Source organism: Vicia villosa, linkage group LG3 (genome assembly GCF_029867415.1).
Source record: "Vicia villosa cultivar HV-30 ecotype Madison, WI linkage group LG3, Vvil1.0, whole genome shotgun sequence".
NCBI lineage: Eukaryota > Viridiplantae > Streptophyta > Magnoliopsida > Fabales > Fabaceae > Vicia > Vicia villosa.
In genome coordinates this window covers 88,959,353-89,103,531 of record NC_081182.1, presented here as the reverse complement: position 1 = coordinate 89,103,531, position 144,179 = coordinate 88,959,353, and the positions used below count along the sequence as shown (strand labels likewise).

General features: G+C 38.9%; 4 protein-coding genes and 1 pseudogene across 4 annotated transcripts; 3 read left to right on the top strand and 2 right to left on the bottom strand.

Annotated features, from left to right (window-relative positions):
* Positions 1 to 13,686: 13,686 nt before the first annotated feature.
* Positions 13,687 to 14,532, bottom strand: LOC131658500 (putative F-box/FBD/LRR-repeat protein At4g13965; annotated as a pseudogene).
* Positions 14,533 to 95,004: 80,472 nt separating this feature from the next.
* Positions 95,005 to 96,567, top strand: LOC131658499 (uncharacterized). The gene has a single exon (XM_058927787.1). The coding sequence runs from the start codon at positions 95,005 to 95,007 to the stop codon at positions 96,565 to 96,567; it is 1,563 nt and encodes a 520-aa protein (XP_058783770.1).
* A 113-nt stretch (positions 96,568 to 96,680) lies between these two features.
* On the top strand, positions 96,681 to 137,960 carry LOC131658498 (uncharacterized). Its single transcript, XM_058927786.1, has 5 exons — positions 96,681 to 96,797; positions 96,975 to 98,483; positions 98,565 to 98,834; positions 98,952 to 99,229; positions 137,750 to 137,960. The coding sequence occupies exons 1-5, from the start codon at positions 96,681 to 96,683 to the stop codon at positions 137,958 to 137,960; spliced, it is 2,385 nt and encodes a 794-aa protein (XP_058783769.1).
* Positions 137,961 to 138,116: 156 nt separating this feature from the next.
* On the bottom strand, positions 138,117 to 139,308 carry LOC131658497 (F-box/LRR-repeat protein At3g26922-like). The gene is made up of 2 exons (XM_058927785.1): positions 138,388 to 139,308; positions 138,117 to 138,281 (listed from the first exon to the last, which is right to left on the bottom strand). Exons 1-2 carry the CDS (start codon positions 139,306 to 139,308, stop codon positions 138,117 to 138,119), a joined length of 1,086 nt encoding a protein of 361 aa, XP_058783768.1.
* Positions 139,309 to 140,459: 1,151 nt separating this feature from the next.
* On the top strand, positions 140,460 to 141,655 carry LOC131656302 (F-box/LRR-repeat protein At3g26922-like). The gene is made up of 2 exons (XM_058926045.1): positions 140,460 to 141,410; positions 141,494 to 141,655. The coding sequence occupies exons 1-2, from the start codon at positions 140,466 to 140,468 to the stop codon at positions 141,653 to 141,655; spliced, it is 1,107 nt and encodes a 368-aa protein (XP_058782028.1). The 5' UTR covers positions 140,460 to 140,465.
* The last annotated feature ends 2,524 nt before the right edge of the window (positions 141,656 to 144,179 follow it).

Below are 144,179 nucleotides of genomic sequence, written 5' to 3'. Positions count from 1 at the left end.
CCCGTTGTTTTTCAATTGTGTGATTGCATGTTCCAACATTTGGCATCAAGAGCTTGGTTGTGATCCACAAACACCTAGTGTTCAATAAATGCACATCGAGCAACATGTAACGAATAAAAGAAGAAAGATTACAAAGCGCTATTTTTTATACATCAATGTGTGGATTGTGACAACTTTGAGAAATTTTACGATTACAAATCGGAAATGCAAGCGTGGGAAATATTGGAAAAGACATACGTAGGGGCTGATAAGGCAAAGGTGGTGAGGTTACAAACTCACAAGCGTCAATTTGAATTGATTCAAATGGAGGAAAAGGAGACGATCAACGATTACGTAATGCGAATTACGTAATTGGTGAACCAAATCAAGTCATATGGAGAAACTGTTTTCGAGTAGAATGTTGTGTCGAAGATCTTACGTTCTTTGACAACAAGATTTGACAATATTGTAGAGGCGATCGAAGAGTCAAAGGATCTTGAAAAGTTGAGCTTCAAAGCTCTCTTGAAGCTCATAAGCAAAGGATAGAAGAGAGAAATAAAGACAAAGCAAAGGTGGAGATCGCTTTGCAAGTTCGGTTCAATAAGAAGAAAAAGAAGTCAAAAGAAAAATGGCCCATGAAGAGTAAAGGGAATTTTCATAATTTTGATAGAAAAGAGTCTCAAAATTCGAAGAGTTCGACTTGTCAAATGGATGAGAACAACTGCAACAAAATGAAAGGTCAAGGAAACTTTTGAGGTGGAAGAGGAAAGATTGACATTAACAAGGCACAATGTTACAATTGTCAAGAGTTCGGTCATTTTGCAAGAGATTGTAACGCAAACAAGAGGGAATGTCGAGGAGATGAAGCCAAGGTTGCAAGACAAAATTTTGATGAAGGGAATATACTCTTGATCATGATCACAGAAGGTGAATGTAACAATAGCAGTTCCGGGAACGATGCAGAAACATGTAGAAGAAAATATTACAGTTATTGTGAGAGAAGGAGTCAAGTCCAAAGATGAATGTTACTTGGATTCTGATTGTTCTATGCATATAGCGGGGAGGAAGGATGCTTTGTCAAAATTAATCAAGCCACGAAGAATAAAGTGAAATTAGCGGATGACATGGCCGATGAGATCAAGGATGTTTTGATTATGAAGAGGGATGACACCACTTCTACCACTCATAATTAATTATTTGTTGTTTTATAATTATTTAATTTATTTCAATATATTTAATAAAAATAATTTATTAAATCATCTCATAATTCTCATTTTTTTATATAAACATTTATTATTTTAATTTGAATAAAATTAGCAAGACCTTATATAGTTTGAGACTATTCAGGTAAATCCAATAAAAATCACTAAGAGTGTGTTTGATTTGTAAAAGTAGAAGTATTGGACAGAACAGTACAGAAAGACAATTTTTGTATTGTACTGTATTTGATGGCCGATGTACTATTTTACTCTACTTTATTTAATATGTTTATGCATCCGACAAAAATAATCTAATTTTATTATAATATTTTTTATTGATATAAAATATTAATATTATATTCATAAATCAAAATATTTTTGATAATTTGTGTTTGGGACAAAAAGTTGTCCCGTAATTTAGGGAGAGACACAAATTTATGATTTTGTCTTGTCTCTTATCATATATTTTGTCCAATTTCAATATTAATTTTTGCATCAAATACACAAAAAAAAAACTTTTCTGTCAAATAGGGTTGACAATGAAGCAAACTAATTCGAAAATAGTTTGGAACTCGGTTCGATACATAAAACGTTGAATTAGACTCTTGAACCTAATAAGCTGAATATGAGTGAAAAATTAAGTTCGTTAATGAAATGAGATAAACTTGAACTATACATAATTCGACTCGTTAGATTCATTAGTCAACTCAATTATATATGAGAATGATTATATTGTCTTTAAGAGTAGGTTTAAAGATTTACTCGAAATTTTAATCCTATATTTTCTTTTAATCTAATGGTTTTAGATGATAATTTATATTTTCAAGTGCGCAAAATATTTCTAAATATAATTATACAAATAAAATCAATATCATATAAATCATGTAATTTTTGAATTAGTAAATTTTTTAGACAATGTTAAATTTTAATATGATAACTTTTATTTTAATATATTTTTTAAAATTATATTAATTTAAAATATCAAATATATATATATATATATATATATATATATATATATATATATATATATATATATATATATATATATATATATATATATATATATATATATATATATATAATAGACTTTAAAAAATGAATATTAAGTCCGAGAAGCAAACGAGCTGAGTCTAACGAGATGAATTTAACGAATCGAACAGAGTTGTTATTGAACTTACAACCAATCAAATTTGAGTTAAAAAAAAAAACTCGAAATGAAATTTAAATTAAAATAATTCTTAACTAGCCGAGATAAAATTAATTTGATTCGGCTCAACTCATCCATGTAGAGACCTACATAACATTTAGAAAAGAGTTATGTTATGGCAAACACAAGTTTGAGAAATTGATAAGGAAAATATGATTGATATTGAAAACGGAATGTAACCTATAATTAATTGAACGTTATAACCAAGATTCTAAAAATGTTCCGCGGCCGCGAAAACGACGGCCACAAACGGTAACGGCAAGTGTTGATATTGATACCGTTTTTATATTAAAAAATAAATATAATTAATTCATACTGCAACGACTGCAATCAATATTACGACGACCGAAATTGCAAAAGCCTTAATGCCATCACGAACATTTTTTTTGAATACTTGGTTATAACAAGACATGGAGTTACCAAGAAATTAATTAAATGTTAGAGAATTAACTAACATGTATGGAGGGAAGCTCTACAGAGAGGGCAACTAGAATGGGAACTAAGCCACAAATCCAAACATTGAGAATGATAAACATGTTGGCATTCAATTAGCACCTTCACCTTTTCATTATCTTGAAAAATACTCAAACATATGCAACATTCTTTGATATTCTCAAAACCAACATCAACCATTCCAAGGCTCTTAGTGGTTGAATATGGAACCACATGTTGTAGCTCCAAGGGAGATATCCTCACCATGGTGGAGGATTGCGGCGAGAATCGACGCCAACAAAAGTGGATACAAAGGAAGAAAGCAGGAAGAAAGATGATAGTGGCAAAGAAACATAAGAGGAGGAATAGGGCTTGGTTAGTGGAGTGGAAGTTTGAGTCATTTTGGAAGTTGAAGTGCCAATGAATATCAGGGATATGGTAATGTTGTGAGGCCATTTTGGATATGATATGATAGAGCTTAGAAGGTTTGAATTATAAGGGTGAGAGAGAGATAAGATATGGAGATGTAGGGTTTTGGTTATATAAAGATGGATTGGAAAATAAATTGTACTAAATAGATATAAATATGGCCATGCAGTACTGGTGGTGGTAGTTGCCATGGCCAGAGAATTATGCAGCATCATGATGAGTATGTGTAAGGTGGTGGTTGTGAGCATTTGTTAGCATCATTTTCTTACCATGTTCAAGCCAACTCAATGTTGACTTTTATAAAGATTTAAATTTAATCAACGTTGACTCCTTTATAAAAATATAACTTTAATTTACTGATAGAGTCCTTTATAAATATATATATATATATATATATATATATATATATATATATATATATATATATATATATATATATATATATATATATATATATATATCCATTAAATCAACCTCATTTTTTCCTTTATGTCACTGTTCCTTTTTTTCCTCAATAGAATTCCATCACCTTAAATGAACAAACAACTATGTTTCAGAATTTAATTCCATGCATGTTACTACTTTCGTTTGGCAATCATAAGTGGCAGTCTTGCTAACTATTCATAAAGTTATCAATTCCATGCATGTGACTTTTGTTTCTTCCGGAATTTCAAAAAATACTTTTAAAATATGGAACTTACTTTAGATGTTTATATTCTAAAATTCCAATAGTATGTAAACAAGGTAAACAAGCATTTAACATAAATATTTTATTAAATTAAATTTAACAAAAAGATAATACATCAAAGGGTTAAATTAGTTTTTTCTTCAAGTTCAATTATAAACGTCTGGATTTCGTCATGTTTTTTTTGATAAATCATACTTGAATAAAAATGGTCATCGGCCGACCACTCGAAGAAAGTCATGATTCGTTTGGATTGCTCGCAACACAGGGGAGCTATCGGCCTCATGGAAAAGTACATAGTATATCTTGAGTTAAATATAGGATCATACCCTACTTTCCCTGAAATACTTACCCCTTTGTTAAAATAAAAAAAAAGGAAGGTAAAGATTCATTGTGAGAAATAATATGCAGGCAAGGAAAATTTAGACTTTTAGAGAAAGGGAAACATCATACTCGTATTATCACTAAAAATTTCAAATTACAGAAATAAATTTTGCAAAAAAGAAAGTACATGAAGAAAAGATACTAAGTTTAATAGCGCTTTTAAGTGCTATAAAAAAAAGCGCTCTTAAATAGCTTATTTGGTGTAGTGAAACACATAAGTGACCATATTCTGTGCCATAAATTTCGCCAAACCTTGCTATGAGTTTCTTCATGTCCTCATCCATAGTTTGGCAGAGATTGAGGATTTTGTCTATTTTGGTGCTCTCATCCCCAATTGGTTCATCTTCTTCTTCCTTAAATGATGGATCTTCTTATATCTTTCCATGCTTGATGTGGACTATAATCTCTTTTAGGGAATTGTAGGTAATCATATGGTTTGCTGGGTATTCTTTTTCACCAATTGTATTTATGTTGGATGCGGCTAGAAGTTGTGTGATTAATGGTCCATATGATATTCTTGCAGATGGATTTTCCCTACACCGGATCATGTGGTTGTATATAGCCTCTACCCAATTTGTTGGGATCACTTGGGTTAGGAGCTATAAGGGTGCTACATCTTCCCTAATTTCATAGCCATGATTTATGATCCTTGTGAATAGGATTATTGTGGGAATGTAGTGGAGGATCCTAACCTTTGATTTCAGGTGAGTAACTTTGAAGGGAACATTCTTCTTTTCCACTGGGTTAATTACGATGTGGTTGATGGAACTGGAGTGCTTAAAGTTTTTGAAGCTTATAAGTTTATTGAGAGTGTATGTCATTCCATCACATGGCAGCTCAAAGGTTCTCCCAAACGGTCTTTATGAATGATGATCTCCATACCTCTTATAGATGTTCTCATAGAAGATCCTACAAGTTTTAGGTTTAGGTATAACTCTTTTACTTGGGAAGGTCCCATCTGGTATTTTTGTAAAGAGATCTTTGAGGGAAGCCTGACAAATTAGGTGATAAGACTCTTGGATTTTCAAAAGGCTTGGGTCAAGGTACCAAGGTTGAATAACTCTCTTGGATAGGAATACCATATGTTCTTCTTGCTTGCGATTTATTAGCCATGTGGAGAAGGTATTTGTTCAAGGTGTTTCTGGATATTTGGCTTAAGGAGGCCTTAGTGATACTTATGGCAAGAGGAATAACTCACAAAAGAAAAGATACATGAAAGTATGAGATGCAATAAAAAGTGAAGAGAGGTATACCTATTTATAGTGTGTCATATGAGGATTTTGAGCGTGAATTCTCGACAAGCATTAATTGTAGATTGTGCTAATAAAAAATCAAATCAAAATCCTTACTTTTTAAGTCTCCTAACCGATTGGCTAAAGACTCTAATCGGTTAGATTTTCCAATTTCTTAGGATTATGTGAAATCTTCACTAATGTTGGGATTTTATTTGCTTGAGGCACATGTTAAACTTGGATTTGATCTAAAAATATTTGTTTCAAGCTTTTCTAATCGGTTTTCAACACATGCTAGCCGATTGGGCTTCTGTAGCTTAACCTCCTTTATGCATGTTTGGGTGCTATGTTGTATTTCTACTTTTCATCACCCCTAATTCTTAATTTTTTCACCCCTTTGCCAAAAAATACTAAAAAACTTATCTATGGGTTAGAAAAATATTTAATTTAATAAGTAGAATATTAAGAAATATTATTTTAAGGGGTTAATCTGATTTTCCTAATTATTTCAATCTTAAAATAATATTACCTCTTTAATCAAGAAATTTTGATAAATATTTTTCAAAAGAGAAGACATCAAATGGTGTATCCTCCTTTACACATTGTTTGATGTGAGAGTTGGTAAAGCCAAAAAGTAAATATGTCAATTACAGACATATTCATTCAATTGATCACTAAGGATCATACATTTTTAGATAGTCTCAAATATTTCCCAAAAGGGAGGACATCAAATGGTGTATCCTCCTCTACACATCGTTGGATGCGAGCTAAATGACTTTAAGAAAAGCGTTACGTGGGAGGCAGTCCACGGTTTTTGAACAAATAATTTTGTTTGTTTCATTTATTTTGTAGGAAAATTATAACGAGATTCGTCAAAAAAGTATGTTCTAAGAAGATTTTCATGAGCTAATTTTGAAAGACATGAGCAAAAATGAAAGCAATAAGAAAAACACCATTCTAAAACTTTTAAAAACAATCAATTTTCACAAAATTCAGTGAAAATTACGGGTGGGCCATAAGCAAGCATTACGCCCGTTATTGTTACGAAGTAGAAAAAAATCAAAGTTTGGATGATATATATACTATTGAGGATGGTTATAACTGGCTCATTGGAATTTAATTTGTTTCGAATACTACAAACAATAACACTTGAAAGTGGGTGTGACATATTCCTTGCTTTCGAGAAGGTGAAGTTCTTCCTTTTCATAAATCCCTTCCTACGAAATTGATGTGTCATTGTGCTACTCACTTTTGTAAATCTATTGGCTTCTTGGACCCCTTATTCTTATGAGATAGTTTATATGATTGAATTAGACATGACATCGATGATGGCTCTATCGTTTTGGCTGCTTGCTGGTAGTTGTGGCGCGCTAGAAACTAATTGTGTCTTGCAAATGAAGTGATATCTTCTTATAATTTAAAACTCATCATAGTGAATTATGCTAATTTGCTAACTAAATGTTTTCTCAAGCATAATTTGTTTTATCCAATGAGAACGATTACGTGGAATGCACATAAATGTAGTAATATAATTTTGAATGTTGATGGAAATAACCTCGGTTATTCCGGTGTTTTGGGTTTTGGTCGATTGATTCAAAATGTTGATGGTGCTTGGGTTCATGGTTTAGCAGGTAATATTGGTTTTTCCAACATTCTTCATGCTGAGTTGTTGACACTATTTCTTTGATTGCAAATGACCTGAGAACTTTACATCAAAAACTTGATTTGTTATTCTAACTCCAAGCTTTTCTATCGAGTTTATTTCAGAGCTTGTTAGGGTTTGACATGATTATGCCACAATTCTTCATAACATTAAAGAGCTTCTCTCTCTGAAGAATAACAATTTCAATTATTTCATACTCTTTGAGATGGAATTCAATTATTTCATACTCTTAGAGATGGAAATATTTGTACTGACCATCTAGCAAAACATGGAATTAGTAATAATGCACTGTACCGATCACTATTCTGCTAACTAATAGTTTTGAATGAGTTTAATATAAAAACAGAATGGAGGAAAACGTCTACGTCACTTTCTACAACAACAATAATATGTATTTGTGGCACACTTCAACTAATTAAAAGTAACTACTAATTATTATTCCTATAAAGTTTCTCATTTGTAAAATTCTTTCATACATATTCATCGCATTCTTTGTTAAAAACAATTGTGTTGTACGCATGAAACAACAATTTGAACTACACAATCAAGCAGAGTCAAGCTAAACCAAACGCTCAACAATAGTCATGGAAAAATCCTTTATATTGACCATAACATCAATTAATAATAGTTGAATAAAATAGAAAAATGAAGAAAAACACAGTTGTATTCGTAATAGACAATTTATGACAGAAAGGTAAATATGCAAATCCATTAGTGCTCTTGAACATCATTTAGTAACAATATCTGCTTTATTTGTGATCAAGGGTGCACCAGGCTGTAAAACATGAAACACATATAAAAATAAAGTTAGAACTTTTTACATACTACCAAAAAATTAGTTGCCAGAGAAATGTATAAATAATTTGTTAATAAATTAGTTGCCAGAGAAATGTATAAATAATTTGTTCAAACTTTGAAGGCATGCAAGTAACATGACTTAATCTTCTCATCTATTAGCAGTACTATCTATAAAGTCTAGTAAGCTTAAACTCTAAAAAAAAGGTGTGTTCATGTGAGTGTAAGTGTCTGTAACTCCCACTGACACTTGAGATTTCGTTTAATTTTTTTTTATTTTTTTCAAATTATTTCCAGTGTATGCACTTCATAGCTTAAATTAACATTTCAGGTTCTACCAAAGCTTTAGATCTCTTGCTGTCAGATGCTTAATAACATTGTTAGTTGGTTCATATCAGTTAACATATTGCTACATATTTGGTAGGCTCGTCTTTAGCATGGATCATTATCGAAGCATGATTTTAAGCATAATAACAGCACACAAGATTTTTTCCAAACATTCAATAACTACTTTTTCACATAGTGTCAATTCAACTATACACAAAGGTTAGAGGGGAAACAGAAAATAGAGTAACTAAGGCAAAATTAAGTAACTAAGGCAAAAATATCTTTAAATTGTTGAATGCACACCTGACCTGACCTTAATTAATCAACAATGTTAACCTCTGCTGAGGGTGAGTTTTGAAGCAAAAACTCCACTAATCCATCGGGTAAGGGTGACTTAGATTCCTTTTTTACGTTCAGCGACTCCATGTTACATAAGGAAGAGAACTCAGACTTCAATAAGTCGGGAGCATGGGAAAGAACCTAAGCAATCAAGACGAATTAGTATCAATTCAATAATATTTTTCATAATTGAAAATAAAACAATTTTGTTTCTCAAATTAAACATGCTCTAAAGTACCTTAAGAGTAGATGAAGTAAGTGTCAATGATTTGATATTAGCAAGTTCAACCAGCCAGTTGAGTAGAACAAAAGGAGTACTACCATCGGTCAAATAGAAGCAATTTTTTTTTTTTTGAATCAATAGGATTTGATTAATTCAAAAAACAGTGTATACACGGCGATCGCTCACGATCCAGCCAAGCACGAGTCCTATAAACAAGAAAGGCAAAAAGCAGTACTTAAACCATTAAGGCTGCTATGTGTGTCCTAAACTTCTTTGTATTCCATAATCTGTAAACTAAACTATCAATGATGTCTTCCTCTTTGTTTCCGGTGTCGTTAGCAGGGCCAAACACTTTGTCATTCCTCATCTTCCAAGTAGAGTAAATCACTTCTGTAGCAGCGCATTTTATAAGGTTTGCTCGCCAACTTTTTCCTTTGCAGTTACGACTTAACCAATCAAGTTCTCTATCCCATGGCATAGGCTCATGTCTAACATCAATCCATTTTAGAATCTTCTTCCAAATACTCTTCAAACTATCGCAACAGAAGAAAAGGTGATTCAAAGTCTCCTGCTCAGAGCAGAAAGCGCAGCGATCCTCCATAATCATACCAAACTTTTTCAGCCTCTCCTTGGTAGCTAGTCTGCCATTGCAAGCTAACCAGAATATGAAAATGGCTCGAGGCCTGGCATGATTGCCATACATCAGATGCCGCCATGTAGGTTTCTCAGCATTGCTCTGTAGGGCATTATAGATCTGTTTCGCCGAGAACTTATCTCCATTACCAATGTTCATGTCCAAGTAGAGTTGTCTAGAGTGGAGGAGATATTTTAACATCCAGGATGCACTGTCTCTGACTTGGACTTGCATGAGTTCAGTACCTTTTAAATAGTATTCATGGATCCATTTGATCCATAGGGAGTCTGCCTTGTGATGAAGGTTCCATAACAGACGCAACATAAGAACCTTGTTCCAGCAATCTAAATCAATGAGGTTCATACCTCCATATTTCTTGGGCCTGCAAATTCTTTCCCAAGCTATGGGAGACTTGCTGGATATTTCCTTCCCACCTGTCCACAAGAAGCTACGGCAAATGGAATTAATTTGATGAAGAACAGTTTTGGGGAGGGGCAGAATTTGCATCCAGAAGTTAACAACAGAAAAAATCACACTTTTGATTAACTGTACACGTCCAGCATAAGTCAAAAGCTTAGAGCTCCAATGTGTAACTTTCTGCACTATTTTGTCAATTAACACCAGGTAATGTTTGATAGCTAGTCTCTTACTAGTTAGGGGGATACCAAGATACCTAAAAGGTAAGCTCCCATCCCTAAACCCTGTGAGCCCACGAATCATATTCTTCTCACTATCATTGACACCACCAAAATAAATGAAACATTTATTCGGGTTCATACACAAGCCAGTAGATTTGGAGAAGGAATCAACCTTAGCAAGCAAAAGATCAACAGAGCCTCTATCTCCTCTTGAGAACAGCAACAAGTCATCTGCAAAGGTGAGGCTGATGAGCTTAAGCTTCTGACATTTAGGATGGTAATGAAAAGTGGGGCTAGTGTCCAGCTGAGAGAGCACTCGAGTGAGATACTCCATCATTAGCACAAAAAGAAGGGGGGAGATTGGATCTCCTTGTCTGATCCCTCTCTTTGCTTCCAAACTTCTAGTATACTTCCCATTAATATGGAATCTATAGGTCACTGATGTCACTGTTAGCATAATCCATTTAATGAATGTTGCAGGAAAACCAAACTCCTCTAGGATCCTTTCAAGTGCACGCCAGTCTACCATGTCATATGCCTTCTGCAAGTCTATCTGCATCATACACTTAGGGGTAGAGTACTTTCTTTCATAACCCCTGATAATCTCATAAGCTAAGAGAACATGGTCCCGTAACTGCTGTCCCTTCACAAAAGCAGCCTGGTTCCTGGATACAAGAGTAGGTAAAACAGCCCCCAATCTAGCAGTTAAAATCTTGGATATAATCTTGTATATTGTGGTGCAGCAAGAGATTGGCCTAAAGTCTTTTGCAGCCTGCGCCATATTTGACTTAGGAATAAGGGATATCACTGAAGTGTTAATTCCTTTGTGAAGCTTGCCCTGAGTAAAGAAGCTTTCAACAGCTTTATGAATATCCCGACCAACAATTTGCCAAGTATGTTTGAAAAATTTAGCTCCAAAGCCATCAATCCCAGGAGTTTTATTATCATTTATACCTTTTAGGGCTGCTAAGATTTCTTCCTCAGAAACAGATCTAATGAGGAGATTTCTTTGCTCTAATGTCACTTGGGGGCCCTGTCTCATGGCAGCACAATTTATTTCCACAAGATTGTCTGCAGCTGAGCCCATTAGGGAAGTATAGAATCTCAGGACTTCTTCTTCAATATCTTTTTGCTCATATACAACACTACCATCCTCTTTAGTCAAACATCTGATGAAATTCTGCTTTTGCCTTTGTTTAATAGATGCATAAAAGTATCTATTGTTTCCATCGCCAGCCCTCATCCAGTCTATCTTGGCCCTTTGGGTAATATCCATCTGTTCCATCTCAGCAAGCTTCATTACTAAGTTAGTGTTCTCTTTTACCTTTAGGATAAGCTCAGAGTTCATTCTGTCCAGTGATAAGGATTTCTGCGCATCAATGAGTTTGTTCCTTGCTTCATTCAGGTTCCTTCTCAAGCCAGAGAGAGGTTTACCAAAATTCCTCAGGACTAGGGCCAATCTCTTCAATTTATGCCAAACCACATACATTGGATTACCAGAAATGTGCTGCTGCCAACTCTGGAGGACAGTCTGCTGATATCCCTCAAGTTGAGTAATATTATTTCTGAACTTAAAGTGCAAGCTTCTTTTCCTATCACGACCTTGTCTACTAAGGCATAACAAGGCATGATCCGACACATGAGGCTCCTGAACAGTAAGGGTAGAATCCTGGTTAGTAGTGAGCCAATCTAAGTTGCCAAGAACATGATCAATTCGAGAGTATATCACGCCATCAGATTGCTTATTGGACCATGTGTAGTAATCTCCCACACTATCCATTGCTGCCAGCCCTGTTTTATCCATCATATCAGTCAGATCACAATACTCAGAATCAGTAACAAGTCTACCTCCTATTCTGTCTTGAGGTTTGATTACATTATTGAAATCTCCTATCAAACACCAAGGCCCCTGCTGATTAATACTAATATTTTCAATATCCTTCCATAAACTCTTCCTCTTTTCAAGTTGGTTTAGAGCATAGATGGCAGTAATCCATTGGATAAATTCTCCCCGTATATCATAAATCCCACAGTGGAGGAACTGATCAGTCATGCTCACCATCTTGATGTCATACTTCCTATCATTCCAACTTAGCCAAATGCGCCCATTATGATGTTTACCATAGTTATCTAAGTAAGAATCATGGATCCTCAACTTATTCCTCACAGCAGTCGCTTTATTCTGTTTAACTCTAGTTTCTATGAGCACTAAAATATCAGGATTAAGATTAGTGAGACGGGAGCTAATCTCTAAAATCTTACCTGGTTTATTCAACCCCCTGACATTCCACGATATCAGCATCAACCTCCTTTAATCACCAACCCCTCATTCACAAGAGTCAGTGGGTCAAATGAGTTATCTTGGCTTATCTGAGTCACCCCTTCTCTAACTATGGATTTACCCTTCCTTTGTCTTTCAATAGTAGTCCAAGCCTCTTCATCATTAGCAGTTGGTTGAGGTATCTCAGTTGTGATGTCTTGAGCTTGGTGTCCTTCAGGCTGTTCAACCGTAGCTTCTTGTGTGTTTTTTGGTTTCCACTGTTTGACTGGCTTTTTCTGAGTGTTCTCCAGGCAGTTGTGTCCAATGCGCTGACATCTCTCACAAAATTTCGGCCGCCATTCATATTCAACCAATTGTTTGCGTAAGTTTCCTTCGGCATCCCTAATGTTGATTTCTGACACTAGTGCTTTAGTAATATCCATCTCGACAAGGATGCGGGCATATGAGACTCGCAATTTGTTAGCTGTACATTCGTCCGTGACAACCGGCGTACCCAAAGCGCTACCTATCTTGCTTAAGCTTTTCTGCCCCCAAAGGTGAAGAGGGAGGTGGGGAAGCGTAACCCAGATCGGTATCGTTCGCAGCATATCTTTCTTGAGGTCAAAATTTGGCTTCCAATCAGTCAATAACATGGGCATATTATGTATGGTATACGGCCCCTTTGTAAGAACAAGATCCTTGTCATCCAAAGAATGGAAACGTAAGATGAAATAACCCTCATCATTGAAGTACATATCAGGGAGCTTGGCAAAATTCCAGTTTCTAATCATAAATTGCTTTACCGTATTCATGCTCAAATCTCCTCCAATTACATACATGATGAGTGCTGAATCCCAATACCGAAGCTCTGAAGCAATATCGTCCTCTTCAATCACAACTTCAAGCTCTCCATTAACAACCAACGGAGCCACAAAATCCATCTGCAAACCATTCGACGGATTCCTATTACCGCTTATCACGTCAACCCACAATTTCTTTGGACTCCCTGGGTTTTCTCCTGGGATATTGACTTTGGGTTGGTCAACCTGAACTGGACTCGGTGTCGCCTCCTTAGAACCCTTCATGCCTTGAATGCTCTGCGCTTTGCCCCCTGAAATGTTGCTTCCTTTCTCAGTTTCAGACAGAGATGATGATGTTCCATGTTTCGCCGGAGGAAGTGAGGCCTTCTTCGGCCGCCCCCTCCCCTTGCCACTCATGATGAGGGAACCCTAGCAGAGCTTTTTATTGATAGATTAATTATTTCGTCAAATAGAAGCAATTTTTGACATTAATACTTAAATGCTTGACCATGGAGAGATTGCCATTGCTCTGACAGAGTTTCTGAAAGGGAAGACCAGTAAAATTAAAGGTAGAAAGATTTGGTGCAGATAGGTTAAATCCGAAAAAGGCCGTAGGTTCCCTATTACTCGTCATTATAGTTAAATTGACAAGTGTAGCACTTGATATGCAAAGGTTTTTCTCACCCAAAACTTCACATTTGTTAATGATCAAACTATTCAACTTGTTTAAAGTAGAAAAAGGCTCAACACGTCCATCATGCCCGACGAGAAAGGTGAATGACCTTAGAGACAAGCTGGTTAATGCCGGCAAATTCAGAAATTTAGGGAAAAACACTCTCCTACTAAACCTTGGAGGTGGAGGGAGGAAAATATAAAGTTTAAGAGAAGTTAAAGTGCGGCATGTAAATAAGCTACGGGGAAATGGCTGAAAACTACATTTGAGATATATATCTAAATCCCGAACATTGTGTGAAACTGCATATTTTATAATCTGTTTGGCTTGGCATTGCTTCCTAAATACGTATCGGTGAAAATGAAGAGTGTGTAGAGTCGTTGAGGAATCCCGATGAGACAAGATTTTAGACATGAATTGGTCGGATTTCTAGACTGAACCTAATCTAAGGATGGGAAGAAACTTCCAAAGGTTGTTCCATCTCTTGGAGAGAATGCATGTCCGAACAACTAGTTCGGCATTCAAAAAGGAGAGTATGTGAAGTAAGAGGCAGTTTGGAAGGTCACTCAGCCTGTCTTTGTTTTCACGGTTTGGAAGACAGTAATTATGATTATGCCTTCGTCTCTTCATTGTCTCTGAGAAGAAAGAAGAATCAAATTCCAAGAAAAGTCGAGTTGTGTTCTTCTATGAAGGGAAAGTTGAAATCAAGAGTAGAGGAAAAGAGTACCTGGCTTCGCTTTTGATTCTTCCTCTTCCTATATCTCAACACTGATGTAGTACCTAATCATAAACCCTAATTATATAACCTTTTAATTCCTTCTATTATAAAACCCTGATGGTAAAACCCTTTAATTCCTTCTACTATAAAACCCTAATGATAAAACCCTCTTAATTTCCTTCTCCCTTTTTATAATACCTTCCTCAATCAATTGATTTTTTTTCAATATATATTTGTAATTATAGTATAACTTATTCATTAATATATAATAAATACTCTTTTATAAATATCTATTATTTCTCTTTCCTAAAATAAATTTGTAAAATTATACAAATAATCAAAAAATTAATGATAATCAAAATTGGATCAGATTGGTCAATTTTATCTATCAGACCTAGAACTAAAACTCGGACAGGTCTCTTTGGATCTGAAAATTGACATACTTAATAACAAGGATTTAAAAAAAAAATCTATCGAAAAGCAATAAAAAATCAAAAAACCAAAGGTTTAGAAGGTCATATCAGAGTTGACTTTTGATTTATAAAAATATGATAAAGGATTTCATTTTGAATCAAAATATTATTTGATTTAATTTTCTTCTTCCATCTCCAATTACTTGTATGTACACTAGGGTAGAAAAACCAATTTGATGAATTAAAGTGTAATTTATATAACAATATATAATACATATATAGTAGATTATTAATTTATTATTACTATTATTATTATTATTATTATTATTATTATTATTATTATTATTTAAGTCTTGGACTTACCTAATGTTGATCAAATTATTTTTTGTTTTTACAATTTACGGATTTTCTTATGTAAAATTAAAATTAATTATCTTATTATAGACTAATTTTCATTTTTTGAACACAAAAACAAAATCTAGATATTTTAGATACTTCTGCCTATTTAGTTTATTTTTTTAATTTTTTTTTTGTAAGCAAAGGAAGAATATATAAGGGAGAGGTTCTCCAACCTTTTTACACAAGAAACACTATCCAAAATAACTCCACAAGTTTATTATTAATTTTTAAATATTGTCAAAAATTAAATACAATATTTTAAAAAATAGGAGGCTATAAAAATTAAATAAACAATTAACTGCTAATTATTATGAAATTATTACCAAATTATTTTATATCATTTTGAAAATATAGTTTTTTTTGTGTATTAGTATTCTTATATATAAATAAAATTTATTTGTTTATTTATAATTGTTTCAACCAAGGGTCTAACTCTGATCTAACTTTAAAACCTTAAACCCGTATCAATTTAATTTGATGTATGATCCGATTTTGATTATCTTAATAAATTAGTGTGACACCCGTGCGTTCCCACGGATACTCGTTCTGACACGTTTATTTTGTTCAATATTGTATATTTTTATGGAAAAAAATCTATGTAATTATTATTATTATTATTATTATTATAAATTTCATTCAATAAATATACATAATAAAATTTAAAATGAAATTGTTAAGAATATATATATATATATATATATATATATATATATATATATATATATATATATATATATATATATATATATATATATATATATATATGGGGATGTATCAAATGAGAACTTTGGTTATTATGAGAACTGGGAACTTTTAATAACAACCATACGATTTAAATTCAATGGTCAGATATGCATTTATGTGATATGTATTTAAGTCAGAATCTATCTATTAATTATTGTATCTTAAAATTTGAGTGAAATCTGAGCCATTGAATTTAAAACGTATGGTTATTATTAAAAGTTCTCAGTTCTTATAATAACCAAAGTTCTCATTTGATACGTCCCCTATATATATATATATATATATATATATATATATATATATATATATATATATATATATATATATATATATGCGCGTGTGTGTTGCTGCTGTTAATATTTAATATTTTGATCAATAATTTTAGGTTCCTGTTAATATTTAATATTTTGATCTGTAACTTCATGTTCCCGTTAATATTCAATATTTTGATCAGTAAACTTCATTTCCCAGCTAATATTTAATATTTCGATATTTTGATCAGTAATTCATGTTCTCGTTAATATTCAATATTTTGTTTTGTAACCTCATGTTTATGTTAATATTCAATATTTTGATCAGTAACTTCATGTTTCCCCTAATATTCATTGTTTTGCTCAATATAACTTCGTATTCACGTTAATATTTCAAATTTGTTCCTGTTAATTTTCAATATTTTGATCAATAACTTCATGTTCCCGTTAATATTCATTATTTTGACCAGTAACGTTGTGTTCCCGTTAATATTCATAATTTTGATCAGTAACTTCATATTCCCGTTGATATTCCAAATTTGTTCCCGTTAATTTTCAATATTTTGATCAGTAACTTCATGTTCCTGTTAATATTCATTATTTTTATCAGTAACTCTTTGTTCCCGTTAATATTTCAAATTTGTTTCCGTTAATATTCCAAAAATTTATCAGTAACTTAATGTTTCTGTTAATATTTAAAAATATTAGATACATAAATAATTAAAAAACATATGTGGGTACCATATTGATCTATATTTAAATCAATAGTTTAATATCAGTATCATATGTGCGTACCATATCAATACTCGTGTTTTAAAAATAAAAGATTAGGATTTGAATCACCAATATATTTTTTCCGTCTATAAAATAATAAATATTATCTTTGTTTTGACACTATTTATAAAAAATATATGAATCAATAGTAAACTTAGTCTCGTTTATAAAAATAACATTGTTTAATAATATGGTATCTTAAATTAAAACAATGCCAAAACAAAGCTATTTGTAACATAAATAATTAAACAATAACACATTTCCCCTATTTGGATTCATAAGTTTTTTTAAATATATTTACTTTTATTTTCTTTAATTGTAAAAAAAATAAAATAACTTGTGGGTTCGCACGAATTCTGGTATGGTTACCCGTGTATTCAGACGGTACTGATGTGTTACCTGTGCGTTGGCACGGGTACTGGTGTGGTACGCACACTTTTGTTTTCAAGATGTAATAAAAATGTAAATAAGAAAAGTATATACACGTGTGTTTGTACGAGTATTGGTGCGGTACTGGTTTGTTACCCATCAGTTTACACGAATTTTGATATGAATACACGTGTGTTTGTACGGGTACTGGTGTGTTCATTATATTATTATTTGTGTTTAAGTTGATGTAATTGATTTAATTTATAAAATATTCATTATTATAATGTACTTGTGTGGTGCGTACGCTTTTGATTTCAAAATGTAATAAAAATGTAAATAAGAAAAACTAAATTGTTTTACCAAAATAGTTTATTATTTTTCAAAGAAAGACATATTTTTTTTTGGAAATAATGATTATGTTAAAACCAAAAACAAATCAAGAACAAGCCGCGATCTAAAGGATCCAGTGGAACACAAGGAAAGCCCAACTAACAACAACCTAGGGCATCAACATTTGAGCTACCTTTCCTCTAAACTTAGGGTACCCCACAACCTGTTGACAATATTATCTATAATTCTCTTTGCAGTATTCCTGTTACTATTAACTATACTATGAACATCCATATTTCTATCCCACTACATCTCGTATATCGTCTCTGCAATGGCCATCTTCACAATTTGACCACGCCAATTTCTGCTCTTGCAAATCTTAACCAACCACACAATCTCCTCGTTCCGGAACATGCAAGACCTGCAACCACCTAAGAACATCCTCCCACACACCTTTAGTATACCTGTAATCGAAGAACAGATGATCTAAAGTCTCCAAGCTATTACAGAAAACACACTCACGGTCCACATTACAACCAAATTTGGCGAGTGTTTACTGTGGAAATTGGTAAACAACCGCTGGACCTCCCAAATTCCTAAAACTAAGGGTTACTCGCAAGATTGACCAGTTGATTTTAAGCCATGTGCTAAGGTTTTGATATTGTACTGGTTCTGTCGAAGATACTCACCTAAGAAACGGTTTTCTAAGGCCAAGGGAACGAGTACAACGACTTTCCACACGATCGTTTAGTTGCCAACAGGTAACTCGTGACCGACGGAGACAAAACCTAAATGGAATAACTTGACAACTCTGGGTATTCACTACAATTTTAACCTACTATTGTGACTCGTGACCGACAGAAGGTTGTGAATTCATGTTTGTTTTAAACGAAATAAGGGTTGACTGACTCTTTTGTGAATTTGAAGCTTGTAACGAAAAGAGTGTCAATATACACGAAAACATAAAATGAATGCTGAAAAGTCAATAGAATGCAGGTGTTAGGAATGAATTAATGGTAAATTCATGTGTTAATATAAGGAAATTCTTCTCTAAACTAATGCAAATTGTGATAGATCCATAGGTTTTTAGTGAGAATTGAACTGAAAAGATTTAGTTCATGTGTAACGCAAATCGAATCACTTGTGGGTATTATTGATGCAGGTTTAGAGCTGAAATGGAGCTTTAGGAAAACATGAGGAGGAAAGAAAGCTGGAAGACTCAAAGGCAAAGAAAAAAAGATGAAGTTTGACAAGGGCACGCCGCGGGAGTTCTAGCCAGCGCCGCGCTAAAGTCTCTGTTTTTGATCGCGCCGCGCACATCCGTTGCCGCGCCGCGGCCTCGGCGTTAAAAGCCCAAAACTTATAAATAGAAGCCCTAGCTTCAAGGTGAAGGGAGGTCTTTTGTGAGCGAAATTAGGAGAGCATTCTGAGTTTGCAGCCAAGAACAACAATTGAAGGCCAAATCTTTACCAATCGAAGACATTCCATTGATGAAGATGAATCCCTCTATTAATTCTTGTGTGTTCTTCATGTCTATGGAGATCTAAATTCCTCTTGTTGAGTTTAAGGTAGTAGTTAACCTATGAATATACAATACCATTGATTATTTCCTATGAACAATTGTTTGAATTTATTATCAATAAGAAACCTTGTTTTTACTTTACACCATTGTTGAGTCTTTGGTCGAAAGAAAGGATTTTAACTTTTGCCCTAGGTTACTATATTGATTCAATCTCAATTTGCAGAGATGGAATTGTGATTGAGTTTTCATAATTATCGTTCCTTAATTACTATTATCGATATTGATATTTGGAGAGATTGAATCTCATACCGGTAAAAGTTTATCTAATTTGATTTGCAGACATGGAATCATATTTGAGGATAAGTGAAGATAGTAATTCAAATGATTGTTCAATTGTGAATTAATTGATAAATTGTATAGGAATAGATTGATGAACCCTAAAGCTCAACATATTTCCTTATTCGTTAACAAACGTTCATTATTTACATTTAAATTACTGTTTAAATTTGATAGTATTATAATCATAAAACAAATCCAATTACTTTTTCTCACTCAAAATAACTAACTATAGAACGACAGTGATATTAACCAATCCCTATGGATACGATATATTACCGAAAATATTTACCCATAAATACTTTCAACAAATTGGCGCCGTTGCCGGGGATTTGTGTCAATATTACACGCATTGCAATAGTTCTTATTTTGAGTTTTAATTTTTATTTTCTCGATTTGGTTGTTTCACTTGTTTGCTAGTTTTTGCAGAAGTTCGTGTATGCGCAGCAAAGTTCCCAGTGATCAACTTCTTTTTGATCCCGAGATCGAAAGGACTGCTAGGAGGTTAAATAGCAAAACACGAATAAGAGCAAACATAGCAAAAGCAAGAGACAACGCAACCGCGACATCGTCACAACAACTTGAAACAATTGACGAGTCGCAAGAAGGACTTTTCTTTCACGAACTATTTGCGGAAGAAGAACAGGAAGTTATTATACAACCAACTGTTGTCAACATGGCTGCTCCTGGTCCATGTGCAAATAGTCCAAGACTCAATCCACAGTTCGTGAGAACGGCCGCCAACAGGCGGACTTCAGAATTGAAAACCGGTATCATCCAATTGATATGTGCGAGTCCTTTCGCCGGATTGGACCACGAAGATCCGTACACGCATCTTACTCGATTCTATGAGTTAGCGGGTACCACGGGTGTCGCTCAAGCTGATGAGGAAGCATTATTCAAGAGGTTGTTCCCACACTCTTTGTTATCTAAGGCAAAAGATTGGTACTTGGATCAACCTGAAACAGTGATGACCGATTGGAATACCTTAGAGGAAAAATTCTTGGAGAGGTTTTATTCTCAAAACCGATTTTTTGAAGCAAAAATAGCAATAGCGGTATTCTCTCAAGGTAGTAGTGAATCATTGAATGAAGCATGGGAAAGGTATAAAGCTATGTTGAGAAAGTGCAAAGGACACGGTTTCGCCGAGGTTGACCAAATCCACATGTTCCGCAATGGTCTCACCCTTACCAACAAAACACTCTTGGATGCCACAGCTGGTGGCTCACTTATGTCCAAGACATCTGCTGAAGCTACTCAAATAATTGAGCGAATGGCTCTGAATGATCGTCAGGGTAACCATGATCGAGCTGTCAAAGATAAGAAACCCGGAGTATTAGAATTGAACAACAGTGATGCCCTGCTGGCCCAAAATAAGCTACTAACATCACAAGTGGAACTTTTGACACAACAAATGTCTAAATTACCACAACAAATCAAGGAGCTGAACGGGGTATCTAATTCTTATCAAGTTGCTAAGTGCGAATTGTGCAAGGGAGATCATCAAACAGGATTCTGTCCACCAGTTCTGGAAGAAGAAGTGAATTACATGAATAACAACCAAGGACAAAGGCAGAACCAATATCAAAATCATCCATACCAACAAGGTTATCCACCAAGGAATAACAATCAAGGGTACCAACAAAGGCCACAAAATCAAGGGTATCAACAACAAGCCTTCCAACCTTACACTCAACCACCACCACAACAAGGAGGACAGTCAAAGTTAGAAGAAACTGATCGTACCTGATCAGAAGAATCGTCAGGGCAGCAGAATCTGGCTTGGAGAGCAAGATGGGGGGGGGGGTACCTGCAAGGTTCTCCGATGCTTAAGTTAGTAGCTATCAGAGAATGAGGGTTGAGAGTGAATAGAATAGAATACCTGACCCTCTGGTGAGAGAGGGTATTTATAGCCCCCAGCGCTGGGCCAAGGTTCCCTAATTGGGCCAAATCTGATTGGAGGCCCACGTGCTAGGAAACTGCCAGAATGTCCTTGTGCTAGGGCTGAGTCAGCAGGTGACCCACGTTCTGGATGATCATAGAGTAGGGTTCGGAGGTGGTTGACCGAATCCCCCGCTGCGTGACGCGTAGTCTTCGCGCGTGGATAACTCCTTGACGGTTATCCAGTAAATGGGCCCAATAAATTGGGCCTGCTCGGCTAGTGAGAGGAGCTGGGCCTGCTCGACCCAGGCCAGAACAGGAGCCCCCCAAGTCATTAGTCTTGTGAGAGTGATGACTTTAGCCAAGAGGCTGGCCGAGCAAGAGTACGGATGTTGGTCGTCAACTGGGATCTCGTCGTACGACTAAGTCTGCGGGGGAAGAGGTTGCTGCTGGGTATAAGAGCCAAGGGTGGTCGGATGGTGTCCTCGAAGACCAGTCGAGGAGATGGTTGTCCCTTGGTTTCCTCTTGATATGCTTGGTTGCTTCTTGTCAGAGTGTGGCTGATAGGTGGCAGTTGTGGAGACTGTCATCATTGCAGCGCCGTTTTTAGGCATAAATGCAGACTGCGCCGTTTGGGTTTCCAAAGTTGTTTCGTGACGGGGCATCTTTTCGTGGATGGAGCTGCCTTGGGGGTGTAATCAATGATGGCGTCTCCTAGGCTGCCTAGGCTATCATGATACCCTTTGGCCTCCTTTCCCTATATAAAGAGCGAGAAGACCATTCATTCGTCACTTAACATTTTGCAAACTTACAAGACTCGCTCACAGCTCTCCTCTTCGTCTCGCACATCTTTCCTCCGCTACTTCAAGTAAGTTCCTCGTCTCCTCCTTGCTTTTATTTAAGTTTTATGTTTTAGCTTCGAGTGCGGCGGGCAGGATTGATGAGTGTGTCGAGCAAGCTTCATGAGTTTGCCGAGTAGTCATAGGAGATCGTTATTTCTTTCACGCGTTTGCCGAGTAAGATTTGAGTGAGCGGGACAGGAATAGTTGAATTAGACGTCCAGGCTTTAGATTTAATAAAGAATAATTTGCATGAGACGAGCGAACGAGACGGCATGCCTCAGTTAGGGTGTGAGTTTGCCGGAGAGCTAGATGCACCTGCCGTCCATCGCTGTTCATGGCGACTTTACTTTGCGGGTGCTTCTAATTTGGTTCGTCGGTGTAACTCGGTGAACTGACTTTTATTTTATCAAGCAACAATGTTGCGGTGAGCATGAGTCGCCACCGACTTTTATTTTGTCCAATGTTAGGAAGGGTAAAAAGTACAGAAAAAGACCCCTTTTTTTAAAAGAAACGGGCTCGGGGGGTAAGTTATGAAAAGGGAAGGTGTAAGCACCCTTTTCATCCGTAGTTATCTACGGGCTCTTAACTTGCTTAGCTCATGTTTGTTTGTTTTGAGTTGAAAAGGAGTATAAGGACTTTAGCGTAAATGCGTAGCCTTAGTTTTTTTGAAAGAATATTGAAAAGATGTTTTTATTGAGCTAGGCAGTTTAAGAGCACTACCCTAATTGATTGATCTTTTTCTGTAATTTTTAAAGTTCCCAGGACTATCCATACTATATAGAAGTAGGTAGTCCTTGTTTTATTGGGCGTGTGGGTCATCGTAGGGTCATCGAGGTCGTTTGAAGGCAACAAATAGAGGTACCTTTAGCAAGTTCGAAGGGACGATCGTCACTTTTTCGCAGGCAACAATCGAGGGTCATCGAGGGACTTAGTGACGATTTTATATCGAGGGACCTTTGCTAATGAGTACCTCTACATTCGAGGGACACGACCTTATTTCTAAAGGCAACCAAGAGGGGCGTACCCTAAGGGTGAGTGAGTGCAAGTGTGTTGGATTCACATATTTGTTTATCTTGAATTATTAGTTAGCTAGCGATTTAATTTTAATCATACAATCCTAAACATACATCTAAACAGTTTAATATTATGCGAAAAATAAATTGCGGAAGAATAAAGGTTCCTACGCTATTACATGGCTTCGGGGAGGGGGTTACAATTTGCCGAATGGGGGGATAAAAAATATTATTACAAACCCAAACAATGAACACGATTATAATGTGTATAAAAATGAACAATCTTATGAATGTCCATGAAATAGTTCAAGTGCCTCAAGATCATGATACCTCGCAAAAACCAACCAAAAATTAGTACGGATATAGGAAAAAAATGATAAAGAAATATTAACAAATATTAGTCAAGATTAACTAAAAACGGTATTAAAATTTTAAAAGAAAATTAAAATTAAGTGATATATTTTGGTAGTTTTATTTTGACTTAAATGACAAATCTAAAATAAATAAATTAATTTACTTAAATAAAATTAAACTAAGTAATGAAAATGAAAAAAAATAAAATAAAATAAATGTTACAAAAGCAAAGTTCAGTAAAGTTAGGAGCAAAATAAATATTAAGAACGTGGTGACTTTTCTTCAACGGAAACGTATCGGTTAAATAGAATGCGCACGTATATTAATTATTTTTGAAACAAAACAATTTTAATTTGTTTAAATTCCACAAGTGAGCAATATTATGTGAACAAGAGAATTCAATTCTAAATTGGCCTTTTGGGCCCAAACCTCTAATTAAACCTAATGCTAAACATTAAAATAAAATATAAGAAACTTAAACTAACAAAAAGAAGGAAAAAAAAATGGTTAGTGAGAATGAATGGAGTAAAATGCTGCATGCATCATTTGACAGTATGCTTCTCTTTTGACTTTTTCAAGGTATTCACATGAACCATTAGTATAGTAACAAGTGGCATAGGGATAAAAATAAAACACAACATCATCCACACATATACATCACGTGAAAGAGTAAATGGACCAAAACAACAACCAAGAACTCTCAGTTACTTCTCTTCTTTTAGAGACTCTTTTCCAAATTTTAGGTTCGGATGGGAGGAGCCGTGGTGGTCGTCCCGTGGTTGCTGATAGCTCGCGATTTGCGGCTGTTTGCAGGCGGTGTGCGGCTAGCGGAGATCGGAGCAGAGAGTTTCTCGCGGTGGAGCTTTGGTACGGTTTGCTTGCGGCAAAGATCCGTTTCTGCGGTGATGGTGGATCTACGTCTCTCAGCGGCGGCAGGTCCGATTGGATTCTCGATCTACTCTGGTTGTACGATTTGAATCGGCGGCGGAGGTTGTTGAGGAAGCGAGGTTTTGACCAATTTCTTCTTCTACTTCTTTTCTTTGATCTGTGAAACAAAAAGAAACAAAACAAATATCTACCATGGTTAATCATAAACAAAAATGAGATTAAGTGTATTTGAGAAAGATTTTGGTGACCACTCTCGAATGATGAACGGTTTTGATTGAAGATGGTGTTAGCATGGTTGGTGTTCATGGTGAGAGATTTCGATGAAGGTTATGTTTCAGGGTGATTGGTTTAGGTGACACAGGTTTGTGTTGTAAAAGTCTGTTTCATGGTGTATTGAAAAAGATCAGGTTTTTGTTTGCTGGGAAAATGGTTTTGTACGTGAAAGTGGTCGGGAAATTGTGAGATCAGTGGTTGGGATTTAGAAGTGATATTTGTACCGCCTCTGTTTCAGCTCTTAAGTGTTAATCGTTAGTCTTTATAATGTACGGATTTTAGACCTAAAGTTAAAAAAGGCAAAAATAAATAGAATAACAACTTTGATTGAAATTGATTGAAAAAATATTGAAATTGATTGAAAATTATTTCTTGTTCCGTAAGAGTTAAGACAACCAATATGCTAGAAATATCTATATTAAAACTTTTCTTTTTTTGGATTTTTAGTTATAGAATACATAAAATTGTGACATAAATAAAAAATATTTCCTTTTAAAAACCTATTAATTAAAACACGAAATAAATAATAAAAATAATTAAAAATGCAATTTTTGGAATATTGAACAAATCTTTTTGAATATCTTTTTATCTTATGATTTTTTTGGATATTTTTTTAATATAAAGTGAATAAAGTAAAAAAAAACTTTTTTTTTTAAAATAATAAATAAATAAATACGAAAATAACATTTAAATATTGAAAAAACATATTATTTTTGTGATTTTTTGAATAAAATACTAATAAAATAAAGTTAGAAAATAAAAAAGGGAAAAATGTTAGGAGTCGGATTCGAACCCGGGACCTCTCGCTCTTGTACCATTTACCCTCAAATTCTTACCAAATGTGCCATGTCACTTAGTCGAAATAAAATGACATTTATAATTATATGAGGGCAAATTTTGGGGTACAACAGCTGCCCCTGTTCAATCTTCTTAAATCTGAGGATGTAGAGTGGTTTGTGTGCCAGTCGGAATCTGAAGATGGAAGAGGATTGAACACTAGAATACCCAGAAATTTGCCCTTGCAGAGGCAGGGACTTTTAACGGAGATGGGCTTGAAGATGCCATCCAGGTGTATGATGGGGATGGGCTTGAAGATGCCATCCAATAGGTCATGCATTAGATTATTTTGAAGTGTTTGAGAAGTAGTTGTCTGAGCGTCGATCGGGTCATTACTGTTCGTAGTAAATGAATTAGATCTTTGAGAGTTGATCGTGTAAGCACCGTTCGTGGTAACTGAATTAGACATTAGGGAATAGTTGATTGCATCCACACCGTTCGTGATGATGGAAGTATATCCTTGAAAGTAGATCGTATACCTGAATTAGATCTTGGAAAGATGATCGTGTCTACACCGTTCGTGATGATAGAATTAGATTCTTTAAAGGTCGATCGTGTCAGCACCGTTCGTAGTAACCGAATTAGATCTTGGAGAGATAATCGTGTCTACATCGTTCGTGATGATAGAATTAGATTCTCTTGTCGTGTCAGCACTGTTCGTAATAACTGAATTAGACTGGGAAGGTCAGTGATCGTGTCTACACCGTTCGTGATTATAGAATTAGATCTCTGAGAGTTGACCGTGTCAGTACCGTTCGTAGTAACCGAATTAGATCTTTTGTCGTGTCAGTACCGTTCGTAGTAGCTGAATTAGACTTAGTTGGTCATTGATCGTGTCTACACCGTTCGTGATGATAGAATTAGATCTCTGCACATTGACCGTGTCAGTACCGTTCGTAGTAACTGAATTAGATCTTTTGTCGTGTCAGTACCGTTCGTAGTAGCTGAATTAGACTGGAAAGGTCAGTGATCGTGTCTACACCATTCGTGATGATAGAATTAGATCTCTGAGAGTTGATCGTGTCAGTACCGTTCGTAGTAACCGAATTAGATCTTTGAAAATGATCGTGTCATTACCGTTCGTGGTAAATGAATTAGATCTTTGAGCGTTGACCGTGTCAGTACCGTTCGTAGTAACTGAATTAGATCTTGGAAAGTTGGAGATTTCGTTCATTTGTCTGTGCCTGTATCCTGTAATAGGTGTAGTTATGCAATGTCATGATGCATGTATTATGTAATGAGTCCCTCAGAATAAAAGAGAAACTTTGTATGTTATGGATGAATTCATTATGAGGTAATGTATGCAATGTATGAATATGTTTATGCCATATGATATGTGAATATGATTTATGTTGTCTTTATTGAGAAAATAAATCTCTATGCCTTTGTGGTTTTGATGTCTGATCTTGTTTTGAAGATGCTCAGCTGGGAATTTATGATTCTTGCTTGGGGATAACCAGTAACTTGATGTACCCTGACAGGAGATAAAGATATTAGTAAGCCATGTTGGAGAAGAGCAAAGTGTCGGAGAACCGGTGGTGTTGAAGATGTAAACTCTAGTGGGGATCCATGTCTTTGTCGGGACGAGTATGTTCGAAGATATCTTCTTAATGATTACTCGGTGGGGATATGATCTTGTGAAATCGGAGCTGTGGGAAGGCATGGATGCCTTGAAAATTGCCCCCAGTATTGTAGTAACTACCATTCGATTTAGGACACCCTACTGAGTATTGATCAAGCTGTCAAACTGGACTTGCATAGATTTGCCCCCAGTTAGTAGGGACTTCGGAAAGATTCGCCTCGCGAGGACTTTATGAGATGTGCACTATGGGCGTCATGCCCCTCGTAATCATTGGCCCAGGACAATGCCCCATGTTGATTGGAAATAGACTAAGATTTACTTGGATACATGCCCCTGATTGTTTTTTGCATCTTTGAGAGATTCTCGGAATCTTGACTTGATTGCCCCTGATGAATGAGATATGTCATGCCCCTTGTATATACAAGCTTTTGATTGACTGAGTCGGGCGTACGAGACGTCTCTGCAGCTTTATCTATCGGGGGACTTTCTGATATTCGTGCTATCATAAGCAACATGCCCTTGTATCATGAACTTAGGAATCATGCCTCTGGTTGATCAGGGTTGGAGGTAATTCTAGTTGTGCTTGGGTGAAGGCTCCTGGTAATTTCAGCAGTTTTGAGAGATCCTTTGAATCTTGGCTTGATTGCCCCGAATATCTGAACGCTTAGTCCATGGGGTATTTCAACCGTTTTTGTGACCCTGAGGGTGATTATAATTTGAGATGTTCATGCTCGAATTCAACGGAGTTCCGAAGACAACTTGTCCCTTGAGAGGGTTAAACTTTTCATCTGCAGCTCATGATGGAAGTTTTCCTGGTGTCAAGTACTTGTTCATATGCAAAGAATGTTTAGTATGAGAAATATAAATCTAATGCAAAGTTCATGTTTGTCTTGAAGTTTAAAATTTTTTTTTTGAAAGGATGTCAAAACATCGATTTTTTTTTGAAAGATGGTGTGATACCAACTCAAGCGTTTAGCAAAACTCCTAGGAGTCGGTTTACCGTATTCTCGTTTACAGTATGCTTTCGAATTATCCCTGCTTCAATTAGGACTTTTGAGGGTTGTAATGTGGCCAAGTTCACGTTTTTAGAAGAAAGGATTTTTAGGCTCAAAATTTTATTGGCGCCCACCCCCTTCGTGATGTTCTTCAACCTAAGTTCAGTTAACTTGACGCGAGCATTCATCCTTCAAGAGGAGCTTGAGACGTACGATTGAGGAGTCGATGAGGTGTCTGGACATGGCAGTCACTTACCTTTTATTCTTGGCGTCTGATCACACGATCTTTAAGGATCTTTTTTGTTTCCCTAACTTTTGCCTGGACCATTTCTTTTGAATTTCAGGTTTGCAGTCCAGCGGGAAGCCCTAATTTTTGCCTAAGTCGCTGGTTTTCAAGTTCGTTGCCTTAGCGGGCTTTCTTTTCTCTCTCTCTTTTCGATTCATTTTTCTCTTTTTTTTTTGAACCAGTCGTATGAGACGTCTTCAATTTATTATCATTGGAAAGATTGTGACTGCCTCATTTCTTGGTTGACGAGGGATAGTCGTTGTTGTACCGTCATATTTTGACCTCCTATTGTGCGAGAGATGACCATTGCGGTCTCGACTTTTTCTCAACCTTTTGAAGGATAACCATTTTTGTTTCCTTAGGTGCGAGGTCCTGCTGAATTTTGAACACCCAATCAGGTTAACTGAACACTACCCTGCCCCTAGGTTAAATGTGAGGGTTTTTTCGTATAGAAAAGAAACTCCTACTTCAAGGCTCAAAAGGGGTTGGCAAGGGATTAACTTCCTTATATCTCCAGTGTTTGGGAATTTGAAACAATGCCTGTACATCATCAACAGGGTTTTACTCGAAAGCACACCATTTGAGATTATTGGTATTATGTGTTCGTCATTCTCCCCTCAGAGTCATCATGCTTTATCATTGAGAGTTTGGTATCATAAGCAAATAAGAACATATTAGAGCGAGAGCGAATGAATTTTTTCAAGACAAACACATCCAATGCATCGTTATTATAGTTCAAAAACAAACAAGTATTGCATATAGACAGTATTGAACAAGAACAAGAAAGATTACGCATGAAAATGCATGAGAAATTACGAATTGCCAACATTGAGGAGATTTTCTCCGTATGGATTTATTGCTTCAGAAGGTCCATTGAGTCGAGGGAGAACTTCAAATCTGGCCTGCAGGTGTGAATATGATAACCTTTGCATCAATTAGGTCTTGTACCTTATCTCGGACTGGTTGGCAATTATCGATCGACTGACCAAGTGCCCCAGAGAGGAAACCAAACCAAGCGTTCGTATCTGAACTACAGATTACTTCTAAGAAGAAGATTCTGACGAAGCCACAAAGGAGTTGTAAGTATCAAGCTTTAGGGATTTGAGGTAGAAAATGAGAAGCTCGTTGTCTGGAAACCTGTTATGCAATGATATGTATGCAAATGCATATGCAATGCTTTCAAGGATCTTTTTGGAACCCAATTTGCAACATTGACATGTAGTTGCAGCTTTGTTGAAGAACTTCGACTTCCTTCTTTGAACGTCCTTCTTTAAGAATCAGGCTCACCATGTCCAGTGGGTCATAGCCTCTGATTCAGGATACTTCTGAATTTGATGGTACACGGCTAAAGGAAAATAAATCCTCTTGCCCCTTGATAGGAATTCAGTCCTCGATAAGAGCACCTGAAATTGTGCGCCCTAAATTCCTAAGATCCTTGAAAGGGTTAGTTAAATCATGTTTTGCTTATGATGTCATGATGTTATGCAATGCATCAGGCAAAGCGTATGGTATTAAGGACGAGTGAGTCCCACAAGAAAAACCTGCAAGAAAACCAAAGGGTTAGTAGCAAGCACAGACAAGTCACACAAGTGTCCTTAGGTTTAAAGGCTTGCATGAAGTTCGTAAGTAAGTACCCTCCCCATTGAAGTTAAGTTGGTTCAACCTGTCCTAAAAGAGTAACCGGGTTCTATGGTGCTCATATCCCTGATCTTTCTCGTGGGCATTGTCTTAACATAGCACTCAATCGGCCAGCCAAAAGCATCCCTTGAGTCCAATCTCAATGAGTGTAGCATCGAGTATCAACCGGCTTCAGTCAGGAATCCAAAGCCAGCCATCTCACTACTTCCTATAGGCCAAAGTCAAGTTCACTAAGGTTCTAAAGGCGAATTAGTGCTTAATGACACCACACGGTAGCCAAATGTCTCCTCGATCACTTTCAAGGGCCATCAGGACAAACCAAAGCGTCGCACTAACGGTGGCCACCAGATCAACCATAACGATACATGTCGTACAGTCTCCTTGGTCTATTGCCACATACCTAAGGTATCTCGAGATTCGGATTAGAATCTTTCACTCAGAAACAATCCCAAACAAACCCTTAAAAATAAAGCACACAAACAAACAATTAAAAACATTTATGATGAACTAAGCCCTAAGGTAAACCCCTCTTAAAGAATCCCCAGCAGAGTCGCCAGTTCTGTAACTCGGTGAACTGACTTTTATTTTATCAAGCAACAATGTTGCGGTGAGCATGAGTCGCCACCGACTTTTATTTTGTCCAATGTTAGGAAGGGCAAAAAGTACAGAAAAAGACCCCTTTTTTTAAAAGAAACGGGCTCGGGGGGTAAGTTATGAAAAGGGAAGGTGTAAGCACCCTTTTCATCCGTAGTTATCTACGGGCTCTTAACTTGCTTAGCTCATGTTTGTTTGTTTTGAGTTGAAAAGGAGTATAAGGACTTTAGCGTAAATGCGTAGCCTTAGTTTTTTTGAAAGAATATTGAAAAGATGTTTTTATTGAGCTAGGCAGTTTAAGAGCACTACCCTAATTGATTGATCTTTTTCTGTAATTTTTAAAGTTCCCAGGACTATCCATACTATATAGAAGTAGGTAGTCCTTGTTTTATTGGGCGTGTGGGTCATCGTAGGGTCATCGAGGTCGTTTGAAGGCAACAAATAGAGGTACCTTTAGCAAGTTCGAAGGGACGATCGTCACTTTTTCGCAGGCAACAATCGAGGGTCATCGAGGGACTTAGTGACGATTTTATATCGAGGGACCTTTGCTAATGAGTACCTCTACATTCGAGGGACACGACCTTATTTCTAAAGGCAACCAAGAGGGGCGTACCCTAAGGGTGAGTGAGTGCAAGTGTGTTGGATTCACATATTTGTTTATCTTGAATTATTAGTTAGCTAGCGATTTAATTTTAATCATACAATCCTAAACATACATCTAAACAGTTTAATATTATGCGAAAAATAAATTGCGGAAGAATAAAGGTTCCTACGCTATTACATGGCTTCGGGGAGGGGGTTACAATTTGCCGAATGGGGGGATAAAAAATATTATTACAAACCCAAACAATGAACACGATTATAATGTGTATAAAAATGAACAATCTTATGAATGTCCATGAAATAGTTCAAGTGCCTCAAGATCATGATACCTCGCAAAAACCAACCAAAAATTAGTACGGATATAGGAAAAAAATGATAAAGAAATATTAACAAATATTAGTCAAGATTAACTAAAAACGGTATTAAAATTTTAAAAGAAAATTAAAATTAAGTGATATATTTTGGTAGTTTTATTTTGACTTAAATGACAAATCTAAAATAAATAAATTAATTTACTTAAATAAAATTAAACTAAGTAATGAAAATGAAAAAAAATAAAATAAAATAAATGTTACAAAAGCAAAGTTCAGTAAAGTTAGGAGCAAAATAAATATTAAGAACGTGGTGACTTTTCTTCAACGGAAACGTATCGGTTAAATAGAATGCGCACGTATATTAATTATTTTTGAAACAAAACAATTTTAATTTGTTTAAATTCCACAAGTGAGCAATATTATGTGAACAAGAGAATTCAATTCTAAATTGGCCTTTTGGGCCCAAACCTCTAATTAAACCTAATGCTAAACATTAAAATAAAATATAAGAAACTTAAACTAACAAAAAGAAGGAAAAAAAAATGGTTAGTGAGAATGAATGGAGTAAAATGCTGCATGCATCATTTGACAGTATGCTTCTCTTTTGACTTTTTCAAGGTATTCACATGAACCATTAGTATAGTAACAAGTGGCATAGGGATAAAAATAAAACACAACATCATCCACACATATACATCACGTGAAAGAGTAAATGGACCAAAACAACAACCAAGAACTCTCAGTTACTTCTCTTCTTTTAGAGACTCTTTTCCAAATTTTAGGTTCGGATGGGAGGAGCCGTGGTGGTCGTCCCGTGGTTGCTGATAGCTCGCGATTTGCGGCTGTTTGCAGGCGGTGTGCGGCTAGCGGAGATCGGAGCAGAGAGTTTCTCGCGGTGGAGCTTTGGTACGGTTTGCTTGCGGCAAAGATCCGTTTCTGCGGTGATGGTGGATCTACGTCTCTCAGCGGCGGCAGGTCCGATTGGATTCTCGATCTACTCTGGTTGTACGATTTGAATCGGCGGCGGAGGTTGTTGAGGAAGCGAGGTTTTGACCAATTTCTTCTTCTACTTCTTTTCTTTGATCTGTGAAACAAAAAGAAACAAAACAAATATCTACCATGGTTAATCATAAACAAAAATGAGATTAAGTGTATTTGAGAAAGATTTTGGTGACCACTCTCGAATGATGAACGGTTTTGATTGAAGATGGTGTTAGCATGGTTGGTGTTCATGGTGAGAGATTTCGATGAAGGTTATGTTTCAGGGTGATTGGTTTAGGTGACACAGGTTTGTGTTGTAAAAGTCTGTTTCATGGTGTATTGAAAAAGATCAGGTTTTTGTTTGCTGGGAAAATGGTTTTGTACGTGAAAGTGGTCGGGAAATTGTGAGATCAGTGGTTGGGATTTAGAAGTGATATTTGTACCGCCTCTGTTTCAGCTCTTAAGTGTTAATCGTTAGTCTTTATAATGTACGGATTTTAGACCTAAAGTTAAAAAAGGCAAAAATAAATAGAATAACAACTTTGATTGAAATTGATTGAAAAAATATTGAAATTGATTGAAAATTATTTCTTGTTCCGTAAGAGTTAAGACAACCAATATGCTAGAAATATCTATATTAAAACTTTTCTTTTTTTGGATTTTTAGTTATAGAATACATAAAATTGTGACATAAATAAAAAATATTTCCTTTTAAAAACCTATTAATTAAAACACGAAATAAATAATAAAAATAATTAAAAATGCAATTTTTGGAATATTGAACAAATCTTTTTGAATATCTTTTTATCTTATGATTTTTTTGGATATTTTTTTAATATAAAGTGAATAAAGTAAAAAAAAACTTTTTTTTTTAAAATAATAAATAAATAAATACGAAAATAACATTTAAATATTGAAAAAACATATTATTTTTGTGATTTTTTGAATAAAATACTAATAAAATAAAGTTACAAAATAAAAAAGGGAAAAATGTTAGGAGTCGGATTCGAACCCGGGACCTCTCGCTCTTGTACCATTTACCCTCAAATTCTTACCAAATGTGCCATGTCACTTAGTCGAAATAAAATGACATTTATAATTATATGAGGGCAAATTTTGGGGTACAACAGTCGGTATCCGAGGGGGGTGGAATTCTTTCCTCGTCTCTTTTCCTCGCCCTTTCACTTGACTTGCGGTGGAAGGGTGGATTTGACCAGTCGAATTCACTATTTCCTCTGCTTTTCAGGTAAATGGCCGACGAGAACAAAGACGATGTCGTCTTCGACATATCAGACGGGGATGAAGCTGTTGGTTGCTCGCAGGACGAGGGTGTTCCCGTCGTCGAGACTTCCCCGAGGAAACTTGAGGAATGGGTGGCCGTTGCTCCGAGGACGATTGCGTCGCGCTTCTCGAGTCGTCCTAAGGAAGCCTTTAACATCATCGAGGACCTTGACCAGGACGAGGAGCCTTCTTGGGGCGCCTTTGTGCCTAAATCTCATCAGAGGATCTGCTCGCAATTCCCTGGTCCCCGTTTCGCAATGTATGAGTTCGTCTTTAAGGAGGCTGGTCTCCGTCTTCCCTTCACTCATTTGCAACGGAGTGTCTTCAGTTGGTTGCGCCTGTGCCCGTCTCAGCTTCATCCCAACGCTTTAGCGTTCTTAAGAGCCTTCGAAGTCGTATGTGGGTACTTGGAGGTCAAAGCGACCCTGCCTCTTTTCTTCAGAGTGTTTCATTTGCAGAGGTTGCACGATCCAGACGGCAAGTGGAGTTGGGTGTCCTTTAAGGAGCCGAAGAAGCTGTTCGCCATTTACCAGGACTCTATCAAGCATTTCAAGAGTCGGTATTTTATAATTAAGCCGCTTACTCTTGAGGCCGAGAATCATTTGTTCGAGGAATGCGAGTATATTGAGGATGGGGTGAGGAGAGTGGGCCCAACTGCTCGGTTCCCGTTGGAGTGGCAGCCTGACCATTTCGAGCATGGGACCGACTATTACATCTTCCGGGACGAGGATCTCAAAGAGCGCGATACGGGGGGGGGGGGGGGGGTATCAGCGGCTCGCTTCTTTCGTGGACGGGTTTAGACCGGCAGTATGTACATATCCCAACGGGGATCCCTTAGTCGAGGAAGATGGAGGCCCTATGCTGGAGCCTCGGCATATCAACACAAAAGCCATCCTCGAGTGTGGGAGTTACGGGGATACGATAATTTTGTTAGGTGAGATAACTATTTCTTGTTCGAATAATATCCTTTCGGTTCTAACTCTTTATTTTGCAAGAAAAATGGCCGACCTGCATGACAAGATTGTGAAGATGAGGGCAAAGACCAAGGGGCCCGTCAAGCTGACCGTGAAGCGATCGCGGGTCGAGGAGGTCAAGGCGGCTGCTACGGGTGCGCCTGATGGTGGCTCCCCTTCGTCGGTTGGGACGACTTCGGGAAGTTCTCCGGCCGGGAAAAAACAAAAGAACGAGGGGACTCCCGAACTTCGCCCCCTTATCAATGACAACCCGTCCGAGGAGGACATTGTGCTGCCCTCATGTACTCTGCACAGGGGGATCTTCTCAAAGAGAAATGTGCTGCTGGAGCGCGAGGAGGTGAGGCATATAGTCAGGCGTGATCGGGCGGCCCGGGATAAGGACTTGTCCGAGGATCTTGAAGGGATGATGAGGGTGGCCGCCCTGGCCTTGGCCCTCAATGCCCAAAGGGTCTGCCCTCAGAAGGACTATGATGCTCTGCAGACCAAATATGATGAGCTAGAGCACGAGTTTGAACAGTACAAGGATAAGTATGAGGTTCAGAGCGGCATCGTCGAAGACCTCTGCAAAGAGCGGAACAAAGTCAGGGCTTTGGAGGCTGAAGGAGAAAGGCTCCATGAGCGAATTGCTGAGTTAGAGAGGTCTCATCTCCCTGCTGTCGAGGAGGATGAAGACGAGAAAGCCTTGGTGACCCGCTCCCAGCTTCTGGGCAAGGTGAGGGAGCTGGAGGTCGACTGTGTCGCTACTCTGGGGGTTGGATTTAAAGCCGCAGTGGATCAGCTGAAAGTCCTCAATCCGCGCTTGGTGACGAAGGGCATCGGTTCGTACAATAAGGTTGTGGACGGACGGATTGAGTCAAATCCGGAGTTCGAAGACTGGGAAGATGAGCAGGAGCCCCAGGGTGAGGACAACGGTGCCGAGGAGGATGATGGTGATGTCTAACCAGTTTCTTGATAGTGGCCTGCGTGCCCATCATTTTGTGGCCTGCGTGCCAATGTTTTGTGGCCTGCGTGCCAAAGTAGTTAGTTGGGCGATGCCCGGATAATTTTTGGAATATTTGGATATCCCCGGCCAGTTTGGTCGGTTTTTAATATTGTTCTGCGTTTTATGCTCCAATGTTTATTTGTGCTTGTCTGATTTTATCGTTGAATATTTATGTTTGTGCTCGGCCGAGGTTTATGGCCCGGGCGTGTGGGGAACGGTCCGGGTGCGCAGAGCAGGTGTGCGCTATAAGCAAGCTCGAGGCCGCGGTCGGGGCCAGGTGCTCGCGGCGTGAACGATCCCATCGCGAGCTGGGGTTCTGCCATGCAGGTACTTCCGCGGAGGGTCTGTGTGTAAGGCCCGCCGCGTAGTCGGCTTTGCCTCCTGATAGGGGTTATCCGACTGAAGCTGTCGTGGAGCATACTGTTAAGTGCCAAAATGTAGTTATTTTGTGTTTGTAAATAGTGGCACTTATCGATACTTTTTGTTAATACCGTTTGAATAATTCCCCGTTTTTGTGTATATTTGTATCGTTTGTGTTTTGTTACGTTTTCGTGTAAATATATACCGTTTGATAGTTTTGTTGTCTTTTTGTAGGTATTTATGCGTGTTCGATGCTTTGAGGAATAAAGTGTTGAAGACACGGCGGCGAGCACGCGATTTTACCAATTCATCGGCGGATAACGCTCAGAACAAATATGAGAAAAATAATCAGTTTCATTGATATTTATTCATTTTTAGATAGAGCATGGAATAAGCTTTCCAACGCTTCGAACCGGGCGCAAATCGGAGTTACGGTTCTCAATATATGGCCAAAATAAGATTTCAAAATAAGATAACGCTCGGAGTTACGTTTGGAAAGTCATTAAATAGGGAAAATCACATTTTTTAGGGTTATGCTTTGGGGTATTTGTTCCCAAAGTCATCATAACCATTTTTGAGTAGGGAGAGCTTAGAAAACAACATTTGTGGCTTGTAATCGGAAGATTCTTGGTCGGAAGCTCGATTGATCGTGATTGACACCGCGAAAGATTTGGTTTTCTTCTCCTCCTCTTCTCTTTGTAACCACTTTTGTTGGGTTTGTTTGTAAGTTTACTCTAAACACATGGATGTTTGTTACTCTTTGTACTAGTTGTATAATATATTTGCTTTACAAATCTTAATCGGTGTTTCCTTGATCTTTTTGCTTAAATGCTCTGGATTTATGTTGTTGTAGACATAGACATCACAAATCTTGATTAGGGGGATATCTGTTAGCTTTTGATTCTAGACATAGGATTGGGGTTAACATCCACATAATATCTGAGTTTAATGTCTCTGTGTTGTTCGATCGGTTGAGACATCGTCGAAAGAGCAATATAGTTGAACTTCCGTCGATGTTGCAGAAATGGACATTGATGTGAGGGATATGTGGTGATTCTGACGAGTATTGTAGATTGAGTACGGCGGAGTGATAAATCTAAGTTTGTGAGGAGTAGTTTAGATTCAAACCAGATAAGCTATTCTCTATCAAGAATGAATTTATTTTATGTTCATATGTTATGTTTTCCTTGTTTACTTAAAACCCATTTTAACCCGAACTCAAGAACTAAGAATCCGTCGAACGGCAGTTCAGTAGCACTAATCTCTGTGGACACGATAATTCCCGGATAAATATTTCCAAACTTTTGTTGCTTGCCGCTATACCGCCACAACACATACGCGCTTGTACCATGGCGCGAGTCCTTGCCCGGTCTTTCCTCGTGTTCGCTACGAGCGGCCGGGTAGCGTTAGGTTGTTTCTAACTGTAGTAGCGTCTGAGTTTTTCAGCGTTCCAAGGTCGAGCAAGTTTTTCGCCGAGAAGGTTTTCGAGGTAATATGCACCGTTTTCGGTTTTATCGTAGACTCGGTACGGACCTTCCCAGTTCGGGGCTAGTTTGCCCTCGCGCGAATCTTTCATGTTTCTGCGGAGAACCAAGTCTCCGATTTCGAATCCGCGTTTGATAACTTTAGTGCTATGGCGTAAGGCTATCTGTTGTTTCAGTTTCGCTTCTCGGAGGGAGGATCCTGTTCGGATTTCCTCGACCATGTCGAGCTCTTCTCTCATAGCTTTGTCATTGAGTTCCTCCTCGAGAGGTGACTCAGTTCGACGAGATGGTTCTCGGATCTCCACGGGGATCACGGCTTCGGTGCCGTAGGTTAACCTGAACGGTGTTTCGCCTGTGGTCGAGTGTGGGGTCGTCCTGTATGCCCAGAGGACGCTGTGTAACTCTTCGACCCAAGCCTTTTTCGCCTCGCCCAACCTTCTCTTTAGTCCACGGAGAATGACCCGGTTGGCGGCTTCAGCTTGTCCGTTCGTTTGAGGGTGTTCGACTGAAGTGAAGTGCTGTTTCGTCCCGAGTTTGGTTACGAACTCTTGGAATTTTTTGTCCGTGAACTGGGTGCCGTTATCGGTTATGATCGCCTGTGGCACCCCAAACCGAGCGAGTATGTTCCGCTTATAAAAGCGGAGTACGTTTTGGGACGTGATTTTGGCGAGCACTTCGGCTTCTATCCATTTCGTGAAGTAATCCACAGCGACCACTAGGTATTTATTTTGGTAAGACCCGGCCGGGAAAGGTCCGAGGAGGTCCATTCCCCATGTGGAGAAAGGCCAAGGCGAGGAGAGAGATTTAAGCTCGTTCGGGGGCGCCAGGTGCATGTCAGCGTGTCGCTGACATTTATCGCATTTCTGGACGTATTCTTTGGCATCTTGCTGCATGGTCGGCCAATAGTAGCCGGCTCTGAGGGCTTTCCTCGCCAGTGATCGTCCGCCGAGGTGTTGGCCGTTGATTCCTTCGTGAAGCTCTTGGAGTACCTCAAGTGCTTGCGAAGCGTCGACGCATTTGAGAAGAGGGATGGAGAAGCCTCGTCGGTACAGTTTGTTTTCGATGATAGTATATGAACAGGCTTGTCTTTTAATCGCTGAAGCTTCCTTTGCCTCAGCGGGAAGTTCGTCTTTTGTGAGGAAGTTATATACTGGGGTCATCCAGCAATGGTCGTCCCCGATAGCGAATATTTGTAGAGCCCGCGCGTTTTCGCCTATGCTTGGCCTGGGTAGGATTTCTTGGATGACCGACTTGTTTCCTCCTTTCTTTCTTGTGCTCGCAAGTTTGGATAATATGTCGGCGCGCGAGTTGTGTTCTCGGGGGATATGCTCGACTTCTGCTTTGATGAATTTTTTCATCTTATCCTTGACGAGCGTGAGGTACTCGGCGAGTACGTCGTTTTTGGCTTGGTAATCGCCGCTGATGTGGGATGCGACGAGTTGGGAGTCTGTGTAGATCTTGACCTCACGTGCGCCCACATCCTCGGCAAGCCTTAGGCCTGCAAGGAGGGCTTCGTATTCGGCCTGGTTGTTCGACGTGTTGAAAGATAGGACTAAAGATACTTTGATGATGAGTCCTTCGTCGTTTTCTAAGATAATTCCTGCCCCGCTTCCCGAATTGCTTGAGGCGCCATCTACGTAAATGGTCCATTTGTTCCTGGTCGGATCCGGGGAGTCGGCCATCGAGGTCATCTCTGCTACGAAGTCTGCTAAGGCCTGAGCTTTTAATGCCTTCCTGTTTTCGTACTGTATGTCGAACTCCGATAGCTCGAGGGACCACCTCAGCATTCTGCCGGCCATATCTGGTCGGTTGAGGAGCTGCTTGATGGGTTGATCTGTTCGGACGAAGATGGTGTGGGCGAGGAAATAGTACCGCAGCCTTCTGGCCGCTATCACTAGGGCCATGGCGACTTTCTCGATCTATTGGTATCGCACCTCGGGCCCTTGCAGGGCTTTGCTGGTGAAATATACGGGTTTTTGCCCGTTTTCGTTTTCTCGGATCAGAGCCGCGCTGACTGCCTCGTTTGAAACGGCTAAGTACAGATATAGAGGCTCGTTGTTATCGGGTCGAGAAAGGACGGGCGGTTTGGAGAGCACTTGTTTGAGGTGTGAAAGTGCTCGTTCTCATTCTTCAGACCATTCAAAGGTCGCTTCTTTTCGTAGCAGTTTAAAGAAAGGGAGTGCGTGTTGGGCGGATTTCGCGACGAAACGCGATAGTGCGGTGAGCATCCCGTTCAAGACTTGGATGGATTTTTTATTGTTAGGAGTGGGTATTTCAGAGAATGCTCGGCATTTATCCGGGTTGGCTTCTATTCCTCGTTCGGTCAAATAGAAACCGAGGAATTTGCCTGCCCGGACGCCGAAGGTGCACTTCTCCGGGTTGAAGCGCATCTTGCAGGATCTGGCCCGCTCGAACACCCGCTCGAGATGGGAGGTGTGGTTGGCGTCCTCTCGAGATTTGACGATCATGTCGTCCATATATACCTCGAGGGTGTCGCCGATCTCTCCTCGGAACACTTTGTTCATCATCCGTTGATACGTGGACCCAGCATTTTTGAGGCCGAAGGGCATTACGTTGTAGTAATAGTTGCCCGACTCTGTCATAAACGCTGTGCACTGCTTGTCGCTCCTCGCCATGGGGATCTAGTTGTAACCTGAATAAGCATCCATAAAAGACAATAGTTTATAGCCGGCTGAGTTGTCGACCAGTCTATCAATGTTAGGTAAAGGATAGGCGTCCTTTGGACATGCCCGGTTAAGATCGGTATAATCAACACACATTCTCCATTTTCCATTAGATTTCTTAATGTTAAGAGTCCCACATCGGACAATATATGGCCTAAACATGTCCTTATAAGTGGGGGCAATCCTCACCCTACAAGCCGGTTTTAAAGCCGGTTTTGTAGGGTTGAGTTAGGCCCAACCACATTTCTTAACATGGTATCAGAGCCTCGTTTGAGATCCGGTGGGCCACCTTCTATGGTTTCCGCTATCGGGCCACCCGCCATTTATTTCCACGCTCCAGTTGTCTAGTCCTGGGCGTGAGGGGGTGTGTTAAGAGTCCCACATCGGACAATATATGGCCTAAACATGTCCTTATAAGTGGGGGCAATCCTCACCTTACAAGCCGGTTTTAAAGCCGGTTTTGTAGGGTTGAGTTAGGCCCAACCACATTTCTTAACACTTAACAAGTACAACGTTTGAGAGCCAAGTTGAATATTTGGCCTCGGAAATAAAATTTGCCTCTAGGAGGTCTTTTACAGCTTTCTCGGCAGCCTCCGCTTTCTCGGGAGACTGCCGACGCCTACGTTGAACTACGGCCTTCGCGGCTGGATTGATGGAGAGGTGGTGGCAGGCGACCTCGGGGTCGAGTCCGGGCATTTCTGCGGCGCTCCAGGCGAACAAGTCTGCATTGGCTCGAAGGCAGGCCATGAGCTGCTTCCTTGGTAGATCTGGGATGCCCTTGCCGATCTTTACCGCTTTGTCGGGGTTGTCGCCCAAGGGGACCAGCTCGAAATCTCCGTCGGGGATAGGTCGGGCGGGATGAGTTGCCTTTGATTGCGTTTCTTCCCCGATCTTCAGTTCTTCCTCTGTAAACCGTGCATCAAGGTCGACTGAGCTGACGTTGGTTGTCTGATGCTGGTCTTCTCGAGGATGTTTGTCTTCGGCTCTTGGCTTTTTGTTGGAGTTGGTCAGAGGGGCGATCAGTTCTAGTCCCTTGACGGAGGTGCAAAGATTCTCCTGGCAGCTTCGATATCGGCGTTGATGGTGGCCACTCGTCCTGTGCTCGTGTAAAACTTCATCTTTAGGTGGACAGTGGAGGGCACGGCGGTTAGCTCGGCTAGAGTAGGGCGCCAGATAATGCAATTGTACAGGGTTTTGCAGTCGATCACCAAGAATCTGGTTTTGACTTGCCTGGAGGCTTCCCCTTCTCCGAAGGTGACAATCAGCTTGACGTAACCCCATGGTTTGGTGGTAGCTCCGTTGAAACCTTGGAGGTCCGAACCCACATAGGGAGTGAGATGTGAGTCGTCTAGCTGGAGTGTCTGGAAGAGGTGGGAGTACATGATGTCGACCGAGCTGCCTTCGTCGACCAAGACCCGTCGGACGTCGAAATTCGCCATTCTAGCTCGGACGAGCAGGGGGATTGTGGCGTTTGGAGCTCCACCGGGCAGTTCTTCCAGGTAGAAAGTGATTGGTTCTGACTTTCCCCGGAACTTCCGCAGCGTAGGGCCGAGGTCCGCGTTGGCGCTGAGCAACTCATCGAACTTTCTCTTGACTGAACTGATGGTGAGGGAGCCTGGATCCCCGCCGTTGGAGACGACCATGGTGAATGGGAAATTTTCCCATTTGCTGAGTGCGGTGAGGATCCCGGCTGGTGGCATGAAATCCTCTGGGCGAGTGACGGACAGTGCTACTTGTAGGGGCCTGTTATCCGGTGAATTCCCTTCGTCAGAGTTTCTGTGGTCGTCCCTTCGGGAAGGTTCCCCTTTCTTTGTGTATCTCGAAAGGCGACCCTCCTTGATCAGTGTTTCAATGGCATCTTTGAGATGGATGCATTCCTCGGTCAGATGGCCGTGACTTTTATGGTATTTGCAATACTTTGATTTGTCGGTTCCCGGCCTTGCGGGGTTCGACTTCGGGGGCCTGATGTTTGATTTCTTAAAGTCGGTGTTTTGGCATTCGGCCAGGATCCTCTCCCGCGAGGTGTTCAGAGGGGTGTAGTCATTGAAGCGACCAGATGGTCCTCGGCGCTCTTTGATGTCGAGAGATCTGTCGTCTTTCCTTTTTTCATGCCCTCTCTTCGAGCCTGGGTGCTCATAGTTTGAACTGCAAGCGGCGTCACTGCCTCGCGAGGCTTTGATGGCAGCAGCCTCTCCTTCCTCGAACGCGATGAAAGCTTGAGCTTTGCGAAGGAGGGCGTTCATGGAGTGGACCTTTTCAATCTTGATGGCCTTCTTGAAGTCACTGCCGGGGAGAAGTCCTCGTTCTAAGAGGTATCTCTTCATGTAGTCTTCTGTTTGTACTTGGACGGCCTCCTTGTTGAACCTGTCGAGGTAATCCCGAAGAGGTTCGTTGGGCCCTTGTATCACGGCCTCGAGATTGGCCTCTGATTTCGGTTGTCGTCGGGAGGCTGTGAAATGGCTCAAGAAGAGTTCCTTGAGGTCGGTCTAGGAATGGATGGAGTTGGGCCGGAGGTTTCTGTACCAAGTCATTGCCCCCTTCCTGAGGGTGGTCGGGAAGATGCGGCACTTGATAGAGCCCTTGACGATGTGGTAGTCCATGACCGCTTCGATGCTCCGAATATGGTCGTCGGGGTCAGTGGTTCCATCATATTGGTCCAACGCCGGGGGTTTTTCCATCCCTCGAGGGAGGCGGGCTCTTCGGATGTTCTCGGACAAAGGGCTGCGGAAGTCCTCTTCGTCGCTCGGTCTTGGTGAAGTTGAATGTCTGCCTCGCCGGGGTCTTCCCTGGTCATTGTTGGGGCTGACGCGATTATCCCGAGGAGGGGGACACTCGCGGGGTTTCAGCACAGCCTTGGAGGGGCCCCGATGACCCTGCTCGGGGGAGAGGCTTCTTGCTTCAGTGGCCTCTGGTCTCTGATTCTTCCTGCTCTTTCTTGGTGGAGAGCGGGAATATGATCTCCGGCGGCGGTGTCTTCTAGGTGGCGAGCGTGAAGAAGATGGGGAACGCCGACGGTGTCTCCTCGGAGGTGAGGGCGAGGAGGAATAAGAGCGCGACCGGTAATGTCTCCGCGGAGGGGAGCGGTACCGTCGCTTCCTTTCCAGCTCGTGGATACGGTCGTCCTGAAGTCGGAGGAGGCTGTTCGTCTTTTGCAGTTCTTTGAGCAGACGGACAGTGATGGGGTCAGTATCCTCGGGGATGTTGAGCGGTTCCTCCTCTTCTACATGACGGGCTCTCTGCCTGTCGGAGGTGTGGGTGAATGGGGAAGCAGCGTGCCCGTCTCTGGCGTCGGTCTCATTCTCATTCTGGGGGTGTTCAGGCCCATTGTGGGTTCGGGCCTGCTCGTCTTCCCCGTTCTGAACGTGTCCCTCGGGAGGGTTTTGTTCGACATTCTGAACCTGTTGGAGGCCCTGCAGCTGCTGGATGTTCTGGATCCGCTGCCTCCTAGGTTGCGAGGTCTCATGTCTCGGCCTTCTCTGTTCGGCAAGAGCATGTTGTGGTTCTTCTTGCCGACGACGATTCGTCACCTCGCGGGTGGAATCTTCGATCAGATGTTCCAGGAGGAAGGGATCGGAGCTTGGGATAATGTTGTTGTTAGCCATGACGATCGTGAAAGGTTGTGCTTTGATCTTTGTTAAAGAAGGGGGAGCAAGATTCCCACAGACGGCGCCACTGATCGTACCTGATCAGAACAATCGTCAGGGCAGCAGAATCTGGCTTGGAGAGCAAGATAGGGGGGTACCTGCAAGGTTCTCCGATGCTTAAGTTAGTAGCTATCAGAGAATGAGGGTTGAGAGTGAATAGAATAGAATACCTGACCCTCTGGTGAGAGAGGGTATTTATAGCCCCCAGCGTTGGGCCAAGGTTCCCTAATTGGGCCAAATCTGATTGGAGGCCCACGTGCTAGGAAACTGCCAGAACGTCCTTGTGCTAGGGCTGAGTCAGCAGGTGACCCACGTTCTGGATGATCATAGCGTAGGGTTCGGAGGTGGTTGACCGAATCCCCCGCTGCGTGACGCGTGGTCTTCGCGCGTGGATAACTCCTTGACGGTTATCCAGTAAATGGGCCCAATGAATTGGGCCTGCTCGGCTAGTGAGAGGAGCTGGGCCTGCTCGGCCCAAGCCAGAACAGAAACCATGACACAATTCATGCAAATGTCAATGACAAATCAACAGAATCAAGAGGCAGCTATAAAGAATTTGGAAACTCAAGTGGGTCAACTTGCTAAGCAGATTGCGACTAATCAATCAAATGCAACTTTCCCGGCCAACACTCAAGAGAATCTAAAGGAGCATTGCAAAGCGGTGGTGACAAGGACTGGACAGAAAGGTGGTAAGGATGGAACGGAAACGAATGAGGTTGAGGATGATACAGAAAAGGAAGATGAAAAACATGATGGAGAAGATGAAGAATATGAAATTATTAACAATGGGGCTGAAGAAGAAAATGTGAATAAAGAAGTCAAGAAGGAGAAATTAAAGAGAGGAGTGCTAAAGAAAAGATGGCGAACAACACGATTCCAAGTCAACATTTGCCATATCCCCATGCTCCATCAAAGAAAGACAATGCTAGACAATATGCCAGGTTTATGGAAATCTTTAAGCAGCTACAAATTAATATTCCATTCTCTGAAGCTATTGCTCAAATGCCAAAATATGCGAAATTCATGAAAGATATCTTGACAAAGAAGAAAAGACCGGAAGAAGAAGAGGTTATTATACTTGATGCACAATGTAGTGCTATAATATCACGCCTCCCCCAAAAGGCGAGAGATCCTGGAAGAGTCACATTGCCGGTTACAATTGGGAATCAAAATATTGGGAATGGATTGATTGATCTAGGATCAAGCATCAATTTAATTCCTTTATCAATATTAAAGCGGATGGGAAATATTGAGATGAAGTCAACAAGAATGACTTTACAACTAGCAGATAAATCTACCACTCTTCCTTATGGAGTTGCACAAGACATGTTAGTGAAAGTTGACAAATTTTTGTTTCCGGTTGATTTTGTGGTGATTGATATGGAAGAAGACAATGATTCACCTATCATTCTTGGAAGACCGTTCATGAAAACAGCCCGAATGATGATCGATATCGATGATGGTATAATGAAGATAAGAGTCCAAGATGAAGAGGTATGTTTTAATCTTTTCGATGCCATGAAACAACCCAAAGACAAGAATGATTGCTTTCGCATGGATGTAACTGAAGAGATTGTAGAAGAAGTGGCAAGCCAAATTCATCTTTCTAACCCTTTAGAGAGATCTCTCGTTGATTCTTTTAATGTACTTACTCAAGAAGAAGAAAAAGAAATTGAGTTGTTTCTAAAGGAATTAGAGAAAGGTGGCAACACATCCACAAAAGAAGACTAAATCCAACAATGAAAGAGGTCGTAAGAAAAGAGGTGATCAAACTCCTAGAAGCAGGAATAATTTACCCAATTTCTGATAGTGCATGGGTAAGTCCGGTACAAGTTGTTCCGAAGAAGGGAGGCATGACGGTAATCCGTAATGACAAAAATGAACTCATACCAACTAGAACTGTGACCGGGTGGCGAATGTGCATAGATTATCGGAGACTCAACAAAGCTACGAGAAAAGACCATTTTCCACTACCATTCATGGATCAAATGCTTGAGAGGTTATCGGGGCAGAATTACTATTGCTTTCTGGATGGATATTCCGGATACAATCAGATCGTGGTCAACCCAGAAGATCATGAGAAAACAACATTTACATGTCCATTTGGAATTTCCGCATATAGGAGGATGCCATTTGGATTATGTAATGCCCCAGCAACTTTTCAACGGTGTATGCAAGCCATATTCTCAGACCTTATTGAAAAAATTATTGAAGTATTCATGGATGACTTTTCGGTATTCGGAAAGACTTTTGATACATGCTTGAATAATCTGGATGTGGCACTTGAAAGGTGTATTGAGACCAATTTGATCCTAAATTTGGAGAAGTTCCATTTTATGGTAACAGAAGGAATTGTACTCGGACACAAAGTATCTTCAAGAGGACTTGAAGTGGACCAAGCCAAGGTGGAGGTAATTTCAAAGCTCCCACCTCCAATAAATGTCAAAGGAGTACGAAGCTTTCTAGGTCACGCAGCATTCTACAGAAGGTTTGTTAAAGATTTTTCAAAGATTGCCAAGCCCTTGAGTAATTTACTCAACCAAGGTACGCATTTTAATTTTGATGAATCTTGTGTTCAAGCTTTCAATGACCTAAAAGAACGGCTAGCCACCGCACCTGTGATTGTAGCACCCGATTGGAAAAACCATTTTGAACTCATGTGTGATGCTAGCGATTATGCCATAGGTGCAGTATTAGGCCAGAGAAAAGGAAAAATATTTCATGTCATACAATATGCAAGCAAGGTGCTAAACGACGCTTAAGTCAATTATGCTACCACAGAAAAAGAGTGTTTAGCTATAGTGTATGCCCTTGAAAAATTTAGATCCTATCTCATTGGGTCAAAGGTGGTGATTTACACAGACCATGCGGCCATTAAATACCTGCTCACCAAACCGGATTCGAAGCAAAGACTCATTCGTTGGGTCCTTCTTTTGCAAGAATTTGACATAGAAATCCGGGACAAAAAAGGGTCAGAAAATGTGGTAGCAGATCATTTATCCCGTTTGGTCAATGTAAATGTCACCAACCAAGAAGCTGAAATAAATGAGGCATTTCCGGATGAACAAATATTTCAAATACAAACAAGACCATGGTTCACCGATCTGGCTAATCATAAAGCAACCGGTATGATACCGGAGGATTTTGACTGGAACAAAAAGAAAAAGTTGTTAGCCGATGCAAAATACTATGTGTGGGACGACCCATACTTGTTCAAGATAGGTAAGGATGAAATTCTAAGAAGATGTGTTACTGAAGAAGAAGCCCAACAAATATTGTGGCATTGTCATAATTCGCCAAGTGGTGGACATTTTAATGGATGGAGGACGGCAACAAAAGTCCTCCAATCCGGATTTTTCTGGCCAACTATTTTCAAAGATGCCCATAACCATGCAAAGAATTGTGACAAATGTCAAAGAGTTGGTGGGATAAGTAAACGAGATGAGATGCCACTTCAAACCATTATTGATTTATGGGCCATTTCTTCTCTCTTTTGCTAATGAATATATTCTAGTTGCAGTGGATTATGTCTCCAAGTGGGTAGAAGCCATCGCTACACCAAAAGCGGATGCCAAAATGGTGCTAAATTTTTTAAACCGTAACATATTCACACGTTTTGGCATGCCTAGAGTGATTATAAGCGATGGTGGATCTCACTTTGTTAACGAACAGGTGGCGAAAGTGCTGGACAAGTATCATATCAACCACAAGATAGAATCACCTTATCATCCCCAAACCAACGGGCAAGCAGAAATTTCAAATAGAGCAATCAAGAATATTCTCGAGAAGACTGTGTCAGAATCCCGCAAAGACTGGTCGGTAAGGATTGATGATGCCTTGTGGGCATATAGGACAGCATACAAAGCACCGACTAGTGCATCGCCTTTTCAAATGGTCTATGGTAAGGCATGTCATTTACCAGTAGAGGTGGAGCACAAAGCACTATGGGCCTTACGTTTCTTCAATAGAGATGATAGTTTGGCGTATAAGAAGAGGAAGAATCAACTCCATGAGCTTGAGGAATTCAGGTACCTAGCATATGAATCTAATAAAATGTATAAGGAAAATATGAAAAGGTACCATGATAAGAGAATCAAGAAGAAAGAGTTCAAGGTGGGAGACCTTGTGTTGCTATTCAATTCTAGGCTCAGGCTCTTCCCAGGAAAACTGAAGTCTAAGTGGTCAGGACCGTTCATAAATAAGGAAGTTAAACCATACGGTGCCATTACTATCGAGGACAGTAAGAGTAAAGAAAGTTGGACCGTTAATGGAGAACGGTTAAAGAACTACCTTAGGGGAGAGTTTGATAGAGAAGTGTGCACATCTCACTTTTGAGCACCTAGTAGAAGGAGTTCGACCGTCGAGCCATGCGACGTTAAACGAAGCGCTTGTTGGGAGGCAACCCAACAGAATGAATCCTGCCAAGAGAGTACGCACCAAGTCAACAAGTTCTGGTCCTAGAGGAGCACGTGCTACGGCCAACCAAGCGGATCGATTTCTGGGTCGGGCCCAAGCCGACAGGTTCAAGGATCTGGGTTCCCGAACCATTTTAACTGAGAAAGTGGTTGTGCCCTTAGGACAAGGAGGAGGTCCTTATGCTACTATGTGGGATTATCTTGAGCATAGGAACTGGCAACGTGTGTTTGAACCACACACAATCATTGACTATGACATAGTAAAAGAATTCTATGCAAATGCTATCAAAACCACAGATGAATCGGTAGCCTACACATATCAATCCTATGTAAGAGGAAAAACTGTGGAATTTGATAGAGCTTCAATCAGTGATTTTTTAGGAGAACCACTCCAATTGACGGAGAATGAGAGGTGTTTCTACAGGCAAAATGTAACTAACTGTGCAAATCTTGTGGAGCTGATGTCTGAAACAATTTGTATTCCAGGGAGAGGACCAGAACTTAGCCGGTAAGGAAATCCAACCCACTACAACAGGAAGGATCTGAAAATCCATGCAAGGGGCATTTTGTCTGTGATCCTGTACAACATAAGGCCAAGGACACGTGTTACCACGGTCCCTCTAGATGTGGCATTCTTGATAACCGCCATCATGACCGAGAATATTGTTGATAACCGCCCTCTCGAATGAACTGCGCCGAGCAGCATTGAGTGACACACAACATGGCATTAATGCCAAATGTGTGCTACCCCTACCCGGTCTGATTATGGGATTATGCAAAGAGGCAGGGGTAGAAATTTCGGGACAGGGACACCATGTGATTAACACTTTTATTGATGATGTTTTTATTGACAGGTTTTGTGCAAAGCCATATTATAGGGATCAATCAGCGGCCGCTTCTCAAGCTGGACCTTCTGTCTCTGCAGCACCACCTAATAGTAGTGCAGCCCCTTTTGATCCTCTAGTGGCTCATCACTACTATTCAGCCATGTTTGAGGCGAACAAGAGGTCCCAGATCTTCTTGCATGATGCTATGCAACAGCAGTACAGGAACCTTTCTGCTGCCCCTGAGGAGAGAACTTTCCCAACCCGGGAAAGCTATTTTACATACTGTGGTTGGCCAGAGACCAACCCTTTTCCTATTGGGGGGGTGCAGGTGCAGGTGATGCAGGTGCAAGTGGTGCTGGGAATAATAACCCAGAGCAAGAGAATGAAGACATTGATGCTGATATTGATTCAATGTTTGTGTGAGGTGATGTGAGAGAGGAGTGAGAAGAGCTTATTTCTGGTAACTGATGTTGATGATAATACTGCTACCATTTATTTGTTTTTATCTGACCTATACTCTGGTGAACCTTGAAGGATAGAAAAACACTTAGAAAGGGGGGGTTTGAATAAGTGTAGTTTCAAAAAACTTGTAAGATAAAAACAACTTTGCACAATTATTTTTATCCTGGTTCGTTGTTAATTAAACTACTCCAGTCCACCCTTCTCAGGTGATTTACCTCAACTGAGGATTTAATCCACTAATCAATCAAGATTACAATGGTTTTCCACTTAGACACTGCTAAGTCTTCTAGAGTCTACTGATCACAACCTGATCACTCTAGGAACAACCTGCTTAGATACCCTCTAAGACTTTTCTCTAGAGTCTTCTGATCTAACTGATCACTCTAGTTCTTTACAACTTAATGTAAACAAATTCTAAGAGTATTACAATGCTTCTTAAAAGCTATAATCACAACTGTGATATTTCTCTTACAGTTTAAAGCTTAATCTCACTATGATATTACAACAGCAATAAGTGAGGTTGAAGATGAAGTTTGAGAGCTTTTGAATTTAACAGCGTTTCTGTAAATATGCACAAGTGGTATCAGAATTCGTAACCTTGCTTCTCATCAGAACTTCATTTTATAGGCGTATGAGAAGATGACCGTTGGGAGCATTTAATGCTTTGCGTATTCCGTACAGCATTGCATTTAATGTTTCACTCTTTTGTCAACTACCTCGAGCCTTGCTTTTGCTGCGACTACTGACGTTGCCGTTGATAGCTTCTAACGTTCCTTTTGTCAGTCAGCGTAGCCTGCCATCTTGTACTTGATTCTGATTGATCTTTTGTAGATACGACGTTTGAATATCATCAGAGTACAAACAGCTTGGTGCATAAGCATCTTCTGATCTTCTGATCTTTGAAGTGCTTCTGAGCGTGATACCATGACTTCAGTGCTTCTGCTTCAGAACTCCAGTTCTTCTGATGCTTCCATAGACCATGTTCTGATTCTGCTTGACCATCTTCTGATGTCTTGCCAGACCCCATGTTCTGATGTTGCATGTTGAACCTTCAAAGTTAAAGCTTCTGAGCGCTGATTTATGCGTACTCTTTATATATTTCCTGAAAAAGGAAATTGCATAGGATTAGAGTACCATATTATCTTAAGCAAAATTCATATACTTGTTATCATCAAAACTAAGATAATTGATCAGAACAATTCTTGTTCTAACAATCTCCGCCTTTTTGATGATGACAAAAACATATATAAATGATATGAATTTGCAATCAGAATGACAGACGGCAAAAGACAATTACACATTTATAGCAACAGCATATAAATATAATGTGTGAATGTGTCTCCTCCTGAGATTAACAATCTTCCCCTGAGATACGTAATCTCCCCCTGAAATAAATACTGGAAGAAAATTTGAATTGAGAACTTCCCTGAGTATCTTCTATTTCAGTTGAGACGATCACACATGCTTAGGTTTTCAGAATATTCACAGCTTCTGCTTCTTGCTTCCAGATGACAGCTTCAGAGCTTGAATATCTTCTTGAATCATTCCATGCTAGATTGTATCAGAACATTGTTGAATGTACTAGAGCATCATCAGCGCATCTTCTACATTCTGAAATGTTACAGAACAAACTATACGACAAAAGTCAGAGCATGAACGAATCAGAGCATAGCACATATATATATATATATATATATATATCAGAGCCTAAAAAATATGTATCAGAACATATGAAATGCATCAGAATATATATGCCTAAAATCATAAACCAAAATATCAGAGCATATAAGGACATAGAAAGGGTTAGTGCATATTCCATCATAAGAATATCACAATCATTCTTCCTTCTTGCTTCTGATTCTGAAGCTTCATAGCACTCAGCTTGCTTCAAATTCCATTAGCTTATTCCTTTTACAGAATAACTTTTCGCATGGTTTTGCTTCTAGTGTTGAGCTTTGAAGGATTTCTTCACTTCTTTGTTCCTGCAAAACACTTAAGACAACATAGAACTTACAGTTCTTGTTAGAAATGTGGGGACTTTTCACCCAGCAACTGATAGATTAAATCAGATCATTTATCATTTTTCTCCTCCTTTTTGTCATAACATCAAAAAGAATATAAAAGATTCAGATGCATAAAACGACAAAATGGAAAGCAGAACAGAATAACTTTTCATTGATCAAAACAAACAGAGTTACACAAGAGATATGCTGATACACATATGCAACAAGCAAAGAAAACTACAAAGACTCAAGGACTACAACCCTAGCCTAGACATAATCTTAGCGAACATATCATGAACTCCAGCTTTGTTCTTAAGTTCCCTGGCCGTCAAATCTTGAAACTCTGTATGACTGCCCAGACGGAAAGCTCTTGGAGAAAGAAGTAAATGAATACAAAGGAGGAACTGAGAACAGTTCACCGGAAGAGAACTAGTGTCTCAAACGGGGCTTTCCCTTAACATAGATGTCAAGCACATTTAGGCTTAACATCATCCAATATCTCAAGAAAGTCTTCTTCCTTTGGACGAATGTTGATAACATCATCAAAGAAGAAATCTGACATGAGATTGCTTGGAATCTTGAGTCCCTCGCAAGGTCCATCTTGCAATCTATGTTGGTTAGCCTTGAGATATGTTTATCCTCCAAGAACCAATTAACCCTTCCATCCGTTCCATTCAAATAGATCAACCACCCTTGAGTTTTGATCTTAACATCTGGTTTGAGACGGCATGTCCTCATATTATCAACATCTATAGGAAACTCACACAGTACTTTCATTTCTGATGGAGAAATGAAGCCAGTTTTTAGTGGAGTATCTAGATATCTGTTGAAAGCTTGATGAGAGAAGCTCGACAAAAGATTCATGATAGTTTCTATGTTGAAGATGAGTAAACTAGGGTTTTTATAGAAGAAATGCAGAGAATGGAGAGAGAGAGAACATAAATGATGAAGAATGCAAAGGGATGGAGAAAATAAATAGAGGGAAATGGGGGGAAGAACCGCTATGGGAAAAGGAAACGTTTGACGGGATATAAAACGAAAAAGAAACATAATGAAATGATGAATGACAATTAATGTTACGTGACAAGATGGGAGAGATTAATGACAAAAGATGTGATTAGCACAGTTACCTACGTCGGCGTCACCTCAACTGCACGTTTGCTTTTCCAGGAATAGTGAACACGTGTTTACCATCTGGAGAGCCAGTTACAGTTGTTTTACTTTTAAAGAGTTTCTGAATCAACTTAGATAATGAAGCGTTAGTAATAAGAGAATCACAGTTTCTAATTGATTAAAAATAGAATTTCTTATAAACAACTTAATACAATCATTTTTCAGAAGATAACCATACATAGGATCTTCTCATCTTCTCATTCTGGGCACAAATCCATACCGATATTATTCAGAATGAATTTAAATCTATCTTCAACCAGGGGTTTTGTAAAGATATCAGCCCATTGATGGTCTGTATCTACAAAGTTTAAAGATAGAACACCCTTCTGAACATAATTCCTTATGAAATGATGTTTGATCTCAATATGTTTAGCTTTTGAATGAAGAATAGGATTTTTAGATAAACATATGGCAGAGAGAAGATAGGAATGTTACTCTCATATATCTGATAATCTTCTAGCTGACTCTTCATCCAGAGCATTTGTGTGCTACAACCAGCAGCAGCAACATATTCTGCTTCTGTTGTTGATAGAGCAATGGTTGCTTGCTTCTTGCTGTACCAGGAGATTAAATGACCTCTAAGAAATTGACAACTTCCAGAAGTACTTTTTCTTTCAATTCTATCTCCAGCATAATCAGCATCGCAGAATCCTACTAAGTTGTATTCTTTAGATTTTCTGTAAACTAAACCAACATTAGTAGTACCTTTCAGATACCTTAGAATTCTCTTAACAGCAGTTAAGTGAGATTCTCTAGGATCTGATTGGAATCTAGCACACAAACAAACACTGAACAGTATGTCAGGTCTAGAGGCAGTCAAATATAAAAGAGATCCAATCATACCTCTGTACAACTTCTGATCTACCTTCTTACTTACCTCATCCTTACCTAAGATGCATGTTGGATGCATAGGAGTTTTGGCTTCTTTGCAGTCAGAAAGATTAAACTTCTTCAGAAGTTCTTTCACATACTTGGTTTGATGAACATACGTTCCTTCTGATGTTTGATTGATTTGTATCCCAAGGAAATACTTGAGTTCACCCATCATGCTCATCTCAAACTCAGCCTGCATAGACTCAGCAAACTCCTTTCCAAGTGTAGCATTAGATGTTCCAAAAATAATATCATCTACATATATTTGACATATTAAAATATCCCTTTTAAAGGTTTTACAAAAGAGAGTAGTGTCCACTTTTCCTCTAGTGAAACCATTTTCCAGAAGGAAGGAACTTAAACGTTCATACCAAGCTCTCGGAGCTTGCTTCAATCCGTATAATGATTTCTTTAATTTAAAAACATGATTTGGAGACTTGGAGTCTTCAAAACCAGGAGGTTGATGAACATAAACTTCTTCATCTATATAACCATTTAAGAAGGCACTCTTGACATCCATCTGATAAAGAGTGATGTTATGTTGAGTGGCAAAAGAAATTAACAGACGAATAGATTCTAACCTGGCCACTGGTGCAAAGGTTTCTGTGCAGTCAATCCCTTCTTGCTGACTATATCCCTGAGCCACCAGTCTGGCTTTGTTTTTCACCACTTCTCCTTTTTCACTTAGCTTGTTTCTGAAGACCCATTTTGTACCAATGATATTGAATCCTCCAGGTCTAGGAACAAGATCCCATACATCATTCCTTGTAAACTGATTAAGTTCTTCTTGCATAGCAATTATCCAGTCTGGATCTTCTAGAGCTTGATCAACAGAAGTTGGCTCGATCAAAGATACAAGACCTAATTGACAGTCTGCATTGTTCTTAAGGAATGCTCTTGTTCTGATAGGATCATCCTTCTTTCCAAGAATGACATCTTCTGAATGAGCAGAAATGAGTCTGGATGATCTTCTGACAGTTGGTTCTTCAGAAATACTTAGATTCTCTAGAGAAGCTGCAACTTGATCTTCAGATTCTTTGCTTCTAAGAAGCTCTGCTTCTGATGCTTTGATTCTTGGTTCAACAACTTCTGATATATCAACATCAAAATCTGCAAAATTCTCAAACTGCTTTGGCTTTTCAAGACCAAGCTTATCATCAAACCTGATATTGATTGATTCTTCTACAATCAATGTTTCAGTGTTGTATACTTTGTAGCCTTTTGAGCGTTCAGAATATCCAAGAAGGAAACATTTTTGTGCTTTAGAATCAAACTTACCAAGATGATCTTTAGTATTCAGAATAAAACATACACATCCAAAAGGATGGAAATATGAAATGTTGGGCTTTCTGTTCTTCCACAATTCATAAGGAGTCTTATTTAGAATAGGTCTTATAGAGATTCTATTCTGAATATAACATGCAGTGTTTATTGCTTCTGCCCAGAAATGCTTAGCCATAAATCATGGTTCTGGCCATTTCTTGTAGAGTCCTATTCTTTCGCTCTACAACTCCATTTTGCTGTGGAGTTCTAGGACAAGAGAAATCATGGGCAATACCATTTTCTTTGAAGAACTCCTCAAAGAATTTGTTCTCAAATTCGCCACCATGATCACTTCTGACCTTTATGATTTTGCACTCTTTTTTAGATTGAATCTGAATGCAGAATTCAAAGAACACTGAATGAGACTCATCCTTGTGTTTCAAGAACTTTACCCATGTCCAGCGGCTATAATCATCTACGATGACTAATCCATATTTCTTCCCTCTGACAGATGCTGTTTTGACTGGGCCAAACAGATCAATGTGCAAGAGTTCTAACGGCCTTGAGGTAGAAACAACATTCTTAGACTTGAATGCAGGTTTGGAGAACTTGCCCTTCTGACATGCTTCACAAAGAGCATCTGATTTCTATTTCAGATTAGGGAGTCCTCTGACAAGATTTAGTTTGTTAATCTGAGAAATCTTTCTCAAACTAGCATGTCCTAATCTTCTGTGCCAGACCCACTGCTCTTCAGAAACAGACATAAGACAAGTCACCTTCTGACTCATAAGATCTTGAAGATCTGTCTTATAAATGTTGTTCTTCCTCTTGCCTGTAAATAGGATTGAGCCATCCTTCTGACTTACAGCCTTGCAAGACTTTTGATTGAAGATTATATCATAACCATTGTCACTCAATTGACTTATAGATAAAAGGTTATGTGTTAATCCTTCTACAAGAAGTACATTAGTTATGGAAGGAGAATTACCAGACTTTGTAGTTCCAGAGCCAATTATCTTGCCCTTCTGATCTCCTCCAAACTTGACTTCTCCACCAGACTTATGTACCAGGTCTTGGAACATAGACCTTATTCCTGTCATGTGTCGCGAGCATCCAGAGTCCAGGTACCATGACATGTTGTGCTTTGTCTTCTTTGCAGCCAAGGATATCTGCAATAGGAATAATCTTTTCCTTAGGTACCCACATTTTCTTGGGTCCTTTCTTGTTAGTTTTCCTCAAGTTCTGATTGAACTTGGGTTTAGCATTATAAGCAATAGGAGGAACAGCATGATAGTTCTTATTTTGAGTTTCATGATATTTCTTAGGTTGTGTCACATGCTTCTTGGTGTGTGTTATGTGAAAGCTTTTCGCATGTGATGTGTGCCTAATATCATGTGAGTGGCCATACTTGAACTGATCATACAATGGCTTGTATGTGATTTTCATATCATCCACAGGTTCAAGTTTGTATGGGGTTTCACCCTCAAAACCAATGCCAACTCTTTTGTTTCCAGACACAGCATATATCATGGAAGCTAGTTGACTTCTGCCAATACTTCTAGATAAGAACTTCCTGAAACTTAAATCATATTCTTTCAGAATATGGTTCAGACTGGGAGTGGATTTTTCTGAATCAGAAGGGGATCCAACATTATTGGATAATTTTAAAACTTTTTCTTTTAATTCAGAATTTTCCAACTCAAGCTTCTTAGTTTCAAATTCAAATTGCTTTTTCAGCTTTTTGTATTTGATACTAAGATGAGCTTTTAATTCGAGAAGCTCTGTTAGACTGGAAACTAACTCATCTCTAGATAGTTCAGAAAATACCTCTTCAGAATCTGATTCTGATGTAGATTCTGATCCATCATTGATAGTGGCCATCAGTGCAACATTTGCCTGCTCATCTTCAGAGTCCGATTCATCTTCTGATTCATCCCATGTTGCCATAAGACCTTTCTTCTTATGAAACTTCTTCTTGGGATTTTCCTTCTGAAGTTTTGGGCACTCATTCTTGTAGTGTCCAGGCTCGTTGCATTCGTAGCACATGACCTTTTTCTTGTCAAATCTTCTGCCTCCAGAAGATTCTCCTCTTTCAGGCTTCTTTGAGCTTCTGAAGATCTTGAACTTCCTCTGCTTGCTTTTCCAGAGTTGATTAACTCTTCTGGAAATCATGGACAGTTCATCTTCTTCTTCTGATTCTGATTCTTCAGAATCTACTTCTTCAGCCTGAAAAGCGTTAGTGCATTTTTTATAATTAGATTTTAAAGCAACAGACTTACCTTTCTTCTGAGGTTCATTTGCGTCAAGTTCAATTTCATGACTCCTCAGGGCACTGATCAGCTCTTCCAAAGAGACTTCATTCAGATTCTTCGCAATCTTGAATGCAGTCACCATTGGACCCCATCTTCTGGGCAAACTTCTGATGATCTTCTTTACATGGTCAGCCTTGGTGTAGCCTTTGTCCAGAACTCTTAATCCAGCAGTTAGAGTTTGAAATCTTGAAAACATCTTTTCAATGTCTTCATCATCCTCCATCTTGAAGGATTCATACTTCTGGATTAACGCAAGAGCTTTGGTCTCCTTAACTTGAGCATTTCCTTCATGAGTCATTTTCAAAGACTCATATATGTCATGGGCCGTTTACCTGTTAGATATCTTCTCATATTCAGCATGAGAGATAGCATTCAGCAAAACAGTCCTGCACCTGTGATGGTTTTTGAACTCTTTCTTTTGCTCATCAGACATTTCTTTTCTTGTGAGCTTTACACCTCTGGCTTTGACTGGATGTGAGTAACCATCCATCAGAAGATCCCATAGTTCAGCATCTAGACCAAGAAAGTAACTTTCAAGTTTATCCTTCCAATATTCAAAGTTTTCACCATCGAATACTGGTGGTCTAGTGTAACCATTGTTACCGTTGTTTTGATCAGCGGAGCCAGATGTAGATGCAGCTGTTGGAGTATCACCCATCTTGACTTAGCGTTTTTCTCTTCCTGAATCTTTTCTAAACACGGTTAAGTGCTTGCACCTTAGAACCGGCGCTCTGATACCAATTGAAGGATAGAAAAACACTTAGAAAGGGGGGGTTTGAATAAGTGTAGTTTCAAAAAACTTGTAAGATAAAAACAACTTTGCACAATTATTTTTATCCTGGTTCGTTGTTAACTAAACTACTCCAGTCCACCCTTCTCAGGTGATTTACCTCAACTGAGGATTTAATCCACTAATCTATCAAGATTACAATGGTTTTCCACTTAGACACTGCTAAGTCTTCTAGAGTCTACTGATCACAACCTGATCACTCTAGGAACATCCTGCTTAGATACCCTCTAAGACTTTTCTCTAGAGTCTTCTGATCTAACTGATCACTCTAGTTCTTTACAACTTAATGTAAACAAATTCTAAGAGTATTACAATGCTTCTTAAAAGCTATAATCACAACTGTGATATTTCTCTTACAGTTTAAAGCTTAATCTCACTATGATATTACAACAGCAATAAGTGAGGTTGAAGATGAAGTTTGAGAGCTTTTGAATTTAACAGCGTTTCTGTAAATATGCACAAGTGGTATCAGAATTCGTAACCTTGCTTCTCATCAGAACTTCATTTTATAGGCGTATGAGAAGATGACCGTTGGGAGCATTTAATGCTTTGCGTATTCCGTACAGCATTGCATTTAATGTTTCACTCTTTTGTCAACTACCTCGAGCCTTGCTTTTGCTGCGACTACTGACGTTGCCGTTGATAGCTTCTAACGTTCCTTTTGTCAGTCAGCGTAGCCTGCCATCTTGTACTTGATTCTGATTGATCTTTTGTAGATACGACGTTTGAATATCATCAGAGTACAAACAGCTTGGTGCATAAGCATCTTCTGATCTTCTGATCTTTGAAGTGCTTCTAAGCGTGATACCATGACTTCAGTGCTTCTGCTTCAGAACTCCAGTTCTTCTGATGCTTCCATAGACCATGTTCTAATTCTGCTTGACCATCTTCTGATGTCTTGCCAGACCCCATGTTCTGATGTTGCATGTTGAACCTTCAGAGTTAAAGCTTCTGAGCGCTGATTTATGCGTACTCTTTATATATTTCCTGAAAAAGGAAATTGCATAGGATTAGAGTACCATATTATCTTAAGCAAAATTCATATACTTGTTATCATCAAAACTAAGATAATTGATCAGAACAATTCTTGTTCTAACAAACCTTAGGGTCACTATGACTTGTTTAGTTCTTTAAAGTTTTTGTTAAGCATTGCAATTGGTTTGTTTTCTTTTTTGTCTATCTCGATTTAGAGTGAGTAGTCCCACAACAGAATGAGAATCTCAAGCAAAGTACCAACAACAGAGCAACATACTTGAAAGTGGTAGTGAGTGAAGTAAATCTTTAGTTTTTGAAAAAAAACAAAAATATTTTCATTCACTTCCTTTTTCAATAAAGTGACAAAGCAGGTATGAATTTTCAAACTCAAATTCTTAATATGTGCATGAAACTTAGGGTGTTAGTAAATACTGACAGAAGTTCTTTATGGTACTCAATTTTTTATTGGATCGGCTTTGCCTTAACCATTGTGAGGAAAGCTTTCCATTGTTTACTATATGCAGGAGACCATCAATTATATTGACATGTTTGTATTTTGCTAAACCAATTGTTGCATCGTTATGTGGAAATCTGTGAAAGGGATTTAGGCATTTGTTTGAATCTGAGAGTTTCTTTGAGCCGATTTCAGTGTGAAACTCATTTTTCTATGAGAGTGTGATCTTTTGCTAACCATTCTTTGAGCCTGAGGTCAAGATAAGCATCATAATATGCACCAAGGAAAATACCTGGTGAGTTTTGATCTCAATAAAAAGTTTTGTTTTGGACCATCAACAATAAAATTTGGTGATGTGTTTTCTCTTTGACCTTTTTAGAAAGTAGGGGAGCATTCATATAATCTAAATACAGGTTGATCTCCAAGTTGGGGAGAGTCACACTCAAAATAAGAGTAAGTACATGTGGTAATCTGTGAAGGATAAAAGAAATTCGTAGCTTGAAAAAAAAATTAAAAGGAGTTTATGGAAAAAGAACAACGTTTGAATCTAAACAGTTGTTGAAAAAAAAAGAATGAAAAGAAACACAGAGCTACGAATGGAAAAAGATGAACGGGTAAGAAAGATAAAGTTATAGAGAAGAAGGAATGAGTTATGATTTGGATGCTTCCCTAGATTAGGAACAACCCTTGATTATCTTCTTTTCTTTGAATCTAAACCACTTTACAATCCTAGAAAGACCTTCTGATTCTCAGATTCCACAAGACTTGATGCTAACAATTTGGTGAACGTATGATATGGATCCTTGTTGATTTAATTGTTTGGATGAGTGTTTAACCCCTCTTTTATTCATCATACTTTTTGATGAGAGTGATTAGTGTTGATTCAATTACAATTGTATAGTGTCTTGAACTTCTATAGGTAATTTGCTTTCAAAATTTGTTTTGTGTGTATGTTCTGAGTTTGCAGGAAGAAGAGGAATATTTGACTTGGTTACTGAATTGACCCACTTGAAAGAAACCTTTTTGAAAAAACTTGTTGCAAGATCGTCGGTACTTGTGTTTGAGGTAAGTAATCTTGTTTAGGGACAAACAAAGCTCTAAGTTGGAGAGAGTTTATTAAGAGTGAATTAATGGTAAATTCATGTGTTAATATAAGGAAATTCTTCTCTAAACTAATGCAACTTGTGATAGATCCATAGGTTTTTAGTGAGAATTGAACTGAAAAGGTTTAGTTCATGTGTAATGCAAATCGAATCACTTGTGGGTATTATTGATGCAGGTTTAGAGCTGAAATGGAGCTTTAGGAAAACATGAGGAGGAAAGAAAGCTGGAAGACTCAAAGGCAAAGAAAAAAGATGAAGTTTGACAAGGGCGCGCCGTGGGAGTTCTAGCCAGCGCCGCGCTAAAGTCTCTGTTTTTGATCGCGCCGCACGCATCCATTGCCGCGCCGCGGCCTCGGCGTTAAAAGCCCAAAACTTATAAATAGAAGCCCTAGCTTCCAAGTGAAGGGAGGTCTTTTGTGAGCGAAATTAGGAGAGCATTCTGAGTTTGCAGCCAAGAACAACAATTGAAGGTCAAATCTTTACCAATCGAAGACATTCCATTGATGAAGATGAATCCCTCTATTAATTCTTGTGTGTTATTCATGTCTATGGAGAGCTAAATTCCTCTTGTTGAGTTTAAGGTAGTAGTTAACCTATGAATATACAATACCATTGATTATTTCCTATGAACAATTGTTTGAATTTATTATCAATAAGAAACCTTGTTTTTACTTTACACCATTGTTGAGTCTTTGATCGAAAGAAAGGATTTTATCTTTTGCCCTAGGTTACTATATTGATTCAATCTCAATTTGCAGAGATAGAATTGTGATTGAGTTTTCATAATTATCGTTCCTTAATTACTATTATCGATATTGATATTTGGAGAGATCGAATCTCATACCAGTAAAAGTTTATCTAATTTGATTTGCAGACATGGAATCATATTTGAGGATAAGTGAAGATAGTAATTCAAATGATTGTTCAATTGTGAATTAATTGATAAATTGTATAGGAATAGGTTGATGAACCCTAAAGCTCAACATATTTCCTTAATCGTTAACAAACGTTCATTATTTACATTTAAATTACTGTTTAAATTTGATAGTATTATAACCATAAAACAAATCCAATTACTTTTTCTCACTCAAAATAACTAACTATAGAACGGCAATGATATTAACCAATCCCTGTGGATACGATATATTACCGAAAATATTTACCCACAAATACTTTTAACAGCTGGTAAAAGCTTCAAAGAAAATGACTGAAACGTAAAGATTTTGCATTGAAATAAAGGTGGTGATTCATGTACATCAAATACTTAGCAACTCTTTTTTCTTCACGTCGGAATTTGGGCATAGTTTTCGCAAGTAGTTCGAGTATACAAGCGAACACACCAATTCTACAATGAAATGACATATTTATAGTAATTTACAAGATAACCGTCTAAGGAAATCTACGGGTGCAAATGAAAACTAGGAAAACTGCTTCACAGGATTTCTCCATCCATTTCGCGCCCACGACCCACGATATCTTAAATAACTGCTTATGGCTTTGAAATTTGAAACTTCCCGCCTTTGACTTCTAAAGATCAACTGCTCTTGGCTTCGATGCTCGCTTTCGGCAGAAATATAAAATAATGAAATTTGTTAAGTCTGGAAACCTCTTGTGGTCGACAAGACCATTTTCGACTATCACTTCTATTATTCGTATTCTGGTCGATTCGACCAAATGTTACACTTTGTTTACGGGCTTCTTCGACGTAACTTTATCTCAACATTTTTATTTATACTTCCTAATCTCCTAAAGATCCTTTATTTTAGGAATCAACTCTTAACTTGCAATGCTATCCACTTTTAATACACGCTCTTCCATACTTCAAGAAATTTCAAGGTAACAAAATGCCCCCTAGAGATGCCATTTTTGAATTTGGTACTTTTCGACCTGTGAGGTAATGGCATCTATGAAGCGTTGGACTCTCATTCGACCAATTCGTTCCCACTACTCCATAAAGTGGAGTTACTGTTTTGTCTTTTCCGTGACTTCATGCAATCATGACTTCGTATCACGCTTTACGCTTCGAGACATGGGTCCATTAAATGCATCATGATGGCGCTTTTGGTGGAAGACATGGCCCGCCATGCTACTACTGCGATCCAGTCACACGTGTCCCTAACTTGAAACGATCTGGAACTTGGGGAAAAAAACCCCTTCCACTTATTTTCATCACCACGTCTAGGCTATAAATAGCATTGCTTCCCTAGAAAGATTTTCTTTCTTTTCGTTTCTTGCCATTTTTTTCTCCTCCTCTCAAAAACTCAGAAACCTCTCACCTTCACTTATCATCTTCTCTAACTATCTAAACTCTCATCAATGGCAGGAAACCAAATTCAACTGCTCCAGCTAGGACTTACATGATACGTCACGTTGATGGAAAACCATACATTATGGAGCCACCTTTTTTGGATGAGAAGGCAAAAATCTGGCAATCTCAGGTATTAATTCCTTTCCAACTTGAGGGAAAATCCTTAGCTTTTTTAGGTCCTTTACCTGCTGATGCGCCCATTGAAGTCTAAACCACCGATGAGGGTGCCTTTTTTCCAACCAGCAAAGAGACCAAACCCTTAATTTCTTCCATGAACCCTATTTCTCTTCGTCACTTCGGCAGATATTTTAGGACGGCTCCACCTCTGGATTTTTCGAAGTTCAGTGCCAGGATGGCACGTCTGGAACCCACTAAAGGAGATATGAGGAAAGAATTGGGTATTTATACCTTGTTATGTCTCTCTCTCACCGACATCCCTTACTCCCATAGTATGTTGACAGCTGCCTTGTAATTTTGGGAGGGTTTGACTAACACCTTTCACACCGGCTGTGGTATGATCACTCAGACTCTCTTTGATGTTTCAGCCATCACAGGGTTAAAACCCTCTAGTACAGTATTCAACCACCAGGATGTCGATCTGGTGCCCGTGAAGTTTGACGTTGGGGAAACCAAGAACCCTACGTACACTAATTTCCGCACCCATCATCACAAATAAACTGTTGACATTTCTGAGGAGGAACATGTGGCTTTTCTGACATATTGATTATCACGCTGTGTTTTCTGCTCCAGGTTGATGCAAGTGTCCAAACAATATGCTCACCTTGCCAGCCACTTGCACCATGGCGAAAGTGTGGCCCTGAGGAAGCTCATATTGGCCTCTCTCTACGCATCTATGACGGGGGTTGCCAACTAGATTAGGAATTACAACCCTAACAGTGCCAAAAAGAAGAATGTCCTTGTGCATGGACCTTTTTGGCTTTTGCAATTATGGATGAATGCCACTTTTTCTGGAGAACTCAAACCGTATAGGAACACGAAAAAGGCATGCCCCCCTCTAGGGTCTACATCGTAAGGGGACGCCTTCTCCCACTAACACCAACCGAAACGGGCCTTTCAAACCTCGACCTCTTCAAATTGATATTCGACATTATGCTGAAGAGAGTCGATTTCAAATCCACTATGCCTCCATTCGCTGATGGCAAGAGTGGTTCGGAGTGGCTTGTTGATATTTTTCCGCCGGTGAAGCAGGCGCATGAAAAAAAATCTTTGGCTTTTTGGAGACGCTTCTTGGTTCCCCGATTCCTGTCATATTCGATAACTAGCATGAGCCCCATCTTGGTTGCCTACCAACCTAATTTGGTGGCTCGACAATTCATACTCTAGCAACTTGTCCCAGAATCTCTGCTTAATTCTCATGAATTATTGGTAGATATACTCGCTGACAAGCATTTAGACATTGTTCGAGAGGATTATGATGATCTTTGGAATAAAAAACCAGCTCTTAATTTTACTGATTTTGATCCTACGTTCTTCTGCACCAAGGAATTTGAAACTTGGTGGTGGCATATTTTGTTACCTTCGTTGGTGATCCCGGCAGAAATATTGTCGAACGTACTGCCGCTCTTGACCATTTGCAGGGCAAGCCAACCAAGTATAAGGCCACCAATATAAAACAAATTCAAACTTCCCAGAAATATTTAGGGTGGTGTATCTACCCAATAACCTTCGTAGGACCATCTATCATGCGGCTAAAGAGCTAAAGGAGAAGGTAACTAGCAAGATTCCTCAACTTTAAATACTCGTTTACGCGAAAGATAAATATCTTTACGCACTTCATTTTGGAAAAATCAAATTTCCTCCTTTTCCCACCAGACCTTTTGCCTTGGCATTTCGACCACCCATCCCTGGTTGGTATTATTTCCCTTGGTAGGATGTCGAGAATGCCTATAAGAAAAAAGCCGTTAGAGTGGAGCCGACGAAGTATTGGTTGGACAACTACCCAGGTGTCCTACATATTGCCCCTCAATATGTGATAACACTTAATGTCATACCCAATGGTAATAGCTTTTGGAAAGCTTAGTTTTCTTTTCATTTCGACTCAAACACGTTATTGACTTAGTTATTTCTCTTTCAGCCATTTCTCTTCAGGTAGCCAGCAAAGATGTTCCTGCAAAAATCCAAAAAACTGGTTCTTCCAAAGAAACGGTTCAACTTAACTCCTTAGCTAACTATCCTTTTTTAGTCTGGCGTTTTTAACTCGACTAATTCATCTTGCAGATCACGCCCGAACATGCAACTTCTGATGAGGAACCCCTTACCATTTCTCTCAACAAAACTAGTTCTCCTGTAAGTGTACTTGCTCTCTCAGTTATACCCAATCTTGGGATTTTATTAAGTCTTAATGTTTCTTTTCATATGTCAGAGTAAAAAACGTTCAGCGGCTTTGACTGCTCCCTCCAAGAAATCCAAATCGTCCAAGAAGGACAAAGAGCACACCTCTGAGGGGTTTAAGGTATTACTTTTGACTTTATCTCTTTATTTTCTACATACTCAATTGCTTCTATCTCATACTACTCTTTTACTCTTCTATCCATCACTTGACGCTTAATCCCCTCAAAAGTCCCATCAATCCAAAAAACACGAGGAATAAGGAGTCCTCTCTTGAGGGAAAAGAGGCAAAAAAGAAAAAACAAATGAAGATCTCTGAGGTCCATTATGACACGTCAAACGTCGAGACGGTGGAAAAGCCGGACAATGACTACCAACCTCTTGTGGCCAAAAGGAGAGGTAAGTCGATTTTGGCCGAAAACCTTGAGGCTAGCTCAGATTTAAATGCTGATATTAAAGTCATAAATATAGCCATTGTCACTCCTCCTCCTCCGTCAAATTCAGACAAGGTCTAGGATCCACTTGAAGGAGTTGTTGCTACTTTGAAAGGGGAGAATAGGCCCGTCGAGTTCGACCTAACGCTACAGGTATTTGATAATACTTCACTTTTTTTCATGCGTCGAATTAGTTTCTCTGATTTTTCTTGTATCACTAGGTTGGAACTTCTGGCCATCAGCAAATTTCGACTGGCACGACCAAATATTTCCCGCCTCAGACGGATCTGCCCCCCATCATTAGGAAAAACCTAACTCAGTCGCTGGTGAGTTCCTTGATTTGACTATCACGGCAACTCTTAGTGACTCTGATTCAGTCACTAGTCCTGCCACACATTACAGTCCCAATTCAAATAGTTCTGATTATAGCCTTTCAAATTTCACACAGGCTTTAGAGGCTAACAAAGGCTGCAACCCTCTTCCCTCTGTTGAAGGTACACCTCCTAAGTCGACTGGTGGGAAGAAAATCGACTCTCCTCCTGGGGTTACAATCCAAATCTTTGATGAACGCACGGAGGCTAACGTGACTCCCTCTTTAGCTCACAAGACCATTACCTCGACATCAGCAGAGAAGCAACCACTTGCTGAGGAGCAAAACATTGATTCAACACCACCCTCCATTGATAAAAAAGATGCTTCACCCAAGCCTACAAAAGAGGAGAAAAAGGACATGCCTGGTGATCGATCACCAATTTTACTTATACTCCACAAATTATTTGGTAAAAATTGGTCATTTTGGAAACACTGTGAATTATTTATTCTTTGTTTTGAGTTAGTTCTTTCATGTTTGTCAATTAGATTGCTATTGGTAATTTTTAGTAGAATAGTTTCTTTTGATCACTTGGTTTGGTAGTTATTGTTGATTTCAGGTGCTAGGAAGAATCGCTGAGAAAATGGCACGAGAACAGAAGAAAACAAAGCAAAAAATGCAAGGAAAGAAGCTGACACAGGCGCCAGTGTCGTAGGACACGGCCGTGTCTGCTGATACCAGAAAAAAAAGAGTTGTTGGGAGAAGGCAGAAGCTGACACGGGCGCCAGTGTCGTGGGACACGTCCGTGTCAGCTAATACATGGAAAGAAGCATTTTTTTAAGAGAAATCAAAAGCAGACACGTGCGCCAGTGTCATGGGACACGGCCGTGTCAGTTGGTGCGGCCAGAATTTTTTTTGTTTATTTCACTATTCCAAGTCTCATTAAGGGCGTTCTGGTCTTTTTACATGAAAAGAATGTAACGTAACACTACTTATACCTAGATGGGAGGTTTTTATGGTATCTTGGATGATATTTGAGAATTTTACAATCAAGAAGAGAAGCTAACAAGGGTTTCGGAGAACGGAGATTTTCAATGGCAATCACAATTGAAGATCAAAGCGTTCCCTAATTTTGTAATGTCTATCATCTTTATTCTTAATTCTTCGAATATTACTATGAGTAGCTAAACCCCCAATTGCTAGGGGATGTCCCTGAATTGCCATTGCTATGAACCTTATTTTTATCAGTTTATGTTATTGAAGTTTTATGATTTTATTTTTATTGTGCAAAAATCTTAACGCCTTTTCTATCGGACAAATAGTTTTCAGATTCAAAGTTGAGATTTAGGTCAGACAAACCAACTCAACGCAATTTGCACAATAATACTCCGAAGAAATTGCTTAGGAATAAGGATTTAACCGTAGTAACCGTTTAATTCTTGATAAATATTATTATAGTGCTTGATGTTATCTTTAATAGCTAAGGAATTAGGATTAAAGATAAACACCAAAAGTTTTCTGTTAAGGAATTAAGGAAAACAATTCTTAAGATTCGGTAGTAAACCATTATAACAAGATTTCATAAATTGTGGATTGAAGTTTATCTCAAGGCAATTTAAACACCTAGCCCTAGCATGTTTTCTTTTATATTCAAGACCTATTATTTTATTCTCGCTTTAATTTATTATAATTTACATAATTTCTCTACAAACCAACAAAACCCCCATGATATTTTCTTCAATTGAATAATTGTAAAACGTGTTTTTCCTACGCAGTCCGCGAGTTCGATACTGGGTATCAACCCCTATTTAAAACTACATCGGTGAAAAATAGCACACTTGCTAATTTTCGATCACCTGGCCCTTCAGGGGAGAAAAATTTTGACTCACCAATGCTTTCTGCCAAAAAAATTAATTTAATTTACTCGACAGACATTGACGTCGACGCTGCACTGGCGAGGTTGAATAGCTTTATGAGTCACTACACTTTCTCTTCTGACTCCGACCATTCCCAAACATATAATGACAAATTAGGGCCAAAAGCAGCAAAGATTAAGAGCTTGACAGATAAGATCCAAACATATGCTTTAAGTATAGATTTGCCTGACTTGCTTTGTGAGGACTCGACTCTTGGTCCAAATCTTTTAGATGATGTTACTCAACTAAAGGGCCTCGAGATATCTGAGTTCTGCAAGCTCATGGTGGTGGCATTTAAGGAAGTTTTTTCTCCTCCGCTCGAGAATATCAATAACATGAAGAAGACTGAGGAGTCGGTTGAAGCCAAACAGGCAATGGTGAAGAGGAATATGGACACTGTAATAAAGACTAAAAAGGTTATGGAAGGGCTAAAGGCCCGGGTTAGTCAGAAACGGCAAGAGCAAACTCCTAAAAGGGAAAGAGTCGTTGAAATATGCCTTCGACTTGACGATTTGTCGAAGGAAATGTCTAATTTAAACGCAGAACTGGAGCTTACCACCAAACAAGAAGAGGGTCTTTCCCAAGCTATTTCTCCTACTCAAGCGGAAATGCTCAAAATGACAATGGACACAATTTCTTTCAGTACTGTTACTGCTCAAGTTGAAGCAGAGATAACGGCACTTAAGGCCAAAGCAGACACCCTGGGCAATCATGTCGTGCGCCTCAGCTTCGACTTGAAGACTTTCCAAAACAAGTTTGGCCATTTCTGATTAATGTAACCATCACCTTATGACTTTTTTTGTATACTGCTTGTAAGATTTTGACAATGTTTTTTTAACCATGTTTAATGCAATGCTTTATTTCTTGCTTTACATTATCTTTACACACATTATGCATGCCTGATATGCTGGTTTCGACATCACTCTCTCCAGCTTTACTCGACACATGATTTATGTTGTCGAAATCGTGATCTCTTGAAGAATAGGTTTGTACTTATTTAAGTACTTACCATTTATCCTTAAAATCCGTCGGCCTGGGGCCAATTCCTCAAGTTCATAAGCATTGTTGGAAAAAATTTTAATTACCTTAAACGATCCTTCCCGATTAGGTGACCATTTTCCGAAGACTCTATCATTTCTGTCCATAGGTAATATTACTTTCCAAACTAAATCATCGACAGAGAATACTTTATCTTTTACCTTCTTATTATAAGCCTTAGCTACCTTATCTTTCTGTCTCCTTAGTGAATAAAGAGCCAACATACTTTATTCATCTAAGTCAATAAGTTCATCTGCTATCATATTCCAATAATTCTCAGATGGTATTTCATGATTAAAGGTTGAGAAAACACTTAGAAGGGGGGGTTGAATAAGTGATTCTTTTTGGCTCAACAACAATAGACAGAACACAATGATTTTTATCCTGGTTCGTTTGCAACTCAAACTACTCAAGTTCACCCTCCTCAGGTGATTTACCTCTCTCAATGAGGACTTAATTCACTATAATCAGAACTTGATTACAATTGTACAACCCACTGGTGTGACTCACAATATATTTCACGAACCAAACTACTGGTGACTAACTACCTGCACAAACCAACTATTTGTGACTAACCAACTTCTAAAACTCAATCTAGTCTTAGACTTCTTGAGACTTCTGACCCAACTAGTCTCTCAAGGATCTGTTACCAAGTAACTTCAACAGATAGTGTTTAAGTTTGCTTCTATAAAGCTTTAATAACAGATGTGATATTTCACTAGTATTTAGTATAGAGGGTTTGAACTCAAAATATGAATAAGAACTTTTTTCTTCAATGAGTTTTGATGTTTCTTCACACTTTAATGATTTTCAGATTGATGATGTTTGCATGTGTGTATTTGTTGTTTCAAATGATCATGAATATATAGCTTGAGAATTTTTGCCTGTTAACTTGTCTTTGAATAAGAATAATTAATGCTTGCGTGTTTATTCATGTGGATAGCGTCTTCAATCAACCTCAGGAGTTACGGTTGTTGAGTGTTGCAACTGCCTTGCTAATGATTATGTTTCTAAAGGCATTCATAATTCAAGATCTTCTTTTTGAGCTTGGAATATATCTTCTGTATCAGTATGTACGCAGCATTTTGGTGCTTTATCAGAAGTTGTCTTAAGACTTGAGAAATTGTGTATTTGTTCATCTTTGCACATCAAGTTCTGATAGTACTTGTATTGAGTCATCTTCTGAAATCAGAGACATATAATTAGAGTACCACATTTACTTATACAAAATTTATTTGCTTGTTATCATCAAAACACTAAAAATATAATTAGAACCAAACTATGTTCTTACAATCTCCCCCTTTTTGATGATGACAAAACATTAACGTTCTTTTCAGAAATTTTGTATATGAGAAATGATCTCCCCCTTAGATGTATAATCTCCCCCTGAAATAAATACTTGATGAGAAATGTAAATGATAACTTCCCTGAGTAGTTTCTACATCTTCCAGAAGTTTTAAAGTATCTTTCTTTTAGATATCGCAAAGAACACTTTGCTTCAGAAGATCTTTCAGGATGAGTTCGTGCACTTCTTTCATGATGAGTTCTTTTTTAGTTTATCTGCAAACTTTCAGAAAGAAACTTTTGTACTTTTGTACTTGTTAGAAATGTTTCAGATAGTATTTTGCATTTATCTTTTAACGAGTACTTCAAAATTTCAATACTTAATTAACTCTTCCTAACTCTCCCTGTTAATTTTCCTGTTAATTCTCCCCCTTTTTGTCATTATCCAAAAGGTGTAGGAATGTATGAGCTTTAAAATCAAGTTAACAGTTATGAGTATTAAAATCAATGTTATCCCATACATAAATTACAAACAAAGAAGTAAACATTCATTATATTGACTCATTAGATTTGCACGCGCAACCTTTCAGAGATTAAGCATGTGCTCAAAATCTTAGGTTAACGGGAACTAGCAGTTTTATTCTCCCAAACTACTGATTGATACTATAAGGAAATAAAGTTGCGCCCTCACTAACAACAATTTCTTTTAGTGTAGTGGTAAGAACTTAATCCTACAAGTGGTATTAGAGTTGTAGATCCTTGCAGCTGCCACAAAAACAACAGAAGTTATGGCTTCCACAAACAACCCTTCCGCAACTTACACCAATGTCAAAGTTCTTCATTTTAAGGAGAGAACTATGATTTTTGGGCTGTTAAAATGGAGACTTTATTCACATCTTTGGATGTTCTAGAGTATGTCAAAAACGGGTATGAAGAACCGGCACCAACAGAGGCTGAAAAATCAAAAGAAAAGGCTAAAGAATCAAGCCAACAACTTGAAGAGTTGAAGAAGAAGAAGATCAGAGATGCTGGAGTTCTTGGGATGATTCAAAGAGGAGTCTCTCTATCCATCTTCCCAAGGATTATGAGAGCTAAAACATCAAAAGAAGCCTGGAGTATCCTACAACAAGAGTTCGAAGGAGACTCAATGGTGCGAACGGTGAAGCTTCAATCTCTTAAGAGAGATTATGAAAATGAAAGGATGAAGGAGAATGATAGCCTGAAAGAATACTTCAACAGACTCTCCGAGTTGGTGAATCTGATGAAGTCACATGGTGATACGATAGAAGATCGCAGAATTGTTAACAAAATTCTGATTAGTTTGACAGCAAGATTTGGCCCAATGGTGGGTGTGATAGAAGAAACCAAGGATCTATCAACCTTGACTGTTCAAAGGTTGACGGGGTCTTTGAGATCCTACGAGCAAAGGATGTTATGACATTCTGAAAAATCAATTGAGATTGCCTTTCAATCTAAACTCAATATTCAGGCCTTCAATGGTGAAAATAAGCCCCAAATACAAACTAGAGATGAGTCTTCTAGAGGTGGCAGGTTTGGAAGAGGCAGAGGTAGAGGTCGAAACTCACGTAGCAGATCTGGAAGAGGCGCAAATGGTGGAAGATGGAATTAAGCATCAAACAAATGGTGCAAAATTTGTAACAGGATTGTGATATGATAGAAGATGCAGAATTGTTAACAAAATTTTGATTAGTTTGACAGCAAGATTTGACCCAATGGTGGTTGTGATAGAAGAAATCAAGGATCTATCAACCTTGACTGTTCAAGGGTTGATGGGGTCTTTGAGATCCTACGAGCAAAGGATGTTACGACATTCTGAAAAATCAATTGAGATTGCCTTTTAATCTAAACTCAATATTCAGGCCAACAATGGTGAAAATAAGCCCCAAATACAAACTAGAGGTGAGTCTTCTAGAGGTGGCAAGTTTGGAAGAGGCAAAGGTAGAGGTCGAAACTCACGTGGCAGATTTGGAAGAGGCGCAAATGGTGGAAGATGGAATGAAGCATCAAACAAATGGTGCAAAATTTGTAACAACTATTGATATCAACCCATTTTCATTTAAATACAAGAACTTTAAACACAACATAATAAATTTCCCAAATCTCTTTAATCACCCCAAAGTAGGGTGTAGATTCCATAACCGGGTTTTTATCTTTAGCACTAGAGAAGTGCATGGACTCGGCCACAATCATAACCCTACTATTTTGCGTGGTACTACGGTCATCCTTTTACTTTGTATAAAAGGAAGTTTTATTAATATCATATCCACTCCAAGTTATTATGTTACATTTAAGCTCATAGGAAAACCACTTAATTGTTTTTGAAGCCCTATCATCACTGGCAATTTTTTCTTTAAACCACTCAAAGAAACTATTATTATGCTCTTTTAATAACCCTTTTCATTCATCTTGGGGTACTTTTTCTTTATGATGCTTTTGTGAGCAGATAAGTAAGGTTGAACTTCATCCATGTTATTCAATAAATACAAATACGCTTAAACAACCACATAAATACTTAAGCTCTTGACCTTTAAACCTTGTGTACCCACACCCTCACATCTTCCATCATGACAAGACTTGGGAACCCCTACGGCATTCACTTCCTACAAATAGTTAGAACAAAACTCAATTGCTTCTTTTACAATGTACCTCTCAATAATCGATGCTTCCGGACGGTGTGGGTTTTTGGTATACGCTTTTAGGATCTTCATGTATCGCTCTATTGGATACATCCACCGTAAAAAAAATTGGACTACGTAATCTAATCTCCCTTACTAAATGAACAATCAAGTGAACCATAATGTCAAAAAATGAAGGAGGAAAAAACATCTCTAATTGGCACAATATAACTGCTGCCTCATTTTCCAAATCGTCTAACTTTAATGGATCAATGGCTTTGCAACAAATTGCATTGAAAAACAAGCACAACCTAGTTATAGTCTTCCTAACATTTTTAGGCAATATCCTATGAATAGCCACTAGTAGTAGTTGTTGCATTAAGACATGAAAGTCATGAGATTTTAAGCCAACTAATTTTAGATCTTTAACCGATACAAGCCTCTTGACATTTGATGAGTAACCATGTGGCACTTAGATACTTTCTAAACATTCACAAAAACTTGTTTTCTCTTTTTTAGACAAAGTGTAGCAAGCAGGAGGCAAATACGTATTTTTACTATATAATGTTATCATCAAGAATTTCAATAATTAAAGTTATGAACATGTTATTTTAATATCAAAAGGTAAGGATAGCTTAATTTGAACAAATAGGTGGAACCTATATATTATGAAGTTAGCTCTTCTCGTATACCCATCACATCAAATCTAAACGAGCATTAATAACATCCTTTGTCTTGCCTTGAATGTTGAGAAGTGTTCCGATTACACTATCACATACATTTTTCTCCATGTGCATCACATCAATACAATGTCTTACCTCAAGACTAGACCAATATGGAAGATCGAAGAAAACTGACCTCTTTTTCCATATATTTTTCACAATAGGTCGCTTTTGGTAATTTCCAAAGACAACAGTAATGCCCTGTTGTCATTCATAAACTTCCTCTCTAGTTAAGGGCTTTGGAGCAACACCATGCTCTTGTTCCCCATTGAAAGCTTTCCGCAATCTACAATGTGGATGATAATGCTTTAGAAATTTTCGATGCCCGAGATAAACAATCTTTTTTCCTTTTTCAAGATGATGGTAACATGTGTCTTTTTCACATATATGACAAGTTTTATGCTCTTTAACTTTATACCCAGACAAATTTCCATATGTCAGAAAATCGTTGATGGTGCAAAACAACATGGAATTCATATTGAACTGTTCACCAGAATGCGCATCGAAAACATCCACCCCTTCCTCCCACAAAACTTTTAAATCATCAATCAGTGGACTCCTGGTTGTTTTGGGCCCGAAATCATCATCGATAACATAACATATTTACGCTTCATGCACATCCTAAGAGATAGGTTGTAAATCATCGGAAGAACAAGCCAGGAAGAATGGTTAGTATTTAGATTACCAAACAGATTCATTCCATAAGCAGAAAGTCCAAGTCTAAGGTTTCTCGACTCTTTGCCAAATTTTGGAAACAAAGAATCAATTTTCTTCCATTGCAAAGAATCAGCTACATGGCAAATTTGTCCATCACATTTTCTTTCTTCTGCATGCCATCGAAGATTCTTTGTGTCGTCTACATTAGCGAATAATCTCTCGAACCTTGAAATGATCTATAGGTACCATACCAATTTCGCGGGAGAATCCTTTTTGACCTCCTCATCATCACTACATTCACCATGTCTCTTTTTGTAGCATGACGCCTTGCACTTTGGACAATGGTTATAGTTTACATACTCCTTTATGTATAATATGCAATCATCAGAGCATGCATGTATCTTTTCATACTCCAAACCCATCAGACACAATATTTTCTTTGCCTCATAATAACGACTTGGCAGTATGTTGCCTTCTGGAAGCATTTGTGTCAACAATTCAAGCAATTTGGTAAAACTTTTGTCAGTCCACCCGTTAATTGCCTTCAGATTAAACAATTTTAACACGACTGACAAACGTGTAAAATTTGTGCATCCCGGGTACAAAGGTGTATCCTTGTCATTGCATAAACTATCATACGCATGTGCCCTCTTAAACGAATCTTGTCCAATATCCCGCATCATGTCTTCTAGACGATCATCCATTTCTACACTATCATTATCTTTTTAGGACACATTTGACTTTGCTACTACTTCACCGTGCCATATTCATTGTGTATAACTTTGATAAATCCCTATACAAATTAGATGATTCATGATTTCTTTCTTACTACGCTTTGGTTCTTGATTTGCACAACGAACACATTGTTGCACCCCAAAATTTGCCCTCTTTTCCGTGCTATGAGTTATCAACGACGTTTATTTCGTCGTTCAAAAATCGAGAAAAAATAATAAAGAGTTCCATTGTACATGGTGTGCGCAATCGCTAATTCAACTGAGATTAATTGGATTCCATGTCAAGATATTCTTGTGTGCTTCAATGCTTATCTTCTTCAAGAATTCCTTAAGATGTTATTGTTATGTCGGTTTAGAGTTTGAGTGCGGATCATGGCATAAAGAAATAAAGTGGCGATCAAGACAATTGTATGGTCCCTCCGTTGCTTATGACTTGTTGCTTATAACGTGAGTTAATTTGAGATTGAGTTAGGAGCTCATTAAAAATGCAAGACAATTGAATTTGAAGTTGATTCGGGTGTTTCCATAACTTCGAATTTTGTTCAAGATTGTATAAAGTTTTTAAACTTGCAAAATTATTGAGTTGTTCATAAGGTTTGCTACAAGGCTCACAATGTTAGGTTCATATTTCATTCAAATGCTATTCACCGTCCAACTTCATCCATTTATCAATTACAAAGTTCCAATATCCATACAAAATTCATACAAAAGCCCACTTACAAAACTATACAAAAAAATCAATTGTCTAAATCTATTACAAATCATTTACAAGAAACCATAAAAAAAGGATGACATGAAAAAACAAATAACTGGCTGCTAGCAAAATAAAATCCACTTGCAACTTCATCACTTGAACCGAACCTGCACACAAAGAAAAAGGAACCTCATTCTCACTTCAATCTCAAGATGTAGCAAACTTCTGAATGCTCGCTATTCATCATCTCCATCATCTTCTTGAATCCACCGCGAATCTTCATTCACCACAAAATCAACAACAGAGAACCAAAAAGAGATAACAGAATTGAAAAAAAAGCTCTCGGAAACTTCATAACAGAAAATTATCAGAAAAAAGATGTAACAAACTTCTTCCCTCCCAATCTTCACTCTCCATCTTCTTGATAACACCACAATTCACAGAAAAAAGATAACAGAATACAAAAGAGATGTAACAAACTTTTCTGGATCGGAAATTTTCATCTTGCTCTCATCGTCTTCATCACTCTTCTTCTCGAATCAACCTTGGAAAAAACCTTCTCCAATTCTTTTTCTCTCTGAACTTCATCAATCACAGAGTCGCGAGCTCCTTACTTTCAATCTCTGCAAACAACAACCATCATCATCATCATGAACAGCATCGCAAAACCAGAAGAAAATCGGAAGAAAAAAAAGAAGCAGAAGGAGAAGCCTACCGATGTTTGAAAATTCAACCGGACTTATCGATATCCTTTAGCAACAACGGCACAACAACAACGATTACCATCATGTAGCCTTCATTCATCTCACATCATCATCAACACCTGCAATCGGCGACTTCGTTATCGATCTACAGAAAACAAATGCAAGAACAACGTCGCAACATCATCGTAGCACCGATTCAGAGACGAAAACGAAGAAGAATGGATTCGAAGCTTTACTAGATTCACCTCTGAATCTCTCGTCGCGGTAACATTGTAGGAGGTGGCGTCGGAGTCACTCTGATGCGAAACAAAATTGTTGCGGAGTTGAGTCGGATGTATGAGGGATAAAGGAGGAGAGCATTGTGTTGGTCGTCGTTGATGTTTACGGCGGCACGCGGCGTGGTTCGATCGGGGAAGAAGGGAGATATGGCCGTCGTCGTTGTTCTCGTGGTGAGAAGAAGAAGAAGAACGAACATCTCCATGGAAACACATGTAACCCTAATCCTTTTGTTTTAATTTTCAATTTTAGTTATGAGTAATTGTGATTAGTGAAAATTAATTGAAAAGCTGATTGGCTAATTGTGATTAAATGATATAAAAATCTGAAAAATGTGTTGAATCAAGTTTAGAAACATGGATTGGATCAAACAAGTTGGACACAAATATGAAGAATAATTGGGCCTCTCACACGAATTCCTATCCTCACCCCTTTAAGTCCAGTTCACCTCTGTTTTGACACAAAATTGTAACAAAAACATTTTCCTTGGGCCATTGGGCCTGCTGCGCCCCATTCTCTGTTTACACCTTATTTTCACTCAATAAACCCCCCTGACTCCATATGTTTCTTGTTAGATTTTAGTTTTGTTACATAGTTTCTTTCTCTATATTTTTGCATGATAAAAAGGTAATACAAAAACATGTGATCTCTTATTTTTGTTAGTTTTTAGATAGAAAATGTCATGAAAAATATTATGTTTGATTAGAATTTGCTTGATGATAAAAGATAATAAAAAACATGTAATATGTTCTCTTGTTAGAATTTATTTGTTTTGTTACATAGTTTAGTTCTAATTCTTTGATAAAATGCCATGAAAAATATGATGTTTGATTAGCTTTCTCGCATTGATAAAAAATAACCAAAAACATGTATTATTTTCTTGTTAGAATTTAGATTCTTTTATTACATAGTTTTGTTCTATTATCTTTTAGATGAAAATGCCATAAAAAAACAATTTAATCTTGTTAGATGTTGTTTTAGAATTTACTTAGAATTTAGCTTCTGTTATTTTCTATGGCGGGTGCGTGTCTCCTTGTTATTACTGATTTGTTTGCTGAGATGTGCGAGGTACTTTGAGAGGGTTCGATTGTGATTTGATTGCTTTGTGTTCCACTTTATTTGTGGGACACGAATTCGCTTCCGATGCGACTTGATTTGCACTGTGTTCCACTTTATTTGTGGGACACGAACGTATTTCCGATGCGATTCATCTGATCTCTCATTCATTGAGGTGTATATTCCTATATTGTCTGGCTTGTGTTTCTCTTGCAGGTTGCTTGCGTGGTTATGCTCGACGCGTATCACATGTCGCTCGTGATTGCTTTTCACGACGATGCTTTCCGACTTTGCTTGATGTTGGCTTACGCGAAGTATCCCGGACTTCTTTGCTTACGCTTGCTAGCTCATTGCGGATTTGCTATCCGTTTGGTATCGTTCCCTATTCCCTTTTACTTCTTTCTGTACTTTATAGCTTTCTCGCATCATCCTTTAACATGAGAAGTAGGACTTAGAATGCATCTGGCCAAGCCCTCGAAAGAGGCTCTATTTTTGTTGGTGTGTTTACATTTGTGCTTTGCGGCAGGGAGTCACGGTGTAATAAGTCCTGTATGGCACTCCGTTAAGTCCTCATGGAAGGCACGCGGGAAGGGTTAGCAATCAACCCCCGCCTAGTCTCATCGAGTCTGTTCAGTAAGCGCACGCTGTCATACCCCAAATTTGTCCTACCCCTAATTTCTAACTGGCTTTAGCTTCATAATCTCATGTACATACTTTCCATTAGGTCATCTAAACATCATGCATCATTAATCAACAATTGACATTGGGATCAAAGATTTTGAATTATTAAGGTTTCATATTGATTTTGAGGTGTACATATCCAACAAAGAATGATTCATTTGGTCTTCCTATGTGATTTGAAGCTGGGACTTAGAGAGTTCATGGTTGTTCTTATGGATCAAGGGTTTTCATCATCAAGACTACAAGGCATATTCAAGAGAAAAGATTGGAAACATGAAGGGACTTATGAATCATTTCAAGCTAGAAGATACTTGACAGAATTGTTGCTTTTTATCAAAGTCAATCATGGGAGGTTGACTTCTCAACCATGGCTTATCTTTATAACTTGAGGTTTTCTATCCATTCAAGGTTTTAGAAAATAAAAAGGTTGATCATGAGAGTTTGAATTTTGGGAAAGAGGGAAAAATACATGTCCAATCCCATTACAAAAAGCCATACACTTACATCATTCAAAAGTTCCTGAATCACATTGTACATATTATTCCATCTCAAATTCCACCACAAGTGATCACAAGTTATTCTGGATTTCACAAAAAAAAATAGAACAATTCTCTAGTTCAATTACAATGTCATTGCAAATCCACCATACATATTCAATTGTCCATACTCCACAAATATCCAACATCCATTACAAAAGAGGAAAATTAAACCATCACATTATCATCCAAAAATCCATCACTCCATTACAAAATCTCACAAATAAAATTCAAATCCAAGACGTCTATTACAAAAACTCATTACAATTACACAAAAAAAAACAGTCTTCATGCCATAATCCATCTTCATCATGCTGTCCAAAATAGATTTGCAATAATGCCCCAAGCTTTGTACCATGAACCGCAAAAATACCACCTTCATGCTATGCCAAATTGCTTCTACCAAAATAAAAACCTGCCACACATAAAACCAGTTCGGTTCAAACCAAGTCATCATTAAATCAAAACGAAAAAACAGCAACCATATCAAACCATATTCATCCTCACCTTTCTAAACCCCCTCACCCATCAGCTTGTAACTAACAGTTAACCAAACCTACTAATTACCCTGCAGAAGTAACAGAATAACCAATTACCTAACAGAAATAACCCATTTCCTAAGCCTCCTAACAGAACCCACACATTCAAAACATTCAAAAAAAAAGCCTACTGCACATAACATATTCAGTCCACACAGTTCAATTAACCAGCCCACACCTCACCTGCAGTTCACTTCCAAAAAAAGGGACAAGATACATTCAATACCATCATCAAATTCAGTCGAAACCGAACCTGTACAATCAAGAAAAGAAGGGAAATAAAGCAATTCAAAACAAAGGCAAAGAATTCAGTACATCATTTAATATTCAGGGCCTGCAAGTGTTCATACCATACCCGCCAGTTCAAATACATCTTCGGATCAGCAAGCTACATCCAAATCAGGACTCCAACATGCCGTGCGCCACTCATTTGTTGAACAAGGCCTCGTCTCTTCAATTTTAGTTGTTACAGCATTGACGACCATCAATTTCCGTTGTTCAGCATCTACAAACAAGTTCAGATTCAGCTTCAAACCTACAAAAATCCAGCAAAAATACAAAGTCGTAAACTTCAAGTGAAACCTAACTAACTACCCTGTAACTAACTTCCAGCCATACATATAACAGAATTCAGCCCAGTTTTGTAACTACTAATTACCTCATCGGATAGTTATCACCTTACTAACTATTAACAGAAAAAAAACAGAAGTTCTGATAACCAAAGAACTCAACCAATTCCAGCTCAGCATGCCAATCCCTAACTGTCACTGAACTGATTTTTTTAACCTATAACTAACTATGCCAGCTCACATAACCAACCTAACAGAAAATCAGTTTCAAGCAACCTCCAAACCAAACTCCAAACCTGAACAACTAACTCCCAACCTCTTATTAACAGAAACCGATCCTAATCACCACCCAAACCTATCTCCTATCCTAGTCAGCACCCGAACCTGGCTCTCCCTCCATTTCTATAAATTCAAATCTCCACCATTGTTCATTTTTCACGCTCATTCTCCATTCACCACACACCATTTTCACTCTTCACCACTCTCTCACGCCATTCATTCTCTATCTTCACACTTCTACACAGACGCCATTTTCACACTCTTTTCTTCTCCACACGCCATTCTCAAACTTCACTCACCATCATCTTCGTTCTCTCTCTCAACCAGATTCATCTTCTTCATCTTCCTCTCAATTCTCCATCATCTTCTCCGCAACTTCACCTCCCTCACACTCACCATACGCACATTTCAGAGCTGTTGAAGTTCATCACTAGGACTTCAACAAAGCTCGTGCTAAACCACTCTCTCCCTCACCCGCAACACACAGCAAGAACGACGCTCACACAGAAATTCAGAAGAAAGAAAAAGAAAAGAGAAGAAGAAGACGATTCAAAAGCATAAAGAAAAAGATCGAGACGCACCTGAGCCAAGGTTCATTCTCGCGTTTACTTCGCGATTCAAGCATCGGCAAAGAACACACTCCGGTCTCCTTCGACACTTCTCACTTCAGGTAAGCCTAAATCCTCTCTGTTCATGGCATAGCATCGTTGTTTGAATCCCATGGTGCAATGTTTGAATGAGTTTAGGGTCAGCTTTCTATTTGATTTCAATCTGAGTGAGTTAGGGTTCGAATTTGGGATTCTGAGTTTTGTTTGAATCAAAGATGTTTTGGAGGGAACAATAAAAGATGGAAGGAGATTTGAGGAGAGGGACTCAAGGAGACGGTGGCCGGAATAGTTTCACGAGGGCGTTGTAGGCTCCGATCGAAGACGGTGGAGGAGCGCCGTTCGTAGGAGAGGAGAGTGAGATGAGTTCTGAAAACTCAATAGTCACTAACGAGAAACCCTAAAATCCCCTTTCAATTTTTGTTTTGATTTTGATTAATTGAAATTAGTGGCATTAGTGGAGATTAATCATGCTTAGTCTAAGATTTAAATCATCATTAACATAAAATCTGAAATAATTGAATCTGGATCAATCCCCATGGGCCTCAAACGAGTATACTGCTGAATGCACCTCCATCATGGCCCATTCCACCACTTCTTTTGGCATGAGGAGAAAACTGAATAACAAAAACCTCCTGGGCCTCACCTTCCCAGGGCCCGCGTCTTTACTACTGGCATACTACCATCTTCAGCCTACACCCCCCCTGAGCCCATTTAGTTCCTTTAGAATATAGGCTTTAACATAGTTTTCTTATTATTTTTCTTAGTGATAAAAAACAATAAAATCAATAAAATTTGTTAGACTTTTAGATCATTTTTTAGGAATTAATCTTGGTCCCTTTAATTGATATTTTTCATATTAAAAAAAAATCATATAAACATAGTAGAGTTTTAGGTTGATTTTTACATTAATCTTTTGAACTCATTTCATCCATAAAAAAGCCATAAAAATAATAGTACTTTTAATTCATTTTTGTGCTATATTTTGACTTGTTCTTTTTCATGCTATTTTCACTATTCTACTTAGCGCTTTAATTTCCACATTCTTTTAAATCCTAACCTTAGGTAGAAACTATGATAACATAGATGTAGAAATTAGGACTAGTTCCCTTTTTGCATTCTTTTTCTTTTGCAACATAAAACATCTAATAAATACTTAATATAAATCCCCCATAAAAAATACAAAGAAAATACTTAAAACACTAATAATCAAAGTGAAAATTCTTAAAAAGGGAATGGAAGCTTGAACGCCCCTTGCTTTAGGGAACGTTCGAGTGCTTGGATCTCCCTTGCTTTAGGGTTCCATTCAGGCGTAAGTTCCCAACTTCTAAAAAACACAAACCAAAGAGTAACTCGAGTTTCCCTTGCTTTAGGGATTTCCTCGAAACACTCAAACTCTCTCTCTCACCTCCTTTCTTAAGGGCATTGTTATTTCCGCTCCATTGCATCCTAGGCTGTCCCCTTATGCAAGAGCGCGAGCGTTAACTCCGCCCAACTAAAAAACACAAAAACAAACAAAACTATGGAGCCGAACTACGGCGCTCTGATTCCTGAAGAGGATACGTAGGCATCAAGTCGCGGGGCTTGAACGAGCACATTTGTAAATATTCCTTCTTTTCCCCGTATTTCTTTTGCATTCATTCGCATGTAGACATAGACATAGTACACACCCTTTAGATAGAAACAAACATAGGTGGATACCATCGAGTACGATGGGCGCGAGGGATGCTAATACCTTCCCCTCGCGTAACCGACTCTCGTACCTTGATTCTCTGGTCGCAAGACCCTGTTCCTTCCTTTGTTAGGTTTTCTGATATTCCTTTCTCTTATGGGATAAATATATTGGTGGCGACTCTGTTCATTTTTCGCGAGCGTGCGACAGCTGGCGACTCTGCTGGGGTTGTTGCTAGACCTATTGCGGGTCCATTCTTAGCGAGTCGATCCTAGCCTGCGTTTGTTTGTTTATTTACTGGGTGTTTACTTGTTTTATGTCTATACCTTGTATATATGTTTGCATGCTTATTCTTTGCCTGCATATCATGTTTATTTCTGTTTGCACATCATGCATATGGATTATATTTTGTGTTCCTTGGGGTCTTCTGTTCTGTTTTGCAGGTGGGGGTTTGTATGAGGTAAAAGGCCCACTACCCAGGCCAGTGACACATAAGATTAGCGTGGATGCTCATGTTGACTCCCGTGGCCCTTGCTACGATCGAGTTCAACATGGGGTACCACAACTGGGCGAGGTTCTTTCATGGAACACTGTGTCTGGCACGCTTGTTGCCTCAAACACTTTGTACCCCATGGGAACTGTAGACCCTAGTGACCATTAGGGACCACTTGTCCGTGTCTAGACTTCATACCCGTGAGATTGGGGTGGGACAGGAAACCTTGACTCCTACATATCTTTGGCTCTTCAGAGTTGAGGTCGGACTTTTATTTGGTTTGTTCTCATGATGCTTGATATTCTGGTATTCAAAAGGGCGTCGAACCTTTGATCCTGTGACATTTGACTTGCACAGAGGTTCTACATCAGTTGTCCAGAGATTGTACAGATGCTACTAAGATTATATGGACCTTGATCCCATGCCTTTGCATTGCATAACATCATTACTTCATCCACTTCATTTGTGGGGGATCATAAAGTCTTATTCTAAAAAAAAAAAGGAAAGAGGAAACGAAAGAAGTAGAAAAACAGAAAAGATGGAAAAGAAAAAAAAGATACTATAAAAAAAAAGAATAAAAGAGAAACAAAAGTTGATGAAAAGGCTTTAGGATCCCTTAGAAATGAAACATGCATTCATATATCATGCATTTCATAGTTCTCTCAGAAGCTTATGGGGGCCCTTTCTACTCAGATTCTGACTTCAACAACAAATTGACTTCTCACCGCAATGTGCTCGAAAGTTGGTATTGGAATAACTCTGTGAGGTTTTGAATGAGATGAGGACAAAAAGGGGGATTAACATGAATCAGTGTGTGGAGGTTATTCAAGCCTTTTCTCTTAGACAAGAAGAGTTGAGAGAGGTTCTTCAAAGGCTAGATGCAAATGTTAATCTCACCCATGAGATTGTCTTGTGAATCAAAATTGTTTGAAATAATGTTGAGATTCCTAAGGAGAGTTCACATCATTGAAGTCTTCAAGTTTTCGAGTATTGAAAATAACAAAAGATTCCACCTCTTGAAGACAAGGTTGAAAGCCATAAAAGATTACGACTCTATTGATTTAGACATCGTTGGATTGTGCCTTGTGCCTGATGAAAAAACTGCAAAGATCATTTATTCTCTCTCTGGATAGTTTGGACATGCAAGTCAAAATGGTAATCATCTCTTGTACATATGTGGAAGTTGCTTGGGGCTCCCGATCGAGGGATAAGCAAGACATTGTCTATCTTGAGTAATGCACCATTCGCATTGCTCGAATCCCTAAAGCATTACAAGTTCTTGTGCAACTTCGTCAGAATCTTTTTCCATGCGGTAATCAAGAGTGTTCTACAAAGGCATTTCTCATTTTCAAGTTGTTACTTCATATCATGTGTCATCTCTTCTTGCAATTTTCTTCTCAGAATCCTTTGCTTGTCAACAGAGATAAAAAGAATATGGGAAACATAACAATGTAATGCAACTGCCTTGTGGTTGGTATTTCAGTTGGTACCTTAGGTCTTCCTTACCACATGTAGCTCTCCTGAGTGTGATGATCATACTAGTGTCTTCCATTTATAATGGCGATTACTGTTCTAGCAACTATATTTGGGGCTCCCGATCGAGGGATAAGCAAGACACTGTCTATCTTGAGTATTGCATCACTCGAATCCTTAAAGTAAGGCAAAAATGCACCACTCTCGTTCGCCGTTGTTAGAATATTCTCTTGTGAAGTAATCTAAAGTGTGAGGAAGGAACATATGATAATGCTAAGAGGCCACCATGTTGGGGCACCTAGCCATTCAACTGAAGGTGGTAGGACATTCGAAGGAAGAATTCAAGTCCTCGTTGATTCCAGAGCAATCATATCCACTCCGAGAGGTTTTATGCACAAATTGAAGTCTCAATGGGGTATCAAAACTGCAAAAGGCATTCGAGAGCAATAAGTCCATACGGAGTCAAGTCTCCTCAACAATGGCATTCATTTAAGTTCTTTATTGCATTCTCATTGGTAACATTTCATTGTTTGTTTAAGCATTGCTAGCATGTAAAATTTGTTAATTTCTGAATGAAAACCATAATGCATTGTTTATGTTTGTCTTGAAGTAATCCATTCGTTTTCACTCAAAAAAAAAAGTTTTTGGCATTACGATACCAACTTTTACCTATTGCTTGCTTAGGCAAAGAGTAGAGGGAGAATGATGCAAAATCCCTAATTGTGTGTTTTTGAATAAAATCCTACTGATGATGTACAGGCATTGTTTCGAATCCCCAGACACCGGAGATATAAGGGAGATAGACCCTCGTTAACCCCTTTGAGCCTTGAAGGAGGAGTTTCTTTTCTGATCAGAAAAAACCCTTATTTTTAACCCTGGGGCAGGGTAGTGTTCATTTAACTTGATCAAGTGTTCAAAACTCATAAATGGTATGCATCTAAGGATACAACAATGGTTATCCTTCAAAAGGTTGAGGAAAGTCAAAACCGTAATGGTTATCCTTCACCTACCAAGAGGTCAAAAGATGACGATACCACAATGGTAATTCTTCATTAATCATGGAATGAGGCAGTCGCAATCACTTCCAACGAATCAAAGACAATACGAGGTCACACGACTTGTTCAAAAAAAAGAAGAGAAAAAAAAATGAGAAAAAGAAGAAAAAAGTGATGAAAGAAAAAAATATAGCAATAAAAAGAAAAAGGATGGTGAAAATAAAGCAAGAACAAAGTCGTGTGATAACGAATCAGAAGAATAAAAGGTGAGCGACCGCCATGTCCGAAAAACCTCATTGATTCCTCAACCATTTCAAAAATTCCTTGTGAGGGATGAACACTCGTATCAAGCTAAATTGAACATAGGACTGGAGAACATCACGAAGGGGGTGGGTACAAATAATTTTGAGCCTAAAAATCCTTTGATTTCTAAAAACCGTGAACCCGGCCAAATTACAACCCTTAAAAGTCCTAATTGAAGTAGGGTTTATTTTGAAAGCGCACCCCGAAGAGATAGCGTTTAACTGACTCCCAATGAAGCGAGACTCATATCCATGTTGGTATCGTACGTTTGCTTTATCTTCCATATTCGAAAATCGAGGTTGTGTCAACTAGTGATTCAGTCACAAGAGGTCGCAACCTCATATCATAAAAAGTTTTACGACTTCAAGATTAACATAGGCTTTGCATTAGAATTATCATTCTTAGAATTAACATCCTTTTGCATACAAATACGCGCTTAACATCAAGGAAGTTACCATGATGAGAATCAGTGAGTAACTTGATCATGTCAAAGCAACAAGACTTGAGAACTCCGAGGAGTAAAAGCTAATCATCTCAAATATTGACCATCAAGGGGCAAGTTATCCAAAGAACTCCGTTGGGCATGAACAGTTAATGCTTTCTTTGATTACTCTGAGGGGAAGAGTTTGAAGACTCCGTTGAGCGTGGTAAAGTTGTTTCCACGTTTGTTTGACTTCAAAACAAGGAAAGCTTGAGGATTCTAGTAAGATGTACCTAATTAGGGGCAATTAAGTCGAGGTTTGACCTCTCAAATTTGGCATATTTGGGGCAATCAGGTCGAGGAATCTCTCAAATTCAACCAATCTGGGGCAGTTACATCGAGATTTGACAAATCTCTCCAAGGATCCATTGGGGCAATTTCCTTCATGGGTCATGAAACTTGGGGCACGATCTTCTGAGCTTTATTGTCCCCTCCCTAATCATAGGAGTTTATTTCTCCTAGAACCTTGGTCTCTCCCCAAGCATGGAGTTTATTTCTCCCGAGAGTTTGTTCCATTCCTCAAGCATAGGAGTTTGTTTTCTCCTAGGAGTTGTCCTACTCCCCCATCAAGGCTCCTTATCTGGATTTCTCATCCCCAACATGGTGAATCAAGGGAGTCTCCTTAAGCTGAAAATCCTCCAAGCAGTGGCACATGGTGAGAAGTCAGAAATCATTCTTCAAGTCAAAGAAAAGTGCATCTTACAAATCAAAAGTCCAATAACTATTGGCACCTCCACATGGTCCTTAACACTAAGGGGATTCTCCCTGGTGTTTACCTCACTAATGCCTTTATTTGGCATCCTGCATATAGTGTTCACTGCATATAACATTGCATCCTCAAAAGCGTAGCGTATCCGTCAAAGCGGATCATTACGCCATAGAAAAATTCAAACATGCATAACAAAGCATAAGCCAGATAATACAAATCCGCACCCAGTCAAGACAATAATACATCCCCACACAAAAAGTTGTCCTTACAAATTCCGATTGATATCTGCTACTACATTTCAAATCTCTTCCAACCACGGTGCCGATGCGAGGTATCTTCAATCTCTGATGAGTGTCTGACACAATGTCTTCTTTTGTCCCTCGAGATCTTCTTTCGATGTTGAGTCATAGATCGCCACGAGATCTTATTCCTTTCCAAAGTGTGGAAAATCGCACGAGATTTTCTTTCGCTGTTGAGTCATAGATCGCCACGAGATCTTATTCCTTTCCAAAGTATGGAAAATCGCACGAGATTTTCTTTCGATGTTGAGTCATAGATCGCCACGAGATCTTATTCCTTTCCAAAGTGTGGAAAATCGCACGAGATTTTCTTTCGATGTTGAGTCATAGATCGCCACGAGATCTTATTCCTTTCCAAAGTGTGGAAAATCGCACGAGATTTTCTTTCGATGTTGAGTCATAGATCGCCACGAGATCTTATTCCTTTCCAAAGTGTGGAAAATCGCACGGGATTTTCTTTCGATGCTGAGTCATAAGATCGCCACGAGATCTTATTCCCTTTTCTTCTGTTGACGAGTTGATCTCCACGAGATCTTCTCGATGTCAAGTCATAAGATCGCCACGAGATCTTATTCCCTTTTCTTCTGTTGACGAGTTGATCGCCACGAGATCTTCTTTCGATGTTGAGTCATAAGATCGCCACGAGATCTTATTCCCTTTTCTTATGTTGACGAGTTGATCGCCACGAGATCTTCTTTCGATGTTGAGTCATAGATCGCCACGAGATCTTATTCCTTTCAGTCCTGACGTTGAGTCGTAAATCGCACGAGGTCTTTTTCTTTCGATCATTGTTTCATACAACCATTCTCTTTGAAAACCCCGTGTCGGCACCGCTACCACGTTATAAGCTATCTCCATCCAAATCCATTGTTCACTGTAAATTCTTCCACCAGAAAAAACAAAAAGAGAATTCTCTTTCCCCAGCAGATATCAAAACAAAAATAAGAATAACATTTACACCATCTTCTCTTCAGGACAAATTTCTGGTCTTGGTATTTAATCTTCTTCCACCTCGAATGTTCGAAAGGCTAACGCCGATCTCACCTTCAGGTTTAAGATGATTAAATAGGGGCAGCTGTCATACCCCAAATTTGTCCTACCCCTAATTTCTAACTGGCTTTAGCTTCATAATCTCATGTACATACTTTCCATTAGGTCATCTAAACATCATGCATCATTAATCAACAATTGACATTGGGATCAAAGATTTTGAATTATTAAGGTTTCATATTGATTTTGAGGTGTACATATCCAACAAAGAATGATTCATTTGGTCTTCCTATGTGATTCGAAGCTGGGACTTAGAGAGTTCATGGTTGTTCTTATGGATCAAGGGTTTTCATCATCAAGACTACAAGGCATATTCAAGAGAAAAGATTGGAAACATGAAGGGACTTATGAATCATTTCAAGCTAGAAGATACTTGACAGAATTGTTGCTTTTTATCAAAGTCAATCATGGGAGGTTGACTTCTCAACCATGGCTTATCTTTATAACTTGAGGTTTTCTATCCATTCAAGGTTTTAGAAAATAAAAAGGTTGATCATGAGAGTTTGAATTTTGGGAAAGAGGGAAAAATACATGTCCAATCCCATTACAAAAAGCCATACACTTACATCATTCAAAAGTTCCTGAATCACATTGTACATATTATTCCATCTCAAATTCCACCACAAGTGATCACAAGTTATTCTGGATTTCACAAAAAAAATAGAACAATTCTCTAGTTCAATTACAATGTCATTGCAAATCCACCATACATATTCAATTGTCCATACTCCACAAATATCCAACATCCATTACAAAAGAGGAAAATTAAACCATCACATTATCATCCAAAAATCCATCACTCCATTACAAAATCTCACAAATACAATTCAAATCCAAGACGTCTATTACAAAAACTCATTACAATTACACAAAAAAAAAAAAACAGTCTTCATGCCATAATCCATCTTCATCATGCTGTCCAAAATAGATTTGCAATAATGCCCCAAGCTTTGTACCATGAACCGCAAAAATACCACCTTCATGCTATGCCAAATTGCTTCTACCAAAATAAAAACCTGCCACACATAAAACCAGTTCGGTTCAAACCAAGTCAACATTAAATCAAAATGAAAAAACAGCAACCATATCAAACCATATTCATCCTCACCTTTCTAAACCCCCTCACCCATCAGCTTGTAACTAACAGTTAACCAAACCTACTAATTACCCTGCAGAAGTAACAGAATAACCAATTACCTAACAGAAATAACCCATTTCCTAAGCCTCCTAACAGAACCCACACATTCAAAACATTCAAAAAAAAAGCCTACTGCACATAACATATTCAGTCCACACAGTTCAATTAACCAGCCCACACCTCACCTGCAGTTCACTTCCAAAAAAAGGGACAAGATACATTCAATACCATCATCAAATTCAGTCGAAACCGAACCTGTACAATCAAGAAAAGAAGGGAAATAAAGCAATTCAAAACAAAGGCAAAGAATTCAGTACATCATTTAATATTCAGGGCCTGCAAGTGTTCATACCATACCCGCCAGTTCAAATACATCTTCGGATCAGCAAGCTACATCCAAATCAGGACTCCAACATGCCGTGCGCCACTCATTTGTTGAACAAGGCCTCGTCTCTTCAATTTTAGTTGTTACAGCATTGACGACCATCAATTTCCGTTGTTCAGCATCTACAAACAAGTTCAGATTCAGCTTCAAACCTACAAAAATCCAGCAAAAATACAAAGTCGTAAACTTCAAGTGAAACCTAACTAACTACCCTGTAACTAACTTCCAGCCATACATATAACAGAATTCAGCCCAGTTTTGTAACTACTAATTACCTCATCGGATAGTTATCACCTTACTAACTATTAACAGAAAAAAAACAGAAGTTCTGATAACCAAAGAACTCAACCAATTCCAGCTCAGCATGCCAATCCCTAACTGTCACTGAACTGATTTTTTTAACCTATAACTAACTATGCCAGCTCACATAACCAACCTAACAGAAAATCAGTTTCAAGCAACCTCCAAACCAAACTCCAAACCTGAACAACTAACTCCCAACCTCTTATTAACAGAAACCGATCCTAATCACCACCCAAACCTATCTCCTATCCTAGTCAGCACCCGAACCTGGCTCTCCCTCCATTTCTATAAATTCAAATCTCCACCATTGTTCATTTTTCACGCTCATTCTCCATTCACCACACACCATTTTCACTCTTCACCACTCTCTCACGCCATTCATTCTCTATCTTCACACTTCTACACAGACGCCATTTTCACACTCTTTTCTTCTCCACACGCCATTCTCAAACTTCACTCACCATCATCTTCGTTCTCTCTCTCAACCAGATTCATCTTCTTCATCTTCCTCTCAATTCTCCATCATCTTCTCCGCAACTTCACCTCCCTCACACTCACCATACGCACATTTCAGAGCTGTTGAAGTTCATCACTAGGACTTCAACAAAGCTCGTGCTAAACCACTCTCTCCCTCACCCGCAACACACAGCAAGAACGACGCTCACACAGAAATTCAGAAGAAAGAAAAAGAAAAGAGAAGAAGAAGACGATTCAAAAGCATAAAGAAAAAGATCGAGACGCACCTGAGCCAAGGTTCATTCTCGCGTTTACTTCGCAATTCAAGCATCGGCAAAGAACACACTCCGGTCTCCTTCGACACTTCTCACTTCAGGTAAGCCTAAATCCTCTCTGTTCATGGCATAGCATTGTGTTTGAATCCCATGGTGCAATGTTTGAATGAGTTTAGGGTCAGCTTTCTATTTGATTTCAATCTGAGTGAGTTAGGGTTCGAATTTGGGATTCTGAGTTTTGTTTGAATCAAAGATGTTTTGGAGGGAACAATAAAAGATGGAAGGAGATTTGAGGAGAGGGACTCAAGGAGACGGTGGCCGGAATAGTTTCACGAGGGCGTTGTAGGCTCCGATCGAAGACGGTGGAGGAGCGCCGTTCGTAGGAGAGGAGAGTGAGATGAGTTCTGAAAACTCAATAGTCACTAACGAGAAACCCTAAAATCCCCTTTCAATTTTTGTTTTGATTTTGATTAATTGAAATTAGTGGCATTAGTGGAGATTAATCATGCTTAGTCTAAGATTTAAATCATCATTAACATAAAATCTGAAATAATTGAATCTGGATCAATCCCCATGGGCCTCAAACGAGTATACTGCTGAATGCACCTCCATCATGGCCCATTCCACCACTTCTTTTGGCATGAGGAGAAAACTGAATAACAAAAACCTCCTGGGCCTCACCTTCCCAGGGCCCGCGTCTTTACTACTGGCATACTACCATCTTCAGCCTACACCCCCCCTGAGCCCATTTAGTTCCTTTAGAATATAGGCTTTAACATAGTTTTCTTATTATTTTTCTTAGTGATAAAAAACAATAAAATCAATAAAATTTGTTAGACTTTTAGATCATTTTTTAGGAATTAATCTTGGTCCCTTTAATTGATATTTTTCATATTAAAAAAAAATCATATAAACATAGTAGAGTTTTAGGTTGATTTTGACATTAATCTTTTGAACTCATTTCATCCATAAAAAAGCCATAAAAATAATAGTACTTTTAATTCATTTTTGTGCTATATTTTGACTTGTTCTTTTTCATGCTATTTTCACTATTCTACTTAGCGCTTTAATTTCCACATTCTTTTAAATCCTAACCTTAGGTAGAAACCATGATAACATAGATGTAGAAATTAGGACTAGTTCCCTTTTTGCATTCTTTTTCTTTTGCAACATAAAACATCTAATAAATACTTGATATAAATCCCCCATAAAAAATACAAAGAAAATACTTAAAACACTAATAATCAAAGTGAAAATTCTTAAAAAGGGAATGGAAGCTTGAACGCCCCTTGCTTTAGGGAACGTTCGAGTGCTTGGATCTCCCTTGCTTTAGGGTTCCATTCAGGCGTAAGTTCCCAACTTCTAAAAAACACAAACCAAAGAGTAACTCGAGTTTCCCTTGCTTTAGGGATTTCCTCGAAACACTCAAACTCTCTCTCTCACCTCCTTTCTTAAGGGCATTGTTATTTCCGCTCCATTGCATCCTAGGCTGTCCCCTTATGCAAGAGCGCGAGCGTTAACTCCGCCCAACTAAAAAACACAAAAACAAACAAAACTATGGAGCCGAACTACGGCGCTCTGATTCCTGAAGAGGATACGTAGGCATCAAGTCGCGGGGCTTGAACGAGCACATTTATAAATATTCCTTCTTTTCCCCGTATTTCTTTTGCATTCATTCGCATGTAGACATAGACATAGTACACACCCTTTAGATAGAAACAAACATAGGTGGATACCATCGAGTACGATGGGCGCGAGGGATGCTAATACCTTCCCCTCGCGTAACCGACTCCCGTACCTTGATTCTCTGGTCGCAAGACCCTGTTCCTTCCTTTGTTAGGTTTTCTGATATTCCTTTCTCTTATGGGATAAATATATTGGTGGCGACTCTGTTCATTTTTCGCGAGCGTGCGACACACGCTACGCGTTGCTCGCTTCTGAACCAGCACAAGATCTTGTTATCGAGTATGTCAGGTAAAGGGTTCATGCAATCGGACCCCCGCCTTTCCTATAGCTCGCGTCGCTCGACATTGATGCTCGGTGTACGCACGCACCGTTTTTCTTTACGATCTGTAACGGCTTGGTTGCTGAGAGGGGTCTGCCCTCTTGTCTATGGCCCGATCATTTTCGCGAGGTCTGATGCTTGGTTGACTTGGGTTGAGCTGCTCCCCTTGGCTATGGCGGGACCGCCTTTCTACCATTCGGCCAGTGCCGTTGGTTTGTTTGCTTTACGAGCGGATGCTCGTTTGTGTGCTATCTTTATTTGCTTCTGCTTCTCCCCGTAGGTTGATAGTTTAGTTTAGACTGGTACCCTTTGTATGCTAACATTAGGTAGCAAGCCTTCCCCCCTTAGCTTAGGTCTTCCTCATGCATCTTTTAAAACACAAACCACACTCTTTGATTTTCTTTTCTTAAGAACTTGTTATTTCCGCTCCATTCCCAAGCGTAAGTCTCCAAAGGTCGAGCAGCGCAGTGCGAATGTAACTCGTTCACCTAAAAAACACAAAACAAACAAAAACTAGTTAGCCGAGCTACGGTACCTCTGATTCCGCAAAACGGATACGTAGGCAGCGGGGTAGGGCCCGTGCGAGTATAACTCTTTCTTTTCCCTACATTCTGCATTCATTTTTGTCCAGATTAGCGTAGATTTGTTACACACCCATAGTTTTAGACACAGGCGTGGATACCATCGAGTACGATGGGCGCGAGGGGTGCTAATACCTTCCCCTCGCGTAACCGACTCCCTTACCCTTTTTCTCTGGTCGTGAGACCATTGTTTTGTTTTGTGGTTTGCTGGCATTCTCTTCCTTTTCAGGATAAATATGTTAGTGGCGACTCTGTTAATTTTCGCGGTAGCGACAGCTGGCGACTCTGCTGGGGAAAGAACTCGACCTATTGCGGGTCCGGACTTAGCAAGTCGATCCTAGCGCTTGTGTGTTTATCTTTGGGTGTTTTATTGCTTTGCATATTTATCTGTTTGCATTGCATTCTATGTGTGCTTTACTTTTCTGCATCATATTCTGGACTGTCTGGATCTCTGTTGTTGGGTGGGTGTTTCAAGAGGTAAAAGGCCCAATACCCAGGCTATGAGTGATACCTTAGGAACTAGGACTAGAGTGGCCGTGACGGACAGAAGGCATATGCCTGATTGATCTGATCACATATCCACGGGCAGAGCTTGGTGGAATGAGGCAATATCGTATGATAACGCCTACATTCGATCTTCTGTTGGCTTTTTGACCTACCTTGGCCTAGATTCACCCGTGAGTGGGGCGGGAATCAATCATTGCTTAACAGGTACATTGATGGTGACTTTGGTTCTTGTTCGAGGGTTACCGCTGTTCTCGTTCGTGGGTTACCGCTGTTCTCGTTCGTGGGTTACCGCTGTTCTTGTTCGAGGGTTACCGCTGTTCTCGTTCGAGTGTACTATTGGTTCCTGTTCGTGGGGTACTATGGTTCTTGTTCGAGTGGTGATCTGTGTTCTATTCCGGTGTGTTGTTGACTATGGGTGTTGGTTCCGTGGTTTGACATTCTATGTTCCGTGTGGAATACTATTTGGGGCCGAACCTTTGGCTCTATGTACAGTGTGTTACCGGCAATCCAGAATGCCCGGTGGGCGGCAACAAGTCCCACCACTTTGCATCATAGCATATTTATTTCCCAAAAGAAACGCAAAAAAAAGTAATAATAACAAGCATTTGCATGTCATGTTTTTCAGGGCCATTCAAGAGTTCACTCAAGTTGAAGATGGACATTCCCACTGATACTGTCAAAGAACGTACGAGGCATACTAGAGCTTACAAGATTCCGGATATTGATGTTTCGGGGTTGATAGGTTTGAGTTCTCGGTTGAAAGAGGAGGTTCTCCGTGACTTCAATCGTGATTATGGCAATTTACTCTCCATTCTCAATACATCTTTTGATCCGATGGCTTTGATCACTCTGTTTCAGTTCTATGATCCGCAGTTGAGATGTTTTACATTTCAGGACTATCAATTGGTCCCCACGCTCGAGGAATTTTCTTACATACTCAATATCCGAATCACTGATGATGTACCTTTTGTTCAAGTTCCCAAAGTGGTGAAGTTTGAAAAGATAGCTGAAGCTCTTCACATGGGTATAAAGGAAGTGGAAAGAAATTGGAAGTCATCAGGTGGTGTTCCTGGTTTCTATCTTTGCTTTTTGATTAGTAAGGCTGAGGATGCGGCCAAGAAAGAGTGTTGGGTTGATTTCAGTCGATTGCTTGCTATCATGATCTATGGTATTGTCTTGTTCCCATCAAGGGAGAACTTTGTGAGTTTGGCGGCAATATGTGTTTTCATTAACAAAAATCCCGTGCCAACGTTGCTTGCAGATGCCTATTTTTTGATTCATTCGAGAAACAAGAAAGGAGGATATGTTGTTGGTTCTTGTCTTCCATTGTTGTATAAGTGGTTCATGTTGCATTTACCGGTGAGAGGACCTTTTGTGCTCAAGAAGAGTTCCCTTAAGTGGTCAGATAGGATTGTTAACCTCACATCTTATGACATCAGGTGGTTCTATTATGTGGGGAAAGTTTGGAACATCATCACTAATTGCGGTCAATATCCCAATGTCCCTCTCATGGGAACCAGAGGTTGCATTAGTTACAATCCCACGCTCGCTTACCGTCAATTGGGATACGCAATGGAAGGGTCTCAGAAGGAGGTAGAAGATTTCGAATCAGTGTACTTTGCTGATGTTAAAGATCCTTTGGAGCTAGAAAAGATAGCGTATGCTTGGACTAAAGTTCACAAGAAAAATGAGACAACTTTGAGCAAGAAAGTTCCTATTGCTATGGGTCCTTACAAGAAATGGGTTGAGGCAAGAGTAGCAGATCAATTGTTGCCATTTGCGAGGTCATGTCCATTGTACGAGCAGCCTCCTGTGGTTTTATCTGATACAGTTGCGGCTGAACTCTATATTCAAGCCAAGGCAGACAACATCCAGCTGAAAGCAAAGGACGAAGAGGTTGGCTTAGAAAGGTATTTTCAAGATCGCGAAAAGGCAGAATTGGCTCGTAAGCTCAAGCATGCGCAGGGTGAAGGTTCAAACATGACACGTGCTCAAAGGCGATCTCAAGACTTGATGGAAGAAAGCTTGTATCGAAAACAGCAGGAATGTGCGAAATTGCGAAGGTCTGAAAGCAGTAGCAAGAGAAAGGTGCAGGATTCAGAAAAGCAATTGACGGAAGAAAAAGCCAAGTCAGCTCGACTTGAAGAAGAGCTCGCAAGACTCCGAGCCCAACGGAGAGGAGATGGAGGAGCTCATCCTGTTATCAGACGATCCTAGTGCTGCTGTAGAGTGGATTTGTTTGGTCTACGGGGTCGATTTGCTGTTTATTTTGATGTTTGTCGCCCATATCCAGGATGTGAGCTCAATTGACAGAGCAGATGAATGCGCAGATGGCGCAATTCATGGAGGCACTGCCTAATGTGACCAAGGGACAGGATGACTTGCGAGTTCTCGTTGAGAACTCCAGAAGGAATGAGAATGGAGGACATCATGGGCTGTTTGATGATGTGTCTGGCAGGATTGATGATTACCATGATTCGAATGAGTTTAATCACATGGGAGGACATTATAATCCTTTCAATCAGCATCATGGGTTTCCACCTCCACCTCCGTCTCGTCTGTTGGGAAGGAGAGGTAATCAGGGCCGTGGTAATCTGGATTTCAATGGTGAGAACTTTGATCAGGTATCAAGGCATAGTGCTGAGGGTGCACATGAGGAAGTTGAAAGGTATCGTCTGATTGAAGAGCGTCTTAGAGCTGTTGAAGGCAAAGGGGTGTTAGGCATGGATATCAATGACTTGGGGTTGGTTCCTGGCGTGAGGATTCCACCGAAATTCAAAGTTCCATCTTTTGACAAGTACAACGGAGCAACTTGTCCTATGACTCATGTTAAGGCGTATTATAGGAAGATGTCAGTATACTCTGAGGATGAGGGCTTTCTAATGCACTTCTTCCAGGATAGTCTTGCTGGGGCTTCTTTGGAGTGGTATGTACAACTCGAGCGCACTCATATTCATTCTTGGAGAGATCTTGTGGAAGCTTTCATCAAGCACTATCAGTACAACGTGGACATGGCGCCGAATCGAACTCAACTTCAGAGTTTGGTTCAAGGTCCTAAAGATTCCTTCAAGGAATATGCTCAAAAATGGCGCGAGCTAGCGGCAAGAGTTCAACCACCAATGACTGAGCGTGAGATGATCGACATGTTCACCAGTACTTTGTCTGGACACTACTACTTGGCTTGTAGTGCTTCCGCCAATTTTTCTGAAATGGTGAGATATGGCGAGCATGTTGAGATGGGCCTCAAAATGGGGAAAATTCAGTTAGGAGCTTCTTCTAATACTTCTAGTGGGAAGAAACAAGCTGAGGGTTATGCCAGAAGGAAGGAAGGAAATGCGGATGCCATATATGGAAGAAGGGGTTCAGGGAGAAACAATTCACAGGTCTATGCTGTCATGATCCCAGTACCGCAACAACAACAACAACAACATCAGCATGGACAGCGTTCCAACAATGATCGCTACCCTCCCAGGACTAGGCCTCATAGAAAGATTGATCCGATTCCCATGACCTATGCTCAGGTGTTGCAACATTTGCTCAAGATTGAGAAGATTACTTTGAGAGATGCTCCGAATGCTCCAGACACACAATCTCCGAATTACAATGCAAACGCACGATGTGCTTTCCATTCAGGCGCTCCTGGCCATGATACCGAGAGGTGTATTGCGTTGAAGAACAAAGTCCAAGACTTGTTGGATCAAAAGATAATCCAGTTCACTCCTACACCAAATATTGTCAATAATCCGATGCCTACTCACGGAGGTTCGGGTGTGAATGCCATTGAGAGTGAAGAGATAAGTGTTGTGTCTGATGTGGGCTGTTTGACCTTTCCTCTTGTGTCTGTGAAGCAACATCTGGTTAATAGCGGTATCTTCCCGGGCTGTGGTGTGGATTGTGAGAATTGCAAGAGTCAACTCGAAGGTTGTGCTGAGTTGAAAAGTATGGTACAAAAGCTTATTGATGAGGGTCCTCTTCAATTTTATCGAAGGTTGAGAGGCGTGAAAAGTGAGGATGGTGAAGTGGCTGTGATCTCAATTCCTTATGAGCCAGTTGCTCCAATATGTATCCAAGTGCCTATTCAGATACCTGTCAGTATCCCATATGAGGAACAACCAGCGGCGTTGATGATTACCGTGCCAGGACCAATTCCATATGAGAGTGAGAAGGCCATCCCTTAGCATTATGGTTCAGACGTGTATTACTATGGCACAAAGGAAGAGGGTGAGCCGTCTAAAGAGAAACTTGTGGAAGCCGCAGTTGCAAACACTGATAATTTCGCTGGTACCGGTAGAATCACTCGCAGTGGCAGGGTGTTCTCCCCTCAGCCAATACAAAACAATGCAGATGCTTTGGCTAAGGCCAAAGGCAAACAAGTGATGACTGATGTCCAGAATTCTCCGACTCAGAATGAGGCACCTGATAGTGCTGTGCCTTCCAAGGATGTGGAAGAGTTGTTGAGAATCATCAGAAAGCCTGATTACAAAGTTGTTGAGCAGTTGGGTCAGACCCAATCAAAGATTTCCATCTTGCAATTGTTGATGTGTTCAGAAGGTCATAGAGACGCTCTCTTAAGAATTCTGAATGGTGCCTATGTACCCCAGGAAATATCTGTAAATCAGTTAGAGGCGGTGGCCAACAATATTTCAGCTGGAAATGGCTTGGGGTTCACCGATCGTGATCTTCCTCCTGAAGGGAGAAACCATAACAAGGCGTTGCATATTTCGATGGAGTGTAAGGGGACGACTTTGTCCCGTGTTTTGGTTGATACAGGCTCTTCTTTGAATGTGCTTCCCAAGTCGGCTCTCATGAGAATTGACTATGCTGGTGTTGAATTGAGGCCTAGTGAGTTGGTGGTGCGTGCCTTTGACGGTTCAAGAAGGTCTGTGTTCGAAGAGGTAGATCTACCAATCCGAGTGGTGTCGCACGCTCGCGAAAAATGAACAGAGTCGCCACCAATATATTTATCCCATAAGGGAAAGGAATATCAGAAAACCTAACAAAGGAAGGAACAAGGTCTTGCGACCAGAGAATCAAGGTACGGGAGTCGGTTACGCAAGGGGAAGGTATTAGCACCCCTCGCGCCCATCGTACTCGATGGTATCCACCTATGTTTGTTTCTATCTAAAGGGTGTATATCTATGTCTATGTCTAAATGCGGGATGAATGCAAAATGTAGGGAAAATAAAGAATTGTACTCGCACGGGCCCTACCCCGCTGCCTACGTATCCTTTTCAGGAATCAGAGTTACCGTAGCTCGGCTCACGATTTTCTGTTTGTTTTTGTGTTTTTTAGTTGGGCGGCGTTAACGCTCACGCTCTTGCACAAGGGGACAGCCTAGGATGCAATGGAGCGGAGATAACTTGCCCTTAGAAAAGAAAGAGAGATTGGTTTGTGTCTTTTAGGGTAATTCCATGATGACGAGAACCTACTACAAGGCTTCGCACCACTTCCTTACTTTGTTTTAAGTCTGAACATTTATTAATCATTTTGAATGTTTTCTGGTTGAGTGTTTTTTTAAGGGAGATTTACTTTGCGACTTAGATCACACCAAGAAAAAGAGTTTTGTTTTTGACTATTTAGAGAACGCACATCGAGGCCTACGCCACAATCGTTTCTCTAAATAACGGTTAAGAAATACATCGAAGCTTCACACTTCAATCATTTCTTCTCCGCTAAGTAAAGGAGATACAAAAAGATTTTTTTATGAATATTTAGAGAATGCACATCGAGGCCTACGCCACAATCGTTTCTCTAAATAACGATTAAGAAATACACCGAGGCTTCACACCTCAATCATTTCTTCCCCGTTAAGTAGGAAAGAACATACATCGAGGCCTACGCCTCAATCATTTCTTTTCTACCATGAAATAACGCAACGGTATGATCTTCATCGATTTTTATTAAGTATTTTAAAAGTTGAAAAGAAAAAGGAATGAGAAAGGGAACTATATCCAAATTCTAATCTAAGTTGTCTATACAAGTCTAAGTCCTAATGTTAACATGGTGACTAAATTCTAAAAGGGGCATTAAAATGGTATCAAAATATGCCAAAAATATGGCCAAAGTTAAGCAACAAAGTCACACAAAAATATAAAGACAAAGGTTCAAGTACTAGTGCAAAATTAACCTAAAATACTACTATTCTTTTATGGCATTTTTATGAGGGAGAATTCAATCAATTAAATGTCAAAGCTAACCTAAAAAATCTACTATTTTTATGTTGATTTTTATGAAAGAGAAATGAACTCTATATCAAGCAAAAAAAGAGACTAAAACAATAAACCTAAAACTAATGTTTTTTATGAACATTTTTTATGTCAAAATTAGTATCGAAGCCAAAAAAGATAGTAGAAAAAAAATTAGTATTTTATCACCTAAAAGAAAAAAGAAAAAAAGTCTAACAAAACCTAAATTCTAGTAATTAAGAAAAGAAACAGGGGGGTGTAATGTTGAAAATAGTGGTGAGATTAGAAACAGGCGTAGGGCCCATGGATGCTGGCCCATCTGTATTGTTTTTTTGTTCAAACATTCAGCACAAAAATGAAAGATGTGCATTGGGCTAAGGGGTGTGTGGAAGCAATTCGGTAGCCCAAGCAACTTGTGATCCATGGACAATTATCTTCAGATTCTTTTGACTCAATTAACACCAATTTATTCAACTCAAAAGTCATTAATTCTCCTTAATCTCAGTTAATATCAGTTAATCACAATTAACATCCTAAGTTAATAAGAATAGCAAAAGGGAATTAGGTTACCTATTGAGACGCATCGACTTCTTTCTTCACAGAAAATCTCTTTCTCCTTCTTCATTCAATTGGCGACGGCGCGGTGGAGAAATTCCTCCTCTCCGACGAAGCAAACGTCAGCGCCGCCCTGAACGGCGTCGTTCTCTCCTCACACCTGAAGCGCGAAGATGACGGCTAAGAATCCATCATCTCTCCGATGAAACGACGTCTCATACCACTGTGCGACAGGAAGAACTCGGCATTAACTCTCCTCTCAGTTCCGTTTCGTTTCACTGTGACAAGTTCGGTGCTTCTTTGAATTTGACGAAACTGAGCATAAAATCTGAATAAGTTCTCTCAAGAACTCAGGTACGTGTTTTTGTTCTCTTATTCGCTTATTCTTCTTCTTTGATTATTCTGGAAATTTTCTATGTGTGCTTCGTTTTCGCTGTGCGTGATTGATGAACGATGTTGATTGAAGATGAATGATGTGGCTGAGATTGAAGAGTTCTTGTGTTGTAGCGGTGATGAAGATGAAGAGTACGGTTCCGATAGAGAGAAAGATTGAAGGAAGATGAAGATTCTGTGTGATGATTGGAAGAGTAGAGAAGGATATTGATTTTGTGGATTTTCTACAGAGGTTGAAGATTGGTGATTGATGAAGTGGAGAATGGAGAGTGGTGTTGAAGATGAATGATTGAAGGTGGAAAAATGGAGAGTCCTGCAAATGGTGGAGCTACTGGTTTTTATAGTTGAAGGCGAAGAGGAGAATTCAGTTGAGGTTAGTTACTCTTCTTTTCTTCTGTTAATCTGTTAGGAGGTTTGTAGAAGTTAGTTAGGAATGAATTCTGTTATGTCAGTTGAAAAATTAGGAAAGTTAGTTATGACAGGTGGTTAAAATGTGAGCTAGAAACAGTTAGGGAAGCTGTTAGGAAACTTGAGTTAGTTAGTAACTGAAAGTTAGTTACAGAATGGTTAAATTATTAACAAACTGGGTGAATGGTTGTATGTATTCTATAAGAATTTGAAATGAATTGTGTAGGTAAAATGTGTAACTGTTAGGTGGCTGTTAGAAATTGATTGGGTGTTAAACTGAATGTTAGGGCTGTCTTGATTTATAGTTAACATTGTGAACCTGGTTTTGATCTTGAAGTGTGGTGTTGCTGGTATTAGAACTGAAGCAAGGGATGTTAGATGAGCAATATTAGTCTGAGTATTTTGAATCTCCCTCTTTTTTCTATCATGACAAACTAACAAGCACTGGACTGTTTCGGCTTTTGGATGCAGAGCTGAAATTATGCAATTGGTGGCTGAAGTAGCACGGTTTCACTTCTGTTTATACGGCTCTGCTGCTTGACTGTTTCAAGTATGAATGGTGATCTTTTTCTTTGAATTGATGTGAAAATGTATGGCTGGAAATTGTTAGACTGCTGATCTTGTAGTAGCTTGTATGTATTGAACTTTGCCAATGTTTTTTTTGTTCTTCTTTACTTCAATTTATGTTTTCTGTTTCTGACTTTAAGGGAGGTTACAAAACTGGACTTTGCTTCAGTCAGAAGTGGGTATGCCCATTCTGAACCAACTGATTTTCTATGTGCAGGTCTGATGAAGAGGGAATGAAGGGAACTTGACTTGAAGAAACTTGAAGAAAGGAGTTTGGGATTATGAACAAAGGGCTCAAAGAAAGGATTAGTGTAATGTGTAATTTGGATATAAGATGGATTGGATTTTGTAATGAGTTCTTTTCCTTTCGAATGAATGTAACTATTATTCTATTCCTTTTCATTTGCTTTGCATTGTAACCCAAGTCTTTGATCGAAGGTCAAAAGTTCTGGTAAAAAGTCAATTGTTCCTAGTTTGTACATTTTCTTGTAGATCTTCCATTTTCATTTGATGACCTTGTATTGAAACGGACCCCATATTGATTTTGAAGCAACATATGACAAGCTTTACTTTGAATTCAAAATTGCATTCCCCTCCTAAATCTTCAAATGAGTCTTCATATGTTTCTTTCAATTTGCAGCTTGAACAAACATCATAAAACAAAAGCCCAAGATGATTCATTATGGACTTTAGGAACAAAGTTGAGTGTCTATGGTTGACTTTGACTAAGTTGAAATTTTGCCAAATGTCTTTAACAATTGAAAGTGGCCCAATACCTCCTTCAACAAATGAATGCACACTCTTTTGGCGAACCTTCAAACAGATAGCTCGTATCCCAAGTAATCGAATGAACCAAACTTTACCTAACAATAAGATGGTCATAGGAACAACTCTGAAAATTCACCAGTTGACACAAGCACGACGAAACGAACCTTTCTCCACTATCAGTTGAAAACCTCAATAGAAACAAGCCTGCACAAAGTATGAACTTCAAGCCATGTGAAACCTTAGCTCTATCTACGACCTCAATCCCTTGTCAATTTTATTGATTAATGATGCATGTTATGTTAATGCCCTAGTGATGGTATGCAGATGAAATGGAAAGTATAAGCCAGATAAAAGTATAGGAGTAGGACAAATTTGGGGTATGACAGCTGCCCCTATTTAATCGTCTTAAACCTGAAGGTGAGATTGGCGCTAGCCTTTCGAACATTCGAGGTAGAAGAAGATTAAATATCAAAGTACCAGAAATTTGTCCTGAAAAGAAGATGGTGTAAGTGTTATCTTTATTTTTATTTCGATATCTGCTGGGGAAAGAGAATTTTTGTTTTGTTTTTTTTTTTCTGGTGGAAGAATTTACAATGAGTAATGGATCTGAATGGTGGTAGCTTGTAACGTGGTAACGGTGCCAATACAAGGTTCTCAAAGGAGGTGATTGTTGTATGAAACTATGATTGGACAGCGCGGGTTTGATGGAGAGACAAGATCTACTGACCCAAAAGTTGAAAGACAAGGATAGAAAGACTCGAAATCAAGGTGAGATCAACAGATCCACGACTCAAAAGAACTGAAAAAGACGAGGATAAGGTCGTCAGACCTACGATCCACAAGAAAGAAAAAGATGAGGATAAGGTCAACGGACCTACGATCCACAAGAAATGAAAAAGATGAGGATAAGGTCAACGGACCTACGATCCACAAGAAAGAAAAAGATGAGGATAAGGTCAACGGACCTACGATCCACAAGAAATGAAAAAGATGAGGATAAGGTCAACGGACCTACGATCCACAAGAAATGAAAAAGATGAGGATAAGGTCAACGGACCTACGATCCACAAGAATTGAAAGAAAGGATAAACATCAACACTGGGGTTGGAGGACGTCAACGCTGAGGTTGGAGCATATCAACACTGAGGTTGGGGGACATCGACACTGAGGTTGTGAAAGGAAAGGCGTCGACACTGAGGTCGAGGACGTCAACACCGAGGTTGGGACGAGGAAAGATAAACATCAACACTGAGGTTGTGAATGACGATTGGCATCGACGCAGAGGTCGGTGGAGGAGTGATAGGTATCAACACTGAGGTTGGACAAGAAAAGGATAGACATCAACGCTGAGGTTGGAAAAGAAAGGTATCGACACTGAGGTCAAGGGAAGAAAGAATTAATATCAACACTGAGGTTGGAAATTAGTCTTGAAATGGTTTGCCAGGACGGAAGGCAAAGAATACACAACACGGGGGTTGGATCTAAAAGTTTTCCCATACGGGGGAAGGGATCACGGAGACTAGTGACGACTAGACTCGATCGAAAGACATAATCACGAAGGTGTTGATGCTGGCGAAGCATAAGAATTGCATTAATCCCTCAGGCCAAAGGCGGGGTGTAACTCTTCAAGAGCGGCAATCGTTCGAATTGCCACACACCAAGTATGGTTATTCAAATGATTGAAAAATGAGGTGGGTTGAATGCCCACCCTCACTCACACTCTAATCTTCACGCAGCACACGGGAAATAACCTCGGAGACAACGATTCTGACGAAGAAAGACAGGAGAGAGAAGATAAGATTTCTTTTTGGGATTGAGAATACCAGGTATTGGCACCATGGTTTGAGGAGATTTGTGATGTAGTAGCAGATATCAATCAGAGTTTGTAAGGACAACTTTTCTGTGGGGATGTATCATCGTCTTGATTGAATGTTGATTTGTATTATCTGGCTTATGCTTTGTATGCATGTTTGAATTTTTCTGTATGGCGTAATGCTCCACCTTGATGGAAATGCTACGCTTTGAGGATGCAATGCTGTATGCAATGGGTTCTATATGCAAAAGTGCCAAATAAAGGCGTTAGTGAGATAGAGAAGCATGATCATTGGGGTCCGTTGCTTGTTGTCTTGAGATGTCATTATGAGTTGGTGTTGGAAACCATGCAGTACCAAAGATCTTTAGCAACTGCACTGAGGGTTGGAATGTAGTTTCGTTGGGGAGGAAGTGACTTCATCTGACTTTCCCTACATCTTGAACTGCTTGGGGATGGTGAGTTTGAGGAGATTCCCTCGATTCACCATGTTGAGGATGAGAAATACAGGCAAGGAGACCAGGTTGGGGAAGTGGAACAACTCTCATGAGAAATAAACTCATGTGCTTGGGGAGAGGCCAAAGTTCTAGGAGGAATTAACTCCTATGATCATGGAGAGACAATAAAACTCAGAAGATTGTGCCCCAAGCTTCGTGAACTAAGGAGTTTTCCCCAAGGGATCCTTGGAGAGATCTGTCGAATCTCGACGTAAATGCCCCAGATTGGTTGAACTCAAGAGAGATTCCTCGACTTGATTGTCCCAGATTGACCAACGGTGAATGGATGCCTCAGTTGACAGAGTCTTCACATAACTTGCCCCTTGGAGTGATTAGCCTTTGAAGTGAATGGCTCATGGAATCGATCAACTTTTTCTGCAGTTGTTTATTGTTGGATCTTCCTTGATGTCAAGTGTTTATTCACAAGTAAAAGATATTTGTTTTGAAGATGATAATCCTAATGCAATGCTTATGCTAGCTTCGAGATCAAAGTTTTTGAAACAAAGTTGTGACATTCAGTGTTTGAATTATTTGTCACATCGATATCAACATGAATGGTAAGCAATATCTAGGAGTCAGTTTTACACAGCTTGCTTTTGAAATAAACCCTGCTTCAATTAGGTCTTTTAAGGGTTGTAACGTGGCCTGGTTCACGTTTTAGAAAGAAAGGATTTAAGGCTCAAAGTCTAACCTAACCCACCCATTCTTCGTGATGTTCTCCAGTCCTAAGTTCAATTTAACCTGATATGAGCGTCCATCCTCCAAGAGGAGTTTGAAATGATTGAGGAACCAATGAAGCCTTCTTGGACATGGCAGTCACTCACTTTCTTTTTGGTGTCTGATCACACGACTTCGTTCCTTTGATGAGGATCTTTATGTTGTAATCCTCGTTTTTTGCTTTTGCTTTGCCTTTCTTTTTTATTTCCCTAACTTTTGCCTGGACAAATTCTTTTTGAATTTTATTTTGGAGTCCAGCGGGATGCCCTAATTTTGCCTAAGTCACTTGTTTTCAAGTTGTTGACTTAGCGGGTTCTTTTTTTTTTTCAATCCTTTCTTTTTTGAATAAGTCGTGTGATCCTGGATCTCTGATTTGTTGGAGGTGATTGTGACTGCCTCATTCTTTGATTGATGAGGGAGTACCGTCGTGGTATTGAGTTTCCTCAACCTTTTGACAGATAACCATTGTTGTATCCTTGGATGTATACTCCTGATGAATTCTGAATGCTCGATCAGATTAATTGAATGCTACCCTGCCCCTGGGTTAAATGTGAGGGTTTATTTTTTTTTTTTGTATAGAAAAGAAACTCCTACTTCAAGGCTCAAAGGGGTTAACGATGGTTTATCTCCCTTATATCTCCAGTGTTTGGGGATTTGAAACAATGCCTGCACATCCTCAGCGGGGTTTTATTCAAAAGCACATGATTAAAGATTTTTGCAATTATTATTTTTTCATCATTCTCCTTTTGATATTTTTTGCTTAAACCAGAGTTTGATATCGATAGACAAAAAGATATGAGTGAACACGAATGGATTGATTCGAAACTAGCATATGCAATGCATTTTTTATTTTTATTAAAACAAACAATTTTTACACGGAAGAAACATTTAACAAAACAAGGAAAATTACAAATGAAAATGCAGAAATGAATTGATGATTGCCATTGTTGAGGAGGCTTGACTCCGTCTGGACTTGTTGATCTTGAATACTTTCTGTAGTTCCTTCCAAACACTTCAGATTACTTCAAAAGAGAACTCCAACAAAGTCACCCAAGAGTTGTAAATTTTTGTCTTACTTTAGGGATTCGAGCAATGCAAGTGATGCAATGCTCAAGATAAGAGTACGTCTTGCTTATCCCTCGTGCGGGAGCCCCAAGCATAGTTGCTAGAGTAGTAATCGCCATCACAAATGGGAAGAATCTTGTATGATTATCAACTCAAGAGAGCCACTTGTGGTGAAGAAGACCCAATACTAGAATCTTAACCAATTGTGATTTCAACAAACAAGGAAACGAATGAGCACAAGGCAATCACATCAATTTATTTCTCATATTCTTCTTGTCTCTTGTTAACTAGCAAAGCCACTGAGAAGGAGATCCTGAGAAAAGGCAACTGATATATGAAGTAGAACCTTGAGAATGAGAATCATTGTGAAGAACACTCTTGATTATCACACGGAAGAAGATTCTGACGAAGTCATCCAGGAATTTGTAATGCTTTTAGGGATTCGAGCAATGCGAATGATGCAATGCTCAAGATAAGAGTGCGTCTTGCTTATCCCTCGTGCGGGAGCCCCATGAACCTTTCAATTTATGTGAAGACCATTTGGAGTGAATGATATCGCTTTGGAGTCGATGAGATCTTGGACCTTGTGTTTCAAAATATTACAATCCTCAGTTGAATGTCCAGATGTCCCAGAATGGTACTCACACTTTACATTTAAGTCATATCCTTGAGGAATCGGTGTTGGAGGGGGCTTAGACTCCCTTAATTCGACCAAGGATTCATTGAGTAAATGGGAGAGCAGTTGACTATAAGTCATAGGAATCAGGTCAATCTTCCTTGGTGGTCTCCTCGGCCTTCGTGGACCTTGTTGTTGGTAATTCTGGTGATAGTTAAGAACATGAACCTGAGGATAAGCAGGGAGTTCCTCTTCTCCATTCTCTGAAGTTGCATTTGTTTCACTTTTCTCTTCTTCAGTGAATTCAGGAACATTGACCATATCTTGGATTTTACCCATCTTTAAAGCATTTTCAATTCGTTCTCCTACGACAACCAAACTTGAGAATTCGGAGGAAGCACACCCAATCATCATGTTCAGATAAGGATCTTTCAGGGTGTTCATGAACATGTCTACAAGCTCTCGTTCCAAGAGTGGAGGTTGGACTCTGGAAGCTAATTCTCTCCACCTTTGTGCATACTCTTTAAAAGACTCATCAACCTTCTGAGTTAAACTTTGGAGTTGTAGTCTAGTGGGAGCCATATCGCTGTTGTACTTGTAATGCTTGAGAAAAGCCTCTGCTAGTTCATCCCATGTGCGGACATGGGTTCGTTCGAGTCGTGTATACCACTCAAGGGATGCCCCACTTAGGCTATCCTGAAAGAAGTGCATTAGAAGCTTATCATTTTCTGCATACGGAGCCATCTTGTTGCAAAATGCCTTGATGTGACTCATCGGACAAGTGGTACCCTTGTATTTCTCAAAACTAGGGACTTTGAACTTAGCGGGAATCTTGATATCAGGCACTAGGCACAAATCAATAGCATTCAAACCAGAGGAGCTTCGACCTTCTAAAGCATTCAACCTTTCTTCCAGAAGATGGAATTTTCTCTCATTTTCCTCGATCGGGAACTTGAAAGTTTCGAGTTCAGAATCGTTCTCATGATGCGAACCCTCCTTATTAGGAACTTCCACGGGCACAGGTTTTGATCCCCCATTAGCAACAGTGGTTGGAGTACCATTAGCCAACTTAGCAACACTTTGTCTTAGCTCTTCTTGCCCTTGAACAACAGCATGGAGAGTCTCCAAGAGTTGGGTCATCCTCTCCCCCATAGTATCCATGTCCTTACGAAGTTCTGCCTGATTCTGTTCAAGACGGTCCATGATTTTCCTGATTAATCCTTGTATGCTACAGATGTAGGGAAGTCAAATTTGTTGATGAAGCAGAAATCTGGATTGAAAGGGACCCCAATTAGCTTCTGATACGGAACCATGACATGCAACATGATATGAATGCAATGTTTCATTTCCAAGGGATCCTAAAGTCTTTTCGCACTTCTCGTTTTTTTTTTCTTTGGAATCAAAGCCTTATTTTGTATATAATATCTTTTCTTTTTCTTTTTTTTGCTTTTCTATTTCCTTTTTCTTTTTCTCCTTCTTTTTTTTTTTGGAAATAGACTTTAGGATCTTTCATAAATGGAGTGGGTAAAACAATGATGTTATGCAATGCAGAGGCATGGGATCAAGGTCCATATAATCTTAGTAACCACCATACAAACTTCTGAATAATTGATATAGATCAGATGTCATGAGATCAAAGGTTCGGCCTTGTATCATGGAACCATAGGAACAATAGTCACCATCATAACAGAATAGTCACCAACGGTACCTGTCATGTATATCCCTCCCCACTCACACGTGTAGTCTAGGTCAGGGTAGGTCAAAATGGCAACCAGCGTTATCAGTCCTCCTGAGGCACCAATGTTGTTGCATCTACATGCCAACAATGATACCCCATTTGGACCTCGACTGGGCGTGGGTCTCATGATCGCACTAGACAAGACCTGACATCTCATCGGCGTCATGACTATCCACTCTATCCTAGGTATCCTATGTGTCACTCTGGCCTGGGTATTGGGCCTTTTACCTCATAGAAACAATCCCACCCAACCTGCAAAACAGAACAGAAGACCCCAAGGAACACAGAATATAATCCATATGCATGATGTGCAGACAGAAATAAACATGATATGCAAGCAGAAAAAATAAACATGCAAACCTATATACAAGGTATAGACATGAAAACAAATAAACACCCAGTAAATAAACAAACAAACGCAGGCTAGGATCGACTCGCTATGGATGGACCAGCAACAGGTCTAGCAACATCCCCAGCAGAGTCGCCAGCTGTCGCACGCTCGCGAAAAATGAACAGAGTCGCCACCAATATATTTATCCCATAAGGGAAAGGAATATCAGAAAACCTAACAAAGGAAGGAACAAGGTCTTGCGACCAGAGAATCAAGGTACGGGAGTCGGTTACGCAAGGGGAAGGTATTAGCACCCCTCGCGCCCATCGTACTCGATGGTATCCACCTATGTTTGTTTCTATCTAAAGGGTGTATATCTATGTCTATGTCTAAATGCGGGATGAATGCAAAATGTAGGGAAAATAAAGAATTGTACTCGCACGGGCCCTACCCCGCTGCCTACGTATCCTTTTCAGGAATCAGAGTTACCGTAGCTCGGCTCACGATTTTCTGTTTGTTTTTGTGTTTTTTAGTTGGGCGGCGTTAACGCTCACGCTCTTGCACAAGGGGACAGCCTAGGATGCAATGGAGCGGAGATAACTTGCCCTTAGAAAAGAAAGAGAGATTGGTTTGTGTCTTTTAGGGTAATTCCATGATGACGAGAACCTACTACAAGGCTTCGCACCACTTCCTTACTTTGTTTTAAGTCTGAACATTTATTAATCATTTTGAATGTTTTCTGGTTGAGTGTTTTTTTAAGGGAGATTTACTTTGCGACTTAGATCACACCAAGAAAAAGAGTTTTGTTTTTGACTATTTAGAGAACGCACATCGAGGCCTACGCCACAATCGTTTCTCTAAATAACGGTTAAGAAATACATCGAAGCTTCACACTTCAATCATTTCTTCTCCGCTAAGTAAAGGAGATACAAAAAGATTTTTTTATGAATATTTAGAGAATGCACATCGAGGCCTACGCCACAATCGTTTCTCTAAATAACGATTAAGAAATACACCGAGGCTTCACACCTCAATCATTTCTTCCCCGTTAAGTAGGAAAGAACATACATCGAGGCCTACGCCTCAATCATTTCTTTTCTACCATGAAATAACGCAACGGTATGATCTTCATCGATTTTTATTAAGTATTTTAAAAGTTGAAAAGAAAAAGGAATGAGAAAGGGAACTATATCCAAATTCTAATCTAAGTTGTCTATACAAGTCTAAGTCCTAATGTTAACATGGTGACTAAATTCTAAAAGGGGCATTAAAATGGTATCAAAATATGCCAAAAATATGGCCAAAGTTAAGCAACAAAGTCACACAAAAATATAAAGACAAAGGTTCAAGTACTAGTGCAAAATTAACCTAAAATACTACTATTCTTTTATGGCATTTTTATGAGGGAGAATTCAATCAATTAAATGTCAAAGCTAACCTAAAAAATCTACTATTTTTATGTTGATTTTTATGAAAGAGAAATGAACTCTATATCAAGCAAAAAAAGAGACTAAAACAATAAACCTAAAACTAATGTTTTTTATGAACATTTTTTATGTCAAAATTAGTATCGAAGCCAAAAAAGATAGTAGAAAAAAAATTAGTATTTTATCACCTAAAAGAAAAAAGAAAAAAAGTCTAACAAAACCTAAATTCTAGTAATTAAGAAAAGAAACAGGGGGGTGTAATGTTGAAAATAGTGGTGAGATTAGAAACAGGCGTAGGGCCCATGGATGCTGGCCCATCTGTATTGTTTTTTTGTTCAAACATTCAGCACAAAAATGAAAGATGTGCATTGGGCTAAGGGGTGTGTGGAAGCAATTCGGTAGCCCAAGCAACTTGTGATCCATGGACAATTATCTTCAGATTCTTTTGACTCAATTAACACCAATTTATTCAACTCAAAAGTCATTAATTCTCCTTAATCTCAGTTAATATCAGTTAATCACAATTAACATCCTAAGTTAATAAGAATAGCAAAAGGGAATTAGGTTACCTATTGAGACGCATCGACTTCTTTCTTCACAGAAAATCTCTTTCTCCTTCTTCATTCAATTGGCGACGGCGCGGTGGAGAAATTCCTCCTCTCCGACGAAGCAAACGTCAGCGCCGCCCTGAACGGCGTCGTTCTCTCCTCACACCTGAAGCGCGAAGATGACGGCTAAGAATCCATCATCTCTCCGATGAAACGACGTCTCATACCACTGTGCGACAGGAAGAACTCGGCATTAACTCTCCTCTCAGTTCCGTTTCGTTTCACTGTGACAAGTTCGGTGCTTCTTTGAATTTGACGAAACTGAGCATAAAATCTGAATAAGTTCTCTCAAGAACTCAGGTACGTGTTTTTGTTCTCTTATTCGCTTATTCTTCTTCTTTGATTATTCTGGAAATTTTCTATGTGTGCTTCGTTTTCGCTGTGCGTGATTGATGAACGATGTTGATTGAAGATGAATGATGTGGCTGAGATTGAAGAGTTCTTGTGTTGTAGCGGTGATGAAGATGAAGAGTACGGTTCCGATAGAGAGAAAGATTGAAGGAAGATGAAGATTCTGTGTGATGATTGGAAGAGTAGAGAAGGATATTGATTTTGTGGATTTTCTACAGAGGTTGAAGATTGGTGATTGATGAAGTGGAGAATGGAGAGTGGTGTTGAAGATGAATGATTGAAGGTGGAAAAATGGAGAGTCCTGCAAATGGTGGAGCTACTGGTTTTTATAGTTGAAGGCGAAGAGGAGAATTCAGTTGAGGTTAGTTACTCTTCTTTTCTTCTGTTAATCTGTTAGGAGGTTTGTAGAAGTTAGTTAGGAATGAATTCTGTTATGTCAGTTGAAAAATTAGGAAAGTTAGTTATGACAGGTGGTTAAAATGTGAGCTAGAAACAGTTAGGGAAGCTGTTAGGAAACTTGAGTTAGTTAGTAACTGAAAGTTAGTTACAGAATGGTTAAATTATTAACAAACTGGGTGAATGGTTGTATGTATTCTATAAGAATTTGAAATGAATTGTGTAGGTAAAATGTGTAACTGTTAGGTGGCTGTTAGAAATTGATTGGGTGTTAAACTGAATGTTAGGGCTGTCTTGATTTATAGTTAACATTGTGAACCTGGTTTTGATCTTGAAGTGTGGTGTTGCTGGTATTAGAACTGAAGCAAGGGATGTTAGATGAGCAATATTAGTCTGAGTATTTTGAATCTCCCTCTTTTTTCTATCATGACAAACTAACAAGCACTGGACTGTTTCGGCTTTTGGATGCAGAGCTGAAATTATGCAATTGGTGGCTGAAGTAGCACGGTTTCACTTCTGTTTATACGGCTCTGCTGCTTGACTGTTTCAAGTATGAATGGTGATCTTTTTCTTTGAATTGATGTGAAAATGTATGGCTGGAAATTGTTAGACTGCTGATCTTGTAGTAGCTTGTATGTATTGAACTTTGCCAATGTTTTTTTTGTTCTTCTTTACTTCAATTTATGTTTTCTGTTTCTGACTTTAAGGGAGGTTACAAAACTGGACTTTGCTTCAGTCAGAAGTGGGTATGCCCATTCTGAACCAACTGATTTTCTATGTGCAGGTCTGATGAAGAGGGAATGAAGGGAACTTGACTTGAAGAAACTTGAAGAAAGGAGTTTGGGATTATGAACAAAGGGCTCAAAGAAAGGATTAGTGTAATGTGTAATTTGGATATAAGATGGATTGGATTTTGTAATGAGTTCTTTTCCTTTCGAATGAATGTAACTATTATTCTATTCCTTTTCATTTGCTTTGCATTGTAACCCAAGTCTTTGATCGAAGGTCAAAAGTTCTGGTAAAAAGTCAATTGTTCCTAGTTTGTACATTTTCTTGTAGATCTTCCATTTTCATTTGATGACCTTGTATTGAAACGGACCCCATATTGATTTTGAAGCAACATATGACAAGCTTTACTTTGAATTCAAAATTGCATTCCCCTCCTAAATCTTCAAATGAGTCTTCATATGTTTCTTTCAATTTGCAGCTTGAACAAACATCATAAAACAAAAGCCCAAGATGATTCATTATGGACTTTAGGAACAAAGTTGAGTGTCTATGGTTGACTTTGACTAAGTTGAAATTTTGCCAAATGTCTTTAACAATTGAAAGTGGCCCAATACCTCCTTCAACAAATGAATGCACACTCTTTTGGCGAACCTTCAAACAGATAGCTCGTATCCCAAGTAATCGAATGAACCAAACTTTACCTAACAATAAGATGGTCATAGGAACAACTCTGAAAATTCACCAGTTGACACAAGCACGACGAAACGAACCTTTCTCCACTATCAGTTGAAAACCTCAATAGAAACAAGCCTGCACAAAGTATGAACTTCAAGCCATGTGAAACCTTAGCTCTATCTACGACCTCAATCCCTTGTCAATTTTATTGATTAATGATGCATGTTATGTTAATGCCCTAGTGATGGTATGCAGATGAAATGGAAAGTATAAGCCAGATAAAAGTATAGGAGTAGGACAAATTTGGGGTATGACAAGTGGGTCCTCAGATCTTTACCACAACCTTTTATGTGATGGATATTCAACCCGCTTACTGTTGTCTGTTGGGACGACCCTGGATTCACAAGGCTGGCGCTGTGACATCCACTCTTCATCAGAAGTTGAAGTATCCGGTTGACGGTAAAGTGGTGACGGTTTGTGGTGAGGAGGATTACATCGTGAGTCACTTGTCTTCCTTCCGATATGTAGAGATCGAAGGTGAAATACACGAGACGCCGTTCCAAGCGTTTGAGGCTGTAAATGCTGTGAGAACTCCTCCTTATGAGATAACGAAGCCAGAAACGGTTATGTCTTCCCTGAAAGACGCACAGGTTGTTGTCAAGACTGGAAAGGTGGAAGGCTGGGGGCAAGTAATTGACGTGCGTCCCAAATTTGACAAGAATGGTCTTGGTTTCAGTCCTGGAAAGCATATTGCATCGCCAATGCCTAATATCCTTAGCCCAGTCAAGTTTGTGAGTGGTGGTGTCATCCAAGATGGTCAGGTTAATGCCATTGTCAATGGTGAAGAGGTGGATAGTGACTGTGATTTTGATAGCTGGATTCGACCAAGTGCTCTTGGAGAGAAGATCAACAACTGGACAATTGAAGATGTCATTCAAGTCACACAAGCTCAGGAGTAAATTTCTTGTTTTTACTTTTCTTATCATGCAATAATCCCTACGCTCTGCCCAAGGCGTAGTGAATCATTTGTAGGGCCATGCAGTTCGCATTTTCAAAGTTAATCATGAAATAAAAGGACGTTTTTGCATTCAAATGTTTTGTTCTTTGTCTTTCTTTTTTTAACTTTTTCCTTTAATGGCAATGTTTTTGCACACACTTGCACATAGCCTAATAAAAATAAAACTAAAATAAAAACATCAATCATGCAGATGTTCCACTACCACGAATTCCATTGGTAACAGTTCCGCTATTGCTTATTATGATTTTGACAATCCGATCTACCAAGCCGAGGAGGAAGCTTATGAAGATTGTGATCTCCCCGACGAGTTAGCCAGATTGTTGAAACAGGAAGAAAAGAAAGCAATTCAGCCGCATCAAGAGGCAATTGAGATGGTAAATGTTGGCACTAAAGAGCAAGTCCGAGAAGTCAAGATAGGGGCTGCGCTTGAGAATAGTGTGAAGCAGACGCTTATTGCTATGTTGAAAGAGTATGCAGATATCTTTGCTTGGTCCTATGAGGATATGCCTGGTCTCGATATAGATATTGTGGTACACCGTCTACCTCTCAAGGAAGATAGTCCTCCTGTCAAGCAGAAGCTTCGAAGGACTCGCCCAGATATGTCTGAGAAGATTAAGAAAGAGGTTGAGAAACAGTTTGATGCTGGCTTTCTGCAAGTTGTGAATTACCCACCATGGGTTGCTAATATTGTTCCTGTGCCTAAGAAAGACGGAAAGGTCAGGATGTGTGTTGACTATAGAGATTTGAATAGGGCGAGTCCAAAAGATGATTTCCCTCTTCCCCACATAGATGTGTTGGTGGATAATACTGCTCCTTTCAAAGTGTTTTCCTTCATGGATGGCTTCTCTGGTTATAATCAGATCAAAATGGCACCCGAAGATATGGAGAAAACAACATTTATCACACCATGGGGAACTTTCTGCTATAAAGTCATGCCTTTTGGGTTGAAAAACGCAGGGGCAACATATCAGCGCGCCATGGTGACTCTTTTTCACGACATGATTCACAAAGAGATTGAAGTGTATGTTGACGACATGATTGCAAAGTCTCATACTGAAGAAGAGCACTTGGTTCACTTGCAGAAGTTGTTTGAAAGGCTTCGGGAATTCAGACTGAGATTGAATCCAAACAAATGCACTTTCGGAGTGCGGTCCGGAAAGTTGTTGGGCTTTGTTGTTAGTGGAAAAGGTATTGAGGTCGATCCTGCCAAAATAAAAGCTATACAAGAGATGCCTGAGCCGAGAACAGAAAAAGAGGTTCGTGTTTTCTTAGGGAGATTGAACTACATTGCTAGGTTCATCTCTCATCTTACGGCCACTTGTGAACCAATATTCAAATTACTAAGAAAAGATCAGACGGTCAGGTGGAATAATGATTGTCAAAAAGCATTCGAAAAAGTGAAGGAGTATCTGCAGGAACCTCCGATACTGATGCCTCCGGTGCCAGGAAGGCCTTTGATTATGTACCTCACAGTTCTTGAAAATTCAATGGGATGTGTGCTGGGTCAACATGACGAGTCTGGTCGAAAAGAGCATGCAATATACTACCTTAGCAAAAAGTTTACCGACTGTGAATCCCGATACTCACTGCTCGAGAAAACTTGTTGTGCTTTGGTGTGGGCTGCTCGCCGGCTGAGGCTGTATATGTTGGTTCACACCACCTTATTGATTTCCAAGATGGATCCTATCAAGTATGTCTTTGAGAAGCCCGCTCTTTCCGGAAGAGTAGCCAGGTGGCAAATGATTTTGACTGAATATGATATCCAATATACTACCCAGAAAGCCATCAAGGGTAGTGTGTTGGCAGATTATCATGCGCATCAGCCGGTCGAAGATTATGAACCGATGAAGTTTGAGTTCCCCGATGAGGATGTCTTGTACATTTGAGATTGTAACATTCCCGGACCAGAGGAAGGACCCGAACCAGGATCGCGATGGACGCTCGTGTTCGATGGTGCCTCTAATGCACTTGGGAATGGTGTTGGAGCTATGATTACTTCTCCATCAGGATTTCATATTCCGTTTACAGCCAGAATCTGTTTTGATTGCACTAATAACATGGCTGAGTATGAAGCTTGCATATATGGTATTGAAGCTGCGATCGATTTGCGAATCAAGTACTTGAAAGTTTACGGGGATTCCAATCTTGTCATTAGCCAGATCAATGGAGATTGGGAAACTCGCCATCAGAATCTGATTCCATACAAAGAGCATGTGATGAGACTCATTCCGTACTTCGATGAGATCACATTCGAGCATATTTCTAGAGAAGAGAACAATCTTGCTGATGCTCTCGCTACTTTGGCTTCCATGTTCAAAGTGAAATGGGCCAATGAAGCACCTAACATCACCATCAACAGATTGGATGAGCCAGCGTTCTGCTTTGAGGCTGATGTTGAACTAGATGGAAACCCATGGTATCATGATATCAAGAAGTTCCTCGAAACTCAAGAGTATCCTCGAAACTCAAGAGTATCCTCCCGAAGCGTCGGTGACTGATAAGAAGTTTCTGAGAAGGTTTGCAGCTAAGTTCTACCTCAACGGTGGGGTTTTGTACAAGAGGCATCATGACGGTGTGTTGCTCCGATGTGTTGTGAAGGAAGAAGCTTCAAAAATCATAGAGGAAATGCACGAAGGCGAGTTTGGTACCCATTCTAGTGGGCATACGATGGCTAAGAAGATCTTGAGGGCTGGTTACTATTGGTCCACTATGGAGACTGATTGTCATAACCATGTCAGAATTTGTCACAAATGCCAAATCTATGCTGATAAAGTGCACGTACCACCGGTGCCTTTGAATGTATTGACTTCTCCGTGGCCTTTCGCAATGTGGGGCATTGACATGATTGGAGAAATTAAGCCTACTGCTTCCAATGGACATCGCTTCATTTTGGTTGCCATCGATTACTTCACCAAGTGGGTTGAAGCTGCACCTTATGCGAATGTTACCAAGCAAGTGATTACTCGTTTTATTAAGCACAACATAATCTGTCGTTATGGGATTCCTGAGAAGATCATTACTGATAATGGATCGAATCTCAATAACAAGATGATGAAGGAGCTTTGTGAGTCCTTCAAGATCAAGCATCATAATTCTTCTCCGTACCGTCCAAAGATGAATGGCGCTGTCGAAGCGGCTAATAAGATTATTAAGAAGATTGTGCAGAAGATGGTAGTGACTTACCGAGATTGGCACGAGATGCTACCTTTTGCCTTGCATGGTTATCGCACCTCTGGGCGTACATCGACTGGGGCAACTCCCTTCTCACTTGTTTATGGCATGGAAGCGGTATTGCCTGTTGAGGTTGAGATTCCTTCCCTGAGGGTTATGAAAGACGTCGAGCTTGACGAGTCAGAATGGGTACAGAATCGGATGAATCAGTTGAACCTCATTGACGAGAAACGCTTAGCGGCTATTGGACATGGTCAGGTATACCAAAAGAAGATGAGAAAAGCTTTTGACAAGCGGGTGCGACCCCAAAGCTATAAACCAGGTGATCTGGTACTCAAAAGAATCATCCTTCCTCAAGGTGATCCTCGAGGCAAGTGGACTCCGACGTATGAAGGCCCTTTTGCTGTGCAGAAAGTATTCTCTGGCGGTGCCATGATGCTTGCAACAATGGATGGCGAGAACTTTCCGCACCCTGTGAACGCAGATGTAGTCAAAAAATACTTCGCATAGACCTGATAAAAAAAAGAAAGAAAAAAAGAAAAAAAAAAGAAAAAAAAAAAAGAAAAAAGAAAAAAAAAGAAAAGAAAATGAATTAGGCAAAAGAATGAAAAAGAAACAAATATACCCGCTAAGTTGAAAACCCGAAAGGGCGGCTTAGGCAAAAAAGGGACAAAAGCGAACGACTACATCTCGCATGCCACCTTGGCAATCACTCTTCATACGTGCTTAGGGCTCCCGACTGAGGGATAAGCAAGACTCCGTGTTCTTGAGTTTGCACCTGGCAACTCAAATCCCTAAAGCATTCTCTAATTCCAATTGTCGTGTTTAGGGCTCCCGACCGAGGGATAAGCAAGACTCCGTGTTCTTGAGTTTGCACCTGGCAACTCAAATCCCTAAAGCATTCTCTAATTCCAATTGTCGTGTTTAGGGCTCCCGACCGAGGGATAAGCAAGACTCCGTGTTCTTGAGTTTGCACCTGGCAGCTCAAATCCCTAAAGCACTCACCAAACCCTGTCGGGTCCACAAATTCCGGGATGTTGTATCAACCAGTCATTAAATCGGGCAGTGATCAATCCTAATGAGTACAGTCTTCCAAAGCAAGGAGATGAGAACGTCAAGGTTATAAAAGTGATAGCGGGATTGAAACCAATGGATATCCGTTTTGAAATTCTGGACTCAGACACGCGATGTCTTACAGGATGTCACGACATCACTATCTGAACGTTTTTAAACAAATGAACAAAGTGTAAACAGAAAAACAACACAGGAAAATTGTTAACCCAGTTCGGTGCAAACACACCTACATCTGGGGGCTACCAAGCCAGGGAGGGAGTCCACTATAAGTAATATCAATTCAAGGTAATACAACTCAATATTACGCCTTTCACTTAATATCTACCCAATGCAACTTCAATCTAAACAACTTAGACCAGAGATCCTACTCACTCCCCCTCAATCACAGCAGTGATGAAAAACTAACAGATGAAAAACAAAAGAAGACACTCTTCAAAACACAACTTGATCTTGCTTAAAAGCTTTGATCAAGTACAATGGTACTCTTGCTTAAAAGCTTTGAGTACTTCTTACAACACAAAACAAAAACGCCTAGACCAAGACAGTCATCATGATGATTGTTTGGCTTACAAGAAAACTACAGCACAAACGAAAAACACAACCAACTTCTTGACGGCAAACCCTAAAAACCACACGAAACAGCAGCTTCTTCAAATGTTATAAATAACCTTGCAGCAGCTGGGCCTTGGATCCAATATTAGTTTTAAACCAATTTAAAACCATTTCCATAAAACAAAGATCCTATGAATAAACATCGCATAACGTTGTTCTGAAACAAATCAATATCCAAAGTTTCCAAAAGAGGCGCGCAAAGTCTTAACAGATCAAACAACCATGCTGAGAACATAATAAAACACAGCAGCTTCGGATGTTATGACATCGGTCTTGACATCAGGTAAAAGCCTGCACAAGAAAAACTTCAAAAACAATGCATATCATGACACCAGGTTTGACATGATACAGACACTATTTGTTTTACCAAAAAATACAGCCAATCAATAACATCTACAAACTCCCCCTTTGGCGAATTTTTGGCTAAAACAATAATAGATGATACCATCAGAGATTACGCACAGCAGCCAATAGAAACAAAGAATCCAGAGAAATAAATTCTGTCAGCCAACAACATCCTGCTTGATTAATCATAGTACATCCAAGGAACCAAAATTAACACAGAGAAACAATTACAGCAAACAACCAGCAACAACCAAGTCATCATCTATCACTTTCACTTCTCCCCCTTTCTAGCCACAAAAGGAGCCAAACAACAGATAAAGATTTTCACTTCAGAACCAGCAGTATCTTCAGTATCCTCCTCACTCATTTCCACTTCACTGGAACTACTAGTCCGGGCATCAGCATCCTTAACCTCCTCAGCCATCACTACCAACAGTATGATCATCACCACCATCAGCAGAGTATACTTGTCTTTCAAGTGAGCGATAGTGCTGGTCGCACACCCAATTAATTGCTATAATCCTTCACAAAGACAAATGCCCAGTTTGCTTCTTAGATTTTCAAATTGATTTGCATCCAAGGCTTTTGTGAAAATATCAGCTAGTTGAAGGTTTGTAGCAACATGTTCCAAGACAATTGTTTTATCTTCAACAAGATCTCTAATGTAATGATGTCTAATATCAATGTGCTTGGTCCTGCTATGTTGAATGGGATTCTTTGAAATGTTGATAGCACTTAAATTGTCACAATATAATGTCATGACATCTTGTGTGACATTGTATTCTGTTAACATTTGTTTCATCCAAACAAGCTGAGAGCAACTACTTCCTGCTGCAATGTATTCTGCCTCTGCAGTGGACAGGGACACACAATTTTGTTTCTTGCTGAACCATGAAATAAGATTATTACCCAAGAAGAAACATCCTCCTGAAGTACTTTTTCTGTCATCAGCACTTCCTGCCCAGTCTGCATCACAATATCCAGTGAGAATGGGTTCACACCCATGAGAGTAGAGCATTCCATATTCACAAGTACCATTCACATATTTCAGGATCCTCTTGACTTGATTGATATGGCTGGTTTTGGGTTCTGCTTGATACCTAGCACATACCCCAACAGCAAAGGCAATATCAGGTCTACTGGCTGTAAGATACAACAGACTTCCTATCATGCTTCTGTATAGACTTTGATCAACACTGGTTCCCTTTTCATCTTTGGACAACTTCAAATGGGTAGGTGCTGGTGTCCTTTTGTGAGAAGCATTTTCCATTCCAAACTTTTTGACAATGTTTCTAGCATACTTGCTCTGAGAGAGAAAGATTGAGTCTTCCATCTGTTTGACTTGCAGCCCAAGAAAATAGGTTAATTCTCCAACTAGACTCATTTCAAATTCAGATTGCATCTGATCAACAAAATGTCTAGTCATCGTGTCTGACATCCCACCAAATACAATATCATCCACATAGATTTGTGCTATCAGAATCTTCCCTCCTTCGTCTTTAACAAAAAGAGTTTTATCTATCCCTCCTTTCCTGTATCCATTGCTAGTAAGAAACTCAGTTAGTCTCTCATACCAAGCTCTAGGAGCTTGTTTCAGACCGTAAAGAGCTTTTCTTAATTTGTATACATGATCAGGATGGTTTGGATCTGCAAAACCTTTAGGTTATTCTACATAGACTTCCTCATTCAAATATCCATTCAAGAAAGCACTCTTCACATCCATCTGGTATAGTTTGAATTTCAGAATACATGCAATCCCTAACAATAGTCTAATTGACTCAAGTCTGGCAACAGGAGCAAAGGTTTCATCAAAGTCAATTCCTTCAACTTGGGTGTATCCTTGAGCAACTAGCCTTGCTTTGTTTCTGATAACAGTTCCCAGTTCATCTGATTTGTTCTTGTAAACCCATTTAGTTCCAATGACATTAGTGCCTTTAGGTCTTGGTACCAGCTCCCATACTTCATTTCTTTCAAACTGACCTAGTTCTTCCTGCATGGCATTAATCCAGAACTCATCTGTTAATGCTTCCTTGACATTTTTAGGTTCAATTTTTGACACAAAACAAGAGTTTGAGACAACTTCTCTTGACCTTGTAATAACTCCACTGTTGAGATCTCCTATAATAAGATCTTTAGGATGATCTTTCTGAATTCTTATAGAGGGACTCTTGTTAGGGGGTTCAGTCTCAGCTTCTGTGATAGTGGGACTGCAATCATCTTCTCTTGTAGAACCTTCTGCTGTAAAATCCCAGAATGTTCCGACATCTTCTGTGACATCTGCTTGATTGTGAACATCATCAACCACGACATTTATGGATTCCATTATTATTTTGGTTCTTGAGTTGAATACTCTATAAGCTCTACTGTTTGTAGAGTAGCCCAGAAAGATTCCTTCATCACTCTTGGGATCCATCTTCCTCCTGTGATCTCTATCAGCAAGAATGTAACACTTACTACCAAACACATGGAAGTATTTGACAGTGGGTTTTCTTCCCTTCCAGATCTCATATAGGGTAGTAAAGGTTCCTTTTCTTAAGGTAACTCTGTTATGGACATAACAAGCAGTATTCATGGCTTCAGCCCAGAAGTAGATAGGGAGATTCTTAGCATGGATCATGGCTCTTGCTGATTCTTGAATAGTTCTATTCTTTCTTTCAACAACCCCGTTTTGCTGTGGAGTAATAGGGGAAGAGAATTCATGATGTATTCCTTCAGAGGAGCAGAATTCAGCAAACTTTTGATTCTCAAATTCCTTTCCATGATCACTTCTAATTCTCACAACACCATTTTCTTTTTCTCTTTGAATTCTTTGACATAGGTCCTTGAAAACATCAAACACATCTGACTTTTCTCTGATGAAGTTTACCCAAGTGTACCTGGAGTAGTCATCCACAACCACATAAGCATATTTCTTTCCTCCAAGACTTTCTATTTGCATAGGTCCTATCAAGTCCATATGTAGAAGTTCAAGAACTCTGGAAGTAGTCAAATGTTTAACCTTTGGATGTGACATCCTGGTTTGTTTTCCTACCTGACATTCACCACATATTTTTCCTTCATCAATTTGTAGCTTAGGGATTCCTCTTACAGCTTCCAGAGAAATAATTCTTTTCATACCTCTTAGATGAAGGTGACCAAGTTTTTGGTGCCACAACTTTGCTTCTTCTTCTTTAGAACAAACAGTAGAGTAGCTGGATTCGTGAGACACCCACAAGTAGCAGTTATCTTTGGATATGACACCCCTCATTACTACTTCCTTTTCTTTATTAGTAACCACACACTCAGCTTTAGTGAAGTTGACTTGGTATCCTTGGTCACATAGTTGACTGATGCTTATGAGGTTAGCTGTCAGGCCCTTGACCAACAAAACACCTTCTAAACTTGGCACTCCTGAACAGTCTAATTTTCCAACTCCTTTGATTTCTCCTTTAGCTCCATCACCAAAGGTAACATAACTAGTAGAATGACTTTTGATATCAACAAGCAGATTCTTGAGTCCAGTCATGTGTCTGGAACATCCACTATCAAAATACCAGTCTTCTTTGGCTGAAACTCTAAGAGATGTATGGGCTATTAAGGCCATATTTTTAGGTTTCCATTGTTGCTTCTGGATGGGCATGATCTGCTTAGGTTTGTAAGAAGGAACTTGATTTGGATATCCATATAGTCTGAAGCAAAAAGGCTTAATGTGTCCAAACCTTCCACAGTAATGACATCTCCATCTTTGAAACTTTCTCTTCATTTCACCTTTCTCGTGATGTTGAGTCACATGTTTTGACATCGGCTTCAACATCTCAGCTTCAGGTTTAGTTCTGCTACTATCTTGGACATATTTCTTTGCACCAACAAATCCTATACCAGACATATCTCTTGAACTTTTTCCAACCTGCAATATTTCCTCCAACATATCCGTGCCACTGTTCAACATTTTTACTGATTTTGACATCTGATCAAGTTTGGATTGTAACAGGATAGTTTCACCATTCAGTTCAGATAAAGTTTCATTAAGCTCTTTGTTATCAGCCTCCAACTGAGCTATGTATTTCTTCTGCTTTTCACCTTGTTGACACACTTCAGCACATTTGATACACAGCTTTCTGTAGGAAACTGCCAGTTCTTCAAAGGTTAGCTCGTCTTTCCTAGAATCTTCATCAGAATTGCAAACTCCAGTAAGAGCTGTGACATGTTTGGCTGATTCTTCTTCAAACTCACTCTCAGAATCTTCATCAGACCAGGAGACTGACAATCCTTTCTTTTGTTTCTTGAGATAGGTAGGGCATTCAGCTCTAATATGTCCATACCCTTCACATCCATGACATTGAATCCCCTTACTGTGATTGTATTTTTCTTCTGGTTTATCTCTTCTGCCAGAGTCATAAGATCTACTGATGTCAGATGAGATGTTCTTGACATTAGGTCTTGGCTTCTGATCCATTCTTCTTATAATTTTGTTGAATTGTTTGCCAAGCATAGCTATAGATTCAGATAGATTCTCTTCTCTACTTTCCTCTACTTCCTCTTGAGAGTTGGACACAAAGGCTATGCTCTTGTTCTTCCTTTCAGAATTTTCACCGATTCCCATCTCAAAGGTTTGAAGAGATCCAATCAACTCTTCTACCTTCATTTTGCTGATGTCCTGTGCCTCTTCTATAGCTGTAACTTTCATATCAAATCTCTTAGGTAGGGATCTAAGGATTTTCCTCACCAACTTTTCATCAGACATTTTTTCTCCCAAGGCTCCTGAGGTATTAGCAATATCGAGTAAATTCATATGAAAATCCTTAATACTTTCATCATCCCTCATCCTTAGATTTTCAAATTTTGTAGTTAGCAGTTGAAGTCTTGACATCTTCACTTTGGAGGTACCCTCATGAGTAGTCTTTAGGATATCCCAGACATCTTTGGCTAGTTCACACTAGTGAACCAGTCTGAATATATTTTTGTCAATTCCATTGAATAAAGCATTTAGAGCTTTAGAGTTGCCAAGCGCCAATGCCTCTTCATCTTTGTCCCATTCTTCCTCTGGTTTAAGAGTTTTGTTGCCATCTTTATCAGTAATAACAGGATGTTCCCATCCTTTGTTCACAGCTCTCCATGCTTTGCTGTTCACAGATTTCAGAAAAGCCACCATGAGAGGTTTCCAATAATCATAATTAGAGCCATCCAGAATGGGTGGTCTCATTATAAATCCACCACCTTCTTTGTCCATCGAACCAGAAAATACTTTCCCTAGATCTCACCCAGTAAAAACAGGCAGGGTGCCTGCTCTGATACCAATTGAAATTCTGGACTCAGACACGCGATGTCTTACAGGATGTCACGACATCACTATCTGAACGTTTTTAAACAAATGAACAAAGTGTAAACAGAAAAACAACACAGGAAAATTGTTAACCCAGTTCGGTGCAAACACACCTACATCTGGGGGCTACCAAGCCAGGGAGGGAGTCCACTATAAGTAATATCAATTCAAGGTAATACAACTCAATATTACGCCTTTCACTTAATATCTACCCAATGCAACTTCAATCTAAACAACTTAGACCAGAGATCCTACTCACTCCCCCTCAATCACAGCAGTGATGAAAAACTAACAGATGAAAAACAAAAGAAGACACTCTTCAAAACACAACTTGATCTTGCTTAAAAGCTTTGATCAAGTACAATGGTACTCTTGCTTAAAAGCTTTGAGTACTTCTTACAACACAAAACAAAAACGCCTAGACCAAGACAATCATCATGATGATTGTTTGGCTTACAAGAAAACTACAGCACAAACGAAAAACACAACCAACTTCTTGACGGCAAACCCTAAAAACCACACGAAACAGCAGCTTCTTCAAATGTAATAAATAACCTTGCAGCAGCTGGGCCTTGGATCCAATATTAGTTTTAAACCAATTTAAAACCATTTCCATAAAACAAAGATCCTATGAATAAACATCGCATAACGTTGTTCTGAAACAAATCAATATCCAAAGTTTCCAAAAGAGGCGCGCAAAGTCTTAACAGATCAAACAACCATGCTGAGAACATAATAAAACACAGCAGCTTCGGATGTTATGACATCGGTCTTGACATCAGGTAAAAGCCTGCACAAGAAAAACTTCAAAAACAATGCATATCATGACACCAGGTTTGACATGATACAGACACTATTTGTTTTACCAAAAAATACAGCCAATCAATAACATCTACACGTTTCACATTGCCATTTCTCTTGTATTAAAAAAGGTGTGGTTACCTCTTACTAGGAACTACTTCGGAAATGTGTTCGCTCTTTTACGAGCACCACTCTGTTTTCTATTAATAAAGATCTTTCTATCTTAAAAAGTTGTTTTCTTTTACTGTTTTGTTTGCATAAAACATCCTGAGTTTCTGTTAAACTTTGCATATGAAAACTGCATTGCATTTACAATACATGATTTGAAATGATAAAACCTTTGAATTTACTTCGAAGTTTTGTGTAGCTAGGATGGAAGGCCAAGATACCCTGCTATATCCTGGGGCATTTTTATGTGTTTACCTCGCAGGTACATCCTTTCGAATATGCCATGTCAGCGCGTTGGTGGATCTATCCGAGTGAGATTCTCATTCCCCAGCCAAGCGCATTCAAATGAGAGATCCTCATTCCCCAGCTGGGTGCATTTTGATGAGATTTTCTTTGTTCCAAGATTCTCGTCTCCTCAGTAAAGCACATCTCAATGCATTCTTCATGCTTCAGAAGCCTTATTCCCCGGTGGAATGTCTTCTCCCCAGTTGAATCATGATTGAATGGTATCTGATTCCCCAGCAAGCTCTTAATGAGGTTCTTTGCCCGAATGTCTCTCTTTCCCCAGTAGAGCGCTTCTCTCTCCAACAGATGAACCCACTTTCCTCAAGAGAGTCATCTTATTCCCCAATGGAATGGTCTTAACAAAGGTTCTTATGCTGAGTTCCTTATCCCCTGTGGATTTTTTATCATCCCCAGCGGATCGCTACGCAGAAGTATTCATCTTCCCCACTGAGTTATTTCCTCAGCAGAGATTCATGTGCATCCTCAGCAGAATTTGTTTCCTTCAAGGATTTCCCCAGCGGAATGCATCCTATACAAGCAAGTTGGTCACTCCCCATCAGAGTTGTTGCCATGACTTGCCCTTATCTCCACATCCCCAGTGGGTCGAGAATTTGCTTCTCCAATGAAGTTTGCCAGGGTATTCCCCAAGCAGTTAAGTGGGATGTTCATATCCTCAGGCAGGATTCATTCCCAAAACAGAGCTCGCGTCTAGATTTGATCGTCTCCAGCAGATTTCTGATCCATCTTTGCCAGCTCGTAGTTGTGACTTGTGGTCACTCATCTTGTCCTCCCTGCAGAGTTCCATATTCTCTCCAGGACTACTTCAGCAATTCAGTGCTCTTCCGCTGTCTCCCTAAGCAACGTTCGAATCATGCATCATTTGCATAGCATTCTCTAAGCAAGTAGCGTCTTCCTCATCGGAAATGTTATTCCATAAACATTCATACATGCATCATGCATAAATCATCTCATATCTGTTTCTTTTTGCAGGAAAGTTACCCAGATACAAATGCTCCCCATAGAGCAATATTCGCCTAGTCATTACAGGCGTTATCCTGATATTGAGATCAGAAGAGGATTGTCAATTCATCCATTGAAGACATTCCGTTCCCGGCGCACACAGTTCGGATGAGATATCTGTCCTTATTCTTGATGTTCAGATCAGTTGAAGGGACCGCCTCCGGATCTCTGTCGATCTTACGAAGGAGCCAGCCACTGATATCTAGATCAGATGGAGATGTCTGCCTGGTTGACTTTGTCATTCAGAAGAGGATTGTTCTACTTATTTTCTGACGTAGCTCAGATCAATTCAAAGACATTCCTATTCCCGATGCCCCCAGATCGGTGTAAGATATTTGTTCCTATCCTGATATTCAGTTCAGTTTTGAAGGAACCGCCTCCGAATCTCTATAGATCTTCCGAAGGAGCAAGCCCTCTGGTACATCAGATCAGTTGGAAATATCTACTCCCTGACGATTTAGTTTGTTCAGAAGAAGAAATTCGTTTGCCCAGTCCTGATGCCTAACCATCAGTTGAAGACGTTTTCTTTACCCGGCGTACACAGTTCGGAAGAGATATCTGTTTCTATCCTAATATTCAGATTCAGATTAGTTGAAGGAACCGCCTCCGGATCTCTGTCGATCTTCCGAAGGAGCAAGCCACTGATATCATCAGATCAAATGGAGATGTCTGCCTGATCGACTTTGTCTTTCAGATGAAGATTGTCCTACTTATTTTCTGGCATCATGTCTAGATCAGTTTAAAGGCATTCTTTCCCCGACGTACACAGTTCGGAAGAGATATTGTTCCTATCCTGATTTCCAGTTCAAATGAAGGAACCGCCTCCGGATCCCCGTGGTCTTACGAAGGAGCTAGCCGCTAATTCTCAGATTAGTAGGAATATCTACCTGATGATTTAATTGCATCAGAAGAGATGTCTTCCCAAATTCCCAGATCATGATTCCCAGATCATAGATACCTATTACCCGTTGATGTCCAGATCAACCGATGTATCTCCCTCGATTCCCAGATCGACTTAAGACATCTATCCCGATGCAAGTTCGGAGACATCTGCTACGTCTGATACTCAGATCAGTCGAGATGTTCCTTCTCTTGATAACCAGATCATTTGAAGTGTTTCCCCTGCTTGTGGGTGCCTGTTCCTCCTTTTTTACAAGTTGGAGCTTATTTATTATCCAGGTCAATTGAAGTTTTTTCCCCCTGCCTGCGGGGTGGTACATTCTTTCTTATTGCAAGATGGAATCTTCTATTGATCAAGAGCGCAAATTTTCGAGTTCATTCTGGTATTCAATCTCCTTCCACCTCAACGGTTCGAAACGTGCATTTCTCACTCGTCAGGTTCAAGAAGTTTGAATAGGGGCAGCTGTTGCACCCCAAAATTTGCCCTCTTTTCCGTGCTATGAGTTATCAACGACGTTTATTTTGTCGTTCAAAAATCGAGAAAAAATAATAAAGAGTTCCATTGTACATGGTGTGCGCAACCGCTAATTCAACTGAGATTCATTGGATTCCATGTCAAGATATTCTTGTGTGCTTCAATGCTTATCTTCTTCAAGAATTCCTTAAGATGTTATTGTTATGTCGGTTTAGAGTTTGAGTGCGGATCATGGCATAAAGAAATAAAGTGGCGATCAAGACAATTGTATGGTCCCTCCGTTGCTTATGACTTGTTGCTTATAACGTGAGTTAATTTGAGATTGAGTTAGGAGCTCATTAAAAATGCAAGACAATTGAATTTGAAGTTGATTCGGGTGTTTCCATAACTTCGAATTTTGTTCAAGATTGTATAAAGTTTTTAAACTTGCAAAATTATTGAGTTGTTCATAAGGTTTGCTACAAGGCTCACAATGTTAGGTACATATTTCATTCAAATGCTATTCACCGTCCAACTTCATCCATTTATCAATTACAAAGTTCCAATATCCATACAAAATTCATACAAAAGCCCACTTACAAAACTATACAAAAAAATCAATTGTCTAAATCTATTACAAATCATTTACAAGAACAAATAACTTCATCACTTGAACCGAACCTGCACACAAAGAAAAAGGAACCTCATTCTCACTTCAATCTCAAGATGTAGCAAACTTCTGAATGCTCGCTATTCATCATCTCCATCATCTTCTTGAATCCACCGCGAATCTTCATTCACCACAAAATCCACAACAGAGAACCAAAAAGAGATAACAGAATTGAAAAAAAAGCTCTCGGAAACTTCATAACAGAAAATTATCAGAAAAAAGATGTAACAAACTTCTTCCCTCTCAATCTTCACTCTCCATCTTCTTGATAACACCACAATTCACAGAAAAAAGATAACAGAATACAAAAGAGATGTAACAAACTTTTCTGGATCGGAAATTTTCATCTTGCTCTCATCGTCGTCATCACTCTTCTTCTCGAATCAACCTTGGAAAAAACCTTCTCCAATTCTTTTTCTCTCTGAACTTCATCAATCACAGAGTCACGAGCTCCTTATTTTCAATCTCTGCAAACAACAACCATCATCATCATCATGAACAGCATCGCAAAACCAGAAGAAAATCGGAAGAAAAAAAAGAAGCAGAAGGAGAAGCCTACCGATGTTTGAAAATTCAACCGGACTTATCGATATCCTTCAGCAACAACGGCACAACAACAACGATTACCATCATGTAGCCTTCATTCATCTCACATCATCATCAACACCTGCAATCGGCGACTTCGTTATCGATCTACAGAAAACAAATGCAAGAACAACGTCGCAACATCATCGTAGCACCGATTCAGAGACGAAAACGAAGAAGAATGGATTCGAAGCTTTACTAGATTCACCTCTGAATCTCTCGTCGCGGTAACATTGTAGGAGGTGGCGTCGGAGTCACTCTGATGCGAAACAAAATTGTTGCGGAGTTGAGTCGGATGTATGAGGGATAAAGGAGGAGAGCATTGTGTTGGTCGTCGTTGATGTTTACGGCGGCACGCGGCGTGGTTCGATCGGGGAAGAAGGGAGATATGGCCGTCGTCGTTGTTCTCGTGGTGAGAAGAAGAAGAAGAACGAACATCTCCATGGAAACACATGTAACCCTAATCCTTTTGTTTTAATTTTCAATTTTAGTTATGAGTAATTGTGATTAGTGAAAATTAATTGAAAAGCTGATTGGCTAATTGTGATTAAATGATATAAAAATCTGAAAAATGTGTTGAATCAAGTTTAGAAACATGGATTGGATCAAACAAGTTGGACACAAATATGAAGAATAATTGGGCCTCTCACACGAATTCCTATCCTCACCCCTTTAAGTCCAGTTCACCTCTGTTTTGACACAAAATTGTAACAAAAACATTTTCCTTGGGCCATTGGGCCTGCTGCGCCCCATTCTCTGTTTACACCTTATTTTCACTCAATAAACCCCCCTGACTCCATATGTTTCTTGTTAGATTTTAGTTTTGTTACATAGTTTCTTTCTCTATATTTTTGCATGATAAAAAGGTAATACAAAAACATGTGATCTCTTATTTTTGTTAGTTTTTAGATAGAAAATGTCATGAAAAATATTATGTTTGATTAGAATTTGCTTGATGATAAAAGATAATAAAAAACATGTAATATGTTCTCTTGTTAGAATTTATTTGTTTTGTTACATAGTTTAGTTCTAATTCTTTGATAAAATGCCATGAAAAATATGATGTTTGATTAGCTTTCTCGCATTGATAAAAAATAACCAAAAACATGTATTATTTTCTTGTTAGAATTTAGATTCTTTTATTACATAGTTTTGTTCTATTATCTTTTAGATGAAAATGCCATAAAAAAACAATTTAATCTTGTTAGATGTTGTTTTAGAATTTACTTAGAATTTAGCTTCTGTTATTTTCTATGGCGGGTGCGTGTCTCCTTGTTATTACTGATTTGTTTGCTGAGATGTGCGAGGTACTTTGAGAGGGTTCGATTGTGATTTGATTGCTTTGTGTTCCACTTTATTTGTGGGACACGAATTCGCTTCCGATGCGACTTGATTTGCACTGTGTTCCACTTTATTTGTGGGACACGAACGTATTTCCGATGCGATTCATCTGATCTCTCATTCATTGAGATGTATATTCCTATATTGTCTGGCTTGTGTGTCTCTTGCAGGTTGCTTGCGTGGTTATGCTCGACGCGTATCACATGTCGCTCGTGATTGCTTTTCACGACGATGCTTTTCGACTTTGCTTGATGTTGGCTTACGCGAAGTATCCCGGACTTCTTTGCTTACGCTTGCTAGCTCATTGCGGATTTGCTATCCGTTTGGTATCGTTCCCTATTCCCTTTTACTTCTTTCTGTACTTTATAGCTTTCTCGCATCATCCTTTAACATGAGAAGTAGGACTTAGACATGCATCTGGCCAAGCCCTCGAAAGAGGCTCTGTTTTTGTTGGTGTGTTTACATTTGTGCTTTGCGGCAGGGAGTCACGGTGTAATAAGTCATATATGGCACTTCGTTAAGTCCTCATGGAAGGCACGCGGGAAGGGTTAGCAATCAACCTCCGCCTAGTCTCATCGAGTCTATTCAGTAAGCGCACGCTATGCGTTGCTCGCTTCTGAACCAGCACAAGATCTTGTTATCGAGTATGTCAGGTAAAGGGTTCATGCAATCGGACCCCCGCCTTTCCTATAGCTCGCGTCGCTCGACATTGATGCTCGGTGTACGCACGCACCGTTTTCCTTTACGATCTGTGACAGCTTGGTTGTTGAGAGGGGTCCGCCCTCTTGTCTATGGCCCGATCATTTTCGCGAGGTTTGATGCTTGGTTGACTTGGGTTGAGCTGCTCTCCTTGGCTATGGCGGGACCGCCTTTCTACCATTCGGCCAGTGTCGTTGGTTTGTTTGCTTTACGAGCGGATGCTCGTTTGTGTGCTATCTTTGTTTGCTTCTGCTTCTCCCCGTAGGTTGATAGTTTAGTTTAGACTGGTACCCTTTGTATGCTAACATTAGGTAGCAAGCCTTCCCCCCTTAGCTTAGGTCTTCCTCATGCATCTTTTAAAACACAAACCACACTCTTTGATTTTCTTTTCTTAAGAACTTGTTATTTCCGCTCCATTCCCAAGCGTAAGTCTCCAAAGGTCGAGCAGCGGAGTGTGAATGTAACTCGTTCACCTAAAAAACATAAAACAAACAAAAACTAGTTAGCCGAGCTACGGTACCTCTGATTCCGCAAAACGGATACGTAGGCAGCGGGGTAGGGCCCGTGCGAGTATAACTCTTTCTTTTCTCTACATTCTGCATTCATTTTTGTCCAGATTAGCATAGATTTGTTACACACCCATAGTTTTAGACACAAGCGTGGATACCATCGAGTACGATGGGCGCGAGGGGTGCTAATACCTTCCCCTCGCGTAACCGACTCCCTTACCCTCTTTCTCTGGTCGTGAGACCGTTGTTTTGTTTTGTGGTTTGCTGGCATTCCCTTCCTTTTCAGGATAAATATGTTAGTGGCGACTCTGTTAATTTTCGCGGTAGCGACACACATAAACAGAGAAAAAGCGTAGGAAGACTTTCTTCAGCATTACTTTCAGCGAACTGTAGAAATTTCATCACTCCATGTTCGTACTCAGCACTTAATCGATTAGCTCTCATCCAAATACGATCCATACATATGTTCTGAAATTACTGCATAAATAATTAAATCATTATGACGCCTACAATTGACATTAAATATTTGTCCAAAAGGTGGGGGTGCAGACATTATTTCTAATATAATTATTTCATGTTTAGCTTAAGTATATCATGGATGGAAGACAAGTATTATATAATTGTTGATTAAATAACTTTTAAAAGATTATATAAAGGGAAATGGATGACATGTTTTGTTTGTTTGTTTGAGTGGCCTCAACACAAATTCTTTTCCTGCAATAATAAATCACGCATGCAGTATTCCAATGATAAAATTCATATGCAAACTATGATTCCAACCTTAAATAATACAAGTCCAATTGCAAAAACAACATTGAATGAAATAAATAAATAAAACATAGATAGTTTTTATAAGAATAATAAACACAAGAGATAAGAGGGATCGGAAGAACGAACTTACAGAAGAGTTGTGGACGGTGAGGAAGAGGTGAATGATTATCGGTTTACTGTGATAAGATTCAAATCAAATTGGTTTGCACAATTGGGTTGGGGTTGGGAAATTTGGGTCGGGAAAACAACAATAAGAAACCGTAAGAAAGGGCATAAAGCGTAAGAAATTGTAAGAAATTTGGGTCGGGCAAACAAAAATAAGAAACACGTACCTGCTTCTTCATAAATGTGCGTTGTGCGCCGTCAGGCTGAAGAAGGTGGCTCAGTCGCGTGCCTTCGGTCTGAAGACGGTGGTATTGGTGGTTTGATCGTAGGCTGAGCAGGAGGTGGTCGTCGCAGATGAAGGTGGTTTGGTCGCGACTGAAGGCGGTCGTAGGCAAGGCTGAAGGTGGTTCGGTCGCGACTGAGAGAAAATAGTGGAAAGGGGTCGCGGCTGAGAGAAAATAGTGAAGAAAGAAGAAAACGAAATGTCTGAGTTTCAATTATGGTTTTAGTGGAAATGGGCCTTTTCCCATCGGTTATTAATATGGGCCGATGTAACAAAGTGCCAGCTAAGGGCACTTTTCCCATCGATGGAAATATGGGCCGATGTAAAAGCCCACTCAGTAAAGTTTTCCCATCAGTTTTTACATGAGCCGAAGTAAGCTAGTGCCAACTAAGGGCACTTTTCCCATCGCTGGAACACGAGCCGATGTAAAAGCCCAGTTAGTAAACTTTTCCCATCGATTTAGGAATAGCACCGATGTAAAAGGCTTTATAAACCATTTTCATTTTAATTACAAGTTTACCACCGCGTTATTTTTTTCATCATTGGAGTTAAATGTCCAATGTAAAATCACTAAATCAAAATTTTTTTCACATCAATTATTTATAAAATATGATGTAAAATCCTTTGACAAATATTTTTCACATCAGTTATCTTGATACCTGGTGTAAAATCTTGAAACCAAATGTCTTAATTTATCCTATCTCTGACAACAAATGGGTTAGTCCAGGCCAAGAATTACCCAAAGTAACAGGGTAATCAATGTGCATCGACTATAGAAAGTTGAATAAAGCTACAAGAAATGATCATTTCCCACTCCCGTTTATTGACCAAATGGGTTAGAAAAGCACATCCACTTCTACTTCCTAGATGGGTATTATGGATTTTCCAAATTCCTATCCATCTGAATGGTCAAGAAAATACGACCTTCACTTATTCTTACGGTACATTTGCCTACCGAAGAATGACCTTTGGCCTATGTAATGTGCCTGCTGCTTTTTCAGTGCTGCTTGATGTCAATCTTCTTTAACTTTTTATAGGACATGATGGAAGTCTTCACGGATGACTTCGTAGTTTATGGGAGCAATATGAGGTTTTCTTAGCAAATTTAGAGAAAGTCCATTGGAGGTGTGTAAAAGTCAACCTTGTGTTAAATTATGATAAATGTCACTTAATTATGAAGGAGGGTATACTTCTTGGACACCTAGTGTATAAAAGGGGAATAGAGGGTGGAAAGGAAAAAATAGAGATCATGGATAAGCTAACACCTTCTACCCCTGTTAGAGAAATTTGAAGTTTTTTTTTGGCCAACCCGGTTTCTATCACTAGTTTATAAAAGATTTTTCAAACATTTCAAAGCCTACTGATGAAAGATGTGGAGTTCAACTTTGATGAACAATGTCTGAGGCCTTTTTGAAATTGAAATAAGCATCAATCTCCACTCCCATTTTGCAACTTCCATATTGGAGTCTGCCAATTGAGATTATGTGTGACGTCAACGAATACACAATAAGCACGTTGTTAGGCCAAAAAAAGGATATTTTTTTACTCTAATGGAATCCCTGTGAGTGTCGCACTAAATGACTTTAAGCAAAGCGCTGCGTGGAAAGCAATCCACAGTTTAATTAATAATTTCATTTGTTTTGTAGGAAAATAATGAGTTTCATCAAAGTGGAGGAAAGTATGTTCTAAGAAGATTTTCATAAGCAATTTTGAAAGACATGAGCAAAAATGAAAGCATTAAGAAAAACACCATTCCAAAACTTCTAAAAACAACCATTTTAAAGAAAATCCAGTGACAGTTACCTTGGGCCGTAAGAAAGCCTTTTGCCCGTAATTGCTACGAATTAGAAAAAACCCAAGTTTGAATTGTATCTATACTTTTGGGGATTGGTTATAACTGGCTCATTAGACTTTAATTTGTTTAGAATACAACAGACAATAACACTTGGAAGTGAGTGTGGCATATTCATGCTCTCGAATAGGTGAAATTCTTCTTTTGGATGACTTTGCATATATCCCATCCTACGAAATTGATGTTGTTTCGTCGTGCTATTCTATATACGAATATCAGTCTTAGATACAACCAAGAAGTTGTGACGACTCTACATTTTTGGATAGATTGTGAATTTGCTCTCACTTTTGAAAACTTATTGGCTTCTTGAACCCCCTATTCGTATGGATAGTTTATATGATTGTATTAGACATGACATCGATGATGACTCTATCTTTTTGGCCGCTTGTTGGTGGTTGTGATGTGCTAGGAACAAATTGGGTGTTGCGAATGAAGTTATATCTTCCTATACTTTGAAACTCATAACAGTAAATTATGCTAATTTTTTAACTAAATATTTTCTCAAGCGTAATTTGGTTCATCCAATGAGAACGATTACATGGAATGCACGCAAAGGTAGCAATATGATTTTGAGTGTTAACGGAGCCCCGGTTATCCTGACATTTTGGGTTTTGGTAGATTGATTCAAAATGCTAATGAGTAATATTGATTATTCTAACATCCTTCATGCTGAGTTGATGAGACTATTTCTCTAAAATTTGCTATCAAATTTATCTCAGAGTTTCTTAGTGTTTGGTATCCCTATGCCACAAATCTTTATAAGATTAAAGAGTTTCTCTCTCTAAAGAATAATGATTTCAACTATTTCATATTCTTAGAGAAGAGAATGTTTGAGGTGACTATCTAGGGAAACATGAAGTTAGTAATAATGGAGTGTACAGATGCTTTATAGAGTCTTCTACGAGAATCATGGAAACAAATTCATGGAGGAAAAAGGATACATCACCTTCTACAACCACAATAATATGTATTTGTGGCACCATTCAACTAATTATAAACTAATTAAAAGTAACTACTAATTATTATTATTATTCCTATAAAGTTTCTCATTTGTAAAATTCTTTGATACATATTCATCGCATTCTTTGTTAAAAACAATTGTCTAGTACGCATGAAACAACGATTTGAACCGACAATCAAGCACAGTCAAGCCAAACAATAGTTATGAAAACACCATTTGCACTATGGAAAAAATCTTTATATTGACCATAACATGAATTAATAATAGTTGATTAGAATAGCAAAATGAAGAAAGACACAGTTGTAGTTGTAAGTACCATAGACATTTTGTTTTGAATTAGTGACAGAAAGGTAAAATATGCAAATCCACTAGGGCTCTTGAACAACATTTTATCAGCTCTATTTGTGAACAAGGGGGCACCTAGCTGTAAAACATGAAACAAATATAAAAATAAAGTTAGAACTTTTACATACTACCAAAAAATCTATAAACATATATTAGTTGTCATAGCTATAACTTAAATTCTATGTATGTAGTGTGTTCATCTCGGTGTAATTGAAATCGACACCGACATTTGTAATTACGTTTAATTTATTCATTTTTTAAAATTATTATCGGTATCGACGTGTCTGTGTAGGTATCATGTTTCTGGTGTCTGCGCTTCACAGCTTAAATTACACCCATCAATTAGAATACTAAAGTTATCCATTTCAGGTCCTACCAAAGCTTTAGATTTCTTGCTGTCATTTCATATGCTTAATAACAATGTGGGTTGGTTCATATCAGTTAACATATTGGCTACATATTTGGTAGGCTCGTCTTTAGCATGGATCATTATCAAAGCATAATGACAGCACACAAGATTTTTGTCAAACAATCAATAACTACATTTCACAGAGTGTCAATTCAACTATACACAATGGTTAGAGGGGAAACAGAAAATAGAGTAATAAGGCAAAAGTATCTATCTTTAAAATGTTGAATGCACACCTGACCTTAATTAATCAATAATCAACAATGTTAACCTCTGCTGAGGGTGAGTTTTGAAGCAAAAACTCCACTAATCCATCGGGTAAGGGTGAATTAAATTTCTTTTTTACTTTCAGTGACTCCATGTTACATAAGGAAGAGAACTCAGACTTCAATAAATCGGGAGCATGGGAAAGAACCTAAGCAATCGGGACGAATTAGTATCAGTTCAATAATATTTTTCATAATTGAAAGTGAAATATATCGAGTAGAACCAATTATTTTGTCAAACATGCTCTAAAGTACCTTAAGAGTAGATGAAGTAAGTGTCAATGATTTGATATTAGCAAGCTCAACCAGCCAGTTGAGTAGAACAAAAGGAGTATTACCATCAGTCAAATCGAACCAATACTTGACTTTAATACTTACATGCTTGACCATGGAGAGATTGCCATTGCTCTGACAGAGTTTCCGAAAGGGAAGAACAGTAAAATTAAAGGTAGAAAGACTTGGTGCAGATAGCTCAAATCCGAAATAGGCCGTAGCTGCCCTATCACTAGTGACTATAGTTAAATTGACAAGTGTGGCACTTGATATGCCAAGGATTTTTGCACCCATAACTTCACATTTGTTAATGATCAAACTATTCAACTTGTTTAAAGCAGAAAAAGGCTCGACGCGTCCATCATCGCCGACAAGAAAGGTGAATGACCTGAGAGACAAGCTGGTTAATGCCGGCAAATTCAGAGAGTTAGGGAAAAACACTCTCTTATCGAATATTGTAGGGAGGAAAACAGAAAGTTTAAGAGAAGTTAAAGAGCCACATGAAAATAAGCAATGGGGAAATCGTTCAAAACGACCTTTGAGATATATATCTAAATGCCGGACATTGTGTGAAATTGCATGTTTTATAATCCTTTTGACTTGGCCAGGCTTCCTAATTGCGCAGCGGTGAAAATCAAGAGTGTGTAGAGTCGCTGAGGAATCCCGACAAGACAAGATTTTAGACATGAAGTGGTTGGAATTCTTGACAGAACCTAATCTAAGGACGGGAAGAGACTTCCAAAGATTGTTCCATCTCTTGGAGAGAATGCAAGTCCGAACAACTCGTTCGGCATTCAAAAAGGAGAGTATGTGGAGTAAAAGGCAATTGGGCAGGTCACTGAGTCTGTCTTTGTTTTCACAGTTTGGAAGACAGTAATTATGATTATGCCTTCGTCTCTTCATTGTCTCTGAGATGAAGAAGAATCAAATTTGAAGAAAAGTTGAGTTGTGTTCTTCTATAAAGAAAAAGTTGAAATCAAGATTACCTGGGTTCACTTTTGATTCTTCCTCTTCCTATATCTCGACACAGATGTAATACCCTTTATTTCCTTCTGCTATAAAACCCTAATTATAAAACTTTACTTCTCACTTTTTATAATACCTTCCTCAATCAATTAATTACTTTTTTAAATATACTTTTAATTATATTACATCTTTTTTTTTAATATACTTTTAATTATATTACATTTTTTTTAAATATACTTTTAATTATATTACATTTTTTTCAGTAATATATATTAAATACTCTTTTATAAATATTTATTATTTGACCTTCCTAAAATAAATCTGTAAAATTATATCAATAGCCAATAAATTTTATGATAATCAAAATTGGCTTGGATCGACCGATTCAGTCCGTCGAACCGAGAACTAGAACTCTAACATATCTGTTTGGACTTGAAAATCTTTATGCAGAAGATCATAGATTTAAAACAGAAAATCGGTTAAAAATTGGAAAACCAAAGATTTGGAAGGTTAAATCGGATTTGGCTTTATTATAAAAATATGATAAAGAATTTCATATATACTAGGATAGAGAAACCAAAGAGAAAAACCATCAATACATGTTACATAGTAGGTTATTAGTTTCTTAGTCCAAAAAAAGTTCAACATTAATTGTGTTTAACACCTTTTGAATAAATTAAAAAATTCATAACCGATAAATAAAATTCCTTTATTCGGAGAAGTTTTGGAAACGGATTATCCATTTCCTGTTGCAATGTCTATTCTATTCTATACCCGCATGAATTCACCGTATTCATCTAGCCTTTGATCTTCACTAATAATAAAAACAATTTCAATTTCTTTGAGTTATACTTTGATTGCAATTATTATTCTCACAAATTAAAGTGGTAAAACTTTCTAAATGAATCAGTGCATTGATTTAATGATGCAATGACAATTATGAAAATAACCTTATCTGTAAATTATTATGGAAATTGCAAAAAAAAAAATCAATTACTAGTAAGATCATAATTTAGATCAAGGAAGAGGAAAGGGCATTTTAACATAATTACTAATAACATCTTCAATTTTGCTTCTTCTTCTCCTCTGTGACAATGAAGAGAGAAAGGCGTAAACATAATTACAGTGAAAACAAAGACAGACTCAGTGACCTGCCCAATTGCCTTTTACTCCACATACTCTCCTTTTTGAATGCCAAACGAGTTGTTCAGACTTGCATTCTCTCCAAGAGATGGAACAATCTTTGGAAGTCTCTTCCCGTCCTTAGATTAAGTTCTTCAAACTTTAGAACAGTCCGGGGTGCTTCAAGGGTAGAGGCTGTTCAGAATTTCAACAAATTCATGTCTAATATCTTATCTCTTCGGGATTACTCAGCCTCACTCCACACTCTCGATATTCACCGCTATGCAATTAGGAAACCTCGCCAACTCAAATGGATTATAAAATACGCTGTTTCACACAATGTCCAGCATTTAAATATCTATCTCAAATGTCATTTTCAACAATTTCCCCCTTGCTTATTTTCATCTCGCACATTAACCTCTCTTAGAATTTCTGTTTTCCGCTCTAGATTGTATACGATGAGAGCGTTTTTTCCCAATTCTCTGAATTTGCCAGCATTAACGAGTTTGTCCCTACAGTCATTCACCTTTCGTGTTGGCGATGATGGACGCGCTGAGCCTTTTTCTGCATTAAACAAGTTGAATAGTTTGATCATTGATAAATGTGAAGTTCTTGATGCACAAAGCCTTTGCATATCAAGTACCACACTTGCCAATTTAACTATAATCACGAGTTATAGGGCACGTAAGGCCTATTTCGGATTTGAGCTATCTGCACCAAGTCTTTGTAGCTTAAGTTTTAGTGGTCTTCCTCTTCAGAAACTCTGTCGGAGCAATGGCAATCTCTCCACGGTCAAGCATGTAAGTATTGATGTCGATTATTGGGTTCTTGCGGCTGATACTCCTTTGGTTCTACTTAACTGGTTGGTGGAGCTTGCTAATATCAAATCATTGACAGTTACTTCAACCACTCTTAAGGTACTTTATAGCATGTTTTGTTTGAGAAACAAAATTGTATCATTTTCAGTTTTGAAAAATACTAATTCGTCCTGATTCCTTAGGTTCTTTCCCTTGTTCCCGATTTATTGAAGTTTGAGTTCTCTTCCTTATGTAACTTGAAGTCACTGAAAGTAAAAAGGAAATATCCTTCCTCAGTACCTGATGGATTAGTGGACTTTTTGCTTCAAAACACACCCTTGGCGAAGGTTGACATAGTAGATTGATTAAGGTCAGATGTACATTCAACATTTTAAAGAGAGATTTTTTTGGCTTGGTTAACTTTATTTTTGCATCCTTCTCTATTCTGTTTTCCAGTATTTATTTTTACAAATCCTGTATTTATAGTAACTAACTGTACATGTATACTACTATAACATGATTTATTCGGTCACAACCTAAGTAGATGCTATGCTATATTGAAAATGTTAGAATTGATTGAATAGAATGTAAGAAAGTTATAGGAATTTGGAGAAACAAACTATAACTTTTGTGTATAGTTTAATTGACACTAGGTGAAAATGATGTAGTTATTGATTGTTTGGAAAAAAATCTTGTGGGTGATGTAAAGCTATGTGACTTACATAACATTTGGTGTTATCAAATATCTGTTATGGTGGCGCTATGGCGGATATACATAGCTGGTTTTGGATTCACCGCAATGGAAAATATCAATTGATATTGTAGATTTTCTACCATAATGCTCTATAACAGAGCTGCAAAACAACCTGTATGTCAGGATTTTGGCTCTCCGTCATGGACCTCCATTCTCCGTCGACAGCACTAACATTATCCTTTTATAGGTAAGGATTAGCTTGACAAATATATAGTTATGCTATTTATATATTCCTGAGGGAGATGATGTTTATAGAGCTTTTTGGTAGTATGTAAGAAGTGCTAATTTATTTTAATATTTGTTTCATGTTTTACAGCCTGGTCAGCCCTTGATCACAAACAAAGCAGATGCTGATGCTGTGACTAAATTTATGAAAGTGCTGTTGAAGGTTCCCAATGGATATGCATACATTAACTTTGATGATCTCCTTTACCTTGCTGTCACTAATTCAAAACAAATTGTTCTATGGTTCTGTTTTTATATTCCCTTTTAGCATTATAAACTCCTTCAAAACTATCATGTAACAAGACAATTACATGATTCAGTAGAAAATTAAATATCAGTTTTCACATACACAATATGATTGCGAGTTGGTTTGGAAAAGGCTTTGAAGGGAAGAGATTTGCAGAGTCACATCTATAATTTGAAATGTATTTGATATTTTACAAAATTAAAAAAATTATATGATACATTAGCATATAATTTTATTTTGTTTTTTTTTAATAGCAAATTATAATCGTGGCCCTCCACAGCCTCCCAAATTCTCTAAAAATCAACTCACAAGTCACAAAAACCACTCACGATAATTATGCTCTAACTCTAGGCCTCCATATTATTTCACTACTTAATGTTAGCACAACTCAATTCGGTTTCTTGTGATGCAAGAAATTAAATACATACAACAAGATGAAGGTGTGGTGAAAGAATGTGGATTATAAATTAATCAAAATTGAATTACAAACAACTTAAAATAGCTTGATGGTTACATAATCAACCCAACTAACGAGTTAGCTAGTTAGTTTTTTTTAAGCAACTAATCACTAATCACTATCAAGCTAGAACAATTATTGTTATGGATTAACAACTAACTCAGCATTATTGATCCATAAACCTAAGCATACATCATCTTAGTTGTTCTCTTCAGAAAACAAAGCTATCAATAGATGACTTTGAATATTCTCTTCATGACTTGTTCCTTAATAAGATAGAACATAGTGTAAAGTTTCCTTGGCTGGAACTAAGAAACTTTCTTGTCTGATGCGATGGGGTTCCTAATACATTCGGAGGTGAGATATTAAAATCACACTGCAATTGCGATCTGATGCGATTGCGAAGGCAACCCACGATTTTTGAACTAATAATGTTGTTTGTTTTGTTTTATAGAAAAATAACGAGATTTGTCAAAGTGGAGGAAAGTATGTTCTAAGAAGGTTTTCATGACCCAATTTTGAAAGACATGGGCAAAAATGAAAGCACTAAGTAAAACACCATTCCAAAACTTCTAAAAACAACCATTTTTCACAAAATCTAGTGACAATTACGGGTGGTTCGTAAGCAAGCCTCACACCTCTAATTGTTACGAAGTAGAAATAACCCAAGTTTGAATGGTATCTATACTGCTGAGGATGGTTATAACTGGCTCATTAGAATTTTATTTGTTAAGAATACAACATACCATAACACTTGGAAGTTGGTGTGGCATATTTCTGTTCTCGAGAAGGTGAAATTCTTCCTTTAGACGTGGGTGTGGCATATTTATGCTAATTTGTTGACTAAATATTTTCTCAAGCATAATTTGTCTCATCCAATGAAAACAATTACGTGGAATGCACAAAAAGGTAGTATTACGATTTTGAATATTGATGGTAGTAGCCCCGGTTATCATGGCGTTTTGGATTTTGGTGAATTAATTCAAAATGTTAATGAGTTTTGAGTTTATGATTTTGCGGGTAATATTGATTATTTCAACATCCTTCTACTGAGTTTATGACGCTATTTCTTGGATTGCAGATAGCCTGAGAACTTTACATAAAAAACCTGATGTGTTATTCTAACTCCAAAATTAACTATCAAACATATCCCAAAGTTTTTTAGTGTTTGTTATCGTTGTGCCACAGTTCTTTAAAGAGCTTCTT

Excerpts from the sequence above, each read along its gene's own strand:
- LOC131658499 (XM_058927787.1), top strand. The coding sequence starts at position 95,005 with ATGGACATTCCCACTGATACTGTCAAAGAACGTACGAGGCATACTAGA.
- LOC131658498 (XM_058927786.1), top strand. The coding sequence starts at position 96,681 with ATGGCGCAATTCATGGAGGCACTGCCTAATGTGACCAAGGGACAGGAT. Across the intron at positions 98,484-98,564 it reads CAGCGGCGTTGATGATTACC|GAAGAGGGTGAGCCGTCTAA; the intron begins GTGCCAGGACCA and ends TATGGCACAAAG. Across the intron at positions 99,230-137,749 it reads GCCTTTGACGGTTCAAGAAG|GTATCATGTTTCTGGTGTCT; the intron begins GTCTGTGTTCGA and ends GTGTCTGTGTAG.
- LOC131658497 (XM_058927785.1), bottom strand. The coding sequence starts at position 139,308 with ATGAAGAGACGAAGGCATAATCATAATTACTGTCTTCCAAACTGTGAA. Across the intron at positions 138,282-138,387 it reads TTACTTCATCTACTCTTAAG|GTTCTTTCCCATGCTCCCGA; the intron begins GTACTTTAGAGC and ends CCGATTGCTTAG.
- LOC131656302 (XM_058926045.1), top strand. The coding sequence starts at position 140,466 with ATGAAGAGAGAAAGGCGTAAACATAATTACAGTGAAAACAAAGACAGA. Across the intron at positions 141,411-141,493 it reads TTACTTCAACCACTCTTAAG|GTTCTTTCCCTTGTTCCCGA; the intron begins GTACTTTATAGC and ends CTGATTCCTTAG.